The sequence below is a fragment of the Myxine glutinosa genome, chromosome 12, assembly GCF_964187855.1.
Source record: "Myxine glutinosa chromosome 12, kmMyxGlut1.1, whole genome shotgun sequence".
In the NCBI taxonomy this organism is placed as follows: Eukaryota; Metazoa; Chordata; class Myxini; order Myxiniformes; family Myxinidae; genus Myxine; species Myxine glutinosa.
Genome location: NC_136272.1, coordinates 8,580,201 through 8,724,379, shown reverse-complemented (window position 1 = coordinate 8,724,379; position 144,179 = coordinate 8,580,201). Strand labels below are relative to the sequence as shown.

General features: G+C 45.5%; 2 protein-coding genes across 5 annotated transcripts; one reads left to right on the top strand and one right to left on the bottom strand.

Annotated features, from left to right (window-relative positions):
* Nucleotides 1-32,843: 32,843 nt before the first annotated feature.
* LOC137438252 (ADP-ribosylation factor 1) lies at nucleotides 32,844-61,137 on the bottom strand. Of its 3 annotated transcripts, none has more exons than XM_068133346.2 (5): nucleotides 60,913-61,137; nucleotides 41,060-41,222; nucleotides 38,297-38,407; nucleotides 38,039-38,163; nucleotides 32,844-34,034 (listed from the first exon to the last, which is right to left on the bottom strand). In XM_068133346.2, the coding sequence occupies exons 2-5, from the start codon at nucleotides 41,205-41,207 to the stop codon at nucleotides 33,873-33,875; spliced, it is 546 nt and encodes a 181-aa protein (XP_067989447.1). In that variant the 5' UTR covers nucleotides 41,208-41,222; nucleotides 60,913-61,137; the 3' UTR covers nucleotides 32,844-33,872. The 3 variants fall into 3 exon arrangements, with proteins under 3 accessions (XP_067989447.1, XP_067989449.1, XP_067989448.1); XM_068133348.2 differs by having other exon boundaries at nucleotides 60,956-61,101; XM_068133347.2 differs by having other exon boundaries at nucleotides 41,060-41,219; nucleotides 60,913-61,098.
* Nucleotides 61,138-65,695: 4,558 nt separating this feature from the next.
* On the top strand, nucleotides 65,696-87,282 carry LOC137438253 (uncharacterized). 2 transcript variants are annotated; one of them, XM_068133351.2, is made up of 3 exons: nucleotides 65,696-65,907; nucleotides 76,944-77,042; nucleotides 81,185-87,282. In XM_068133351.2, exons 1-3 carry the CDS (start codon nucleotides 65,785-65,787, stop codon nucleotides 82,265-82,267), a joined length of 1,305 nt encoding a protein of 434 aa, XP_067989452.1. In that variant the 5' UTR covers nucleotides 65,696-65,784; the 3' UTR covers nucleotides 82,268-87,282. The 2 variants fall into 2 exon arrangements, with proteins under 2 accessions (XP_067989452.1, XP_067989450.1); XM_068133349.2 differs by having other exon boundaries at nucleotides 65,725-65,907; nucleotides 76,941-77,042.
* The last annotated feature ends 56,897 nt before the right edge of the window (nucleotides 87,283-144,179 follow it).

Below are 144,179 nucleotides of genomic sequence, written 5' to 3'. Positions count from 1 at the left end.
ATGGTTCTCTTTTTGAGGCAATGTTTTTATGGCCGGATGCCCTTCCTGACGCCAACCCTCTTAGTCGTCTTTTACGACATGCAGGGATACGGTGTACCTATTCTTATCCAGGGTACACACCTGGAAACGTTTAAAACATGGAAATTCTGGGGGGTGGGGGGGGGGGGGGCGGCATCAAGGGAAAGATAAAATGAAAATAAACCCCTTCAGCCGGCACTTAGCTTGGCGTCCCAAAGAGTACTTTCAGGAGCTTGGCGGCTGTTGAAACTGGGGTAGCCACTCATGCGGGAAGTGGTCCAAAATGGCGGTGTAGAACACCGCGCGTCGAAGACACAACAAGCGTGAGGCGAGCAGATTAGACGGCCTCCTTTCGATTCTCTACCGTCAAGTCCAATGCGGCCTTCAGCTTCCAAGAGCCCAGCAGTTGTCCAAAACCTCGTGTGGGGAAATGTGGTATCTGTCCGTCGTCTTGTCCACCATCCACACGCGGCTCCAAGCTGCGGCGCGAGGAAGCCCTCCGTCCACCCGCACGCTTCGCCAGGCCACGATGCTTTATACGACTTGCTTTATACGCATTGTTAAAAGTAAATAATGACAGATGTTTTCTTTCACAATCTTGCGAGATTTCCAGAACTCCTCGGCGTCAAGGGAAAGATAAAATGAAAATAAACCCCTTCAGCCGGCACTTAGCTTGGCGTCCCAAAGAGTACTTTCAGGAGCTTTCAGGAGTTTCAGGAGTGTCATAATTTGGAAAGAATACAACGTCAAATATTGAACTTGCTAAGTATTGTAAAAAACTAAAAATTGATAATGTGGTTATTTGTATGAGAGATTAATTAACAAAGTTGTCCAAGAATACAAAGAATATTATTATGAATTTAAACACCCAGAATGGTTCTCATTGGGTTTGTATTCATAATAGTCAGGATAAATATTATTTTGATAGTTATGGTATGCCACCGCCTGTTGAAGTAATACAATTCTTACAGAATGGTGTTTATCAAACATTTCAAGTTCAAGAAATTAATTCTAAATGTTGTGGTCAATTATGTTTATATGTATTATTTCAACTCAACAATAATGAACATTTTTATGATGTCATTTTTAATCTAATATAAATGACTTTTGTTGGAAAAGATGGTTCTATCTTTGGAGAATCCTCTCAGGATATTGATTTATCAAATTATTATACAAAGGCACAGGCTGAACGACAAAAATATAATATAACAAAAAATATTAATATGAAAAATACTTATAAATTAATCAATTATCCAAACCCTACAGATGTGAATGACTTGATTAGATTCAGTGATTTATCACAATATATATCTTTAAATAAAACAGCACGTTTTGTTAAACAAGTAAAATTTACAACCACAACACCTGGTTATACTGACCATACACCTTTCCTCATTGAATTTAACTACCTGCTTACAATTGAATTTTATAAAGAAGGACATATAGTTAACATACGAATTAATAAATGGGGGTATGATATGCCTGATTTAGGGTACAATTGGTTTTTTTCAATAAACTTAGAAGACCTACATGATTTTAATCAGTCTCGTAAAGAAGAATATTATCCGCTTGGTGAGGATAAGGAGTTATGTGGAAGTACAATTACTAAACAACAAATACATGATTTTAAGAAAAGAAAAATATATGATAGTATAGCGATGGTTAGCATGACAAAGAAGGAAGGTAATGAGATAAAGATAGAGGGCCGAGGAATACAAACCGATTTGGTCGTGGGAAGATGGGGTGCCTGGGGTGGTATTATCTGTCATAATATTAATCTCACATATATTTCTGATACATAAATGGCAGGAAGACGACTACAAGAGAATTATAATTTTTGTATTCAGGGATACCTACAAGAAAAGGGTGCTCGGTATTACATACCATATGAATTGGAACATATACATGGAAATTTTGTCATAAAAAACTGGCCTTATACTGATATTGTTAAACCCACAAATAGAGACTTGTTTAAAATATTAAATAAAAATGAACTTCTCAAAGTTATGAAATATAAAACTCTTTTAGAAATCGTCAACAAATCTTATTGGTATCCTATTATGAGAAAAATAATTATAGATACAAGAATATCTCAAAATCCAGATAAATATATGTATGATATTATTTGGGGCTCAAACTCAAGGGTAGCAAGGGATGAGGAAGGAGTTGAAGAAGAGAAGGAGGAAAGAGAGAAAAAGGAGAAAGAGGAAAGGGAGAAAAAGGAGAAGGAGGAAAGGGAGAAAAAAGGAGAAGGAGGAAAATAAAGAATTAATGGCTCTAAGGAAAATAATGGTTTCAAAAATAAGGACAACAATGTCTTCACTTCCAGGGAGGAGGGGGATAAAAGAAGAAGAAGGAAAAGATTATGTGGTTGATAATGTTGGTGTTATTGACTTTAGTTAGTTTTATTTGTAAAGAAATGGAGGAGAGAGTGAAAACATTCCTAAGGATTCTTTATGTTTTAAAAATCAAGATTGAAATGTATATGTTGAAAACCAAAAAGGTTTTGGTACTATGTCGGACTTTTTCTCATCAATAAATATGAGTTATTGTCTCAAATGTAAAAAGAAAACTAAATGTTAAAGCTAAAAATAATAGAGTTTATGAAAAGGGGATATGTTTCGTGTGTGGCTCAAAAAAGTGTCAATTCATCTCTCCTAAAAGTGGAGGAGACATACAAAAGTTTCTGTCAGGAAGTAAATTTACAACAACTGGAATTCCTGGGGAACTACATCTACCTGGATATTCTTTTTGTGGTCCTGGAACAAACCTGGATAAAAGATTAGATGAGGCTGACAATCCTAAACCTTGGTCTAAGCCTATAAATAGGGTTGATGAAGTGTGTATGAAGCATGATATTGCTTATGGGAATACCACTACATTGGATGAAAAACATGAAGCAGACAGAGAAATGTTGTATAATTTGTCTTTGATACAAAATCCTATGTTGAGAGAGAAAGTTGACAGGTTTATTGTGAAAAAAATGATAAGTGCTAAATTGAAACTTGGTCTTGGTTATTCCTCAAAAAACTATTAGGCTCTAATGATGTCATCAAGACTGAGGAGCTTTTGGCTGAAGAATTACATAAACCTATAATCACAAAGTTTAAAAGAAGGAAGGTTTATTCCAAAGACACTGACCACATATGGTCCGCTGATTTAATAGAACTAAATAATGATAAGGGATACAGGTATGCTTTAACCGTTATTGATTTGAGGAGTAGATTTGCCTGGGTTGTTCCTTTAAAAAATAAAAGGGGTGATACTCTGATGTTCGCCTTCCAACAGATATTTAATAAAAGTAAAAGGAAACCAAAGAAGCTGTGGCACAGCTGTGGCGCAGGAAACCAAAGAAGCCAAAGAAACCGACGAGGGGACGGAATTCTACAACAGCATATTTATGAAATTTCTTAATGGGGAGGGTATTAAATTATACATCACCTTTAATGAAGGAAAGGCAGTTGTTATTAAGCGTTTTAATCGTACTTTGAAAGAGAGACTATATAAAAAATTCACACAACTCGGTTCTCAACAATGGGTATATTTAATTGAGGATATTGTAGATAATTACAATAATACAGTTCATTCATCAACAAAATCAAAACCATCGGAAACATTTACAAAATTAGAATATGAAAAGGAGATTAATTTGAGAAAACCCAAGTTCAAAGTTGGTGATATTGTAAGAATATACAGATGGAAAAGTCATTTTGAGAAAGGTTATACAAAGAGATGGACTAATGAATTATTTAAAATTATTGATGTAATGGATACAGTCCCTTGGACTTACAAATTATATGATATGAATGGAGAAGAAATATTAGGGTAATTTTATTCACAGGAATTACAAAAAACAAAGCTGATAAGCCATTGAACAACAACGATCCATACTATTTAATTAGTAGTAATAAAAAAAAGGTGATTGGTAAATTTAAGGATGAGTTGGGGAGAAAGTTAATGACAGAATTTGTTGCATTGAGAGCAAAAGCTTCTGCATATAAATATCTTGTTAATGGAGAAGAAATAGAGGGTAAAAAGTTAAAGGGAGTTAAAAAGAGTGTTATTAAAGCGACAATAAATTTTAATGATTACTATTATTGTTTAATTACTAGAAAGAGTTCCTTTAGGAAGATATGAGGACTCCGTAGTTATAAGCATGATATTTATTCAGAAGAGATTAATAAAGTAGCTTTAGGGGCGTATGATGATAAGCGATTAATTTTAGATGATGGGATCCGTTGTGTTCCATATGGGTTTTGTATACTGAATCGAGGCTCGTGAAAGAACTAACATTTACTTCACAAACAAATCAACCAGACAAACAAAATATATAAAAAGAGGGAGCGGAAGACAAGATGGGGAGAATGATAAATAGATAAATAGATAAATAGATAAATAGATAAAATAATAGATAAATAATAATAAAATATTATTATTAACAGATAAATGAGTGAATATCAAACAAAAGAATGGCGTAAGAGTAAGAGTTGGTATCGGGGCGGGAAATACCAACTGGGGTTAATGGAGAAAGTTGTTGGTCCTATTGAGAAAACTAATATGAGATGAAACTTGGAAACTGGGGAAATGGGAACAGGGAAAACATTCGAGTGGTCAGAGAACTTTAATGGCTATTGTAATAATATGTACTTTAATCTGAAAATGATTTGTGGTCGAGGAGGTGCACAGACTCGATCACTAAGCGAGGCATATCATTTCATTAGAGCACAGAGACTCAATAAAGATCCGGTGATGTTTGTATTTATATGAGATGGGGATGGGAGTAGTAGGGTGATGGGGGAATTGAAAAGGAAAGAAAGTGAAAGGGTATGGGGTGGGAGCTTAGAGGGATGGTTAGAGGGCATAAGGGTGCATTGAAAATGGGTTATTTTGGGGTCAAAAAGCCTGTTTTTAGGGGTGTTTTGGGGGCGATTTGAAATTAACATGGGATTTCCCTATCTAAATGAGGTGGTCGAGAACAACCATTTCCCCTCTACTCTCACTTGTGTTATTGTTGCAAAAACCACTTTCCACACTTGTGCCTGCATTGAATACCACTTTCTGCACTTGAACTTGTGTTGCAGAACCACTTTCGCACTTGTGTTGGTGCAGCAAAACCACTTTTTGCACTTGTGCAAGTGTTGAAAACCACAACTCGCACTTGGCTTAGTGTTGCAAAACCAATTTACACACATGTGCTGGCATTGAAAACCACTTTCCGCACTCGTGCTTGTGTTGAAACCACTTTTCGCAATTGGGTTAGTGTTGCAAACCACTTTCTGCACTCGTGCTTCTGTTGTAAACCATTATTCACATTTGTGTTCATGATGCAAAAACCAATTTCCACACTTATGTTGGTGTTGAAAACCACTTTCAGCACTAGAGCTTGTGTGTAAAAGCACTTTCCACAATTGAGCTAGTTTTGCAGAACGACTTTCTGCACTTGTGCTGGCATTGAAAACCACTTTCCGCACTTGAGCTAGTGTTGCAAAACCACTTTCTCCACTTGTGCTGGCATTGAAAACCACTTTTCACACATGTGCTAGTATTGCAAAACCACATTTTGTGCTTGTGCTGGCGTTGAAAACCACTTTTCAAACTTCTGCTAGTGTTGAAAACCACTTTTCGCGCTCCTGGTGGTATTTAAAACCACTCTTTGCACTTGTGTTAGTGTTGCAAAACCACTTGCCTCACTTGTGTTATTGTTGCAAAAACCACTTTCCACACTTGTGCTGGCGTTGAATACCACTTTCTGCACTTGAACTTGTGTTGCAAAACCACTTTCCGCACTTGTGCTGGCATTGAAAACCACTTTTCGCACTTCTGCTAGTGTTGAAAACCACTTTTCGCGCTCCTGTTAGTGTTCAAAACCACTTTTTGCACTTGTGTTAGTGTTGCAAAACCACTTGTCTCACTTGTGTTAGTGTTGCAAAACCACTTTCCGCACTTGTGCTGGCATTGAAAACCACTTTTCGCACTTCTGCTAGTGTTGAAAACCACTTTTCGCGCTCCTGTTATTGTTCAAAACCACTTTTTGCACTTGTGTTAGTGTTGCAAAACCACTTGTCTCCCTTGTGTTAGTGTTGCAAAACCACTTTTCGCACTTGTGCTGGCGTTGAAAACCACTCTCTGCACTTGAGCTGGTGTTGCAGAACCACTTTCCACACTTGCACTCGTGTTGAAAACCACGTTCTACACTTGTGTCTGTGTTGCAAAACCACTTTCTGCACATGTGCTAGTGTTGAAAACAACTTTTCGCACTTTGGTTTGTGTTGAAAACCACGTTTTGCAATTGTGTTAGTGTTGAAAACCACTTTTGGCACTTGTGTTAATGTAGCAAAACCACTTTTCGCACTTGCGCCAGTGTTGAAAACCACAATTCGCATTTGTCTTAGTGTTGCAAAACCTATTTCCACACTTGTGCTGGCATTGAAAACTACTTGCCGAACTCGTGCTAATGTTGAAAACCACAATTCGCATTTGTCTTGGTGTTGCAAAACCACTTATTGCACTTATGCTCATTTTGAAAACCACTTGCCACACTTGTGTTAGTGTTGCAAACCACTTTCTGCACACATGCTATTGTTGCAAACCATTATTCGCATTTGTGTAAGTGTTGCAAAAACCAATTTCCACACGAATGCTGGCATTGAAAACCACTTTCAGCACTCATGCTCATGTTGAAAACCACTTTTCGCATTTGGTTTGGTATTGCAAAACCACTTTTTGCACTCGTGCCAGCATTGAAAACCACTTTACGCACAAGTGTTGGTGTTGATAACCACTATCCGCACTCGTGGTAGTGTTGCAAATCCACTTTTCACACTTGTGTTATTGTTGCAAAAAACACTTTCCATACTTGTGCTGGTGTTGATTACCACTTTCCGCACTTGAACCAGTGTTGCAGAACCACTTTCGCACTTGTGTTGGTGCAGAAAACCCACTTTTTGCATCTGCGCTGGTGTTGAAAACCAAAACTTGCATTTGTCTTAGTGTTGCAAAACCAATTTCCACACGTGTACTGGCATTGAAAACCACTATCAGCACTCGAGCTTGTGTTGAAAGCCACTTTCCGCAGTTGAGCTAGTGTTGCAGAACGACTTTCCGCACTTGTGCTGGTGTTGAAAACCACTTTCCGCACTTGGTTAGTGTTGCAAAACCACTTTCCCCACTTGTGCTGGCATTGAAAACCACTATCAGCACTCGAGCTTGTGTTGAAAGCCACTTTCCGCAGTTGAGCTAGTGTTGCAGAACCACTTTTCGCACTTGCGCTGGCATTGAAAACCACTTTTTGCACTTGGTTAGTGTTGCAAAACCACTTTCCCTACTTGTGCTGGCATTGAAAACCACTTTTCACACATGTGCTAGTATTGCAGAACACCTTTTCGCACTTGCGCTGGCATTGAAAACCACTTTTTGCACTTGGTTAGTGTTGCAAAACCACTTTCCCCACTTGTGCTGGCATTGAAAACCACTTTTCACACATGTGCTAGTATTGCAAAACCACATCCTCACTTGTGCTGGCGTTGAAAACCACTCTCCGCACTTGAGCTGGTGTTGAAAAACCACTTTCCACACTTGCACTCGTGTTGAAAACCACGTTCTACACTTGTGTCTGTGTTGCAAAACCACTTTCTGCACATGTGCTGATGTTGAAAACAACTTTTGGCACTTTGGTTTGTGTTGAAAACCACGTTTTGCAATTGTGTTAGTGTTGAAAACCACTTTTGGCACTTGTGTTAATGTAGCAAAACCACTTTTTGCACTTGTGCAAGTGTTGAAAACCACAACTCGCATTTGGCTTAGTGTTGCAAAACCAATTTACACACGTGTGCTGGCATTGAAAACCACTTTCCGCACTCGTGCTTGTGTTGAAAACCACTTTTCGCAATTGGGTTAGTGTTGCAAACCACTTTCCGCACTCGTGCTTCTGTTGTAAACCATTATTCGCATGTGTTCATGTTGCAAAAACCAATTTCCACACTTATGCTGGTGTTGAAAACCACTTTCAGCACTCGAGCTTGTGTTGAAAACCAATTTCAGCACTGGAGCTAGTTTTGCAGAATGACTTTCCGCACTTGTGCTGGCGTTGAAAACCACTTTTCAAACTTCTGCTAGTGTTGAAAACCACTTTTCACGCTCCTGGTGGTGTTCAAAACCACTTTTTGCACTTGTGTTAGTGTTGCAAAACCACTTGTCTTACTTGTGTTAGTGTTGCAAAACCACTTTCCGCACTTGTGCTGGCATTGAAAATCACTTTTCGCACTTCTGCTCGTGTTGAAAACCACTTTTCGCGCTCCTGTTAGTGTTCAAAACCACTTTTTGCACTTGTGTTAGTGTTGCAAAACCACTTGTCTCACTTGTGTTAGTGTTGCAGAACCACTTTTCGCACTTGTGCTGGCGTTGAAAACCACTCTCCGCACTTGAGCTGGTGTTGCAAAATCACTTTCCACACTTGCGCTCGTGTTGAAAACCACGTTCTACACTTGTGTCTGTGTTGCAAAACTACTTTCTGCACATGTGCTGGTGTTGAAAACAACTTTTCACACTTTGGTTTGTGTTGAAAACCACGTTTTGCAATTGTGTTAGTGTTGAAAACCACTTTTGGCACTTGTGTTAATGTAGCAAAACCACTTTTCGCACTTGCACCAGTGTTGAAAACCACAATTCGCATTTGTCTAAGTGTTGCAAAACCTATTTCCACACTTGTGCTGGCATTGAAAACCACTTTCCGCACTCGTGCTAATGTTGAAAACCACAAACCGCATTTGTCTTAGTGTTGCAAAACCACTTATCGCACTTATGCTCATGTTGAAAACCACTTTCCACACTTGTGTTGGTGTTGCAAACCACTTTCTGCACACGTGCTATCATTGCAAACCATTATTCGCATTTGTGTTAGTGTTGCAAAAATCAATTTCCACACTTATGCTGGCGTTGAAAACCACTTTCAGCATTCATGCTCGTGTTGAAAACCACTTTTCGCATTTGGTTTAGTATTGCAAAACCACTTTTCACACTCGTGCCAGCATTGAAAACCACTTTACACACAAGTGTTGGTGTTGATAACCACTTTCCGCACTCGTGGTAGTGTTGCAAAACCACTTTTCGCACTTGTGTTATTGTTGCAAAAAACACTTTCCACACTTGTGCTGGCGTTGAATACCACTTTCCGCACTTGAACTGGTGTTGCAGAACCACTTTCGCACTTGTGTTGGTGCAGCAAAACCACTTTTTGCACTTGCGCTGGCGTTGAAAACTACAACTTGCATTTGTCTTAGTGTTGCAAAACCAATTTCCACACGTGTACTGGCATTGATAACCACTTTCCGCACTCGTGCTAGTGTTGAAAACCACTTTTCGCAATTGGGTTAGTGTTGCAAAACCACTTATTGCACTTGTGCTCATGTTGAAAACCACTTTCCACACTTGTGTTGGTGTTACAATCCACTTTCCCCACTCGTGCTCCTGTTGTAAACCATTATACGCATTTGTGTTGGTGTTGCAAAAACCAATTTCCACACTTATGCTGGTGTTGAAAACCACTGTCAGCACTCGAGCTTGTGTTGAAAACCACTTTCCGCATTTGAGCTCGTGTTGCAAACGACTTTTCGCACTTGTGCTGGTGTTGAAAACCACTTTCCGCACTTGAGCTAGTGTTGCAGAACGACTTTTTGCACTTGCGCTGGCATTGAAAACCACTTTTTGCACTTGGTTGGTGTTGCAAAACCACTTTCCCCACTTGTGCTGGCATTGAAAACCACTTTCACACATGTGCTGGTATTGCAGAACAACTTTTCGCACTGGCGCTGGCATTGAAAACCACTTTTTGCACTTGGTTAGTGTTGCAGAACCACTTTCCCCACTTGTGCTGGCATTGAAAACCACTTTTCACAGATGTGCTAGTCTTGCAAAACCACATCCCGCACTTGTGCTGGCGTTGAAAACCACTTTTCAAACTTCTGCTAGTGTTGAAAACCACTTTTCGCACTCCTGGTGGTATTTAAAACCACTTTTTGCACTTTTGTTAGTGTTGCAAAACCACTTTTCGCACTTGTGTTATTGTTGCAAAAAACACTTTCCACACTTGTGCTGGCGTTGAATACCACTTTCCGCACTTGAACTGGTGTTGCAGAACCACTTTCGCACTTGTGTTGGTGCAGCAAAACCATTTTTTGCACTTGTGCTAGTGTTGAAAACCAAAACTCGCATTTGGCTTAGTGTTGCAAAACCAATTTACACACGTGTGCTGGCATTGAAAACCACTTTCCGCACTTGTGCTTGTGTTGAAAACCACTTTTCGCAATTGGGTTAGTGTTGCAAACCACTTGCGGTCTCCTCACGCATTTTGATTTCATGACTTTTACGATTGCCGTGCGGACCCCGTAATATTTGTGAACACTGCTGCCGCAGCCCGCAAAGCCGTACGATTTGTAAAAATCCCATCTTCAAACCGCAGACCGCAGAACCGTGCGGCGGCAGCATCATATGTGACTAAGGCATTACGAGGGGCGGGGCAGCCGGGGCATGTTATTTAGCTCAGGGATTAGGTTAAGTAATTCCCTGTTCATCATTCCCTTTGTGATTCATCCTTTATCTCTTTTGGCACCGCACCATAGACACTAGCACAGGAAGTGCCCATTAAATTGCACTAATAACAATAAAAACCAACCGGCAGCCAGTTCTGAGCACTGCCGATAGGACACCACCATCTACATCACCACGAAGGCCAGGGTAAGAAGCAACTGGCTGATTGGTAGAGGGAAGGGCGAGTAGGACTGCATCATGAGAGCGGACGTCACAAGGTTGTGCGTGTTGATTGGTGGAGAGCTGAACATGCAGCGGTGGCCTGCGGGCATTGGAAGAGAGGCACAGATGACGTCACGAGACGATCAATAAAAGAAGACTTGGACCGACATTTTCTCTCTTGCCTCTTCCCCTTGCCTTTTGCCCTTCAGCCTTCATCTTGCCCTCGACGACCTCTTGCCCTTCCTATCGCCTCTCGCATCTTCCTCTGTCCCTCGACGTTCCTGCCTCTCGCCCACCCCTGGTCCTCGGCACTCTTGCTGACACCATCCTTTGGCATGCAAGGAGAACGGAGGCCGACGCAGCCGGGGAGGCAAGCTGCGCGCCTGTTGTCCAAGACGGACCGGGCAGCGAGATTGGATTTTGCACGCGCGCGCCAAACTATGTCGTTGTTCCCGCCAACGACCTGGGACGACACCATTCTTGACAAGACCCCATCATCCGATTGAGCTAAGTGCCCATTAAATCACACATCTTTATTTTCAAGTTATTTTCATATATCCCTTTGTCCTTGTACTGAGTCGGTGTGGAGGGTCCCTCAACTTAGGCATTTTAGTATCGTGCCTTTTATTTTGTATAAACGGCATTTCGGAATGAAGCCGGCATTATAAACCCGTTTGAGTTTGAGTTTATTTTTCGCAGGTTCGGGAACTGCCGGCGATCGCGCCAGGTAAGACCCTTCGGTTTTCCCTTCCCTTTCTTCCCCCTGTATAAAAACCCGCATTTGAACTGAACGCCTCAGAGTAACGCTCAATTGCCTTCCGTGACTCTCCCGGTGTTAACGACACGACATTATTATTCCATCGGAATGTTTACACTTTCTCACATTACATCACAAGCCTTTACAGCCTCTCTGAGCTCAGACACCCAACAAAACACATTTAACTGTGACTTCTTATTAAGAGGTATCGCCTCGAGGAACCTTGTCCATTGTAACATGACATTGATTTCCTGCCTTAGTCTTTCGTAATCAATGATAACCTACACAATCAATGATAACGCAACTGAAAGATTCATCAAAAAGCAGGAATGTTTTTTTTTTAAATTGCCCAAAGGAATCTTTGGTTTCCCTACCGTCTACTTTCTTTACAGGATTTACAAAACTTCACAACATCCATTTACAGGATTTACAAAACTTCACAACATCCCTTTACAAACCTGGCCAAAAGAAATGTGTCAATTTTCTCCCAAGTTTTAATCACTCCTAGGTTACCTGTCAACGGTATCTCATTCACTACACTCCAGATATCATTCCGATGCAGTTTTGAAACTCTCGATTTGATAATGTATCTTCACTCATCTGCTGATACATTACGTAGTCTCCATTTCCTCCTTAATACTCCGTGTTTCTTAAAGTAGTCTTAAAGTTTGGCTGCCTCCATTTCCTGGAGATCGTTATTAGCTCTAGCTCTCCTGGCTCAACATCCTACACGACCCTTTATTGTGAGACCCAACTTTTTCCAATTGGCCATCAGATTTCCCTTTGGTCCATGAATATGAGCACCACTAGTTCCACGAGCATCCACATCATTGTTGATCTGGTTCATAAACATTTTTTCCCAAAGTATACGCACGTTCTAAGCCCACATCATTATGTTATTCACTCTTTTCTGTTGGAGCTTCTTCTTCACTTAGAACGTCTCACTCAAAACACCAGAAACATAAGGAGTCTCTACCTGTCTCCAAATGCTCCGTTTTCCCCTCCACCAGTGGTTTTCTCTCATCTCGTGGATAAGAGATTCCATCAACATGTTGATCAGTTCCGATGATAAAGGAAACTCCTTTCACTGTAAAAGTACATTGATTCCAATTTGAGGTAGTGCTTTGTGCACGCGCATCATTTTTAAAAAACCGTTTTTTAAACCTTCCACCAGTCGGATCATCAGTCTGTTTCGCCGCCTAGCGGATGAGCAAGAAATCGCATCGGTAAATGTTTAAACTCCCCTAAACAATGCCCCCCACACCATGTCTCTTCTCTACAAGAGCGAGGTTCATCAAAGAGGAAGGTTAATTACCTCCGCCACCAAAGGTGGATGGAGGTTATGTTTTCACCCCTGTCTGTCTGTTCACTTGTGAACAAAATATCTCAAAAAGTTGTGGACGGATTTTGGCAGAGATGTAGCGTATGTCACATGGACAAGTTGTGTGTGTGACAAGGACGATTGGATTCGATTTTGGTGAAGATCTGAATATGGATTCGGATATGAGAATTATTTAATTTTTGAAGTGATTCTTCCCAATTGGGAGATAGGGCCAACCAGGTGGAGGTATGCTCTCTACAGAGTGCCGTTCTAGTTTTAGAATGGGGTAGCGGGACAACAATTGGGAAGAACTAGCATGGGAATAAACTTACAGGAAAGGAGAGAAGGGAAGGAAACACTCAAATCAGGAAGTAAGAGGGTTGGGTTAGGAAGAGTTAATGGGGGTAAAGAAGATAATGGGTCACGATGGGGGATAACCTCACGTGACGGTGTATTGCCTGCTTGAAGTGCTGTGGAAAAGAATGACCTCTGGAAGGTAGTTCCATGCACACCAGAAGCTAGGAACAAGCCCTTAAATGCCCTATAGGATGTTCTATACAAATAAAGTCTGAAAGATGGGCAATGGCTCAAAATGTTTAACATTATTTTTATACGCTATAAATTTCACCAAGATGTTGTGATTAGGAGCACGAGGTTAACAAACAGGACACTTAAGGAATCACACAAATAGAATGTAAAAAGATCAACGATTTGTGTTGGAAGAGATATCCCGAACTCACCTTGCAAGTAATTCCCAGGAATAGGTGTACCCAGCGATTTTGGCCTAAACAACGAAGAAATCATGAACATGACCAAATACCAGGACCTCAAGAATGAGGGCAAGAGATGTTGGAAAGTGAAGAGCATCGAAATTGTACCAGTGATAATTGGAGCAACAGGCATGATGAAGAAGAACCTCACAGATTTTAAAAACCATCCTCGGGAATATTACCACAAATTAACTACAACTGGAGACAATCCGGGATTCGGTGATGATCCTGAAAATATTCCTTGGTCCATGAACAGTTTGAACCATGAACAGTTTGGTCCATGAACTGTGATCCCATACCGAAGAGGAGATGGATACTTTGGGTCCTGGGAGGACTCCCTTCCACCTGCTGAAACCCACAAATGGAGATAACTGACGACATGGGCACACCTCATCCATTTATGGTCTATTCTGGACACGTACACATTCTATATATAGTTTAATTTTTTTGGAGTTTTTTATGTTGAAGGCTCCAGGCACGGACAACATAGCCCAAATTGAGGCGAGGCCTTAAATAACAAGTACAAAAAGTTTTAATTAAAACAAAAGCCGCGTCGATGTTACACAATGCCTAGATGCAGCTGTGCCTATAACGTCGATGTTATAGGCACAGGACATTCCTATTGATTCGATTACTTGATGTTATTTTTGTGCAAAGTGAAAATATATCTCGGCAATTTCCCGTGTGTGGCGACGAATTTTTAATATATCTCGGCATTTTCCCGTCTGTTATTTCAGGCGGTGTATGACTGACCATGCCTCGATTTAAAAAATATATATCTCGGCAATTTCCCGTGTGTGGCGACACGTGAACGAAGCTATGCTCCTCTCTCCACATTATTGTGACGACGTATAAATTAAATATTTCATCGTGACGATTGTCATCAAATGGACGAATTTTTTATATATCTCGGCATTTTCCCGTCTGTTATTTCGGGCGGTGTATGACTGACCATGCCGCGATTTAAACAAAATATATATATCTCGGCATTTTCCCGTCTCTTATTTCGGGCGGTGTATGACTGACCATGCCGCGATTTAAAAAATATATATCTCAATGGACTTGAAGTTACAGGCCTTTGAGAATTCATTTCGTTCTATAAAGGGCAACTTTCATCGGATTTTCTTCCCGTTTGTTTTCAACCGAGTCTAAAACTATGTTAGCGACTGTGAAAAATGAAATGATATATCGAATTTGATTTGAAATAAAACTGTGTGAGAGAGGAAGACACCACGGGCCTACAAAACAGGCCTCAAAGCTATGCGAGTTAATAAAATGGTGGATATTTGTTTATATGAAGCATCTCCCACAATGGGTGGAGCTATGGTTCCCAGAATGGGTGGAGCTTTGAGGTTTTGTCTTCTCTGCAAGAACAAGAACAAGAAGAAGAACAACAACAACAGCAGAGGGCACTCTATTAGCAGCGTCTGCGACGCGGCTAAAAAGGAAGAAACGAGTATGATGTTAGTTTGCGAGAAAGAGAGATTGAAGCTAACCCGGTAGCTGTAGTTTGAGTGAGACAGAAAGTAAGAATCAGCGATCCTGACACGGAGAGTGCAAGCTGGTTCCAAGCACCCCTTCATAAGTCCGAACAGTAGTACTACCCTGAGCGGTTTCTGTCCACAACCAACTACCAAAACATATGTCTTTCCCACTTGACAAAGACAAGCAATTCGATTTTTAATATCCCCACCAGCATGGAGCTTGTCTTTCTTTGGAAATATTTCCAAATTGAAACACAAAACATGACCTACACTAACTGTACAAGTCATAAATTAGAGCAATTTAGGCACAACATATGCATTAAATAGTCAAAAATACAAAACACCCTAAAATGCATTGCACATCTTGTTAGAATTTAATTCCAACAGTTTAAAAAAAAAAAAATTGCTTTTTTTGTGACGCAGAACAACCGAAAAGTCGTCTTCCTTTTTATGGGTACAATTTTATCTATTTTGTCTTACCTGAGATATTGGCCTTTAAAGATGAAAGGCAAAAACACGGAAATGTCATAATTTTAGTTTGTTTTTGAGAACAAAACTTCTTGAAACGACTTTTTTTCATAAAAGTTGCTGTAAACCGCACATAGGACTTTTAGCTACTGTAACATGAGTAATCCATTTAAACTGGAATATGTAATGCGCATCTATGGCTCCAAATTTGGAAAATAAATAAATAAACAGCTTGGCTCTTTTTTTTTTTTTGCCCCGAAATGTATATTTGTGGGTGTATGTGTACGGGATCAAAGTATGGGACTATATATATGCACATATACATACTGTGTATATATATACATATATAAGTTCAAAACACACCTGGTCACAAGTGGGCCACACTGACCGGGTCCTCAGTCGAGGTCCTCAGCATCATCCCGTTTCGGCCCTTCAACCTCGATATGGTCAGCTAAGGTGGGCCAGCAGGGGCACATACACATCCACATGCAGCAACTACACCTGGATGCGTACATACCCTCACCCCCAGCCAGTGCGAACGCAGACAACAGCAACACCTCCACATCCAGAATCCACAGCACCAAACAAGCATGGTGGAACACTCAAACAAACACCCACCTTTATACCCTTCACCACTCACCAACAAAACACCCCAGATCATTCATACACACACAACACCAACCAACCACATACCCTTACAGCATACACCACTCAACATACAAAAACACACACACTCATGCAAAAACACACACCCTCACCCACTCACTCACACAAAATAAAAAATAATAATAGTAACAAAAAACAAACAAAAAACAAACAAACAACCAACCACCTACCCTTACCAACATGCACCACTCATGCAAACATGCAAAACCATTCATGCAAAACCACACCCACTCATGACCCACTCCTGCAACACACACACACACACACACACACACACACACACACACACACACACACACACACACACACACACACACACACACACACACCTCCATTTCTATTCCGTAACTTCAACCTACACCGTTCGACGTGCTTCCATAAACTTCCTCCATATCCAAAATGAGCCTTTCGTCACACATCTTCTTTCTGTCCCACACACTCCAAGCCGAGCAAGAAATGCAGGAAAGGAATTGCCAATATACCCTCCACACCCAACCTCAAATGGCTGACACGAAACTCGCCAACCCTTCTCCCGGCACTCTGCCTCCAGCTCACTGTACTTTCCTCTCTTCCTCTCGTGCACCTCCTCCATGTTCTCTTCCCAAGGTACAGACAATTCCCCGAAGATGACCTGTTTTGTTGCACCTGACCAAATGACAATGTCAGGCCGCAACCTTGTCACACAGATCACCTCTGGGAATACCAATTGTGGCTTTTGGTCTGCCACCACCTGCCAATTACAAGCATCTGACAGCCCTCTTGCTTTCCACCACCTCCTCCTCCTACCACTTGGCCCTCCTTGACAAACCACACCTCTCCCCCATCAGTCTCCTTCTCCTCTCTTCGCTCTCTCGACCTCAGCACCTCTTGTTGCACGATCTGCATCACCACCGCCAGCACCTGATCATGTCTCGCCACCTGTATTGTCCTGCTGCCAATGCTACTGAACATGCACTCATTGCATGCTGCACCGTCCCCACACCTCCACACAAACAACATCGATAGATAGTTATATATATATATATATATATATATATATATATATATATATATATATATATATATATATATATATATATATATATATATATATATATATATATATATATTGTTGTGGATATGAGAATGGTTTTTTTTTTTTGTTGTTATTGTGTAAATTGTTGTTAAAATATCGCCCTCCTTACTCCAGTGTTGTATAAAGGTCAAAGGGCGTTCCCGTAGTTAGTTCCATAAAGCATACATGAAGGACACCATAATATCCCTGTTCAGTAGTTTATTTCCTTATTATGTGTATTAGGGTAAGGCCTTGTCTTCCATTAAGATGACACTCCATTGCACCAGGTGAAATAAGAGTAGATTCGGTTCACATTCCCTTATAGTCAATTGCCAACTACATCCCCTCCAAGCCTCAATTGCCAACTGCACTGGGCAGTTTGTCAGGTTTGCTACAGCTGTGGGTTGTTGATTTCACCCCAAGACTCCATTAGCCACGAGGTGATCTCGGAGCCGAAGGTGGGAGGAGTCGGCCCAGCGCCGGGAACAAGGCGTGGCCTTGCCAACGCCTCCTCTAAGGGCGGAGCCAGAGGGTCACGCGACCAACCAGGGCCGAGGTGAGCTCACCGATGGGCGTGTCCTGGACACCAGCGGCTTGATCGCCTGAGGCGCTATAAAGAGCGCGCGCGGAAGCCTTTGAAGAGAGATGTGCAAAGAGAGGTGCGTCAGAGAGTTGGCAGTACACAAGCAGCGCAGAGCAGAGAGGAGGGAGAAGGAGTTCTGAGAGCAAGCATTGAGAGAAGGAGTTCTGAGAGCAAGCATTGAGAGAGAGAGTCCTGAGAGCAAGCAAGAGGAGTACCACGAGCAGTACCAGCAGCTTTAAACTCCACCAAGCAGCGTTGGCTCCACCAGGCAGCTTTAACTCGACCGGCGGAGCTCGTCCCGCGGCAGCTCGCACGACTGCAGCTTGGGCGTTGACGGCGGTGCCGACCGTGGCCGCGGAGGAACGGAGCTGCCGCTCCCGGCCCGACCGTGACCCAGTTCCAGTGGACCTTCCTCTCCCTCCAGCCATCCACCTCCTGCCATTCCTGTCATCATTCCCCGCGTGAGTCTGTCTTTGTTTGTTCTGTCCCTGGGTATTAATTAAGCCTGTATAGTTAAGCTAAGTTTCGCTGTGTTGCCTTGCCTCTTCTGTAAATTATTTTATTATCCTTCCTTCTTGGTTATTTTGGTCTTGTAAATAGTAAATAAATTATATTTGTATTCCTTACCCGTTGTCTTTCTTCTTCTTCACATCCTTCGCTTTAGTCTTTTCCCCATTGAATATCTGTGGCACGATTCGGCCAACGTTCAGGAATCGGGTTAGTCGGGGTAACTGTTAGGGCCGCGGTGCCATCCGCTCGGCAAACCAACATCTTATCCGCGGTCCGTAACAGTATATATATATATATATATATATATATATATATATATACAGACAATAAATATAACCTTTTTATATTTAATGACATGGATTGTGCTTGCATTATAAACAGCTAAACAACTCAAGTAAATCAAGTATTAGTGTTTAGAATGAGCTCTTTATTTAAAAGTTTACAGCTACAATAGTTTAAATGTAAATATGGCAAAGTTATAAAATAAGAGGCGGAAGAGGCGCTTGGTGTTGCCCAGCAATGAGTTCGTGCAAGCTCCATGGTCATGGGTCACATGATCCACCATGAGCAGTGCGAGGCTACACCGACCATCTTTTATTCACTGATATTTTGATGGTTTTGTGATTTTTTTCCTGGAATATTGGCTTTGCGTTGCATTAGTATGCAAATTTTCTACTTTCCAACTGATCCAGAAAGTATTAAACATATACGAATGAGTGCTTAGAAAGAATATATATATATATTATGTATCTATCTATCTATAATTCCATTAATCTCTGTGTGTATGTGTGTATGTGTGTTTGTATGTGTGTATGTGTGTATGTGTGTATGTTTGTCTGTGACCGCTGTTTCTCGACAACTACCGGTCCGATATACTTTAAACTTGCCAGGTATATTGCTGGGGACCCGAGGATGTGCCTTTTCAAGGTTTCATATTAATCGGAGAAGTAGTTACCGAGCTATGGCGATTTCTTTACCAAACACTGCAAGCCGTTCGCTTTGGACCAAACCATTGCATGTAAATAGAGGGGGGGGTTCTGTGGTCGTTGCGAATGGACCAAACCATTCATGTAAATAGAGGGGGGGGGGGGGGGGTTCTGTGGTCGTTACTGCCACGTGGTTTCAAAGTTTTTTTTTGTTGTTGTTGTTTGCACGCATGTTTTTTTGCACCCACGTACGGGCACGCCCTAGGATGTTTACACACACACATCCCTACACAAATTTTTTTTTTTTTTTTTTTTTGGCAAGGAACGGGCACCCACGTACGGGCACGTCCTAGCTTATATATAGTACGGGCATGCCCTAGTATATATAAAACACAGTTTGTGTGTGTGTGTGTGTGTGTGTGTGTAATGTTACCGGTAGACTCCTAAACGGAGAGGCTCACGTACTTGATATTTGGCACAGACATGGCCATTGAGCCTGGGACGAACATGGCCGAGACCATATTTGACGAGATCCATATTTTTTATTCATATTTACCTCAGCGCATTTCAGCGAAGTACCCGCTAATCTCAGCCAGTGCCAGAGCAGCTCGCTGATTCGCTCAGAGCGATCACGTGATGTTCCATCCCGTCACACGTCACACGTTTGCACGTAATTCAGGGCGAAAAGCGATTGCCTTGCCCCTCCCCCTCCCATTCCTCACCCTCCCCCTCTTCTCCCCTTCCCCCTCCCCCTCTTCTCCCCTCCGCCCCGTTCCCCTCCCTTCCCCCCTCCCCTCCCCCGCCCAGCAATGCCAGGTACTTCTGCTAGTATATATATATATATACATATATTGTAACGGATTTGGGAAACCGTGCACTGTGTGTGTAATTCATTGTAAATATACCCCCATTGTAAATAATGTAATGATTCCTGTAAATACCTCCATTTGTGTAAAGGTCAAAGGTCGTCCCTTCAGCTCGTCCATCGCATACACGAAGAAAATCATAGGCCCTTCTAAATAGTTATCTCATTATTATGTGCATCAGTTAAGGCTCTGTTTCCACTAGTTCATTTGCGTTGCATCGAATCAAATAAGACAGGCCCCCTTCAACCCCTTCATTTTTGCAACAGCGATCGCCATGCAAATGGGAGCGGATCGGCATGGGGGCCGCCATTGAACACGAGGTTGGCTAAAGATGGAGAACCAAGGTATGGCTCTGTCAGCAGCTCGTCAGGAGGTGGAGCCAGTGAGTCCTCGCCGGCCAACCCGAGCCGAGGTGAGGGACCGATAGGCGTGTCCTGGAGGCCGGCGGCTTGATCGTGACTCACCTCATAAAACGAGGAGAGGGGGACTGCTTCATCAGATGAGTGAGGGAGCACACACTGAGAAGTTCTGTGAAGGGAGGTGCATGAGCAAGGAACACCAGTGGGGAGGATTGTTCATTTGCTTGGCGCGAACGTCCTGCGGCGACTGAGAATCGGCACGCCCTGCTCGCAATACCAACCAGCACTGACGGCAACTGCCGGAAACCTACCTCCAAAAGAACAAGTGCGTGCACGCAAACCCCGGCGTCGTGCCGCGACCCTCGGACCTCCCTGTCGCCCGTTCTGTGGACCACCTGAACCTTCTCATCCCTCCAGCCAATGCTACCTGCAATTCCCCATTCGTGTGAGTCTGTTTGTGTTGTCCTGTCCCTGGGGAATAAGTAAGCCTGTGTAGATAAGCTAGGAATTGCTCTGTGTCCTTCTGCTCCTTCCATTTCCCTGTAAATTACATTTCTTCGTTCTTCTTTTCTTCCTTTAGTCTTGTGTAAATAATAATAAATATTTGTTCTTCCTACCTTCGTCTTCTTCTTCATGCTCATCCGATCGTTTTAGAGATTTCCCCATTGAGTTCCTGTGGTGCGATTTCGGCCAAAGCTCCGCAATCGGGTTAGTGATTGTTAAACGGCTCGCGCCGCAGTTCGCTTCGCTTGGTGCAACCAATCAAATTACACTGCGGCACGGGCGGGGGTGTTTCCTTGCGTCCCGGAAGGCGCCGTACTTAGGTCATAGGACGGATAGGCCTAATACCCTACCCAGCGCTGACCGGGCGTGACGTCATACCCTCAGGGTCGGCGACGGCCAGTATAAAGGACAAGGGGTTAACCCCCCTTTGCAAAGGGAGCGCCGTCATCCAAGATCCGTAACAATTGGTGTCGAGGAGTTGGGATTTGGACCCGAACCAAATTTTTAACATCTAGAAATTTGGTCGAAATTACGAGCGGCCGAAATTCTGTTTTAAATCCAAATTAAATCACGTCATGGATAATCAAGGCGATTGGGTGTCGGTAGGGGAGTTAGAAGAAGGGGTAGAGTCGACCCAGGACCCCATGGAGGAGGTGCGAGTAATGCGGGAGGAAGGCAATGCGCATTGGGTGGCGGAGGTTTCAGACGCACAAAATGGCGGCCTCGCGCACGAGGTTGGGGGTGCACAAGGTGGCGGCGCCGCGGAGGTCGAGCCCGCGGTGGCGGCTGGGGGCCGCTGTGCCAATCGGGTTTGATTTTAGGTTATTCCTAATCCAGATGAATGCAAAAATGGACGCCATGATAGACGAAACAAGGTGTGAAACGGGAAAATTGGAGGGCATAAATAACCGAGGCCAAAAAATTAATGAGGGGTTGGCGAGGGGGCAAGCCGCATATGAGGTAAGGGAAGCCGAGAGGGAGGTTGACCGCAGGTTGAGCGGGAGGGGCACACGGGTGCACGACGAGGTAACGCGACTCGAGGAGTGCAGGTTCAGCGAGTCGGAGCAAGGCACAGGTAACTGGACCGGGGTAGACATCGCGACCCGGGGTATGGAAAAGCCGGCGACCGCCGAGGTAGAAAAGGAAATTTTATTCGGACCAGCGGTCGTTGAGGGAAAGAAAAAAGAAATCAAGTCTGAATCATTCGAAGCAGTCGTGGAAATTGGAATTGGAGAGACCGGGGACTTAGAAAAGCACTCGCGGCAGGGAAAGATGGAAAATGTGCAAAGTCCCTGCTCGCATCGTGATGCCGTGCTTAATCCTTATAAAGATTTGCAGGTGTCGGAGCGAGGAGGAAGAAGAATCCCCCAGGTGAGAAGGGCTGTGTATGGTGCTAAGAGGTTTTTCGGCAGTGTTTGGTGCGAAAAGAATTGTCGCGCGATTGGGGTCGATATGGCACCCGGGCGTTTGTGGGAGGTCCGTGGTGCGTGGTGTACGAAAGAATGGCACTCGTGTGAGGAAAAAGTGTGCGTCGGCGAGTGAGTGTGTTATAAAGTGTGGGAGTAAAACCGAGTGCGAGCGGGAATGCACGTCGGAGTGTACGGAGTGTGACACAGAGAGAGCGATACGGAGTGTACGTGCGAGGGTGAGAGTGACCCGGAGAGTGAGTTGGTGGAGGAGCGGGTGCGAGGATGCACGCTTGGGATGGACGGCGAGAGTGTGCGAGAAAGCACACCTGAGTTGGTTGTGGCGCGGGTGCGGGAGAGCCCATTGAAGCGCGTGAGTGGGTGGATGCGAGAGTGCACGCCCATGGTGAGTGTTACGGAGGACGTAACGGAGGAGAGGTGTGGAACGAAGTGTGCGAACGACGAGGGTGCGCGAGAGGTATGGTGTGTAACAGGGAGTGCGGTGGTGGAATGGACGGAGTGTGTGGAATGTACGGGCGGTGTTGGAACGCCGGGCTTGGTGAGTGTAAAACGGGTCGCGTATGCGTGTGAGCAGGCGAGTAAGGCATCGACGTTAAACGGGGCAGCGTTTAGGGTGACGGATAGCCGACGCGAGCACTCGGGGCGCGGTGCGCTTTGTTGGATGCGAGACTCGGCACGGATCGGTGCTGCGTCGCTTCTCTTCGAAGCGTCGTGCACGAGTCGGGCCTGGCCCCGCCCCGCACGGTCGAGTCCGGGCTTTGCCGGGCAAAGCGACCGGTCCGGTTCAAGGGCAGGTAGGAGGGACCGGAGCGGCGCCCCCTTGTGGTTGCGGCGTTCCGGCCGGGCGGGATCGAGCCATCGGGCCGGAGACCGAAAGGTTCCGCGCCAAGATGGTGCGTGGAATCTCGGGCCGAGCATGCCGCCACCCTTGAACCGAATGCCGGACGGACTCAACCTGCAGGCGACCAAACCACCCGAATTCATTGCTCGGCTTTGCGAAGCCGAGTTTTAATGACGTCATGACGTACCGAGAGGCTCAGATATAGCGGACCGTGATGGTAATAGTGTTGTGGATTCAAAATTTTGGAATAGTGAATAGGATTGGCAGTAATGATTGGCAAATTGATTGGTAAAATGATTGGCAAATTTTGATTTGCAGGAAATTGGATGGGCAAAATTTATAGTGGGAGATGCCCGATGTGCAAGGATGGTAAATCCACCATCCCTCGCATCTCCCGGGGCACATGAGCACTAGTTATGGGGTTTTTGGCAGTGTAAGCTCGCCGAGGGAGGGTTTGGATAAATGTATAGGGATCTAGAGATGACCATAGGTAACTGTAGGGACAAGATTTAAGTAGCGACATGATACCTGTAGTCGGGGACGTAGAGAGTTTAGGTGGATTATAATGACGAGGGAGCGCAATAATGTAAGGGGCGACGGGGAAGCGCGAGTTTTAGCAGGGCACCAGGTAGATCAGGTGATGCAGTGTGTGAGAGAATCTTGAGGTTGGACAAATGAGGAATTGCTATGCAATGCTCGGGAAGGATGTGTGTGTGTGAGCGTGGGAAAATCTGAGTGCCTGAGGCAATGGTTTAGACTAGAGAATTGAAAGTGTACGGAGCAGTGTATGACTGAGTAATGGTGATTGTGTGTTGTGTTGAGCGATTGTGTGTTGTGTTGAGCAAATGGTCCTGGAGGAAGGAGGTGCAGGAAGCACCAGGTGTAGGAGTGATGGCAGAGGTGTGCAAATACAGGTGAGCATGGTTGTATGGAATAAATGGTCTGGAATATATGGAGTATGGAATGGATGGTGTGGAGTGAGTATGGTGGAAACTGTGGAGTGGAGTGGATGGTGCGAAGGAGTGTATGGGGAGGATGGACCCCCATCACGAATACCCGGGGAGGGTAGTTTAAGAGTTAGGTAGAGGGTATAGGTAAATTGTGGTTGGATATTGGCATCTGTGGTGCGTGTGGAAGAATGGTGTTTGGATGGGTGCATTAGTGACGTGGAAAAGACTGGGCGTGTGGCCTGTTAGAGGGATGGTTGGTTGAGCGCTCCACCACTGGTAGTCTGTCGGCCAGGTGAGGCCGCAGGTAGGCTCTGGGAGCCAGTTAGAGTTCAATGGGGCCCGAGGATCCAGAGGAAGGACCCGGGTAGCCCAGTGCCAGAGAGGGCACCGAGGGGAGTAAGCGCCAGGGAGGGCCTTCCCCAGGTAGGTTAGCGAGGAGCAGGTACGCTCGGGAGGCAACTTCAGTGGCGGAGGCGTACAGGTGAGTAGACCTGTTAGGGGAGCCACACGACTCAGTCCCGAAATTGTGCAAAGGCACAGGGAGTTGAACCGGGGGAGTGAGACCCCATATTGATGAGCACCACAGTTTGTTCAATGGGAATTGGTTTTTGGAACCGCATAGAGTAAGATGGCCAATGGATTGGCAGGGAAAGACCCCGGGTAGTGTAAAGTGTGTTAATGTCATTTAGGAAGTAGTTAGGATTGAAATCTCCTCGCACCATCTACATCCACTCACCTGAGGTGACAGAACTCCACACCATGCCATGTGTTGTTGTTTTTATTCTGTGCAAATGTTTTGGATTGTGAGACGCATCATGACATGGGTGAGACATTGTGCTGGTTGTTCCATCTCTTCCTCCTTATGAGGAATTGATGAGGAATTTGGATGATGGCAAATTTGGTTAGAGGGATTGTGACGAATTTGGTATTAGGGGAGATATGGGGAAGACGTGACGGTAGTGACGAATTTGTAATTGTAAATTGTTTGTAAATATGGGGAAAGGGCAAGGGTAGAGTAGGTGACAGGGGGGGTGGCGTACGGTAGGGACGAGCTTTCTCACTTCGCTCTCCGTACGCACCTCGTGCTGCATTACCTGTTTTGATGTGTATCCTTGCGCCTTTGCCCTCGCTAACTCTGCGGCTTTGTCTTCCTTCTCCCAACCGAGGATCGTGCTCTCTGGGCACTGAGGGGAGCATGTGGGAGGCCGCGTCTGTGTGCCCGAATCCCCGCAACTAGCTGCCTGCATCCACGCACCACCATATGGACCACATGTCTGTGGCCGAGCACCACTCATGGACCCCACGGGTTGGGGCATGGCCCCTCTGCTGGGACCGGCCAGGTTGGCCAGAGGAAGATCTTGCTTGCGGACCTCGGTGAGGTGGCACCAAGCCTACAGGTGAACCACCCATAGTCGGCCCCTGTTGGCCATAAATTAAAAAGATGGACGCGTTGTGTGCCTTTTTATTTCCACCAAATAGGCCGCAAGCAAAGAACACGACAACATCAGGAAGAACGACGGACCAGCAGAGCAGAACGAGGAAGACCATCAGTTTTTTTTTTGATATAACTATGATGACTGTGCACTGACTGGTGCTTTATGGTGCTCTTTATTGGTGCTGGTGCGTCGATGCAGTGCATGCTGTCTCCTCCCTCCCACAGGATTTTCTTTTTTTGTGTCTCCCCAAAAAAAAAAATCACATGTCCTGGGTTGCAGTGTAGATACAAATCATGTCTTGTAAATAATGCTCCCCACCATACATGTATAGTTTGAAAACCATTCCGTAATTCGGTTATTCTGTGGGTGTGAATCTGTTAGGTAGGGTGCAACGCAATAGGGGGACATATTTATTTGTGTTTTAAAACTGTCACTCAGGATCAGGTTAATTGTAGAGGGAATTACACCTACGTGCCACATTAAGTTAAAGTTTTATCGGCCCGGGGCGTGCCTGGAGGAAGAAGGGGGGCAGTGTAACGGAATTGGGAAACCGTGCACTGTGTGTGTAATTCATTGTAAATATACCCCCATTGTAAATAATGTAACGATTCCTGTAAATACCTCCATTTGTGTAAAGGTCAAAGGTCGTCCATTTAGCTAGTCCATCGCATACATGTAGAAAATCATAGGCCCTTCTAAATAGTTATCTCATTATTATGTGTATCAGTTAAGGCTCTGTTTTCCACTAGTTCATTTGCGTTGCATCGAATCAAATAAGACAGGCCCCCTTCAACCCCTTCATTTTTGCGACAGCGATCGCCATGCAAATGGGAGGATGCTCTTCTTTTCCGAATGGGGGCCGCCATTGAACACGAGGTTGGCTAAAGATGAAGAACCAAGGTATGGCTCTGTCAGCCGCTCGTCAGGAGGTGGAGCCAGTGAGTCCTCGCCGGCCAACCCAAGCCGAGGTGAGGGACCGATAGGCGTGTCCTGGAGGCCGGCGGCTTGATCGCGACACCTCATAAAACGAGGAGAGGGGGACTGCTTCATCAGATGAGTGAGGGAGCACACACTGAGAAGTTCTGTGAAGGGAGGTGCATGAGCAAGGAACACCAGTGGGGAGGATTGTTCATTTAATTGGCGCGAACGTCCTGCGGCGACTGAGAATCGGCACGCCCTGCTCGCAATACCGACCAGCACTGACGGCAACTGCGGAACCTACCTCCAAAAGAACAAGTGCCTGCACGCAAACTCCGACGTCGTGCCGCGACCCTCGGACCTCCCGGTCGCCCGTTCTGTGGACCACCTGAACCTTCTCATCCCTCCAGCCAATCCTACCTGCAATTCCCCATTCGTGTGAGTCTGTTTGTGTTGTCCTGTCCCTGGGGAATAAGTAAGCCTGTGTAGATAAGCTAGGAATTGCTCTGTGTCCTTCTGCTCCTTCCATTTCCCTGTATATTACATTTCTTCATTCTTCTTTTCTTCCTTTACTCTTGTGTAAATAATAATAAATATTTGTTCTTCCTACCTTCGTCTTCTTCTTCATGCTCATCCGATCGTTTTAGAGATTTCCCCATTGAGTTCCTGTGGTGCGATTTTGGCCAAAGCTCCGCAATCGGGTTAGTGATTGTTAAACGGCTCGCACCACAGTTCGCTTCGCTCGGCGCAACCAATCAGATTACACTGCGGCACGGGCGGGGGTGTTTCCTTGCTTCCCGAAAGGCGCCAGTACTTAGGTCATAGGACGGATAGGCCTAATACCCTACCCAGCGCCGACCGGGCATGACATCATACCCTCAGGGTCGGCGACGGCCAGTATAAAGGACAAGGGGTTAACCCCCCTTGGCAAGGGGAGCGCCGTCGTCCCAGATCCGTAACAATATATATATATATATATATATATATATATATATATATTGTCATGCGGCCGCCTTTGATTAATATCAGGCGGTCACGGATGCCGATCGCAAAGGCCTTAGCCCCCGAGGCGGAAACTCAATAGCGGATTCCAAAAACCAACAGCGACACCAAAGTGCGCGGGATGCAGGGGAGTGGTGAGACCCCTGCAGCCTTACCTGTTAAAATCAACCACAGGAACTGCGTTCAGGTATATGTACAGAAAATAATATAAGGGTTTATTAAAGGAAAAAGGCAAGGACAGGGAAAGCACGCGCCGGTAATGAATATCCCAATCGGGACGTCCCCACACGACAGATCTCAAACACAGACGAGGGAAATGAATACCAAAAGAAATGTCTCGTCATGCAATGGTGAACGCGCAACTCGGTCTTATCTGTCAGTCATCTTCAATCTCCGTTGCCCACACGCGGCTCCTTTCGTCCAGCGGCACGCCTCGCTCCAAGCTCCAAAGCACCGGGCACCATGCACCATGAGGTCGACCCTGGTGCACGGTCGACAAGCCAACTCGGATCGCACCGGGACTGCCAACTCAAACCGTGAACTGCGAACCGAACTGGTCAACTGCTCGCAACTGACAGGGCCGGGATCTGTCTGAACCGCTTGCCAACTGCTCTGGCTGGGAAAACTCTTCTCCACTCCTCAACTCAGGCAACTCTCTCACTCACTGCCAAGTCTCCCAACTCTGTCCTTCCAACTCGCTTCTCCTCGTCGAGTTCGGCGCTCGCTACTATCTGCTGGCTGGTGACATCAGCCTTGGCGCGCTGCCAACCAATCAGTCCCTTCCACCGAACATCCCAGCTTCGCTCAGGCCCACGCCCACCGCGCCTCCCAACCTCGTTCCCTACTCCATGGTCATAGCGCGTGCTATTCGATGTGGATAGGCCCGCCGGAGGTATAGGTGGCGGCGGCCATTATCGGCGGTGTCCCGGCCTGGTTTCCTTTTGCCGGTTCTCCCAGAGTCTCGTCAGGGAAGGGAATTAATCAGTGTTGCGCTAAGGACCTGTCGGAACGTCTATGTTGGTCTGCAGTGCCAAAAGGGACAAAGGTTTGGCTACCAGGTGTGGACACACAGCGGCACTACTCTTTAATCCCTAACTCTACTTAACACACGAACCTCCTGGTAGGTTCACAAGTATACTCTTAACCGACAAAACGCCTAAACACAACTTATTACAGGTAGATTCCCTATCGTGACAGTCAGACACCTACCTACACAGATCTATCTGGCTCTACATATCACTACCGCAAAAGACATAATATATATGTGATGAATATGCAATATGCAAGAATGTGCAATATGCAAGAATGTGCAATGTGTGATGAAGAATATGCAATAGTCATGTGAAAAGGCAAGTACACCCCATGTAAAGTTTTGACTTTTTCAACATATTTCAACAGCTATTTGATCTTCATTTCAACAATATTGATAGATAAAGGTGATATAAAATAACAAATTTCATGAAACATTTACATTTTGTAGTCCATTGTATAATTTAAATAAACATAAATACAAATTTCACATGTGGAAAAACTAAGTACACCCCTACATTTATCACTACTTCAAATACCTAAAATTAGAATCAGGTGCACCAGCTCAGGTGCAAATGATTAGAACATCGTTAGAGAGGATCTTGGAGGAACCTGTCTTATTTAAACCTCAGACATTTAGTTTGGTTTGCTCTTTGTTGTTGAAGTGTGCGGCGTCACTATGCCGAGATCAAAAGAGCTCTCTGAGGCCTTCAGAAAAGGTTATAGATGCCTACGAGTCTGGCAAGGGATTTAAAAAGATCTCCAAACAATTTGAAATCAATCATTCGACTGTCCAGAAGATCATCTACAAGTGGAGAAGCTTCCAAACAACTGCCAACTTGTTCAGGCGAGGCCGCCCCAGCAAGTTCAGCCCGAGAGCAGACCGCAAGATGCTGAAAGAAGTCTCCAAGAACCCCAGAATGTCATCACGGGACCTACAGGTAGCTCTTGCCACTGTTGATGTCAAAGTGCACAAGTCTACCATTAGAAAGAGGCTGCACAAATTTGATCTACATGGGAGGTGTGCCAGGAGGAAACCTTTGCTGACCAGAAAGAACATCAGGGCAAGACTAAAGTTTGCCAATAAACACCTAGGCAAAGACCAGCACTTCTGGAACAATGTGCTCTGGACAGATGAGTCAAAGGTAGAGCTATTTGACCACAGTACCAGAAGACATGTTTGGTGAAAACCAAAGACAGCATTTGACCACAAGAACCTGATACCAACTGCAAAGCATGGGGGTGGAAATATTATGGTTTGGGGCAGCTTTGCTGCATCAGGGCCTGGGCAGCTCACCATCATAGAATCCACGATGAATTATTCATTGTACCAGAGGGTGCTTGAGGATAATGTGAGGCCATCTGTCGGAAGGTTGAAGCTCAACCGAAGGTGGCCTTGCAACATGACAATGACCCTAAACATACCAGTAAATCCACCAAGGAATGGCTGAAAAGAAAGAAATGGAGGGTTCTGGAATGGCCGTCAAAGCCCGGATATAAATCCCATCGAGATGTTGTGGGGGGATTTGAAACGAGCTGTGCATGCATGAAACCCCTCAAACATCGAACAGCTGAAAGAATTCTGCATGGAGGAGTGGGCAAAAATTTCTCCCAGTCGATGTCAGAGATTGGTAGACAGTTATAAGAAACGCCTACTTGATGTTGTTTCTGCCAAAGGGGGCAATACCACCTATTAGAGCCAAGGGTGTACTTACTTTTTCCACATGCGAAATTTGCATTTATGTTTATTTAAAGTCTACAATGGACTACAAAATGTAAATGTTTCATGATATTTGTTATATTATATCACCTTTATCTATCAATATTGTTGAAATGAAGATCAAATAGCTGTATGTTGAAAAAGTCAAAACTTTACATGGGGTGTACTTACTTTTTCGTGTGTGTGTGTGTGTGTGTGTGTGTGTGTGTGTGTGTGTGTGTGTGTGTGTGTGTGTGTGTGTGTGTGTGTGTAGACTTGGCATTTAAATGGAATTTTTTTTTTTCTTCACTTGGGTTTACTTTCTGAACTCTGTATATCAATCTGGTGAGTTTCTTTTACGCTTCGGTGATTTTCTTTGTCAAAAGAACCATGTCACTGATCGTCTTTCGCAGCAAGAAGTCAATAACAGGATAATATCACAGGTGGCATGCCAAAATGTAAGGACAGGTACATTTGACGATTGGCTTCACAATCGGGTATATAAGGGTTGTTGCGTTCTGTATTAGTGGAAAACAACTGCTGCACGTCTACATAAGTTATTACCGCTTCCTCTGGAGATGGTCCGTCAACTTGACAATGCTGTTTGTCATGGAGTGGTGGCTTTACGAAATTCTGGCATGAAACAGCGTGTTATTGCTCGGCAGTATGGCATCACTCAAGGTCAGGTGTCAAAGATCCTGAAACGAAATGCTCAGAGGGGTGTCCCTACTCCAATACCGAGGCCAGAACGTCCACGCAGAACCACAAGGAGAGATGATCGCCAGCTGCACCGGTTAGTCTGCAATGGCTGTACCAAGTCAGCTAATCGGCTTAGGGCTGAGTGGCGGCAACTGATAAATGTGCCTGTATCCAGAAGGCTAGTCAACCAACGACTGGTTCAAGCAGGCTATCGTGCCAGGCGCCCCCTGAGAAAGCCACGCCTGACCAGACAGCACAGCCAGCGCCGCTTGCAGTGGGCCAGAGAACACCGTCAATGGCAGCCAGGACACTGGAATCACGTGACCTTCAGTGACGAGTCTAGATTTCTGGTCTATCGTCAAGATGGCCGCGTCCGAGTGTGCAGCCAAGTGCATGAAGCCCACAACGAAGATTGTATAGTGCCAAGAGCCCAAGCTGGAGGTGGTGGGGTGACCGTTTGGGCTGCTTTTCATGCAGGGGGCAAAACTGACCTGGTTGTTCTGAATGGAAACCTGAACCAGTTCAAGTACAGGGTCATTCTGGAAGAAACATTGCTTCCATTTGCTCGTGCAGCCTTTCGAGGAAACTTTGTCTTCCAAGATGACAATGCACGGCCTCATCGTGCTCGCCTGATCCAACACTTTCTTGCTGACCGTGGTGTAGAGCATATGGAGTGGCCTGCCATGTCTCCGGATATGAATCCGATAGAGAACTTGTGGGCAGAATTAACGCGTCAAATCGACCACTTGGACCAGCAGCCTGCCTCTGTGCGTGAATTGCAGTAGACTATTGTCACTGCATGGCAAGCGATTCCTGTCCAAACCTTGGCAAATCTCGTGAACAGCATGCCTCGACGTGTACGTGCTCTTCTGAATGCTCGTGGGTGTTACACGAAGTACTGAACTGTAATTTTACTGTCCGTAATCCCAGTCATAATTTAGCTTTTGTTGAAATTTTTTTTGGCTAATGTGCAAAATAAAGAGATACTTCTGGAAAACGTAGAGGTAATAAACACACAGTACTGTCCATGAATTGAGTTCGATATCAGTTTACATCACTTTCAAGGATCAATTTATTTGCTTCGAAATGTCAAATGTGGTTTTTGTTTCTTTTAAAGGTCACATTAACAAAATCTAGAATAATTTCAGCATAATTCCAATTAACTTTTGGTTCTAAGTAATCTTGAAAAGTAAGTTCACCCCCACAAAAAAAATATTCCATATTAAATGCCAAGTCTGTATATACAGGGTGTCAGAAGTAGTGCCAAATTTATGTTTATATAGTGTCAGAAGTAGCACCCAATTTCTGTTTATATATATATATATATAAACAAACATGTCATTCATTTATTTCTACCTTCTTGTACACTAATACAAATGGCAAACAAACAATCAACTGACAGAAATATATATATATATATATATATATATAAACAGAAATCGGACGCTACTTCTGACTCGCCCTGTATATCATGCACAAGCTTGTTCATTCATAGTTTCCAAACACCTGGGCCATTTTCCCTGAAATTTCCTCTACTAATATCACTCGTATTTTCACATGTGGAAGGTCAGCATCACAATAACAAATTTCAATCCGAAATCAAATTGATGAAAAAAACACAATAACAGCACTTTCAGCGAGCAAGAATTGCAAATCACGTGATACATTTCCACCCCTCATCTCACATTGGCTCCGGAAGTGGCGCATCACTCCCTCACAGCTGGTAGAAAAGTGTAGCTTTGACTGCGCCTGCGTAGGTGTATTTTATGTTGCATTTGATGCTGTACAAAAGTCGATAGACCAAGACCGATTTATATATCTGTGGGACCTTTTCCTCTTTTTATTCTAATACTCTCATACAAGGAATGACCATTTCATAATACAACATACTGCAGACATGCATGGCTGACCCAGACCCAAGGCCAAACCAATACGAACACAATCCATGGAAATGTTCGCAAACAAGGGTCAGAGTATTTCTGAAGGATGTGTGCACCAATGATCTGTCCTATCCACCATCCATTCACTTTGAAACAGTTGAACATTCATCGATGGTGGGGAAGCGGCTTGAGAAGGGAGGAGGAGGTGAGAAATGCTCATATCACAGGAACTGCAGGGAGAACCAGAGGGGCAGACAAGCAGGCAAACAGAGCATCCCATGGTGTGCTGCATATCTTTAGCCAATCAATGCGCAATCTTAAAAGATCTGCACACCATTCACTGTAGGGAGTGACCCAGGCAATGGGAGAGCAAATTATCAGTGTGCTACTAAATGGTCAAGGCTGAGATTAGACCCTGAACACATACCACTCTTCAATCCCCATGAACATCACTCGCTCACAACCAATATCAAAGTTCTAGGGGTTTTCAGTGGCAAATTGGAATGTAAAGATGGCGAGGAAGAAAACTAAAGACTAATCCTCTGCAGGAAAGCTCGTCAGGGATTTTGAATCAAATTGACAAGCAAAATGGGTCAACATACAGAACGTGAAGTCAAGCAAGTGGGATCTTTGCCAAGAATAGAGCAAACGACCAGAGAGTGTCTTCACCACTCCCACCCTCCCTTCTCCAGTGGATCACGGTTTGCCTGCTAAGTGGCCTGACAATGGCAGGTGATTAAAAACAGTCAGTTCAGATAATGCTGCAAAAAAATAAAATAGCCACAATGATAATAATAACATGAAATGGTGGTGAACATGATTGAAATGACTGGTGAGGATGAAATATCAGCATTTCATGAAGGGAACGTAAGATAAAGAAAAGTGACAGCTGAAAGGCAAAAGAAGACAGCAATGCAGCGGGACACGGGGAACTTGGGAACAGAGATGCCCAGAAAGACTCATTTATTGGATTTGAGCTGGTTAGATAGCCAGTCTAGGCCTTCATAGAGGCCGTCCCCACTGGTGGCGCACGTCGCTTGGATGTACCAGTAGCGATGGCGCAGTGAGTGCAGGCCCAGTTTGTCGGTGATCTCTGCGGCGTTCATTGCATTTGGAAGGTCCTACAGAAGTGGGATTGATGTCGGAGAGAGGACATTACAATTAAGCCAGGCCAAACATACAACTTATTCGTTCACTTCATTCTAAGGCATGGGCAGGTGAACTCTGAACATTTGCTGATAAATGCTTGGAATGTTACTTTAAACAACAAGAATGCATCTTTTCCATTATCAATGCAAAATCTGTTTTAGGGGTTAAGATGTGTTGCTGAGTGACATTACCATTTGACCATAACGCAACTGTTTAATCACTTAAACTTGCATCGTTTATGCTCGATTGTTTAACATAAACTAGATGGTATTCATAAAATACTTGCCCTGCGCAGTCAACTTGGTGCAAGCCAACTCTTCTGTTTTTGAAGGGGTTTTTTTCCTTATCTTTCTTTGATCCAATATGGCTGCCAGACCACGTGAGTGATGACATAAATTTACATTCCCCAAGATAATTGTTGCGCAGATCACGCTCAATAAATTTCAAGCTGATTGGACGAAGCGTTGTCCCAGTCGAATTATGACATCATAATTAAGGCACCAATGACAACATTGTTAACAACACCTAATCCCCATGCAGAGTTCTTTACAATGAGCCACGCTTCAATTTTTTCTCCACAAGTGTTTTTTGAGATTAGAGGTGCAGCGTTTTTCAGTTTTTACAAGATGGCGCCTGTACCACATGACCTATGACGTCATAATCATTAAAATATTCGACAGGAGGAGGCGCTCCTGTGATGAAAATTTCGTGTCGGCAGACGGACAGTTGCAGAGGGGAAAAAAAAAAAAAGGTTCATTTTGGTTCATTTTTCATGGTTCAAAATGGTTTCATGGTTCATGGTTCAAAAAGATAAGGTTCATTTTTCTATCCAAGATAGCTGCCAAAGAACGTGACCTACGACATCATTTTCAAACTATATGCAACAGTGGTGCAAGATATTTGTAAAATTTCGCATAGATTGGGTAAGCGGTTTCAGAGATAATTATTTAATATTTCCCTTCAATCCAATATGACTGCCACGCCATGTGACCAATGATGTTTTTGTGATAATCTTTTAATCGCCATGCCTAGTCAATGACACACGTAAAGTTGTCAATTGATTTGGTCGTTTGGGAGAAGATGTTCTTTTAAAGTTTTAGGTTAAATCCAATATGGCTGCCAAACCATGTGACCTATGATGTCATAAATTTAATATTTCAAGACAAATGGGTCATAGATCATGTGCATGCAATTTCAGATTTTTAGGATAAGGAATTAGATTAAAACATTTTTGGCTGGTATACCAACTTCACCTATCACCTACCTTCACCTTCACAATCTCATTATCATGCTTTTGTTCCCCATTGGGAGTACTCGACAATGTGCCAAGTTAATTTTTTCCATTCAGCGGTTTCCGAGAAATATTTTTTTATTTTAATCTAAGATGGCTACCATACCACGTGACCTATGACATCACAATCATCATAACATTCTGCATGGGTTTCACTCCTACCCTGAACGTTTCGTCTCAATAGGACATTAGGACATGTGGTTGCTGAGAAAAACGAGGTTTAGCCCGTACGGATGAACGGACAGACCGTCAACCCGAAAACAATGCCTCCGGCCACCTTTGGGGGCAGAGGCATACAAATGTTCTCCTCGAAGGTGTTCCTCAAGTTTGGGGAAGAGATGAACATCTGACGAAGGCAGGTGGGAGCTGATGACCCTTTGTGGTGGGACTGGTGGTACTCCATTGACCGCCTTTTACTCTCAGGATTGTAATGGTGCTGACAGGATGAGATTGTAAACTCTCACCTGCAGTCAGTCATCCCAACTCTCACCTGCAGTCAGTCATCCCAACTCTCACCTGCAGTCAGTCATCCCAACTCTCACCTGCAGTCAGTCATCCCAACTCTTACCTGCAGTCAGTCATCCCAACTCTCACCTGCAGTCAGTCATCCCAACTCTCACCTGCAGTCAGTCATCCCAACTCTCATCTCCAGCGCTTCACGTTTCACAGCATTGACATCATGCGGCCCTCTACCACCTTGGCCAAAGTAACAGACATCTCATGTTAAAATCATGAATGTTCCCACCCAGTAGAGGTAAGAACAAAAGTGCTGACTGCACTTTTTCATTCGAATATCTTTACCTGTTTTGAAGAAAACAAATAGGAGGCATTACTTTTCATCATACCCTCATAAGTGTTTGAGGACTTGGAGTGGAATTATTTTTAAGCATATAGAGTACAGAGTATAGCCGATGCAGATAATGCTCGACAGAATTGCTTGCGATAATGCAGATAGATTAATTGCAGATAATGCTTGCGCAGCACCATCCCAGAATTCACAACTACGTGCAAACAGATATTCCTCAAGCGATAAATCATTTGCCAAGCATTCTGTGCAGCGAAGCAACAACAAATCGGTATAACGCTCGTAATGCGTTATGTGGTGTGGTGCGTTGCGTGGTGCGTTATGTGGTGCTTTTTCTGGTCTTCATCAATGATCTCTCTGACTCTTGAAAATCCTCTCTATCTCTTTGCTGACGACTCTACTCTCTGTCGCTCCATTCCTCATCCCTCAGATCGGCAGTCTGCAGCCTCACTCTCTGCAGACCTGGACAAAATCACAGACTGGGCAAACAAATGGAACATGTCTTTCAATCCTGATAAATCACACTCTTACGATGTCTCTCCGAAAAGACCGACTGGACAACCCTCCCATCCACTTTCTGAATAATCCTCTCCAAGAAGTTCTGTCACTCAAGCTTTTGGGTCTCACTATTTGCCATGATCTTTCCTGGGAAAACCACATTTCAAATCTGGCCTCCAAAGCCAGTCGCCGACTGGGCATCCTCCGTCGTGCGAAGTCTTTCCTTGGCACACCTGAGCTCCTCACCACATACAAGGCTTTCATCCACAGCTCTATGGAATACTGCTCTCCCCTCTGGTCTGGTGCTCCTGCCTCACACCTAGCCCGTCTTCACGCTGTTGAAACCAAAGCGTTCAGAATCATTGGAATCTCCCGCGATGAAGCTAACTCCAAGGGCCTTTCACTCACTCACCGCAGGCAGGTTGGTGGTCTTTCCGTCTTCTACCGACTCCTCTCTGGCCTGGCCCCCCCAGCCCTCTCTGGGCTCTGTCCCCCAAATATTCCTACAGGTCACACAAGATCTGCTTGCAACCCTCTTATGGTTAAACTGCCAAAATCAAGACTTTCTGCTCACCTTCACTCCTTCATTCCTCTTTTCTCCCACCTCTGGAACAAACTCCCTCACTCTCTTCAATCCCACTGCACCCTCCAGGTCTTTAAAACAGCTGTTCACCACCATCTCTTATCCTCCCCCATCCAAAACCTTGATCTTTTCTACCCCCGCTAATTTCGGTCCCCTTTTGTTTTTATACCTCTCCCCCCCCGCCCTCCCCCTCCCACGCCTCATGCCCCCAAGCCCTCTCCCTCCCACACTTCTCCCTGCTCTCAAATGTTGTGGTTGTGTGCTTCCCCTTCTCTCCCCATCTTGTCTTCCGCTCCCTCTTTTTGTGTGTTTTGTTTGTCTGGTTGATTTGTTTGTGAAATAAATGTTAGCTCTTTCACGAGCCTCGATTCAGTATACAAAAAAAATAAAAAAATAAAAAATAAAATAAAATGCATCACAGAACAATGACTTTAAGAGACTGAACTGCAATAAGGGACGAGGACATAAAGAAGTTCAAATGAACGGATCCCAAACTTGGAATCAAGGCTTTCATTTGGACAACTCCTGAGACTATGATGAAGCAAGTGGTGCTTGGAAACAAACGAGAAACAGTTGCGATTTTTCATGTGATCATCTTGACTGGTAAATATTTATTGGGCCTGCATTCAACATAAACAGCACAAGCAAGTGCCGAGGGAAATTGTAACCGTAGAACAATGCAGTTGGATGTGCATTGCAGCTCACCCGTAATAAACCAGGATCAATGCAATTTGATAAACCGACACCACTTCCTCCTGGCCCTCCCGAACGAAGAAACGGTGGACTACATCAATATCACCTGTTTGTTTGCAAATACAAGCAATACAGCCTCTCGCAGCTCATCCTCAGCAAGCATCCTCATGAGCTCTTCCCGTGCCTCAGTGATACGCTCACGATCATTACTGTCCACGACAAAGATAAGACCTGTAAAAGCACAAGGACACCGCTGGAAGTTGGAGCACAAAGAGGCCACATATACAGGAGTTGCATTAAGCATTGATGAGCATAGGATGTGAAAGGGGGAGGGGGGGGGGGCAGGGGGGCGCATGTTACATACCCTGTGTGTTCTGAAAGTAATGACGCCAAAGAGGCCTTATCTTGTCCTGGCCCCCGACATCCCACACCGTGAAGCTGATGTTCTTGTATTCTACAGTCTCAACGTTAAAGCCTGAATAAAAGGAAACGGGCCACATTGCATACACACTCAAGTACTCCACTTGAAACGCCGTGCCAAAATACAACCCGATGACACGTATAAGTACATGTGACAGAGTCGTCTGCTCCCTTATGTGTTTGTGTCACATGCACAAAACTAGAGCTTTACGATCCAATTAAACTCAAGTCACATCTTGTGATGCATGCAGTCAATTCAGCAAATATCCATGTCCAAAACAAAACAAAACTAGAGGTTCCAGGGAACCTGAACTCAACTGGTCTTTTCTCAATATGGTTAGAATATGCATAATAGAACCACAAACTATATAGTTTATATGTGCTAAAAATATGACAAAAATTGATTTTTCAATATGGCCGCCCTGCCTTGCCCATTTTTAGGCGTGCAACGCCCAAATGCAATCCCAAACTAGTTTATGTCTTAAAGATGCTGCATAACAAGTTTTATCAAATTTCATCAATATTTGTGACTTTTAGAGCGTAGACGTCGCATTGTTTACAGACGACCGACAGACGGACGACGGACACTGGGTGTCGACAAAAATTCAGCTGGACATGGTCCAGTTGAGTTTAAAAAAAAAAAAAAAAAAAAAAAAAACCCAGATGGGGCTTAATTGCAGCAAAACAAGCTACAGGTCTTCCTGCTTTGGGAATACATTTTTTTAAAATCCAGTCTACAGTACAAGGAATACATTATTATTTGTCGTTGCCACAACGGACTAAAGGCAATATAATTAAATAAATAAATACATGCTGATGACCACTTGGATTTGGCACCCTTCATTCCAATGCAATGTAGCTGTCGTCATCCAGGGATGTTTTTTGCCACAATTTCAGAATGTACTTAAGATTGGTCATTACTCAAAAATGAATTGGTGGAAAAAGACAGGAGCGTGATTCAAAAACTTCTACACACAATATATAAAGCTCAATTTGTGTTTATTTATTTATACATGCTTCAAAACCTTTATAATAAAAAAACAAAAAAAACAAACACACACACAAACACACAAACACACACAAAATCTTGCATGTTGCCAAAGGATTTGTGTATGCATATCTGGGGGAGAGTTTCAGAGTGGGGGGAAAATCCCAATTCCCTCTAAGTAAATGCGTATCGTATAGCACCTGCTAGTTATATCTGGCATTACAAAACATCATCTTGCACAAAGAAAGTTGAAACAACTTAATATGCATTACGGTGATGGTGAAATGTGAGTAAGAATAATTCTCAATTTTCAAAATGTATCATTTCAGTCAATTTAAACGGAGGTTCAAACCAAAGTATCCAACACTGAGCTTCGCAGTGAAGCAGAAATGGTTTTTACTCATGCCATATATAATCAGCAAGGATGGCTGATGAAGGTGATGTTATCTGACTGCCAAGTAGATAGAAGATGACCTTGGGCAAATGGCAGAGTGAATGGAGCAGAATGTTTGTGAAGTCCAACATGTTGCCTTTTCATTAAATCCATCAGCAAAGCGACGACAGGTACCTTTGCTGGTATGTACAATATAGAGGTGACAGTTTTAAAAGGAATTCAAAGAAAAAATAAATAAATAAATAAATACCGTACACAGTCAGCGTTGCACATGATGGTGAAACTCGTTTTATGGGTGTGCTCACAGGCCCCCCCCCCCCCCCCTCACCTCTCATCCCTCCAATTCCTGACCCTTGACCACTCCCCTTTTCTCAATTTCACCCGTACCTTATAACCAACCATATGTAAATGCCCAACAGTAATTGCAGGATGTGTAACACAAACAAAATGTTTTTGTATCAGTCATTCCAAATGAAACAAGCGTTATGCCTAGGTCCCCTGTCGGTGAAGTGATGCGAGTTGACAAAGTGGAAGACGCAAGGCGGCCATCTTCGATTTTGACGTGGCGACCCAATTTTCAATAGCGTTCTTCCTTATGCCTAGATCCACCAACACATTAGATTAGAAGTTGGTACTTCGCTTATTTTTCAAGATATTGCGCTCACAAGGTTCAGACATACATGGCGGCGGCCATCTTGGATTTTGACGTGGCGACCCAATTTTCAATGGAGTTCTTCCTTATGCCAAGATACACCCACACATTAGATTAGAAGTTGGTACTTCGCTTATTTTTCAAGATATTGCGCTCACAAGGTTCAGACATACATGGGGGCAGCCATCTTGGATTTTGACGTGGGTTGCACTCACACACCAAATTCGAATGCGGTCCTTCGCCTACGCACGCACGCACGTACGCACGTACGCACAAACCATAGTCCCCCTTTCGCTCCGCGGTGCGACGGGGGACAAAAATAATTTAACAGCAAATTCTGAACCAATGTGTTGATAAGAATGAAATAATGCTTCAAGCTAAAGGAGATAAAGCTTTGGATGAAGAAGAGGAATGCCAAGAGAAGAAGATGAGGAATGCCGATGGAAGAAGAATGCCGATGCAAGAAGAAGAAGAGGAATGCCGATGCAAGAAGAAGCGGGACGCCGAGGGAAGAAGAAGCGGAACGCCAATGGAAGAAGAGGACGAAGCGGAATGGTGAGAGAAGAGGAGGACTAGCAAGGCTGAGGGAAGATGAAGAGGAAGAAGAGGAAGGCCGAGGGACTAAGAAGACGAAGAGGGTTTACATGATGACAAGCAAACAAAGCCCACTGACCTATTGTGGGAATAGTTGTGACGATCTCGCCGAGCTTTAGCTTGTACAAGATGGTCGTTTTTCCAGCCGCGTCAAGCCCCACCATAAGGATTCGCATCTCCTTTTTACCAAATACGTCGTGAAAAAGCTTGCTTATCAACATCCCCATTGCAAGGATTACCTGCTGTGAACAGAACACCACAGGAATATTAGGTCATTCCAACAGAACTTCATCAGCAAGACGTCCAACATTGCTCATCATTTACGAGTAAACCACAATAATAAACCGATTCAAGTCATTGCATTTTACCCCAGCATGGAACATCCCATAAAACCAAAGCCAGACGTAGGATCGTGTCCCAGTGCCAAGTATCCACAGAATGAGACACGAGGGTTGTAATCCTGAATGTTGCCACTCGGCCGATGGTGAAAAATAAATAACCAATATACCAGAACAAGGCCCCAAAAAGGATTTCATTGACGATCACCACACCCAGTGCAGTATATTAATGAATTGGGGCGTGGGGCACTGCACACCATGAACGCTGCTGCTCGGTCGGGCCCCAAAAGCAACATACTTCCCCTTAATAAGTCAGGGCAGCTCAAATTGCCCTTAGCATGGAAGGGGTTAAACACAAAAGCAGCTTCCACTTGCTTTGGCAAGGCAAAAGGCTAAAGACCGGCAAAATGCTGATCATTAGCCGTGGCAAGTTAATTGCAGATCTGCAACAGCACGTGGGTAGGGCAGCCGGGGAGGGGGGAGAGGATTTATGAATCACCGCAAACACCTGCACCTTTGGGCTGCTCCTGGGCATGGATTAGTGGGAGATAAAAAAAAAAATGCTGACATCTGCAGAGTGATTGGGGGAAGAAAAATGAATCACAACTACAGTTCAAACAAGGAAGAGTGGGTGATGTGGAATACCGTAAATATATTACATATACACACACACGTTTTGTGCAGGGATGAGGTGACCATGGCATGGAGTCACAACTGATGGCAAGCTTCAGGCTGTTCAGGGGCAACCAGTCATTTAAAGTGATAAAAGCTTCCAGTTTCTTGTGTGCTAGTCACGGGCCCCAAAACCAAAGGAAACATCAACACTGCCGAAAATACAGAACTCCTCTTCAGTTGCGTCTCTGGAGCACGACAAATTCCAAGCATTTTCAACCGACGTGTCAAACTTATCCCGTAATTAAAAGTTTATCTCAAAGATGGTTCATCAAAATTGAATCACCACACCCTTTGTCAAATAAACTCCGACTAGACAACCAACAATACACTTACGATCATAGTGGGTACATTGAAGCCATTACAAGGATCAAGTGATTTTAAAGGGAGAGGAAGATTGGTGGGAGGGGGAGAGGGGTGCAACTGCATTCACACACAAATTCTCCCCATAAATGTTGGGTAATCATCAATGTCCTTGTCTATACAAAGTCTGTGCTGTCAAAGCTGGCCCGGGGCAGGGGTCAGCAATTGAAATGCTGTATTCTACCCAGAATGCCCGGCATGCATAGGCATAAACTCCAATAAACCATTCAGGGTATCATCAAGTATATGGTGTGTCGGAGATAATCGCTACCTGAAATGCACACAAAGCTTCTGAAATCAGCTGAAAATACTTGGGAAAGTACCCAAGAGAAAAAGGGCTCTGCCGCTGCACAACAAAAGGAGAACTTTCTTAGCTTGCCGAATGAGCACCTGCTTGTACTGCAAGCTCCTGACCAGGTGATTCGGTGCAAGGCCCAAATAGATGGGCGTGTGTTACACAATCCTCAGACGGATCACTACCAGTGAATGGTCTGTACATGTGGACCCACAGACATCGAAGCCGATACACAGGGAAAAATCACAACCGTCGGAAAGTGTCTGGAAAAGAAACAAACTGGAAACGTATCCATAATAAACATCTCAATCTATATCTAGCATTTGAAAATAGCTATTTCTACAACTGTAAAATAAAAACATCTGAAAACTTGTGTTAAAAAAAACGTTAAAAAACAAAAACAAACAAAAAAAACACCTTCGCAGGAGATTGGTGATGCTTGCCTTATAATATAGCTTTATAATGGAGCAAACGTATATGGTCATGTATGTATGTGACCAAAACATTTTCAAATATATATATATATATATTGTTACGGATCCGGGGGACGGCACTCCCGTTAGCAAGGGGGGGTTAATCCCCTTGTCCTGTTAAGCTGGCCATCCGCCGGGCCTGGGGGTATGACATCACTTCCGGTCGGTGGTGAGTAGGGTTGTAAGCCCAATCCGTCTTACTACCTAATTACCACCACCAGCCGTAAGCGAGGAGATACTTCCACCCGGGCCGCAGCGTGATTGGATGCGCCGAGCGAAGCGAGCTGCGACTCGGGCCATTAACAAAACACTAAACACGATTCCGAGCGTTGGGCGAATCGTGCCACATGTACTCAATTGGGAAGGGACTAAAGCGATCGAGGGAAGGAGAAACCAAAGTGAAGGAAGAACAGATATTTATTAATTATGCACACAAAATGAAGAGGAAATGAAAGGCAAAGAATACACAGAGGAAGAAGAAGCAGGACACAGGGCAGCCTTAAAACAGTCATATATTACCATACGCCCCGACAGAACAAACAGACTCGCACGAATAGGGAATGGCAGGAAGGAATGGCTGGAAGGGGGAGAAGGTCCAAGCAGATGGCAGGGCAGGAAGGAAGGTCCGGGCAGATGCACAGCGTCGAGGTCCGCTCCGGTCCACGCTCCGGGCTTGAGGCGAAACCCGGCGGCAGCTGCACATATCGGTTTCACAGGGTCGGACAATGTGAATATATGGCGGTATTGTCGTCGTCAACGGACCCACTCTCCTGCCTTACGATTCATCGTGTTCTCATCTGGTACCTTGTACTTCGGACCTTCGCACTCATGTGGTGAAGCAGTCCCTCGCAGCCGCTTTTATTGGGCGTTCTTGTATCCAGCCACCGGCTCCTAGGACACACGTACCGGTCGGCTCACCTCGGCCCTGGTTGGCCGGCGAGGGCTCGCTGGCTCCACCTCTTGAGGAGACTGACAGGCCACGCCTCGTTCCTGGCGCTCGAACCCTCTCCTCCCCTTTTTCCTCCAGATTACCGCGTGCGTAATGGCGGCATGGGGCCAGCAAACGAACCAAGACAAGGGGCAGCGAACGCTGCCCTAACGCAGATTCAACTGTTGGGAACAGATCCTTAACTAAAACACATAATAATGAGATAACTACAGAGAGGTCCTATGGTGCTCTACGTGTTGTACATGGACTAACTAGGGTGCGATCTTTAACCTTTACCAAAAATGGGCATATTTACAGGGGATTATTTATAAGGGAACATTTACCAAAATTTACAAAGTGAAGGTTCTAAAAACCATAACAATATATATATATATATATATAGATATATATATATATATAGATATATAGATATATAGATATATAGATATATAGATATATAGATGTATATATATGTATATATATATAGATGTATATATATGTATATATATGTATATATATATATATATATATATATATATATATATATATATATATATATATATATATATATATATATATATACATATATATATATATATATATATATATATATACAGTATACACACACACATACAGACTTGGCATTTAATATGGAATATTTTTTTGTGGGGGTGAACTTACTTTTCAAGATGTCTTAGAACCAAAAGTTCATTGGAATTATGTTGAAATTATTCTAGATTTTGTTAATGTGACCTTTAAAAGAAACAAAAATCACATTTGACATTTCGAAACAAATAAATTGATCCTTGAAAGTGATGTAAACTGATATCGAACTCAATTCATGGACAGTGCTGTGTTAAACTTCTGTACGTTTTCCAGAAGTATCTCTTTATTTTGCACATGAGCCAATTTTTTTTTTAACAAAAACAAAAGTTAAATTAGGACTGAGATTATGGACAGTAAAATTACAGTTCAGTACTTCGTGTAACCCCCACGAGCATTCAGGTGAGCACGTACACGTACACGTTGAGGCATGCTGTTCACGAGATTTGCAAAGGTTTGGACAGGAATTGCTTGCCATGCAGTAACAATAGCCTGCTGCAATTCACGCACAGAGGTCGGCTGCTGGTCCAAGTGGTCGATTTGATGCGTTAATTCTGCCCACAAGTTCTCTATCGGATTCATATCCGGGGACATGGCAGGCCACTCCATATGCTCCACACCACGGTCAGCAAGAAAGTGTTGGATCATGCAAGCACGATGAGGCCGTGCATAGTCATCTTGGAAGACAAAGTTTCCTCGAAAGGCTGCACGAGCAAATGGAAGCAATGTTTCTTCCAGAATGGCCCTGCACTTGAACTGGTTCAGGTTTCCATTCAGAACAACCAGGTCAGTTTTGCCCCCTGCATGAAAAGCAGCCCAAACTGTCACCCCACCACCTCCAGCTTGGACTCTTGGCACTATACAATCTTTGTTGTAGGCTTCATGCACTTGTCTGCGCACATGGACGTGGCCATCTTGACGATAGACCAGAAATCTACACTCGTCACTGAAGATCACGTGATTCCAGTGTCCTGGCTGCCATTGACGGTGCTCTCTGGCCCACTGCAATCGGCGCTGGTGGTGTTGTCTGGTCAGGCGTGGCTTTCTCAGGGGATGCCTGGCACGATAGCCTGCTTGAACCAGTCATTGGTTGACTAGCCTTCTGGATACAGGCACATTTGTCAGTTGCTGCCACTCAGCCCTAAGCTGATTAGCTGACTTGGTACGGCCATTGCGGAGTAACCGGTGCAGCTGGCGATCATCCCTCCTTGTGGTTCTGCGGGGATGTCCTGGCCTCGGTATTGGAGTAGGGACACCCCTCTGAGCATTTCGTTTCAGGATCTTTTGACACCTGACCTTGAGTGATGCCATACTGCCGAGCAATAGCATGGTCTTTCATGCCGTAATTTCGTAAAACCACCACTCCATGACAAACAGCATTGTCGAGTTGACGGACCATCTCCAGAGGAAGCGGCAATAACTTTTGGAGACGTGCAGCAGTTGTTTTCCACTAATACAGAACGCAACAACCCTTGTATACCCGACTGTGAAGCCAATCGTCAAATGCACCTGTCCGTACATTTTGCCCCACCACCTGTGATATAATCCTGTTGTTGACTTCTTGCTGCGACAGACAATCAGTGACATGATTCTTTTAACAAATAAATCACCAAAGTGTAAAAGAAACTCGCAAGATTGATATACCAAGTTAAGAAAGTAAACCCAAGTCAAGGGAAAAAAAATATTCCATATTAAATGCCAAGTCTGCGCGCGCGCGCGCACGCACGCACGCACGCACACACACACACACACACACACACACACACACACACACACACACACACACGAAAGTCTAACAGAGGCCTAGCCAGGCTTGTTTGATACTTTAGCTGAAGAGGATAGTATGACCTGGGTGGAGATACCAGCTAGCAAATAATATATACTAAATTATTTTGAAGTACTCCAAGTCTCTAAGCTGTCTGTCACCATGGAAACGAAGAGATTGCATTGACACACCATATGGTTTATTATCGATGTTGGTAAGTTAGTCAACACTATCAAAGTGACCGAAGCACCATCCCGACACACACCACTGTTTGTTATGGAGTTTGTTATGATTTACGGCGGCCGGAGTACAAATCCTGCCACCAACCTCTGAGAGAGGACCCAGTGAGTTGGTACTCATTTTGCCGACTTGGGAAGAACGACAGGCTGAATCGACCACCACCTGGTGTTAATTCAACAGCTGACCGTGATTCAAAATCGGGGCCCCAGGATCCCAAGCCCTCCGCCCTAACCGTTAAGCCAACACCAGGCTTAGGGTGGTTGGAGGCAGTCATAAGAAATGCTTCAAAGTTTGAAGAGACCTTAATCAAAGTTTTAATTATAATTATATTATCTGGGGAGAAGGAAGCATTGATATCTGGGCATTGATACCTCAATATCTGGGCATTGAGGAAGTTTAATAGTGGAGGAATGGTTGATCAGAGTAGTGATGGCAATGTACAAAAGAGCGCGCACAGCTGTAAGGACGAAGGACGGGAACAGTGGTGAGTTTGAGGTGAAGGTGGGAGTGCATCAGGGGTCGGTACTAAGTCCACTACTATTTGTAGCTGTGATGGAGGTGCTGGCTCAGAACGTAAAGGAGGGTTTACCATGGGAGTTGTTGTATGCAGATGATCTGGTGTTGATTGCGGAAAGTATGGATGGACTGAAGGAAAAGATGAACAAGTGGAAGGAATGTATGGAGACAAAAGGTCTGAAGGTGAATATCGGAAAGACGAAGGTGATGGCAAGTGGTAAAGCATGTGGTGAGGTGGAAAGAACTGGGAAGTGGCCGTGTGCTGTGTGCAGGAAGGGTGTCGGAGTGAACTCAATTCAATGTACAATGTGCGCTGAGTGGGTTCATCAAAAATGTAGTGGTTTGAGAGGGTCATTAACCAGTGTGGCAGCTACATTCAAGTGTAAGGTGTGCACAGAGGGAGCTGCAGATGGAGGAAATGTTGAGTTGGATCTTGGAGACGGCATGAAGCTGGAAGGTGTGAAAACATTTTGTTACCTGGGAGAGATGCTGAATGGAGAAGGTGGATCAGACTCGGCAACGGTTGCTCGAGTGAGATGTGCATGGAAGAAGTTTCGGGAACTGAGTGGCGTACTGACGAGGAGGTGAGTGTCGTTGAAGCTGAAGGGAAAGGTGTATGCTGCATATGTGAGAAGTGTTATGATTTATGAGAGCGAGATATGGGTCATGAACGTAGAGCAGCAACGAAGGCTGGAAAGGGTGGAAATGCGAATGGTTCAGTGGATGTGTGGAGTATCGTTGAGAGAGAGGAAGCCAAATGATGAATTGTGAAAGATGATGGGGATAGAGCCTGTGATGGATGCTGTGAAGAGAAACAGTTTGAGATGGTTTGGTCATGTGTTGAGGAAGGATGAAAGTGACTGGTTGAGAAGAGTGATGGAAATGAATGTGGAAGGAAGTCGAGGACGGGGAAGACCGAGAACGACTTGGCTAAAGATGGTTGAAGAAGAAATGCGGGCCAGCGGGTTAACAAGGGGAGATGCAGAAAATAGGGCAAAATGAGAAGATTGTTATGGGAACCGCAAGGCTAACCCCTGCTCTTGCAGGGAAAATGGCCTTTTAAAATGCCTGTTGTTGTTGTTATATTATCTGGGGGGAACGCACCCCCCCACCCCCTCAGATATAAATCACCCTGTTGTTATAATTTCAGTTCCCCCCAATCATAAAGTGTGATAATTGCCCCAACGCCACCAACGAGGTATATAATGTAATAGATGAACATTCCCTAAAGGGTGTTGAAAGAAACATAACTGGAAAAGCCAAATGGCATTACATTACACCTTTCAGAAGCGTAATTGTCAGCTATAAAACTCACCCAATATCTATACCTTCTTCTACTACGAATGGATGAGGTGTGCGTGTGAGTGTGCCATACTTTTTGACGTCTATTAAATAATTACAATAAATAATTACGTACGATTCCAATGTACCTTTTAACCCTTTAGACTGCTGAGACCACTTATACCTTGGAAGACCCTTTAACACTTGACCCAAAGGACCCAACAGATCCAAAAGTCCCCTGGGGACACAAAAGACCCAGATAACCCAAACATCCCCGAAGACCCACGAGTCTTGATGGATGTAATTAATAGATGTACTCGCATTTCAATAGTATGTAATTAATAGACGTACTCATGTTCCATTATTTCCAATTTACCATGTACCATTATCATCATTATTTGTCCTCTACCCGGAGGGGACGATTGGTTTGCTCTTTGTCCGTATGTCCCCCATACCCTTTAACAAATTCAACTGAAACTTGGAAGGGAACATGTATTGCAAAGAAATTCGTCCTCTTATTATCATCATCATTTATATTTAACATTAACATTTTTATTTCAATTGGGGACTATTATCATTATTATAATCATCATAATGTGCTATTATCATTATGTACCCATATAATCATTATGAATGTCATTATTGTCATCATTATGGACAATTATCATTATTATGTGCTATTATCATTATGTACCATGATAAGTATAATTAAGACGTAATTAATACACATACAGTACTCACATGTAGTGCAGACAAACAGACCCAATTGCAATACCCTCTCCTCTAGCAAGGGAAGCTACGGCACTCAGTAGAATGCATACCCGCCAGGCTGAACAGGTTATGTTTTGCATCCCACTTGTAGGCCAGATCTGGATTCGGACCTGAACCAAAATCAAATCGGCTTGTTCTTGTCACCTATCGAACTCATCCACAACTTTTTTAAATATCATGCTATATATCATTTTTGGCCTGATCACTCAAGGTGAAGAATCAGTAATAATTAAAAAAAATATTCTGGGAAATGTATCTTCACCAAAATCGAACCAATTCTTCCTTGTTACACACCCAACTTATCCACCAAATTTTGTCCAAATCCATCCACAATTTTGAGAAACAGACAGATATACAAACAGACAAAGAGACAGGGGTCAAAGCAACCTCTGCCCACCTTTGGTGGCAGAGGTAACTGCACCCAAAAATATAAGGTCACTTTTGATATCCAAACAAATTTCTCTCATCAGAAAATCAATGCATCGGCGAGCCTTTCGGAGAGTTGACACAAATATCCAGCTTAATCACTCGGATATTTTAGGAATCACTCGGATATTTTTAGAACGATCATGGATTTCTTTTGTAACCTTTGCGAAAATGCCATTTCAAAGACATTCTAATCGTATGAACGGTTCTTTCCAAAAGCTTAAGACTAGAGACTCTCTTGTACTATTTTTAAATACACACCTATATTGTAATTGGGAGCACAAGCTCCAGTTAACACATCGCAGCATGGTTCTCAAAACATTATCGTAACAAGAAATAGCAGAGATCGCAGACCCTCGCTAGAGTGGCTTTTAAGGCTTTGTGTTAAAACAAATATGGCGGCCGAACCACATGACCGATAACGTCATCATTTTTTTTGCCCTCCACCAATTTATCCCTAGATGACGCTCAAGAAATTTCATCTTGATCGGATGAAGTTTTGTACTTGTCCAATAATGACGTCATCATTAACATATGTTATTCCCCATGGAGAGTTCTTTACAATGAGCCATGTCATTTTTTTTCTATTCAGCACTTTCAGAGATAGAGGTGCAAAGTTTTTCGGGTTTTCAAAGATGGTGCCCGTAGCACGTGACATGTCATCATAATTATCATTAAAAATTATACAGGTGGAGGTGCACCTATGGTGAAAATTTCCTGTCGATCAGACCAACAGTTGCAGAGAAAATCATATTTATTCTGGGCGGACAAACGGACTCGAATGCAATACAGTCTCCTCCGGCGAGGGTAACTAGAGTTCATGGAGCATGATACCCAACGCAGTTACTTAAATTCTAATAAAATAATGATATTGTTATGAATTTGGTAATGCAACATCTAGAGCTAGGTAGATCTGAATAGGTAGGTATTCGGCTGTCGTGACAGGGACTCTACATGTAATAAGTTCTTGATGTTTAGGCGTTTGTCGGGGTAAGATGTATGATTGTGGATCTACCTGGAGGTCCGAGTGTTAAATAGTGAGGGATTAAAGGTAACGCCCCTGTGAGTATCACCTAGTAATCAAACCTTTGTCCTTTATGGCACTGCAAACCACATAAACATTAGTTAGGTCCTTAGCGCAACATTAAATAATCCCCTTTCCCTGACAAGGACTTCGTATTAAATTGACAGGAAACCAGGTCAAAAACACCACCACAATTGGCCGCCACCGTGTACACCTCCAAAGGCCTAAAAACCTGGCCGGCACGTGTTATGCCAGGACCGCAGGGTCGCGTAACGGGGGAGATGTCAGGAGTCGCGAGAGGCTTTGATTGGCTGAGGAGTGCGCAATGTGACGTCATCGGCCACCAATATAGGCGACGGTCGGACGCCATTTCAAGAGTTGAGTTGAGTTCGTGGCAGGCACTGCAGACGCAGGCAGGCACCAGAGAGTTGAGCGGTGGTGGAGAGTTGGAGAGGACACGCCATTCCAGTCGCAGTTCGAGTGCAGTTCGGGTTGTAGGGAGTCGCAGGAGACACACGAGAGCACACCCAGTTGGCACTGAGCAGTTCGTTGGCACTTGGCTGCCAGCACTCCCGCGTCGAGTCGAGTGGAGTTGAAAGGAGTCCTTCCTGTCCCTGGTCAAGTGGAGCCGCTGGCCTGCGTCGGACGCGTGGTGCTTGGAGCGAGGGGCCTCGTGGTGTGCGATCGGGCCGGAAGGAGCGGTGCTGGACACCAACAATACAAGACGACAAAGACAGATAAGCCCGATCTCCGCGTATATTTTGAACGACGGGACGTGTTATTTTCGTGATTAATCTCCCTCGTTTGTGTTTGCTGTCAGTCGTGTGGGGACGTCCCGATTTAGGTTTATTAGAGTTATTAGATTTACCGGCGGGCTTTTTCACTGGCTTTACTTTTCCTAATAAACCCTTATATTACTTTTTGTACATAATATCTGAACGCAGTTTTCCTGGGTGTTTGATTTTAATAGATAAGGTTGCGGAGCCTTCGCTGCGCCCCGCCATTCCGCGCGTTGGTGTTGAACTTGAGTCCGCCATTGAGTGTTCGCCTCGGGAGTTAAAGTCTCGCAAATCGGTCATCCGTAACTGTGGTGTTAATCACGGTTACGCGACAAGTGGTGTCAGGAGTGTAGGATTTGAACCCGTCGGACAAATTTTTTTGTCCGCGGCGAGACATCGACACGGTCGGGCGTACATTGCGTCCGACGTTCGAACGCAAAATTTGTATAGGCGAGGCGGAGAAATTTAATAATCAATTGGGCATACGGAGCGCGATATCGCGTCTTCGTCAAATTTAAATTGTGTTACTGGAATTATTAAAATAAATACGCGCGCGGGAAACAATCTTCCGGAAAGCGGATGTCGGAAATTGACGAGATGGAAGTACGCAGCGAGGCCTCCGTCAGCGTCGGGAGTGAGCCGGAAATGGGGGATAAGGAGGATAGCGTTGGAACTTTCCCCGCCGCTGGGACGGCCCCGATAGATCTCCAGACCATAGTAAATTTAATAAATGCTCAGAGGGCCGAGGGTGAGCGAAACCTTGCAGAAATTCGGGGAGACATGAGGGCTCAGAGTGAGCGATTGGAGAACCAAATGGGGGTAATGAGGGACGAAGCGAGGGCTCGGAGTGAAAAATTGGGGGCAAGGAGGGACGAAGCGAGGGCTCGGAGTGAAAAAATGGGGGCTCAGGAGCCGGGAATGGCAAAATTGGGAATTGCACAGGGAATGGCAATTGAAGTAAATGGGGAGACCGCAGGTCCACAGGTGGATGGGGAATGTCCACAGGTGGATGGGGAATGTCCACAGGTGGATGGGGAATGTGTACAGGTAGAGGGGGAATGCCTGCAGGTAAACGTGGAGAGTCCACAGGTGAGCGGGGAAGGAAATTTGGAATGTGAGAGTTGTAATGGGGAATGTTTCCCACATTCTGGCCTGGTTGTTTATCGGGACCGTGTGGATGTCACAACACCCCAACCGGGGGATGAATTTGGAATTGTGCAGCACCAGGGCGGTGGTGCGGAGCAAGAGGGGGTAGAGTTTTGGGGGGTCCATGCGATAGAGCCGGACCGGGTATTTATTGGGGATATTGATCAAAGCCTGGCGGGGCCAGGAATGATTTGTGATGAGGATGATTTGATCCAGCGGCTGGAGACCTGTGACAGTCCCATGGAGGTAGAGCTTGTTCAGGCCCAAAGGAGTCTGGGGGAAGAGGTGAGTTGGTCCGAGGAGGTGGTTGGAATGACCGAGGGGACGCTCACTGTACACTGCTATTTGGAAACAGAGGCTCCAAAATTGGACAACCAGTTGGGGGAGTGTGTTGGCTCCGGGATGGATTTGGATCTTGGAGGATCGGGAGATAGAGCTTCTGGAGATTTGGTCCCTGTAGGGAATTTGGATCAACTGCAGGGAGGGGCAGAACAACCGGTGGTAGAGGTTGTTCCCTGCAGCTGCGGTTTGGCAGTGGGAATGAAAATTTGTAAAATAAAATTTAAAATAAAATTACAATGGGAACTTGATTTGGAGCAGCCATGGTGGGGATTGGTCCCCGGGCTGCGGGATTTGGACATGGAGAGGTCATGGGTGATGGCCTCGGGCAAAAGTTGCCCCTTTCAAAATTTGGGTATGCCGGCCAGCTGGGGGGCTGTGATGGCGAGATTTGGACGTGGGGTCCAGCCTTGGGTGTCGAGGTACGACCTGGGTCCCACGGGGGGTCTGGTGGAGTGTGGCGTCCCTTGTCCGTCGGGGCGCCGTCCGAGCTGGTGGCTCGGGCCGGCAGGGTCACCGGACCCTGGTGGGGGTTAAGACCTCCAGGGAGGTCCGAGGTGGTTTCTCAAGCCTGGGATGGCAAATATTGAGGACCACTAGGGGGAGGTGTTGTGGGTCGCGCTTTGGTGGTGGCACTGCGGACGGCCAACTTGGGACTGATGTGGTGACCACCCGGGCATGCGGCCTGGCACTCTCCTCCAGGGACTCTGGGACAACCAGCATGTGGTGACCTGGCATGGTGGTTGGTCTATGGACGCGGGTCAAACCGAATGGACAGGGATGGAGATAGCCTGCCGGACAACCATTGGGGCATCTGTGGAACGTGATGGTGTGAGTGACCTTCCACAGATGCTCCGTTGTGATTTATGGACTCTCGGGTTGGGAAGAGAGCCATGGGGATGTGAATCGGGAGATGTGTAACGAGCCGAGCATATGGGCCATGCTCGGCTGGCATGTGTATGGCAAAGCATCCTTCTTTGGTGAGGTTAGTAAAATGTGACAAATGGTTGGCATGGGTAATTTGTGGGTTAGATGGAAATTTAAGGGTGGATTTTGAAATGCCATGGTGGACACTGTATAGTGACGCCATTATTGATCCAGGTGTGTAGACCAAAGTGTTGGAGGCTGTGATGAAATTAATAGGGTAGCAAGACACAGCTTTCAACTGGTTGCGGGGGCAACTGTGCTGATATTTGGGACGCGGGATGATGGGGATGTAGTTGTGTAGCCTGAGGGTCAACGTGGTGCTGTGCGTGTCCGAGGTGTGTGGACCATGTCTTCTGGGTGGGTCTCCTGGTGGAGCATGGCTGTTGACTGGACCTTGGTGTGGTCAAGTGTGGGTGAGCACTGGGGGGCTGCAGTTCTGTAGTCGGACTGGGGGATGATGGGGAGGTGCAGGGGACGTGGCTGTAGGGATGCCACGCACTGCGACCGTGCCCCCCAGGGCCGAGGTTGTGTGTGCGGTAGTGTGTGTTGTGGCAGCAAGTGCTCACCACATTGGCCAGCTGGGGCTGCTGCAGCTGTGTTCCTCGCAGGGGGGTCGAAGGATGGATGGTGGGTCGCACCCTTATGGACACTCGGGCCATGTTGGCGTTTTGACTGCTCACCTTGTCCCGGTGACCCTTGCACGGTAGAGGTGCAGAGCTGTCGTGGCCACAGGTAGTTGTGTAGTGATGATCACCGTTGGATGCGGATCCACATACCTGCCAGTGTAGTGGGGACAAAAGAGAAATTTGGAAGGATTTGGTAGGCCCAATGTGAAATTTGGGGAATTGTAGTGGTGGATGACACCCTTGAACCTGACCAACCTGCAACTACCTGCACTTAAGGTGAGTGCTTTGAGGAGTACTGTCCCAGGCTTCAGGATTTGCTTTGGGAAATTGGGGACATGTAATTTGGAGTTGGGAGGCGGGTGAGAGTGATGACATGGCCGGTGAGGGGATGGAATGGGAGCCACAGTGTCTTGTGGGTGGCGTATGTTTTTGTATTGTGGTTACGTGTTTTGATGTGGTCGTGAGAGTGGAACCTGGAGAGTGTGTGATGATTATTGGAGATAATGAGGGGTGATAATTGTGCTTTTGGAAATGTGCTTTTGGGAAGATGTGATGGTTTAAATGTGAACTGGGGGAATTTCACATGTAGCAGGCCATGGCAAGCCTTGTAACACCTTTTACACCATCTATGGAATTGTGCTGAGTTGTGTGGAGAATTGAATGGCAGTGGGGGAGGAAGTGTGTTTTGGGGTCTTGTGGGTGGGGAAGGTGTGTGTGTCCGCAGGTACAGAGCAAGCTCTGAGGAGCGATGCCTGCGGGCCCCCCTCTGCGGCAATTACCCCTGGCAGCCGGTGGTAACTGGAAATTGGAGCTCGTCGGTGGAGGGTCTGGTTGGGCGCCGCGGGGTGAGGAAGTCCCCCGGTGACCCGTGTTGCTGCGCGAAAGCAGGAGGCAAAGGAGCCTGGTGTGTGTGGAGACCCTCACCGGCGAGGTAACGGCGGAAAGGGGCTGTTGGGCTGTCACGGGGCCAAGAGGTAAAGGGGGGGGGGGGGCAATAAATTTGTAAGTCGGTTGACTTGTTTTTGGGACTGCGGGCACCACAGCCTGATGCGCCCCCACCATCTTTTGTGCGGTACCTCCCCGCTGCCTAGTTGAGGAATGCACACACACGTGAATGACATCAATGCCATGGTCCTGCAGGGGGTGTATTGAAATAAGTGCTTTGTTGATTTTTGAAATGCCTTGATGACCTATGGAATGAGAATGAGTGGTTAAGGGGTCGGTGTTGCATGAATGTGGGCGAAATCCACCGAGCCGTGTCACTCACCTGTAACATCTGGACAGGGCCCGTGGAAATTTAGTGGGATGCATTGGGGATGGCCCCGCAGGTAAGGTTGTGTCTTGTGGCATCCACCGGGGGACGCGGTCTGTAGACCGGGGTATGTACAAAGGTTAGAGTTTTGAGTTTTGGAAAGATGGTTAAGTTTTGTGGTTAAGTTAGTGTTGTGTGTTGTTGTTTCCTCCCTCCACAGGAACAACGAAGAAGATGTACATACTTGCATGATGGTTAAGGGGTTCAGCATGTTAAGGAAGTGTAGGTAGGTAGTCCGACTCACTTCCCACAGCCCTTCCTGATTTATTTCATAGGTTAATTAAGTGTGTGACAGTAAGTGTTAAGGCTGGAATGGTAGCCCTGCGGTGAACCTTGCAGGAGCTACGGTTCCAGGGGGGGGGCTGTGTTATGAATTTGGTAATGCAACATCTAGAGCTAGGTAGATCTGAATAGGTAGGTATTCGGCTGTCGTGACAGGGACTCTACATGTAATAAGTTCTTGATGTTTAGGCGTTTGTCGGGGTAAGATGTATGATTGTGGATCTACCTGGAGGTCCGAGTGTTAAATAGTGAGGGATTAAAGGTAACGCCCCTGTGAGTATCACCTAGTAATCAAACCTTTGTCCTTTATGGCACTGCAAACCACATAAACATTAGTTAGGTCCTTAGCGCAACATTAAATAATCCCCTTTCCCTGACAAGGACTTCGTATTAAATTGACAGGAAACCAGGTCAAAAACACCACCACAATTGGCCGCCACCGTGTACACCTCCAAAGGCCTAAAAACCTGGCCGGCACGTGTTATGCCAGGACCGCAGGGTCGCGTAACGGGGGAGATGTCAGGAGTCGCGAGAGGCTTTGATTGGCTGAGGAGTGCGCAATGTGACGTCATCGGCCACCAATATAGGCGACGGTCGGACGCCATTTCAAGAGTTGAGTTGAGTTCGTGGCAGGCACTGCAGACGCAGGCAGGCACCAGAGAGTTGAGCGGTGGTGGAGAGTTGGAGAGGACACGCCATTCCAGTCGCAGTTCGAGTGCAGTTCGGGTTGTAGGGAGTCGCAGGAGACACACGAGAGCACACCCAGTTGGCACTGAGCAGTTCGTTGGCACTTGGCTGCCAGCACTCCCGCGTCGAGTCGAGTGGAGTTGAAAGGAGTCCTTCCTGTCCCTGGTCAAGTGGAGCCGCTGGCCTGCGTCGGACGCGTGGTGCTTGGAGCGAGGGGCCTCGTGGTGTGCGATCAGGCCGGAAGGAGCGGTGCTGGACACCAACAATACAAGACGACAAAGACAGATAAGCCCGATCTCCGCGTATATTTTGAACGACGGGACGTGTTATTTTCGTGATTAATCTCCCTCGTTTGTGTTTGCTGTCAGTCGTGTGGGGACGTCCCGATTTAGGTTTATTAGAGTTATTAGATTTACCGGCGGGCTTTTTCACTGGCTTTACTTTTCCTAATAAACCCTTATATTACTTTTTGTACATAATATCTGAACGCAGTTTTCCTGGGTGTTTGATTTTAATAGATAAGGTTGCGGAGCCTTCGCTGCGCCCCGCCATTCCGCGCGTTGGTGTTGAACTTGAGTCCGCCATTGAGTGTTCGCCTCGGGAGTTAAAGTCTCGCAAATCGGTCATCCGTAACTGTGGTGTTAATCACGGTTACGCGACAATATTAACGATCGTTAAAAAACAAAATTTGAGGTCTTAGTGTTATTGAGGTAGACCAGAAGCAGTCCCGAACAGCACCCTTATACAAGACCCCATTGAACCTTCATTTAAATTGAAGTAATTTGTCAATACTGGACGTTTTTGGATGTATTATGAAAGCGATTTGTCAACTACATTGTTCAAGCATATAATTCAATTTTAATACAATAAAGATTGTAAAAAGGCGTATAAACAAATCAATGCTGGAATTTACTGCCATTTTTTGCAGCATCTATAATACCTCACCTTATCCAACACATTACATTAGTTATTTACATGTGTGGTTTGTGTCCTTTATGACGTCCATAAAACAGTAGCTTTCCTGTTTAATTTTTTTTTTTCTTTTCCTTTTCACTGCTAGGAACGCAGACAGAGCAAAAAATATCTCGCTCCTCTCTGCCCATGTGCGATTAGGAAGAATTCAGAGCTAAATTATTCCTAAATGGCAAACGCGTCTTCCTATTCACGTTCCGATTTGTGTTTAAAATAAAACATTCAATTTAAATAAGTTGTTTCTCGATCATAAACCGATAAGACGGACGGACACGACAATTGCTAACCACGTTTTTACCTTTGCGTGCGTTGGGTAATTAGAGGAGTTTGATCTTTTGCGCCATGAGAGGGCTCCGTCGCACCTTCTGACAGACCCACGAAAAGAGCTTTAAACCAACATACAAAGAAAGGAAACTTATTAAACCCAAATGTTGAAATCTCTGATTCCGATTCACCATACTCAGTAGAGTGTTGTTCACCTTAGTTCAGTAGTTCACCATACTCAAGAGTTTCAGTGCTGCTGAAGCCGATTCTTGGCAAGAGTTAGTTATGCTCGCTGCGTGGTTTGCCATTGCCTTCCCAGAAAAAAATCAGGGAAGGAATTTGGAATTTGGTAATGGTTCCTGCAATAGCTCACCGACTCTTTGTGAAGGACACCATGGGATCTTTAATGTCCACCAACCCATGCTGGCAGACGGGACTCCCAGTTTAATGTCCATCCGAGGGACGGCACACACATTGATGAATTATGATTCCTGTCACCAGGATAATAGTTTATAACTGGGTAGGGATTCAAACCCAGGCTATACAGCCTAGAGAAGTGTGTGCGCATACCTTTAGTATAGGTAGGCCATACTGCCAGCCCATTTTTGCATCCAGAGAGCAGGTAACTACTACTTTGTCTTGCAGAATATACACATGTCCGTCTGGCTCAGTTCCGCCATCTATTTAAATCCATTGGTGTTGTCTCCTTGATCTTGGGCATATATTATGATTCGTTCTCAGTCCCAGTTGAGCTGCCCTCTTCTAAGCCATTCCAAAGAGCCTTCTTTGTCTATCCATTCCAAAGAGCCTGGTGTTGGCTTCGCGGTTAGGGTGCTGGGTTGGGATCCTCGGATCCTGGGTTCTAAACCCTGTCGATCGCTGAATTAACACCAGGGGGGGTTGACTCAGCCTGTCATCCTTCCGAGGTCAGCAAATTGAGTACCAGTTCACTGGTAATTCCCTGTGTGTCGCAAGAGGCGACCAACAGGGTTGGCGGCAGGAAGGGCATCCGGCCATAAAACATTGCTTCAAAAAGGGGACCATGGTGCCCAAAAAAGGCCAATCCCCGCTCTGCGGGGAAAAATTGCTTCTAAAGGTGGTACTTCTATCTTTGTCTTCTACCTTCTGTATTTTGTCTTCTATCTTTGTCTATCCCCACTGTGTCAAATTCTTTTTTGCATTTTCCTGCTCTTTTGTCATTCTTTTGTAAGTTGTTGGTGTATATTTCTTGGTATTTCTTTTTATATATTTATTTGGTCTTTTTTTGCAATTGTCGGGGCTGTATTTGTTGCCATTTCATTTTCTGGCGCGGTATCTTCTATTCACACCTGTTTTTGGAAATTATTTGCAAGGTGAGTCAGGGATACTTTTTCAGGTTTGTTGTGTTCATGTTTGTTTAAAAATTGCATCCGGTAGTCTGTTGAACATTTCACATATTGTTAGTCCTAGACTCGTCGCTTTGTGCGACTAGTTGTGTGCATCATGTATATGTGTGCGTATGAGTATCAAGTACCATGTGCGTATGTATTCCGTACCATGTGTGGGTGTGTATCGTGTACGAATGTGTGTGGTATGGTGTGGTGCGGTATGGTTTGTATATAGCATGTACGATATGTACATGTACATTTTATTTGATTTAAATGCACTCCGAAACCGCTTGAAGGGACGGGTTAACTGTCGGTTGTACTCGGTGTGGGTAGGAAAGTTTTAGGTGGTAAAAAGCAAAACAAACAAATATCATACTCCTCTGGTTCAGGGAGGGGACGGAGGGTGAGAAGGAGGGGGGGGGGGGGGGCGGAGAGGAGAGTGAAGGGGGGTAGGCCCAATTCTGTCTATGAAAATGTGTATGGAATAGCATCACTACCGGTGGGAGGAAGATCATGTAACGAAAACGTGCCAATCCTGGAAGAATCAACTCGGCAGGAATTCTGGACTTCGCTTGTATATTCAAATCCCTATATTCCCTGAAACGCCTCCTTTCCCATCCCAAATCCGAGCTGTGGGTTTGATCGGTGGGACAGCTCTGAAGTGATATGCTCACTTCCAGTTGCTTGCCTGAAGATTTCCTGTCAAAATAAACAAATTCTGGGGCAAAGAGCACAAAATGCAGCATCAAGGAGCACGTCATCCTTGGGAGGTAACGAGCTGGCAGTTTTACCTGCAGGCACACTACGTCTACGCTCCTTACCTTACTCATGAAGGTATGGAAAAAATATATACATCATTAAATCATTGGGATGGAACGAGTATCACACGTTCAATCAGAAATGGCAGGTGAGGTGGACAACTCAACTCTCTAACAAAAATAAATAAAGTGACATCACAGGAGTGATTTATTTTAAAATTGCACAACTACCACCTACAAAGAAAATGGATAGCTTTACCTTTATATACTTACAAGTAAACTCAAATTAATTTCATTATAACATCGAATGATGAAAGTCCAAGAAAAATAAATAAATAAAAAGATCAAGAACTTGAGACAGTGCTGTCATGCAGAAAGGTACAAGTACAAATTAATTATGAATAATATACCAAAGCAAAAGGTGTCTGATACCGGGGGGTGGGGAACAGGTTCGGGAGTGGGCCCCATCAATGTAACCATGGCAATCGGGTTATACGAGGCTAAACTAAGGGAAGGTACGGGAAGGTACTAGGTAGCCTCTGATTTATTCACAAACCAATCAACATTCCCGGAACGCAACTCGAACCGTAAAGTGTATACCGAAACCACGGACCTCGACTAGTACGGCCTAATGCAGAAGAAGATGCCGAGCTGAAGGAACCTTGCAGGAGACATCGTATTCTTTACAAATAACAAAGGCTTAAAGTTAAACACCGGATTGAGACGATCATTGATCAATGCGAAAAACACCGAACGGAACCACGGTTATTACACTCACTCGAGCTTGAAGGGAGGAAACGTCAAGTTAAACACCAGGATACCTTGAAGAGATATACGAACGACGAAGGCGTTGACCGGTGAGACAAGCAACTGACCCTCAAGCCGTGCGAAAACGTTCGGCTAAAGTATACTTCAAAATGGCGGCCCCAATGCCGTATCACCACCCACGCCGGAAACCCCTCGCAATTAAATCCCTTCGTCACTTCCGGTTACGCATTTCCGGAACCTGAGATCCTTTTTCACAAATCGGCAATTTTATGATCTACCAATGTCGAGATATACCGCATATGTAACTATAATCCGTCGTTATTAAATTTAACGCAAATAGCTACACGAAGGGTGCGACATCCGCATGCAGGAGACAAGCCGAGTTGACGTGAGCAGAACATCGCTCTGAAACTCCAAAATTGACCAAGCCAAGGAAAACAATCGCTTGGACTTTCAGTAGAGCGAAATAACATTTGAAAAGGGATTGGTCAGTCGATTTTCCGTTTAAATAACGGGTTTTTCCACGACATATTTCGAGCAGATTAGATTTTATTTCAACTTTTACTTCAGCAAAATACCTCAAGAAATTATACGTTCTATGACGTCATTGCGCAGTTTGCGTTACGCGTCGGAAGGGTACGCGTGTGCTCCGCGCTCACATATATATGATTCTGTTCGTCGATAAATGAAGAAACTGTTCATGTTCGACGTTATAGAGTTTAAGCCTTTACGCTGCAACGTGTGGATTAGTATTGTCGTCACATGAGGTCGTTTAATGAAAAAGAGCATCAAATATCGTAAACTACTAGAGTGGCCTATCTAGATTTCGGTTCATGAGAGAACGCCATTGAGGACGAGATTGCTTTGTGGACACGGAGCACAAAGCTACATTTTATAGCCAAACAAGTTTTGCTGATCGATCTCGTCGGATCGATCAGTGAGTCCAAAAATGGTTATTTACGATTTCCGGTCCCAAGTCCAAATTCATCCTTTTCACCCCCAAAAGTCAGGTCAAGGACATATCATAAACAGGCAACGGCACTTCCCTCAAAATTTCCTCGGATTTCTCCTTTTCAGGAATTACCTTTAATAAATGGCCATTTCTTCCATATTATTAAGGAGTTCCTGCCAAATGTGTAAAAGGTCTTAATCTCATTGGTTCGGAACAACTTGGGGACGTCTCCCACTCTTGTATAAAGTCCTTATTCCGCTCTCAATTTCACTCTGACGGGAAAAACGTTTAGAATACGTCGAAAATTACCCTCGAAAAATTGGAAACCGGTCGGTTCCAAAATCCATCTTCGTGCCAGTTTGGCGCTTTTAAAATCATTCGGGTTTCTGTTCCGGTTGTGTAAGCTGGGTGCTGGGGGGTGTTTCAATAGGAATCCATCAATGTTCCAATGTTTTGTTCCATCAGCAAACCGCTTGTTATTGCTTGCCAAGCCAGCCGTTCCTTATTAACCGTTGGTGATACAAGGTGATTGGTGACGTGATGGAACACGCCCCTCACACACCTGGGTGAAGTGAAATCCACGAAGGCTTTAGCCGGAAGAGCCTTTTATTGCAGTCATAGACCAACCGTGACAAGAAAAACCAACAACTCCTAACACCACAAATCGTAACATAACAACAAACCCAGCTTGTAACACCACCAACAACTTGTAACACCAACAACAACTCTTAACACAACAACAAATCGTAACACAACAAAAAAATCGTTACACAACAACTCATAACACAACAAATCGTAACACAACAACTCGTTACACAACAACTGGTAACACAATAACAACTCGTAACACAACATCTCATAACATAATAACAACTTGTAACAAAACAACTCATAACACAATAACAACTCGTAACACAACAAATCGTAACACAACAACTCGTTACACAACTCATAACACAACAAATCGTAACACAACAACTCGTTACACAACAACTCATAACACAACAAATCGTAACACAACAACTCGTTACACAACAACTCATAACACAACAAATCGTAACACAACAACTCGTTACACAACAACTCATAACACAACAAATCGTAACACAACAACTCGTTACACAACAACTCATAACACAACAACTCGTTACACAACAACTCGTAACACAACAACTCGTAACACAACAACTCATAACACAATAACAACTCATAACACAATAACAACTCGTAACACAACAACAACTCATAACACAATAACAACTCGTAACACAACAACTCGTAACACAACAACTCGTAACACAACAACTCGTAACACAACAACTCGTAACACAACAACTCAAAACACAATAACAACTCATAACACAATAACAACTCGTAACACAACAACAACTCATAACACAATAACAACTCGTAACACAACAACAACTCATAACACAATAACAACTCGTAACACAACAACTCGTAACACAACAACTCGTAACACAACAACTCGTAACACAACAACTCAAAACACAATAACAACTCGTAACACAACAACTCATAACACAATAACAACTCGTAACACAACAACTTGTAACACAACAACTCGTAACACAACAACTCGTAACACAACAACTCGTAACACAACAACTCATAACACAATAACAACTCGTAACACAACAACTCGTAACACAACAACTCGTAACACAACAACTCATAATACAACAAATCGCAAAACAACAACTCGTAACACAACAACTCATAACACAATAACAACTCGTAACACAACAACTCATAACACAACAACTCGTAACACAACAACAACAACTGGTAACACAACAACAACAACTGGTAACAAAACATCAACAACTCGTGACACCACAACAAATCGTAACACAACAACTCATAACAACACCAACAACAACTTGTAACATAACAACAAACACAACAGCAATTCGTAACACAACAACTCCAACAACAACAACAAGACATAATATCTTCTTTCTCAATGTTGAAAAGCTCACACAAGTCCAGTGACGAAATCCCAATTCCTCCTCCTTCCAAATTTCCACTTTTCTCTCCAGAGAGTTGAATTCCTTTCTGTATCCGCGTGTTGACGACCCAATGCATCCTCTCCTGGCCCCGCCCCGTTCCTCCTCACCCCTCGCCCCACCCATTGTTTGTCCAAGTCTCCTATCTTGTCCTCTCCTGGCCCCGCCCCCTTCCTCCTCATCCACGCCCCACCCATTGTTTGTCAAAATTTCCTATCTTGTCCTCTCCTGGCCGCGCCCCCTTCCTCCTCATCCACGCCCCACCCATTGTTTGTCCAAATCTCCAATCTTGTCCTCTCCTGGCCCCGTCCCCTTCCTCCTCACCCCACGTCCTCCCCATTGTTTGTCCAAATCTCCAATCTTGTCCTCTCCTGGTCCCGTCCCCTTCCTCCTCACCCCACGTCCTCCCCATTGTTTGTCCAAATCTCCAATCTTGTCCTCTCCTGGCCCCGTCCCCTTCCTCCTCACCCCACGTCCTCCCCATTGTTTGTCCAAATCTCCAATCTTGTCCTCTCCTGGCCCCGCCCCCTTCCTCCTCACCCCACGTCCTCCCCATTGTTTGTCCAAATCTCCAATCTTGTCCTCTCCTGGCCCCGTCCCCTTCCTCCTCACCCCACGTCCTCCCCATTGTTTGTCCAAATCTCCAATCTTGTCCTCTCCTGGCCCCGTCCCCTTCCTCCTCACCCCACGTCCTCCCCATTGTTTGTCAAAATTTCCTATCTTGTCCTCTCCTGGCCCCGCCCCCTTCCTCCTCACCCCACGTCCTCCCCATTGTTTGTCCAAATCTCCAATCTTGTCCTCTCCTGGCCCCGTCCCCTTCCTCCTCACCCCACGTCCTCCCCATTGTTTGTCCAAATCTCCAATCTTGTCCTCTCCTGGCCCCGTCCCCTTCCTCCTCACCCCACGTCCTCCCCATTGTTTGTCCAAATCTCCAATCTTGTCCTCTCCTGGCCCCGCCCCCTTCCTCCTCACCCCACGCCCTCCCCATTGTTTGTCCAAATCTTCAATCTTGTCCTCTCCTGGCCCCGCCCCCTTCCTCCTCACCCCACGCCCTCCGCATTGTTTGTCCAAATCTTCAATCTTGTCCTCTCCTGGCCCCGCCCCCTTCCTCCTCACCCCACGCCCCACCCATTGTTTGTCCAAGTCTCCCATCTTGTCCTTCAACTCTGCTGTTGGTGTTTCCCCCTCTCTCTGCTGTTCCTTTTGTCCTGTTGCGTCCTGATCCTCAAAAAAAATTCAAATTAGCATGAAAAACCACGTTCCGTTCTTTGTTCATTTGTACTTAAAAATCAATATAATCACGTAAGAAATTTTGATTCTGTGGAACTTTACGGGTCCATTCACTGGACAAAAACGAATAGAAGGTTTTTCATCAATTCGGACCCGCTCTTCCTACATCGTTTTCACTGCGCGAATAAAATCGTGTTATCAGCCTTTTCGTCCCCCACGGGCCCCTAAATTCCCATCGAATCAAACTGATAGATCAACTTTACCACCTAATACACCTGAACTCTCCATCGGGAGACGAGCGTCTGCCCCCACTTGGGACGATTCATTAAAATTCGTGAATAAACCGGTCAAACTGTTACCAAATCTGCCGGAACTTGTCGGCTGTGACGAAGTGTTCAGTTAGTGGCATATGCAGAGCGTGGCGGCTCCGAAAACGGTATTTCAGTGGAAAAAGAAGAAGAATTTTAAGAAGAAGAAGAGGAGGAGAGAAAAAGGAAGACTGTTGAATTTTGAATACGGAAGAAGAAGAAGCGGAGGAAGAAGAGGAGGAGGAAAGAAAAAGGAAGACTTGAATTTTAAATACGCTAGATGAAGAAGAAGAGGAGGAGGAAGAAGAAGCAATCAAGAAGGGCAGCGTGATAACAGGAACGGTTTGATTGTTGAGGGGATAATGGCGGACCAAGTAGAGATCGTTTTGTTCTGTTTGTTAATTATACTTTATGGGATTTGGAATCGCATGTGGATGAACCGGATAAACAGTCACGTCCACAGGCGGAAGCGAAAGCGTTATCAGGTGGGATTCCGTAACCAGGATGGTCACCGTGTTACCTGTCGTGTTTTCGTCCTTAACACCATATTTGGGGGTAATCCCTCTACATCATTACATGGTGTAATACATACGCTAGGTTTAAGGTAGGATGGAGCTACATCCCACGTGGCCCCACACGTGACTCGTACTCTAATCTCCTCCCAAACTCGTTTACGTTGATTCTGCACATGTTCTACTTCAAGTCCTACAATCCCATATATGATATTCCACTCTCTCATACTAGTGGAAAGAAGGAAGTGTAAGGGGAGGAGGGGGGCGATGAGTTTGGGTTAGATGGAGTCGGGGTGGAAGGGGAGGGGTGATGGAGTCGGTGTTGAGGCAGGTCGGGTGGGTTGAGCAGGTGGGGGGGAGGGGAGGGGTGGTGAACTGAATCGAGTCGGGTGGGTTGAGCAGGTGGGGGGGGGGGGGGGGGAGTTGGTGAGTTGAATCGAGTCGGGTGGTAGTGAGTTGGGGGTGATTGATCTCAGTTGTGGTCTAGTTGTACTATTTTGTATAAGTAACCCCATGACTATAGTTTTTGCAGGTGTCTTTCTGTCTGTCTGTCTGTCTGTCTGTCTGTCCCCAAATTGTCTGCTTTTGGGATTGCTACCTACCGCATGGTGAGTGGTAGACTAATCCAACACCCCTCACTGGCTTTGCTAGTGGGGAGGGTGATTGTGACACCTGCGTGGACCAAAAACAATATCTGGCAAAGGGTGTATGAGCTCCTGTAGGTAGCCAACGGCCATCCAGTAAGGAGATGGTGTCTCCTAAAAAACACCCATCCGGTGTCTCCTCAAAAAAACACCCATCCAGTGTATCCTACAAAAACACCCATCCGGTGTCTCCTCAAAAAAACACCCATCCGGTGTGTCTCCTAAAAAAACACCCATCCGGCGTGTCTCCTAAAAAACACCCATTTGGTGTCTCCTAAAAAAACACCCATCAGGTTATTACATGCTCCTCCCTGACCCCCTGGTCACGGTGTAACTCCGAGCCCCGAGAGGAGTCACGGCAGAAAAATGTGTTATTCTGTATGTCAAAGATCAATGGAGAAGCCACCCCAATTGTTACTCACAAACACATATTGTATTAAGATCACACAAGAATAACAGTACAACAATAATAGTAATCAAAAGTACAATCAATATGTACTATGATGGTACCATCAGTTTCGTAATATATAACTCACTGTGCTCCAAGTGAGTGAACCAAGAACATTCCCCAATGTCTCTTATTCCCGGCTTCAAGCCAACGTTGATTCTCTCCAGTGATCGCCAGAACGATGTCCAATCGAGACCAGAACCCTGTGCGGATGGCAAGTACAGTCACACAGCCGAAGCTGCACAAAGGCGCCCTCAAGGCGACTGGGAAATCCAAAGGCCCTCCAGGCGACTGGGAAATCACACCCTCGGGTATGGACTTTCACGGGTCACAGTCGGCGAACCGCAAATTAATCATCAAGCCACGGTACACACACACACACACACGCCAGATACGTCTGAAAGCGGTGAAAACGGCTGACAAAGCAAAGACCCTGCTCGACGCGCGAAGCGCGTGAGTCAAAATGGCCGACGAGCCGTTCTTGAGACGTAATGGCCCAGCGATAATTCTCCTCGGAATCCACCGCCAAAAACCTGACACGCAGGTTGATCGGTCACAGCGATGACAACTCTGTCGCAGGAATCCCTTTCCCGGGAACCCAAAAGTTCACTCGTGACTCTTGCTCGCCAACGTTCGCTCCAGACCGCAAGTAGCTCGGCTCCTTCTTGTCCGACTCACTCGCTCCGGCCCCTTTTCTCCCTCTTCTTCCTCCTCGTCGTCCGGTTCCCGATCCGGTTTCCTGTTTCTTTTAACATTAACTTTTTTACCTTTTGAAAACAGTTCATGGACAATAAACCTTTTGAAAACAATAAGAGTACATGGAATCAGAAATATTTACAGTGGATGCAAACCACCACAACGGAAGTGACGAATCCGTAACACGTCTCCTAAAAAACACCCATCCGGTGTGTCTCCTAAAAAAACACCCATCCGGTGTGTCTCCTAAAGAACACCCATCCGGTGTGTCTCCTAAAAAACACCCATCCGGTGTCTCCTAAAAAATACCCATCTGGTGTCTCCTAAAAAAAACACCCATCCGGTGTGTCTCTTAAAAAAAACACCCATTCGGTGTGTCTCCTAAAAAAAACACCCATCTGGTGTGTTTCTTAAAAAAAACACCCATTTGGTGTGTCTCCTAAAAAAAACACCCATTCGGTGTGTCTCCTAAAAAAACACCCATCCGCTGTGTCTCCTAAAAAAAACACCCATCCGGTGTGCCTCCTAAAAAAAACACCCATCCGGTGTGCCTCCTAAAAAAAACACCCATCCGGTGTGTCTCCTAATAGTGTAGCAGCATAGCAAACCTGTTGTGCATTTTGTGATACAAGCACCAAATTTGGTACACTAGTAGACTATCATATTGTTATGAATTTGGTAGAGCAATATCTAGAGCTAGGTAGATCTGAATAGGTAGGTATTCGGCTGTCGTGACAGGGACTCTACATGTAATAAGTTCTTGATGTTTAGGCGTTTGTCGGGGTAAGATGTATGGTTGTGGACCTACCTGGAGGTTCGAGTGTTAAATAGTGAGGGATTAAAGGTAACGCCCCTGTGAGTCTCACCTGGTAGTCAAACCTCTGTCCATTATGGCACTGCAAACCACATAAACATTAGTTAGGTCCTTAGCGCAACATTAAATAATTCCCTTTCCCTGACATTGACTTCGTAATAAATAGACAGGAAACCAGGCCAAAAACACCGCCACGGTTGGCCGCCGCCGTTCGCACCTCAAAGGCCTACCAACCTCGCTGGCATGTGTTACAAAACGACCGCGGGGGGGTCGCGGACGGGAGATGTCAGGAGTCGCATGCCGCAGAGGGCGTGACCTGGGCGAGTTGGGAGGCTGTGATTGGCTGAGGAGTGCGCCAATGTGACGTCATCGGCCACCAATATATGCGACGGTCGGACGCCATTTCAGGCAGTTGAGTTCGGGGCAGACGCAAGCAGACGCCATTTCAAGAGTGGAGTTCGTGGCAGTCCGGAGTTGAGTTCGTGGCAGTCCAGAGAGTAAGAGTTGAGTTCGTTGGGGCAGACGCAAGCAGACGCGGGCAGACGCGGGCAGACGCAGGCAGACACCAGAGAGTTCGTAGGAGTTGGTTGGAGCACACAGTCGACGCAGAGACACAGTTGGTGGAAAAGCTCCCCGAAGGCAGTTGGTGGAAAAGCTCCCCGAAGGCAGTTGGTGGAGAGTTCGTTCACACACCGAGCACACCAAGCCCACAGAGCACGCGGCAGTTCGCAGCAGTTCGTTACAAGTCGAGCCCTCCGTTGAACCATTGGTGCACGGGCCTTGTGGAGATCGTCCTCGTGTGAAGCTGCTGGCCACGCGTCGGACGCGTGGTGCTTGGAGCGGGGCCTCGTAGAGCTTGGAGCGAAGGACCTGGTGGTGTGCGATCGGGCCAAAAGGAGCGGTGTTGGACGGCCGCCACCAAGGCGACGAAAGACAGATAAGCCGCATCCGCGTACATTTGAACGACGTGACGTGTTATTTTTGTATTCATAATCTCCCTCGTATCGTGTTTGCTGTCAGTCGTGTGGGGACGTCCCGATTTAGAGTTATTAGATTTACCGGCGCGGCTTTTTCACTGTATTACTATTCGATAATAAATCCTTATATTATTTTCTGTATATATATCTGAACGCAGTTTTCCTGGGTGTTTGATTTTAATAGGTAAGGTTGCGGAGCCTTCGCTGTGTCCCGCCATTCCGCGCGTTTGTGTTGAACTTGAGTCCGCCATTGAGTGTTCGCCTCGGGAGTTAAAGTCTCGCAAATCGGCCATCCGTAACTGTGGTGTTAATCACAGTTGCGTAACAATATTATGAAAAGATCTGGATATTGGGCCATCTCAGATTCAGAGATTTGATTTTTGCAAGATTTCGATTCGATTGGGATCGAAGAGAACACCTTCTTCGTCTTCTGTACAGTGAAGTTGCCAGCCCTGAATTATCTGGCTACATCTGGGTGCTTCATTGGGAGTGCAACCGTGTCCCTCAGGTGAACAGGGACCCACCTGGCATAGTGTGTGTGGTCTAAGGCATGGAACCATGGGACCAGTTCCGTCAGGGCATCAAGGTACGTCGTGAATGAAGCCTGCCGCAGAGAACGCACGTAGACCAGTACCAACATCTCTAGTTCCAGCACAGTTGCCCAGTACTGAAAGTTGGGAATGTCTTCTCCTCTCTGGTGACACCAGTCTTCGAACTCAGGCAGGTCTTCTGCATCATCAGCATATGTCATACAGTGGCGTTCATACGCACGGTGTTGCAGGATGTGCAGTGCCGCTGCAGTGATTTGATGAGCTCTTCTTGTGCGGGTGACGTGGGCAGCTCGTAGGAAGGAGTCGGCCGTCCCTGGCGTTGCAATCTCAGCTTGCAAAATCTGCAAATCTTGCAAAAATCAAATCTCTGAATCTGAGATGGCCCAATATCCAGATCTTTTCATAATATGATAGTCTACTAGTGTGCCAAATTTGGTGCTTGTATCACAAAATGCACAATTCTTTTGAATATTTGGGCTAAGCCGCCCCACTATAAAAAACACACCCATCTGGTGTGTCTCCTAAAAAACACACCCATTCGGTGTGTCTCCTAAAAAAAACACCCATCCGGTGTGTCTCCTTAAAAAAAACACCCAACCGGTGTGTCTCCTAAAAAAAACACCCATTCGGTGTGTCTCCTAAAAAAAACACCCATTCGGTGTGTCTCCTAAAAATAAACACCCATCCGGTGTGTCTCCTAACAAAAACACCCATTCGGTGTGTCTCCTAAAAAAAACACCCATCCGGTGTGTCTCCTAAAAAACACCCATCCGGTTTGGACCGGTTCAAGTCATACCAAAGACTTTTAAAATGGTATGTGCTGCTTCCTTGCTTGAAAAGGATAGAGCATGGACAATCCCCTTCGGGTGGCATCCATGGGGAGGAGGAAATCCCTCTTGAGGAAATGCCCCGCTGAGTACGGTGAGAAAAGCGGCGCAATTGTTATGACGTCGCTGGTACCCACAGTATCCCGGATAGTGACGTTAGTGGCGGCATTTCCCCCAAGCTCAGTGGCTGTGTGAAGTGTTTGTCTCATCAGTGTGTGTGTGTGTGTGCATGTGTGCGTGTGCGTGTGTGCGTGCGCTCTATTACAAGCCGTTGCCCAAGTATTTTTTTTTTAAACCTCTGGAACCTTATGGGGGTCCCATCAGGTGTCCTAATAGTGGGGGGGCCAATGTTTTCCCGTTGAATTCAAATGTTAATTTGTGGACACTGGTTGGGTTGTCTTTAGGGATGATAGAAGTTGTAGAAAAAATATGTCTCCATTTTTTTCAAGTTCTTTATAGCGGCCATTTTGGATTATCAAAATGGCGTTTGTTGAAAACCGAAATTGTCATTATCTTGGCTTCTAAATGACCTAGAGTGTTAATTTTGGTGTCCAAATGTACATATTTGCGGATACTTAATCCAATAAACACACATTTATACACCTACATATGATCAAAAGGGTTCTTATGGCAGCCATCTTGGATTTTCACGCACTTATGCCAACACATATATATATTTTTTTCCATCATTTTCACTTCTAAATCACATAAAGGCTGGACTTTAGTGTTCAAATGTACACTTATAATGTCTTTGTGCAATATTTTTAGTTGGCAGTGTTCATTGTTACATTGAAGGATCTCCATCCTCCTCATCATCAGTGTTATCGATTCCCATGGGGCGCTCCTGACCCGTGTTACCACACACCTCTTCATCTGCCCCACACATACACATCTCAGAACAGTTGAGATGCTGAGACCTGCATGAGCAGTGAGACATGCATTGGGTCTTCTTGCAGTTACATTTGATTAGATGTGTGATGGCAGCTGGGGCTGGAGGGTCCTTGGTTGTGATGGGCACCAGCTGATCTCCTTCTGCTCTCCATCCATGTTCTGTTGGTTGTGGAAGCTGGGGGTCCGGTACATCAGCCTGATGCCACACCATGGCCTGGAAATGTGCACGAGCAATGGCTTCATGTAAAGCTCCCCGTGTTGGTGGCAGCTTCTGTGCCTCTAGCTGTTTCTTGGTAAACAGTCTCCACCTCAGCTTGCCCACATCCACAACTGTAGTACGAGGCTCATACAGCTGGCATACAAATGCCTCAATGTCACTTTCTGTGTCAGCTCTCAGCTCCTCAGAGGCCCCAAGGTCATGAAACGCAGATACCACCTCAACAGAGCACCTATTGAGGGCTTGCCAACATGTGAGCTTTCCCTTGCCGGCAAACCGACCAGTCTGGTCTGCTCCCGTGAATGCATGGAATCCTGGTAGGGCTGCAGCCTTCCTGACACCAAGTTCATGTACTATTGGTTCCAGTGAGATTTGCCTCTTCTTGTTCCCCACACCCGTGATGAAGTATGTGTCTTTGCATAGTTCATGGTACCGGTGGAGTGCTAGGATGAATACATCAGTATCAGGTGACTGAATGTACAGCTGTGTTGCACCTCTTCGGACGGCATCTAGACTGTGAAGAAAGATCCTCGTATCAGCCTCCTCCTGGGAGCTACGGAGATGCTGTACATCCATGCAGTTGGAGAAGACATCCTGCCTTGAAGTGACGATGAAGACCTTGGTAGTCCCCTCAAAGTGACACAGAGCTTTCTTTGCCAGATAGACAGTTAGCTCATCTTTGGTGTTGGTGTGCGACAGGAACTGTTTTGCTGTCAGTTTCCCAATCGGGGTGCTGTCTTGAACGTGGTAAGCAGTGGGCGGCTTGCCACCTTGGCGCCTCTCCCGTGTGGCCTCTTTCAGTGAATTTGGCAGATCATATCGGTCAAACACGAGGTGGACTTCATCATACCCGTTGGTCTTGCAGTCCAGTGTTGCATTGAAATGGCCAGCCCACTGGGCACATGTTTTGACCCATTGTGGCTTACCCATTGCTTGCACTAATGCCATGCCGTCTATGACAGTCACCTTCTTGGGAGGGGGTGGAGTATGTTCAGGATTGTCGTCGTCTGGCTGCTGACCAGTGCCAGTTGACTTCTTGGGTAGATCTTCTAGGATGCCCATGAGCTTGCTTTTGTCTGTGCATGGTAGTAGTGTCCCAGCCATTGCTAGCATGTTGTCCCATCGAGGACAGCTAGCATGTTGTTCTGCGCGCTTGTCATCTCCTCTCGGTTGTGTAGATGACAGCTCTGGGCAACCTGTTGTGCTGACTGGGTACATGGGCCCCTCAGATGGGGATGCTCTTGGAAGAATTCGTCCACATAGAGGTCGAAGAGGGCTTGGACAGTGGTGATGTGGGCCTCCAAAGCCCTCTTCATGTGCTTGGCTTCCAGTATTTGTCTGGTCGTTGTTGGGCCATAGATATCAGCCTCAGACCAAGCCTCGTCAAGACCACTGTCCTCTATGGCATTCCCAGCAGCCCTCAGTGCAGCCATCACAGTGTGCATCTCCCCTAGTCGCAGTACCCACTTGCCTTTGCAGTCATCTCTGGTCATCTCCAGCTGTTTGGCTCGCTCATACAGGGCCATGTCTAAGGTGATCACTGTCTTCCTATCGGGACCCATGACCATGCAGTTGATTTGCTGTGTCTGTTTCAAGACTGTTATCAGTGTTTGCCATTCATGGGCTGGTGCTGCTACCAATGGCAGGGCGTTGACCTCTGTCAGAGGCTTCGAAGAGGAGAGCAGTGAGTTGTAGGCTGTCCAAGTTGGGATATCGTGATGCTTGATCCTACTGCCAGGTGGTTGTTTTGGATCGTGGACGAGTGACCCAACAGGGTCAGCATGCTGGGGTTCTGCAGCTTGCAGCTGGTCATCTGGTGGGATGATGTCGTCTTGTACGTCCTCAGCTTCAGCTGTTCGCATGATTGTGCGTGAAAGTAGCCACACTGTGTCTGTCGCAGAGTACGGCTTGGTGACATCTGGGTTTGACCGTGTCTTGAAGCTATACGTGGTACCTGTGGCAGATTGTTTGTTTGGTGCTTGGCAAGGAACAAAGTCTGGAGCAGTCAGAACCTTGAGTGAGCGGTGTCTGGCCTTTCGGTCATGTAGTGTCAGTGTTCTATGTTCATCTGTGGAGGGTGCATGTTCCCGTCGTTGGTAGAGTGCCCAGGCTGTAGCATGGAGTGTCCGCTTCCCATCAGGTGTGTCTTCATTGAAGTCACTGTTGTCCACTGCAAAGAAGACAAACGTCCCTATGCGCATGGTTCTTGGAAAGTATACACCCTGTTCTGTCGTAGACTCTATGACTGAGTTGGCCAGCTGTGTCTCCAACCGCAAGATCCGACTATAATCAACAGACAGACCGAACCCATGCAGGAAATCCAGAAGCTTCTTGTTTCTGGTGGACTGATGGACTACAATGGCAACGGCAAGCTGCTGTGGCCATTCTAAGCGATGGCGGAATGGTGCATCTGGCTCTTTGGGCTTGTACGTGACTTGGCGTTTTGACTTGTAGCCGTACATGATGTTCTGACTGATGGTTATAACATCTCGATGAATAGTGGCTGAGCGCATAGTCTCTGGCTCAATGCTCGTGGCTGGTCCTTCCAGTAGCCAGCGGAGGAAAGCATAGAGTACTTTGGGTACATGCTTTTCAGCATCATCAGTGTTCATTTCTCCTTCAAATTGCCATGGGTGCTTGTTCTGACAAGCAATGGCACTGCGGAGAACAGAGGCACTCTCAAACAGTTGTTCGATGTTTTTTTCATTTGTCTTCGTCATTGCATCTTCGACAGCTGCATCACGCACGGCAGTGGAGAATACACAGTCTGACTCGTTTCGACGTTTTGGTTTCATGAAGTGAACGTCATCAATGTGAGAGTTGATTTTCTCCTTCATGCCTTGGGTAGTAGGTGATGGGACATTGTGCACACCATTATTGTCAAGAATCCTGGAGTAAACCGACTTCAGGTCAGACATGTTGAGAATTTCACCAGCTTGGAGTAGAGAGCGAACAAGGCTGACAAACTCAATGTCTGCGGCTATTTTGATAACATTAGTTTCTTGCAGTATGTGTTCTTTGTCATCACTTGATGTCCCACTCTTGGGAGCACATTGGACATTCTGCACCCAGCATGGGAGATGATACTTGACGTCGATCGCATGAGCATCATGTGCACTGATGGCAGCACTCAGCTGAACTTTCCACTTGTGGTTGCTGCCTTCTTCAACAGCTTTCTTCAGCTGTTTACCTGCGTTGAACGTGCATACAACATGTACACTTTCCTTAGTGACCTCTTGACAGAAGAAACAAAGGTCTCTGTTGAATGGAGTTGATGATGAACGTGTGAAGCGAAGAGTCTCGTCTTGCGTAGAACCTGAGGTACTTGCAGCGGCAGGTGCAGAAGAAGGACGTCCACACCTCTTATGAAGATGCTGGGTGTCGCCATGTTCGCAGGCTTTCTGGTGGCGAACTCTAGCACGCTCCAGGTGAGCAGTGTTGCATGTAGATCCATAACATGCCCGGTGCCACTTTGCTTTATTGTTCCTCAAGTCAGTGGCAGTGAAACAGCTTAATCGTTCGCTGATCTGTTTGAAGTCGGCATCACCATATCGTGCCCTCTCCTGGATGAACTGGAGAAACTTTGCATATGAGCCCAGTGCTGGCTCAGTCACTAGTGCACCTTGGGGATCCTGGCACTGAATGCAAAGTGTGAAATCAGTTTCTTTCTTGGTTTTCTTGCTTTTTGGCTCCATCATAGCTCAGGGTCACGAATCTGGAACATACAAATAACAAATAACAATTAAGATAGATGTGCATTAAGTTAGATTTTGGACACTGGTTCGGCTGTGCCATAAAAACCTATTTTTATCCCTTGTAGGTTATTAAAGAAGGTTTCATTCAATTCTCTATCCCCAAAAATGTACAACTGGACACCAGAATCGAAACTCTAGGTCATTTAGAAGCCAAGATAATGGAATTTTACGTTTTCGACATCCGCCATTTTGAAAATCCAAAATGGCCGCCATAAAGAACTTGAAACAATTGGAGACATATTTTTTCTAGAACTTATATCATCCCTAAAGACAGCCCAACCAGTGTCCAAAAATTAACAAGCAATTTCACCGGGCATTTCAATCTGCTACATTGGCCCCCCCACTATAAGGTGGGTGGGAGGTTTCATCAATTTCTCAATACAATTACGATTTTGAGTTTACACCTGTATAAAGCTGCTCTCTCTCCGCATGTAAACACATTCACGGGTTCGGTATTCCCAGTTTCGCCATTCCCCACATGTAGAAACATTAGTTCGTTCAGTAAAATCGCAATACAATTGAGGTTTCAAGTTTCCAACCGTACGACACCGATCCATAAAATTTCTCAAAATATTTATCTTTTGAGTTTTTGGACTCCCACCTGTGCGCTAGTCATATATTGATGCCCCCTAGAAGCCAGGTGTATTCATAAGGGGTATACTGTACAGCATTGAAGATGATTATTTTTTGTTTTTGATGTTTTTTTCCCCGTCGGTGATTGTAATTTTATGTGTTGATTTATTAATGTGGTTGGCAGAATAGCCTCAGCCCTAGAGGTATACACATTCACCTTTGAATTATCTACCCAGGGTTCGAGTCGCAACCCAGTTATAAACTCTCTCTCTCTCTGGTATTTTGCAGTTAGGGTGGTGAGGCATCATTGGAGTGCTGTCCCTCAGAAGGACAATAAAAATACTTTGCATTCATTCTGCGATTACCCTGAACAAACTACAAATTCTATCACTTCAAATTGAACACCAGGCCTGGCCAGCCGTTCCATGAAAGACTTTGCCCAAAAACGTTCCTTGGCAGACGCCACAAGAAGGTGCAAATAATTGGAGCCATTTAGTGGTAATAGTAGTAGTAGTATAGTCATACATTTACAAGGTGCTTGGTTGCCATAGTAATTTCTCACCTGAACAGTGAACATCACTCAGTGTAAAGTTACTGTCTGTCCACTGCCCAGCAGAGCAAACTTTGGGACGATTTTCAAGATCTCGAAGAAGAACTCGGTGATGAACTGCAGTATGAGTCGATGGAGAAACGTAGAAGACTTCACATGAACAAGGTAATCAAATATGCCTGGTTTTTACCTCCATCACCAAAGGTGGACGCAGCTTATGTTTTCACCCCTGTCTATTTGTCTGCTTGTTTGTCTGTGAGCTGGATATCTCTAGAAGTTATGGACAAATTTGGACGAAACTTGGTGGACAGGTTGGGTGTGTGACAAGGACTAATTGATTCAATTTTGGTGAAGATCCAGAAATTTTAGGTGATTCTTCACCACTGAGAGATAGGGCCAAAAACGATACACAGTAAACCATTAAATATTGGTGTTGTGTTCCAGGAAAATGATATTTATAACCGCGATAGTTAAAACCAATTTTGTATGGTAATAAGGGGTTCGGTTCCTGTGCTTTGAGAAATTTAGAGGATGGAGGGCGGCAGGCAAAAATAAACATGACAATTTAAACAAGAAAAAGAGCAATCAGAGATTGCAAACCCTTGTCAGGATGTATTTTCAGTGGTTTTTAAGGCTTTTGTGTTAAAACAAATATGGCGGCCGAACCACGTGACCGGTGACGTCATCATTATTTTTTTTCTAAACTAATTTATTCCTAGATTATGCTCAAGGAATTTCATCTTGATCGGATGAAGTTTTGTACTTGTCGAATTATGACGTCATAATGGAAGCACCTATGACATCATCATGAACATATTTTATTCCCCATGGAGAGTTCTTTACAATGAGCCATGTCTCAATTTTTTCTATTCAGCACTTTCGGAGATATAGAGGTGCAAATTTTTTTGGTTTTCCCAAGATGGCAGCCGAACGACGTGACCGATGACGTCATCATTATTATTTTTTCTCCACCAGTTTATGCCGACATGGCGCTCAATAAATTTCATCTTGATTGCATGAAGTTTTTGTACTTGTCGAATTATGACATCAGAATGGAGGCACCTGTTGAGTACCAGTTCACTGGTAATTCCCTGTTTGTCGTTAAAGGCGGCAAAAAGGGTTGGCGTCAGGAAGGGCATCCGGCCGTAAAACATTGCTTGAAATAGGGGACCGAAAAACAACAACAACCACGGTTTCCGAAAAAGGCCAACCCCCGCTTTGCGGGGAAAAATGGCCTCTAAAGGTGGTTTTTTATAATGGAGGCACCTATGACAATATGACATCCTCATTAACATATTTTATTCCTCATGGAGATTTCTTTACAATGAGCCATGTCTCAATTTTTTCTATTCAGCGCTTTCGGGAGATATTGAGGTGCAAAGTTTTTCGGTTTTTCCAACATGGTGGCCAAACCACGTGATATATGATGTCATAACTATCATTAAAAAATTCTACAGGTGGAGTTGCACCTGTGGTGAACATTTCCTGTCAATCGGACCAATGGTTGCAGAGAAAATCATATTTATTCTGTGCGGACAAACAAACAAACAAACAAACAAACAGACAGACAGACAAACAGACAAACAGACAAACAAACAAGAAGACGTCATGCGTAGCACGATACTTGTAAAATCCCCCCCCCCCCCCCCCACCCCAAAAGTTTTCCATTGATACAGCAAATTGTCCATTTCATGAAGATTAAAATTTACAATCTTGATCAAAACTCGGGTCAACAGGATGAAAAGTGACGATTTTTCAGATGAAAAATGATGATTTTAGAAGTTTGACCTTGACTTGATCTTTGACCTTTTGACCTCATAAATAGTTGGTTTCCCAATTCAGTGAGGCAATGCACAAATGCTGTTCAATTTCCAAGTCAATCAGATGAAAATTGATGGGTTTTCAGATGAAAATTGATGATTTTGGAAGTTTGACCTAGAGTTGGCCTTGGACCTTTTGACCTCAAAAATAGTTGGTTTCCCAATTCAGTGAGGCAATGCACAAATGCTGTTCAATTTCCAAGTCAATCAGATGAAAATTGATGGGTTTTCAGATGAAAATTGATGATTTTGGAAGTTTGACCTAGAGTTGGCCTTGGACCTTTTGACCTCAAAAATAGTTGGTTTTCCTATTTATTGACACAATGTGCAAATGCTGTTCAATTTCCAAGTCAATCGCTTGAAAATTGACAGTTTTCAGATGAAAATTGATGATTTTGGAAGTTTGACCTTCAGTTGACCTTTGATCTTTTGACCTCAAAAATAGCTGGTTTCCTAATTCAGTGAGCCAATATGCAAATGCTGTTCAATTTTCAAGTCAATCGGATGAAAATTTGACCGTTTTTCAGATGAAAAGTGATGACTTTTAAAATATGACCTTCAGTTGACCTTTGTCCTTTTGACCTCAAAAATAGTTCATTCCCCAATTTATTGACTCAATATACAAATGTTATTCAATTTTCAAGTCAATCGGATTTAAAATGGCGATTTTAGAAATTTGACCTCCAGATGACCTTTGACCTCAAAATCAATAGGGTTCTCAATTGGGACGACCTAGACAACTTCGTGAAGTTTTGTGACGATCAGTTTAGAATTGTGACCTGTAGGCCGGTAACAGACACACAGAACCACAAACGCAACCGACCAATATACTTGAAAAATCTTCGATTTTGCAAGTAATAAATATAAATCCACTTTACGATGAAGTCACCTGCTGTGTTGTCATTCAGAAGCGAAGGAAACTTGGCCCCTCCCTTCTGTAATGGGTTTAAAGCCCCCACCACTCCTCCCCTATTAATCTCTCAAATGGGTTTCCTTTGTAATATGTGGATGTTTTTTTAAATATTTTTTTTCTGCAGATCCATAAAGCAGCGAAGAAATAAAACTTAAAGAATCACTTTTGCCAATCATTTTACACTTCGGCACCATTCCCTTATCAACGGTGTGCGAAAGGCTCTTGGTGCGAGACAACCATCACAGCTCAGCTAAAGAACCACGATTGGTCGAAATTTAAACTAAATTGTAAATTTAGTAACTAAATCGGTACATAAAGAAGTTTCTGCGATTGGCCAAAACCCGTGATATTCAAACCCACCATATTCAAGGGTTTACTGTATAACGGATATCTCAAAGTTATGAAGGATTCTGACTAAAATTGGTGGACAGGTTGGGTGTGTGACAAGGACTAATCGATTCGATTTTGGTGAAGATCCAGATACGAGAATTTTGAAGTGTGATTCTTGAGCATTGAGAGTTGGGGCCAAAAATGATACATAGCAGGATATTTCAAAAACAGGATATGGCAAAACTTGGTGAATGAGTTGGGCAGGTGACAAGAACATGCCGATTAGATTTTGGTTTCGGAACGGAGGCTGATCTAGCCTATAAGTGGGATAGAAAATGTAAACTGTTGAACCTGGCAGAGGTTAGCGCTCTACCAAGTGCAGTTCTAGCTTATATTAGCTAAGCTACGTGGCATGGTAAATCATTGAAAAACTTTGTAACAAATAACTAACTAGATTTGTAATTTCTAAATTCAATGGACTAGCAACGGTACCCGCCCTAAGGGCGGGGCTTCAATTGGGAAGCCCAAATGAAAAGGCAAAATATCAGAAATTGAAGGCTTTTTTTTATTTTAAACGATTTATATAAACATCTGTTGAATCATATCACACGCAAATCATCAAAATCTAAATAGTACATGGCGCCCCTTTTTGAAAAAAGATTGAATTCTGCAAAACGGAAGCGGCCGCTGCACGTCTTTCTCAGCCGCACGTTTATTTGCGAAGAGTGCGGCCGAATCTGTAACACGGAATCGGCCGCTTCACCTGTTTCACAGTCGCTTTGCACACGCTGCCGTGTTCCTTCGGAGCCACACATTTATATAGGAAGAGTTCGTCAGGAGTCGATCTTTTCTCTCCTGGTACATAGAATTTCAACAAAAGCCACATCACTGTTCATATCGGTAAGTATTATTCCATCGTGTTTGGAAAAACTGGAAAACTTGGAAAAATTGGAAAAACAATATAGCCTATTTTACTCCAGGTGGTCCTAGGATTACCCACCCAAAATATCGTTGCTATCGGTTCAGCCGTTTTTGCGGTACCTTTGAACGGACGACAGACAGACAGATGGACGGACATTTGGTGAATTATAGTAAGATGACCTTACGTGAATAAAGTGCTTCCCCCCTCCACCTCACTCTCACACAAAATACAATGAAATATTTACATGAAAGTTGATAAAATGACTTAGCTTTTATTTTTTTATTTGAATGAAATTTGTGCTGTTTGATTTTTCTTGTTGCAGGCAGTGCACGCTTTCGTACATGCACAGAGAACTCATTCCCTGTGGACACACTTGACGTCATCCGATTGGTGGGACAGAGTTGCCTGCAATTTTACGGATGCTCAGTGGGTAGAGAACTTCCGGATGTCCAGGGAGACCTTCGACTATATCTGCCACAACCTCACGCCGGTGCTGCAACGGAGTGATACTCGTTTCCGTCTGTGCATACCCGTACGAAAGAGGGTCGCCGTGGCCTTGTGGAAGCTCGCGACGAACGCCAAGTACAGGAGCGTAGGACACCTCTTTGGGGTTGGCCGATCCACTGTGTGCAAATGTGTGCAGGAAGTTTGTAAAGCTATAACCGAGATCCTGATGCCGATCCACATTCCCATTCCAAGCGCAGAACATTTTGCTGAAATTGCGGAGCATTTCGAACAAGTTTGGGAGATGCCCCAATGTGTCGGCGCCATAGACTGCACACACATTCCCATCATAGCTCCTCAAGAATACCACTACGATTACGTGAACAAGAAAGATTGGCACTCTGTGGTGCTGCAAGTGGTTGTCGATGGGCAATCCCTATTTTGGGACCTTTGCGCTGGTTTTGCTGGAAGTGCAAATGACTCGCATGTAATCAGACATTCCAAGCTTTGGACTTTGGCTTCTGCTGGCAATTTGCTTCCCCCTGACACCAAGCGCATTGCTGGGCAGGATGTGGGTTATTACATTATTGGAGGTTCGGCCTATCCTTTGCAAACATGGCTGATGCGGCCTATTCCCGATAGAGGAAGGCTTACTAACTGCCAGCACCAATACAATTTAAAATTGAGACTTACGAGGTCAGTCATAGAAGATGCTTTCAAGAGGTTGAAGGGAAGGTGGCGATGTCTTCTCAAGAGGAATGACTGCGATTTGCACTTAGTTGTTAACATGATTACGTCGTGTTGCGTTCTGCACAACCTGTGCGAGGAACATCAGGACGATTTTCACGAAGAGTGGTTGATTGACAAGGAGCTTGCTCAGCCTGTGCATGTACTTCCAGAAACGTGTCCAACAGAAGGCAATTCCATCCGTGATGCTCTCGTTGAGTATTTGAGTCTGTGAATTTTAATTGCACATATTGTAACAAACACTGGCCGGGTCATAATGGACTATAACCTGGTGAGGCCGGAGTTGACACTCCGCAGGATCGTCTGAGCATGGAGGCTTGGATTTAAACTGGAGCGTGCTGAATCGCAGATCGGGTGACATTATAATTCTCCATTTGGTTGTGCGCACCGAGAATGTGATGCACCGAGAATGTGACTCGTGTTCTCACTGGTAATAATTTATTTGCACATGGACACAAATGGCCTTTTGGCACTTTCAAAAACCTTATGTTTAACAGTACTTGGAAAAAATATTCATGTCCTGGGGCAGAGTCAGATTCAGCATTCATGCCAGCTAATGCCCTGAGGGCAGAATAAGTGAGATTCAGCATTTAGGCCATCTAATGCCCTGAGGGCAGAGTAACTGAGATTCAGCATTAATGCCAGCTAATGCCCTGAGGGCAGAATAAGTGAGATTCAGCATTTAGGCCATCTATTGCCCTGAGGGCAGAATAACTGTGAATTTCTGCATTCGGACAAATGTGGCGGCGTCTAGCTCTGTTGGTTTAGTGCATCTTTTTTTTCAAACATTGTTCCAAAATCGTCATTTTCTTTGAGATGAAGTGGCAGAAGGTTTGTAATTGTGCAAATGCATGGATAAACCTCGATGGCGACGAGAAATGCAACTTAGCAGAGGATAATGTGCATGATTCACGAAAAACACCCCCATAAATCGTGCTCAGGAACGGAAAGCAAGATTTTAAAACATTTATCATGTTCTTTTTCTCAAGAATGCATAGGGTAAGATGTTCTATTAATTCTCTAGTTATGTCTGCACACGTAGGAAGCACACATCTCGTTTTTTCATTTCTGCAACTCACAATTCTGTCTCTCTCTCTTATTCTCTCACACACTCAACAACAACAACAACAACAACAACATGCATTTTAAGGCAATTTTCCCTGCTAGAGCGGGGGTTAGCCTTGCGGTCCCCATGACAATCTTCTCCATTTTGCCCTATTTTCTGCATCTCTCCTTGTTAACCCCCTTGCCCGCATTTCTTCTTCCACCATCTTTAGCCAAGTCTTTCTCGGTCTTCCCCGTCCTCTACTTCCTTCTACATTAACTTCCATCACTCTTCTCAACCAGTCACTTTCATCCTTCCTCAATACATGACCAAACCATCTCAACCTGTTCCTCTTCACAGCATCAATCACAGGCAATATTCCCATCACAGGCATATTCCCGAGTCTCACACACTCACATATAAACATATACACATATACACACACACATATTTATGCACATATACACATACATACAAACACACAGACACACACATATAAATATATACACATATACACACACATATTTATGCACATATACAGTCATGTGAAAAAGTAAGTACACCCCATGTAAAGTTTTGACTTTTTCAACATATTTCCACATACAGCTATTTGATCTTCATTTCAACAATATTGATAGATAAAGGTGATATAATATAACAAATATCATGAAACATTTACATTTTGTAGTCCATTGTATAATTTAAATAAATATAAATGAAAATTTCGCATGTGGAAAAAGTAAGTACACCCTTGGCTCTAATAGGTGGTATTGCCCCCTTTGGCAGAAACAACCTCAAGTAGGCGTTTCTTATAACTGTCTACCAGTCTCTGACGTCGACTGGGAGAAATTTTTGCCCACTCCTCCATGCAGAATTCTTTCAGCTGTGCGATGTTTGAGGGGTTTCTTGCATGCACAGCTCGTTTCAAATCCCCCCACAACATCTCGATGGGATTTAGATCCGGGCTTTGACTTGGCCATTCCAGAACCCTCCATTTCTTTCTTTTCAGCCATTCCAGCCAGATACATCCATAGAGGCTCCGGTCCCAAGTTTGTTTACACCCAGACAGGTCACTCCATCCCCTCACTCTGGTCAGCTGAGCGCACTCTCACCTGTCGATTACGTCATCACAACAACATACACGAACGTGCCCCCTGTCTGCAAGCCCTGGCAAAATCACCCGAGTCCATCCACACCATACAAAGCAATATGAAGCTTACTCTGTTCAATACCCGGTCCCTCAACAATAAAAGCCACATCCTGAACGACTTCATTCTGGACAATAAACTGGACTTTCTCTGTCTGACTGAAACCTGGCAACAACCTCTGGGCTACCTCTCACTCAACCTCACTACACCCAATGGTTACTCATACATCAATAAACCATGCTCGGAGGGCCGAGGTGGTGGAATTGCTGTAATACACCGACAGGACATCAAGACCAGCCTCATCTCCATCTTATCTGCTCCATTATTTGAACACCTGGCTTTTAAACTTTCTGGTCACACACAGTCAGTCATGGCATTTGTCTACCGCCCTCCCAAACCACACCCATCATTCCTGTCTGACTTCTCTTACTTTCTGACCCAGCTCTGTTCCTTCTCCCCCTCAACCCTCCTCCTCGGTGATTTCAATATCCACATGGACTCCACTGACTCCACAATAACCGGTGACTTCATTGATATTCTTAATTGCTTTAACCTCACTCAACATGTCAACTTTCCCACCCATAGCCGTGGTCACATTCTGGACCTTGTCTGTTCTATTGGACTAAATCTACACCATCTCTCTGGCTCTGACCTCACCCTCTCCGATCACTTAGCCATCACTATGACCATCAACATTCCCACCCCAGCACCAAGGAAAAAACGCATAATCAACTTCCGTAAGCTAAACTCTCTTTCACCTACCTCATTCTCATCTTCCCTCTCTGAAAAAATGTCCACCTCTCCCTTCGTTGATTTGCACACCCCTTCTGACCTCACTGACTACTACAACCACACTCTCTCCTCCTGCCTCGACCAGCTTGCGCCTATAAAAACCAAAACAGTTTCCTTCACCCATTCTGCTCCCTGGTTTACCCCTGAACTCCGCCTGATGAAAACCCGTGCCTGCCAACTTGAAAGACTTCGTAATAAAACAGGTCTCACAATCCACTCCCAAGCCTACAAAGACCACCTGCAGCACTGCAAAGGTGCCCTCTCCCGCGCCCGCTCCACCTACTATTCTCAAATAATCCACTCTGGCTCCGGAAACCCAAAAGCACTCTTCTCCACAATAAACAAACTCCTCAGCCCCCTGGATACCACCACCCAGTCATTCACAGTCGACAACTGCATTTCTTTCCTTTCATTCTTCCAAAGCAATATAGACAACATCTACAGCAGCTTAACCACCACCGCACCTGCTCCCCCTCAAACCATCCGCCCCCCCCCCTTATCCTGCCAACCCCTATCTCAGTTTTCCCCAGTCTCCCCTACTGACCTCTCTGAACTCCTCACAGGAATGAAAACTGCCACCTGCACTCTGGACCCCATCCCCTCCAGCTTTGTTAAGGCTTGCCTTCCTGCTCTCTCTCCACTTATCACTGCAACGATAAACTCCTCCCTGTCTACTGGCATCATCCCACCATCCCTCAAAATCGCTGCTGTCACCCCCATTCTGAAAAACACCTGGACTCAACCCTGACACCCCAAATAACTTCAGACCCATCTCCAACCTACCCTTTCTGTCAAAAGTTTTGGAACGTACTGTAGCCACTCAACTCAAACATTACCTCTCTGCCAATAACCTGTATGAAACATTCCAATCCGGATTCCGCCTCAACCACAGTACGGAAACTGCACTCCTCAAAATCACCAATGACCTTCTCCTTTCCTCCGACGCCGGTAACCTCAACAGTCTCATCCTTCTCGACCTCAGCGCCGCCTTTGACACCATCAATCACATCATCCTCCTTACCCGACTTGAAACCACCTTTAACATCACTGGCACTGCCCTTTCTTGGATCAAATCATACCTCTCCGACAGACACCAGTTCATCATCTCCATCAATAACTGCAAATCCCCCACCGCTCCCCTCCCCCAAGGTGTCCCCCAAGGTTCAGTTCTCGGTCCCCTCCTCTTCATCCTGTACCTGTTCCCCCTTGGTCACTTAATTCGTCGTCATGGTCTCCAATTCCACTGCTTTGCCGATGACATCCAGCTTTTCATTTCCGCCAAGTCAATTTCCACCGTCACCCACTCTATCCTGACAAACTGCATCACTGAAATAAAATCCTGGCTTCAAATCAACTTCCTCAAACTAAACTGTGATAAATCCGAAATAATCATTATTGCACCAAAAACGCTCACCAAATCCACCCACAACTTCACCCTCAACATCGACAGTATCCCAGTATCCACCTCCCCTCACACCCGGAATCTTGGCATCATCTTTGACCAAACCCTCTCCTTCGACAAACACACTAAACAGATCACCAAGACAGCCTTCTTTCATCTGAAAAACATCGCCCGTCTCCGTCCATTCCTCTCCTCCACAGCTGCAGAAACCCTCATCCACGCCTTCATCACTTCCCGTCTGGACTACTGCAACAGCCTCCTCTATGGTTCACCCTCAAATATCGTCAATAAACTTCAATACATTCAGAACTCCGCTGCCCGTCTACTTACCCACTCCCGGGCCCGGGACCACATTACCCCCGTCCTTCACAAGCTCCACTGGCTCCCCATCTCCCAGAAAATTCAGTACAAAATCCTCCTCCTGACCTACAAAGCCCTCCATAACCTGGCCCCATCCTACCTGACTGACCTCCTCCCCAGACACACTCCCACCCGCACCCTCCGCTCTGCTGCTGCCAACCTCCTGTCCCCCCCCCATCCGGACCAAACTCGGATCCTTGGGGGACAGGGCCTTCTCCATCGCTGCTCCCACACTCTGGAACTCACTACCTCAAACCATCAGAGACTCCTCCTCACTCACCACATTCAAATCATCACTCAAGACCCACCTGTTCAACACCGCATTCAACCCCTGACCGTCTCTTCTCCTTCTCCTTCCTTTCTGTTTGGTTATTTAATTATGTATTTTTGTCTTTTTTGCCTTTGTTTTATGTACTATGTCAAAGCGTATTTGGGTTTCTTGAAAAGTGCTATACAAAATAAATGTATTATTATTATTATTATTATTATTATTATTATTCCTTGGTGGATTTACAAGTATGTTTAGGGTCATTGTCATGTTGCAAGGTCCACCTTCAGTTGAGCTTCAACTTTCAGACAGATGGCCTCACATTATCCTCAAGCACCCTCTGGTACAATGAAGAATTCATAGTGGATTCTATGATGGTGAGCTGCCCAGGCCCTGATGCAGCAAAGCTGCCCCAAACCATAATATTTCCACCACCATGCTTTACAGTTGGTATCAGGTTCTTGTGGTCAAATGCTGTCTTTGGTTTTCGCCAAACATGTCTTCTGGTGCTGTGGCCAAATAGGTGCTGTGGCTCTACCTTTGACTCATCTGTCCAGATCACATTGTTCCAGAAGTGCTGGTCTTTGCCGAGGTGTTCATTGGCAAACTTTAGTCTTACCCTGATGTTCTTTCTGGACAGCAAAGGTTTCCTCCTGGCACACCTCCCATGTAGATCAAATTTGTGCAGCCTCTTTCTAATGGTAGACTCGTGCACTTTGACATCAACAGTGGCAAGAGCGACCTGTAGGTCCCGTGATGACATTCTGGGGTTCTTAGAGACTTCTTTCAGCATCTTGCGGTCTGCTCTCGGGCTGAACTTGCTGGGGTGGCCTGGCCTGAACACGTTGGCAGTTGTTTGGAATCTTCTCCACTTGTAGATGATCTTCCGGATAGTCGAATGATTGATTTCAAATTGTTTGTAGATCTTTTTAAATCCCTTCCCAGACTCGTAGGCATCTATAACCTTCTTTCTGAAGGCCTCAGAGAGCTCTTTTGATCTAGGCATGGTGACGCCGCACACTTCAACAACAAAGAGAAAACCAAACTAAATGTCTGAGGTTTAAATAAGACAGGTTCCTCCAAGATCCTCCAATGATTGATCCTAAGACAGGTTCCAAGGTTTTTGGGACTCTGCTCCTATTACAGGCGTTTTGTGCCAAAATTTGCAGAGATAGCCAGGCCCCTTCACCGGCTTACGGAGAAGGGGACGAGGTTTAATTGGACAAGGGAGTGCAATGAGGCCTTCCTAGCATTGAAGGGGTGTTTGACATCCGCACCCATTCTAGCTTACCCCACCAGTGACGGGACATTTACCCTGGACACGGATGCAAGCCAGGAGGGATTGGGTGCGGTTTTGTCCCAGACACGGGGGGGGGGGGGGGGGGGGGGTCCTGGAACGAGTGATCGCGTATTATAGTCGGGCCATGAGTAGGCCCGAGCGAAATTATTGCGTCACTCGTAAAGAGTTATTAGCTATGCTGGCTGCCATGAGCCATTTCCACCCGTAATTGTATGGGTGGAAATTTCTGGTTCGACCTGACCATTCCTCCCTGCAATGGCTCCTCCAGTTCAAGGAACCGGAGGGCCAAATTGCAAGGTGGTTGGAAAGGTTGCAGCAGTACGATTTTCAGTGTGGCCCATAGGGCCGGAAAGGCCCATGGGAATGCCAACGCACTCTCTCGATGTCCCTGTTTGGGGGAAAACTGTAAATTTTGTGCGAGACACGAGGACAGGGAATAATTGGCAGACTCCACCCCTATCCTCGTAGTCCGTGCAACCCGGGTGAGAGGGCCAATCTTGCCACTAACCGCCGATGAGGAATTTGGAACTTTGGCTTCGAGCACGGACCAGCGGGAGGATCCCGTACTGGGACCGGTGCACGAATGGGTTCGATTGGGGAGAAGACTTAGTGGGAAAGAGGTCACCCCCCTCGGGGCACCAACAAAGGCATATTGGGCTCAATGGCAAACCCTGGAATTGGAAAACAACATATTGTACCGCAAGTGGGTAGAGATTCCCTCTGAGAGAACTTCCTGGCTGGTGATAGTCCCAGAACAATTTAAGACTACCATTTTACAGCAGGTGCATGGTACCCGCCCCGGCGGCCATTTGGGCAGAGCAAAGACAACATCTCGGGTCCGCCAGAGGTTCTATTGGGTAAATATGGGGCACGATATACAGGACTGGTGTCGGAGATGCGACGCCTGTACTGCTAAAAAGGGACCAGCACGGAGGATGAGGGCCCCCCTTCAATTACACCAGGTGGGGGCCCCCCTTGAGCGGGTGGCCATGGACATATTAGGACCACTACCCCGCACCCGCCAAGGTAATAAATACATCCTCGTAGTAATGGACTATTTCACCAAGGCGGCCTATGCCCTCCCTAACCAAGAAGCCAGGGTTGTGGCACAGGCCTTCGTGGAAGGATTTGTATGTCGGCATGGGATTCCGGAGGAGCTGCACACCGACCAGGGTCGAAATTTTGAGAGTCAATTGTTGAAAGATGTGTGCAGGCTCCTATCAATTCGGAAAACAAGGACAACGCCCTTAAGACCTCAATCTGACGGGATGGTGGAAAGGTTCAATCGAACCTTGATCCAACAATTGGCCCTATTCACCACCACCCGTCAGGACGACTGGGACGAACATCTCCCGTATTTGTTAATGGCCGACCGCACCAGCCAGCACGGGGCCACTGCATGCAGTCCAGCGCTGCTTATGTACGGGCGGGAGTTGCGGGCTCCCGCCGGTCTGCTATGCGGATCCGTGCCAGAAGTCCCTGATAGACCGCCGAGGGAGGGCTACGCCCGTCACCTGGAAGAAGGCATGGAGAGGGTCCATGCCTTTGCAAATCGCCAGCTTCAGCTGGCGGTTGCCAAGATGAAGCGCAGGTACGACCACCGGAGCCAGGGGAGCCAATATTCTCCGGGGATGAAGATTTGGTTCTTCAATCCCCGGAGACGGAAGGGCAGATGCCCCAAGCTCACGTCGCCATGGCAAAGCCCGGGGGTCGTCCTGGCGCAAATTTGTGACGTGGTCATTAAGATCAAGATGGGACCACAAACTCTCCCTCGGATCGTCCATGCCGACCATTTAAGACCCTACACGGGTGAGCAGGCGCCCTCATGGATCGCCTTGGCCTTAGAGGCCGAGGCAGGACCCAGTACCTCCAATGACGGGGGCTCATAGTTTAGAGGACTGGGGGGGGAGTAGTGTACCCCACGTGGGGGAATGGTAGTGTAAACATTCCTCACACGGGGGGGGGGGGGGGGCATGAGCATTAGTTTAGGGGGATGGCAGTGATAGGCACATGGAGGTGCCAGCAATGGTTGCCTCCATGGGGCACCGAAGCTAGCCGAGGGAGGGCTAGGATAATGATAGGGAATTAGAAGACAGTAGAGACTGAGATTTAAGTAGGACACCTGAACTCTAGAGGGGACGTAGAGAGTTTAGGTGGATGTTAAAAGAAAGGGAGTGCGTAGTTTAAAGGGATGACGGGGAAGCACGAGTTTTAGGGGAAAGTAGTTAGGTAGATGATGCTGTGTGTTTGAGGAATTGTGGTTGAGAACAAAAGGTGTGTGTAAGATAAATGGTGTGGAAGTAGTTGGTGTGGAATAAAAGGTGTGGAATGCATGGTGCGAAGGAGTGAATGTGGGGAGTGGAACCCATTCACGGAAGCCCGGGGTGGGTAGTTTAAAGCCAGTTAGAGGGCGTAGGTAAATTGTGTGGATATTGACCCCTGTGGTGCGGGTAGTAGCAAGAAGTGCTTTGTAGGGTGCATGAGTCAGTGAGATGGCTGGGCGTGTGGCTTAATTGGTGCGTATGGTTATTGGGGCAGTCCGCCACTGGTAGTTTGTCGGCCAGGTGAGGCCGCAGGTTAGTTGTAGTTGTGAGTGGGGCCCAAGGATCCCCGAAGAGGACCCGGGTTGCCCGATGCCAAGGTGGGCATAGAGGGGGTAAGTGCCAGGGAGGGCCTTCCCCAGTTAGGTAGTCGCAGGAGGAGGCAAGCTCGGGAGGCGGCTTCAGTGGCGGAGGTGCGCAAGTAGGTAGACCTGCTGGTGGAGACACACGACCCAGCCCCGAAATTGTGCGAGGGCACAGTGTGAAAATTTGCGGGGTGAGACCCAAATTTGGAGGGCACCACAGTGTTGGCAATGGGAATTCAGGTTCTTAGAACCACATAGTTTAAAGAGGCCGATTGGCAGGGTACGACCCCGGCTAGTTTAGATGAGTAATGTCATTAGTGTAGTTAGGATATGAGAAATCCCTTCGCACCATACACAGCCATTCACTAAGGACGAGCTCCACACCGAGGCTCTGTAAACTGATTTGAGTAGCGAGACGCATCATGACGTGATGAGACATTGTTTTTGTTCCATCCCTTCCTTCCTGGGAGGGAGTTGGGTCGAATTTGGTATAGAGGGGGATATGGGAGACAAGACGTAGAGACGGATTGTAAATACAAGGGGGGCTAGGGTAGTGTAGCCAACGGTAGGGGTACGGACGGCTAGGGACGAGTTTGCTCTGCTCGCTCTACCGCGTCGCTCGCACCGCACCAGGCATGGTGGTGCCTCCGCTTGCTTGTTGTGCCTTGTCTTCCCTCTCCGCCCCACGACCATTTTGGAGGCCGAACTGTGCAGCATCCATTCTGCCGTGTCGCACCTGTGCAGCCGAACTGTGCAGCACCTTGCTGCCATGTCCTTTTCCTGCACCCTTGCTACATCTGTGCAGCTGAACTGTGCAGCACTTTGCTGCCAAAACCACCTTGCTGCACCCTTGTCACACTCATGGACCACAAGCCTTGTGGCCTCACACCTCTGCTGTGCAGCATCTTGCTGCAAAATCATCTTGCACCTTCGGATCACTTGTTTGAGTGGCACTGATGCCACGCAATTGGACCACATGAGAGTGGCCTTGCTGGCCACTAAAAAGCATTGATTACTATCGTGTGCTAGGTATGAAGAAGATGTGTAAGTTTAGATGGCCCTGATGCTTCAAATGGCCTGTATGCCGGTCAGGGCCAGCAGGTTTTGTTAGCCGCACACAGAAGAGCAAGATGCAAGCAGCAAGTGCCATTTATGAGTGTGTTTTTCTCTCCTCCAATATCTTCCCAAAGTAGTACAGGTCCTGGGTCGTAGAATTGTAAATATACGTGCATGTAAATATAAGAATGTGCCCACCGGCTATGTGTTTAGTTTGAAATTCCGGAAATACTCAGGTAGTTGTGGGTGTGAATCTGTTAGATAGCTGCTCAACGCAATAGGGGGGACATATTTAGTGTTAAAAATGTCGCACACATGGGTCAGAGTAAATGCTAGGGGGAATTACACCTATGTGTCACATTTAAAAGTAATGGTTAAATTTGCATGCCAGGCTCTACCGGTCGTTCCATCGTTGGGGTCGACTCGGGCCGAGTCTGGTGAGAGAGGGGTGTAGTGTTGCGGTTTTGGAATAAAGGATAACCCCCCTCGTAGGTCGACGCACCACAACATGTAGCCTCGCTGTAGTTTAGTTATCTCTTAGTAAATGTAAGCGTAGTCTCCTTTCCTGTGTTAGTTTGCGTTGAGCAGGCCAGTAAGGGTAGGCCTCAATTGGACTAGAATGCCATGTGCTCGGCCTGGAACAAGTCTGGCAAGGCCGAAGGGAGGAGCTGCAGGGGGGAGTGGCCAGGAAGCAGCGACTCGCCAATCAGAGCTCGAGGGGAGTGGCTCACAACGGCGGCGAGAGGAGGGGCTTGGAACATTCGGGTAGGACCAGGGAGGGGCTATATAAAACCCTGCATCGAGCCCCCTCCCCCCCCCCCCCAGCAGACAAGTCGGAGCCCCTGTGAGAGTCGGAGCCAGAGAGTCAGTCAGTCGCCCAGCGCCTGAACGAGTCGGAGTGCTTGAATTGAGTTGCTTGTTATAGCCTCGCTGTACACGAACATTCCCCGTGCCCTGTGCTCTGCGGCTGTATTAATCGCACGTGTGGAGACGATCCATCCTGGAGCCACCTACACCGACGAGCCTCCTACCTGGGCTCCCTGCATACTTGCCGTGCCCACCAGAGGGCCACGCCGGGCGAGCTGTCCCAGAGCGACCGACGGCAAGGCGCGTTTGGCGCGTGAACTTCCTTCCTTCTTTTTCCCCGCGTGAGTGAGTGGGCCCTTTGTCTGGGGATAAGTTAAGACTACTTAAGTGCCTGCTCTGTGTCTCTTCGTCCTGTACGTGATAAATAAACCGTGTTCTTCCTCTTATTTGATCGTTCCCATCATTTCACAATTGGCTTAGCATCGCACGAACAGAACCGCTCGAATCGGGTTCAATAAAAGTAACGGCACGAGTCACGTGATACGCACACCGCTCGGGCGTACTCGATTAGCGTGGTTTGTGCGAGGTCCGGTCCCCGTTTCTGTGGCAGCGTGGGTATCAAAGGTACGTGCGGCGTCGACCCGATACCCTTTTCCACGCTCGCTGCGGGAGTGGCGACTCGGCCTCGTGGACACGAAGACCCGAGGGGGAAAAGGGGCTTAACCCCCCCTTTGTAACGTCACCAGGCTTCGGGAGATCCGCAACACTATTATTAAAAGGATAACGAGAAAGCATCTGAAAATCCGTTTGTCCGTTTGTATTAAGACGTCTTCTTCTTCTTCCAAATAACAAAAACAGTTTTAAAAATATATAAAATGAAAATTTATGATTTTATGCAGCCTTGGCCTTTAACCTTTTGATCTAAAAAATCAATTGACTTCTAGATTTTGATTGGTTAACCAATTATGTGACCCAATATCCAAATTCTTAAAGTTTCAGGTCAATTGGACGAAAATTGACGGTTTTATGTGACGCTTGACCTTTGACCAAATTATTAATTTGCTTTCTCCATATTCTCATAATAAAGCTTTGTTGAAAATTGGATGACAAAACTCAAATAGTAAATTTAAATTTCAGGTCAATTGGATGAAAATTGACGATTTTAGGTGATGCTGAACTTTAACCTTTTGACCAAATTATTAATTTGCCTTCTCCGTGTTATCATAAGGTTTTGGTGAAAATTTGATGACAAAACTCAAATTGGTAAAAACGTTACGGCCCAGGCACACAAACACAGACACGGGTGCAGGGGACGGGCTAAACATATCTGCGTGTAGTTCGTCTGTTAACATTTGACTAAAACATCATCTCCTCACAAACTAGATGGTATTCATAGAATACGTACCCTGCGCAGTCAACTTGGTGTGAGCCAACTCTTCTGTTTTTGAACATTTCTTTTTTTTTAAATCCAATATGGCTGCCAGACCACGTGAGCGATGACATTATCTTACTATAATTCACCAAATGTCCGTCAGTCCGTTCGAAGGTACCGCAAAAACGGCTCAACCGATGCGTATTCCTGGGACCCCTGGGAGTAAAATAGGCTATATTGTTTTTCCAATTTCTTCCAAGTTTTCCAATTTTCCAGTTTTTCCAAACGATGGAATAATATTTATGGATATGAACAGTGATGTGGCTTTTGTTGAAATTCTACAAATACTGTTTATTCTACGTACGAGGAGAGAGTAGATAGACTCCTGACAAACTCTTCCTATATAAACATGCGGCTCCGAAGTAACATGGCAGCGTGTGCAAAGCGACTGAGAAACAGGTGTTACAGCCGCTTCTGTGTTACAGATTCGGCGCACACTCTTCACACATAAACGTGCGACTGAGAAAGACGTGCAGCGGCCGATTCTGTTTTGCGGAATTCAATCTTTTTTCAAAATGGGCGCCATGCACTGTTTAGATTTTGACGATTTTCGTGTGATATGATTCAACAGATGTTTATATGAATCGTTTAAAATAAAAAAGCCTTCAATTTCTGATATTTTGTCTTTTCATTTGGGCCTCCCAATTGAAGCCCCACCCATAGGGCGGGTACCATTGCTAGTAAATTTATATTCTCTAAATAATTGTTGCATAGATCATGCTCAATAAATTTCAAACTGATCAGACTAAGCGTTGTCCCTGTCGAATTATGATGTCATAATTATCATTTTTTAAATTCCACAGGAGGAGCCACTCATATTCTGAAAATTTCGTGCCAATCGGACTAACATTTGCAGAGGAATTTTTTTTTCATACTGATCAGATCGAGTGTTGTACTTGTCGAATTATGACGTCATAATTAAGGCACTGATGACATCATCATCAACATATTGTTATGAATTTGGGGTAGGGAGGAATATCTAGATCCAGGTAGATCTGCATAGGTAGGTGTCCGGCTGTCGTGATAGGGAACCTCACCTGTAATAAGTTCTGTGTTTAGGCGGTTTGTCGGGGTAAGTTTATACCTGTGATCATACTAGGATGATCCGGTGATAAATAGTTTGAGGGGATAAGGATAAGACTCCATGTGAAACCTGTGATCTACCCTTTGTTCCTTATGGCAACCCACTCTTATAGACATTAGATAGGCCCTTAGTGCACACACTAATTAAATCACCCCCCCCCCTCCTCCCCCCTTACAATGACTGACCGGAAAAAACCAACAGGCAGCGGCTGCGCAGTACGCCACCAAGGCGACAAACATCGTGCAAGGCAGGCAATAGCCACGCTCAGGAGGGCTCTTGATTGAAGGAAGGTGAAGGAGCGACACACTGATTGGCCACCGACCGATGACACCTCGGCCAATCAGTGTGGAAGGCGCGAACATTCGGCCAGTCGGTGTGGAGGGCGCAAAGGAGGATGTAACAAGTGACACGCTGGTTGGTGGAGAGGCCCGGCTGACGTCTGAGCACGCCGAGCAAGAGATTGGGAGTGGCGGACATTTTGTCACTTTGGTCCGGACTTGGCTGGTGAACGTTAGTGTGCCAACATTGTCCCCCTTCTCGTTCCTGATTCCTTCCTGCCCAGCTCTTTCCTTGGCCTTCTCATTCCTGGATTCATCCTGCCCGAACCTCCCTTCTGCCCATGATTTTCGTATTCGTTTGGACCTCTTCCATTACGATCCGAATTTGCCTGCTGGACGAAAGACGGTGGAGCGACGATCGTGCGAGCGGGGCCTGCCGGTCGGCGTGCGCTGATTAGCAGAGCGCGCGAACGGAGCGGACTGAGGCCTTCTTCCTGCCAATCCGTAACACGGAAGCTCGAAGCTGACGAGACTGACTCACCACAGACAGAGCTAAGTCCCCACGAACGAACACAGCATTTTATTTGATTCATTCTCCCATTGTTTCGTTTCTGAAGTCTGGTGTGGGGATGTCCCGATTTAGGATTTAGTTTTATCATCGCGTTTCCCTGTCCCGATATTTATTAAAATAAATCCTTTCATTGTTTTCCCCGATACATTTCACATTCGTTTCGGTTTGAATTATTTCCCTCAGGTTGAAGACGCGCGCGGACCGTCAGGTAAATCTCACCGCTTCTTCCTCTTCCCCTCCTTCCTCCTGCGCGTGTATAGCAAATCCGCCATTGATCATCACCTCAGAGTTAAAGCTCGTTTTGGCCATCCGTGATTCCCGGTCTTAACCGAGGGGCAATCGCGCGACAAATGGTGTCAGGAGTGGGATTTGAACCCAATAGAATAAAACTGGTGTCAAGGAGTGTGGAGAATTTGGAGTGAAATTTTTTTTATAGTTGGAAGCGATTAAATTTGAATAGTTGATTGGAGTGCACGAAGCGCATCGTGGTTCGGAAATTTAAAAGCTTTTGATTGTTCTGAGATAAGATACGTGAGCGGGAAACGTTTCAGCCAACGGCAATGGTGGACGCTGATTTGGACAAGCGTGAAGGAAATGCCGGGGTTCGAAGTGGGCTGAATACTGGGGAGGAGCGTAGGGATGGAACTTCCCCCACCGTAGAGACGGCCCCAAAAGATACCCATGCCCCCTTTAAAAAAATTACAAAGATGCCCTTTCCCCGCGCCCGCTCCACCAACTACTCTCAAATAATCCACTCTGGCTCCAGAAACCCAAAAGCACTCTTCTCCACAATAAACAAACTCCTCAGCCCCCTGGATACCACCACCCAGTCATTCACAGTCGACAACTGCATTTCTTGCCTTTCATTCTTCCAAAGCAAGATAGACAACATCTACAGCAGCTGAACCACCACCGCACCTGTTCCCCCTCTAACCATCTGCCCCCCCTTATCCTGCCAACCCCTATCTCAGTTTTCCCCAGTCTCCCCTACTGACCTCTCTGAAGTCCTCACAGGAATGAAAACTGCCACCTGCACCCTGGACCCCATCCCCTCCAGCTTTGTTAAGGCTTGCCTTCCTGCTCTCTCTCCACTTATCACTGCAACGATAAACTCCTCCCTGTCTACTGGCATCGTCCCACCATCCCTCAAAATCGCTGCTGTCACCCCCATTCTAAAAAAACCTGGACTCAACCCTGACACCCCAAATAACTTCAGGCACATCTCCAACCTACCCTTTCTGTCAAAAGTTTTGGAACGCGCTGTAGCCACTCAACTCAAACATCACCTCTCTGCCAATAACCTGTATGAAACATTCCAATCCGGATCCGCCTCAACCACAGTACAGAAACTGCACTCCTCAAAATCACCAACGATCTTCTTCTCTCCTCCGACGCCGGTAACCTCAACATTCTCATCCTTCTCGACCTCAGCGCTGCCTTTGACACCATCAATCACATCATCATCCTTACCCGACTTGAAACCACCTTTAACATCACTGGCACTGCCCTTTCTTGGATCAAATCATACCTCTCCGACAGGCACCAGTTCATCTCCATCAATAACTGCAAATCCCCCACCACTCCCCTCCCCCAAGGTGTCCCCCAAGGTTCAGTTCTCGGTCCCCTCCTTTTCATCCTGTACGTGTTCCCCCTTGGTCACTTAATCCGTCGTCATGGTCTCCAATTCCACTGCTTTGCCGATGACATCCAGTTTTTCATTTCCGCCAAGTCAATCTCCACCGCCACCCACTCTATCCTGACAAACTGCATCACTGAAATAAAATCCTGGCTTCAAATCAACTTCCTCAAACTAAACTGTGATAAATCCGAAATCATCATTATTGGACCAAAAACGCTCACCAAATCCACCCATACCTTTGCCCTCAACATCGATGGTTTCCCAGTATCCACCTCCCCTCACATCCGGAATCTTGGCATCATCTTTGACCAAACCCTCTCCTTCGACAAACACACTAAACAGATCACCAAGACAGCCTTCTTTCATCTGAAAAACATCGCCCGTCTCCGTCCATCCCTCTCCTCCACAGCTGCAGAAACCCTCATCCACGCCTTCATCACTTCCCGTCTGGACTACTGTAACAGCCTCCTCTATGGTTCACCCTCAAATATCATCAATAAACTTCAATACATTCAGAACTCCGCTGCCCGTCTACTCACCCACTCCCGGGCCCGGGACCACATCACCCCCGTCCTTCACAAGCTCCACTGGCTCCCCATCTCCCAGAGAATCCAGTACAAAATCCTCCTTCTGACCTACAAAGCCCTTCATAACCTGGCCCCATCCTACCTGACTGACCTCCTGCCCAGACACACTCCCACACGCACCCTCCGCTCTGCTGCTGCTAACCTCCTGTCCCCCCCCCCCACCCCCCCATCCGGACCAAACTCAGATCCTGGGGGGACAGGGCCTTCTCCATCGCTGCTCCCACACTCTGGAACTCACTACCGCAAACCATCAGAGACTCCTCCTCACTCACCACATTCAAATCATCACTCAAGACCCACCTGTTCAACACTGCATTCAACCCCTGATCGTCTCTTCTCCTTCTCCTTCCTTTCTGTTTGGTTTTTTAATTATGTATTTTTGTCTCTTTTGTCTTTGTTTTATGTACCATGTTAAAGCGTCTTTGGGTTTCTTGAAAAGCGCTATACAAAATAAATGTATTATTATTATTATTAGCCATCAATCCATCAATCCATCAATCTGTCTCAACAATGGATGGAGGTCCTCAATGCCAAACAGGAAATCAGAGCTGTCTCCCTTGACATATCAAGAGCCTTTGATACGGTCTGGCACCCAGCTCTGCTCACCAAACTCTCCTCCTATGGTATCCATGGAAATCTCCATGCATGGCTTGCGGACTTCCTCTCTGGTCGTAGTCAACGTGTGGCCCTGAATGGATTTCTCTCATCTCCCCTTCCTGTTCAGGCTGGAGTTCCCCAAGGAAGTGTGCTGGGCCCTGTGCTTTTTCTGGTCTTTATCAATGATCTCTCTGACTCTCTGGAAAATCCTCTCTATCTCTTTGCTGATGACTCCACTCTCTGCCGCTCCATTCCTCTTCCCTCAGATCGGCAGTCTGCAGCCTCCTCACTCTCTGAAGACCTGGACAAAATCACAGACTGGTCAAACAAGTGGAACATGTCTTTCAATCCTGCCAAATCTCACTCTCTTACTATGTCTCTCCGAAAAGATCGACTGGACAACCCTCCCATCTACTTTCTCAACAATCCTCTCCAAGAAGTTCTGTCACTCAAGCTTTTGGGTCTCACTATCTGCCATGATCTTTCTTGGGAAAACCACATTTCCAAGCTGGCCTCCAAAGCCAGTCGCCGACTGGGCATCCTCCGTCGTGCGAAGTCTTTCCTCGGCACACCTGAGCTCCTCACCACATACAAGGCTTTCATCCGCAGCTCTATGGAATACTGTTCTCCCCTATGGGCTGGTGCTCCTGCCTCACACCTGGCTCGGCTTCACGCTGTTGAATCCAAAGCTTTCAAAATCATTGGAATCTCCCGCGATGAAGCTATCTCTGAGGGCCTTTCACTCACTCACCGCAGGCAGGTAGGTGGTCTTTCTGTCTTCTACCGACTCCTCTCCGGCCTTGCTCCCCCAGCTCTCTCTGTGCTCTGTCCCCCAAATATTCCTACAGGTCGCACAAGATCTGCCAGCAACCCTCTGATGGTTAAACTGCCGAAATCTCGGCTCTCTGCTCACCTTCACTCTTTCATTCCTCTTTTCTCCCGCCTGTGGAACAAACTCCCACACTCCCTTCAATCCCTCTCCTCCCTCCAGGTCTTTAAAACAGCTGTTCACCACCATCTCTTATCTTCCCCCATCCATAACCTTGATCTTTTCTACCCCCACTAATTCACCCCAGATCCACCTTGTTTGAAATTCCAACTTATTTCCTGGAAATCCTGGCAGTGTCCATATGTTTATACCTCTCCCACCCCCCCCCCCCCTTCACATGCCTCCCCCCCTTCACATGCCTCCCCCCCAAAGCCCTCTCCCTCCCACAGATCTCTCGATGTCTCCATGTCTCTCGGTCCCTGCTCTCAAATGTTGTGTTTGTGTCCTTCCCCCTCTCTCCCCATCTTGTCTACCGCTCCCGATGTTATTTGTTTTATGTGTCTGTTTGTCTTTCTGTGTGATTAATGTTCGCTCTTTCACGAGCCTCGATCTTGTATACAAAAAAAAAAAAAAAAAAAAAAAAAAAAAAAAAAAAAAAATCATCTGGACTGGTCTCCCATCTCTACCACCTCTGACATCAACTCATCCTGGGAATTCTTTCAAAGTAAATTGCTCTCTCTCATGCACAGATTTATCCCATCTCGTCTTCAGTTGTCATACCCTTCCTCCCGTCCATGGTACACGGAATCTTGTGGTGAGGCTGTTGCCCTGAAACAACTTGCTTTCGTCTCCTGGAAAGCAAATCCAAAGGAAGGAAATCTCATTTCCTTTCACAAAGCCCGAAACAAGTGTGTGTCCACCCTCAGGAGAGCCAGGAAACAATATCTCACCGTTCTCAAGACCGAACTCTCTTATCTGTCTCCCTCTTCCAAATCCTGGTGGCGTCTGGTCAAATCTGTTTCTGGTGTTTGTTCCCCCTCCATCCCCTCCCTCACCTCAAACGGCTTAACGGCTGACTCCGCACGTGAAAAAGCTGAATGCCTCAACTCTGTGTTTGCCTCTAAATCTTGTGTCCCAAACCCATCCCTCTCTGTACCCACCATACCCAGTCGTACCCAGCTGCTCCTGGACTCTGTGTCCTTTCCTCCTGACAAGGTGGAAAAGTTTCTGTCAACCCTCGACTCTGATTCTGCAACTGGTCCTGACGGCATCAGCCCACGGGTCCTAAAATCATGTTCTTCCGCTCTGTCACTCCCTCTTTCTGTTCTCTTCACCCTCTCTTTTGCTCAAGGTCATCTGCCATCTGCTTGGAAATCAGCCAACATCACCGCTTTGCACAAAAAGGTGCAAAAACAGATCCTAGCAACTCCAGACCAATCAGCCTTCTCCCAATTATCAGCAAAGTCATGGAATCCATCATTGCTTCAGATATGAAATCTTTCCTCTTCTCCAATGGCTTGATCTCTGATCATCAATTTGGTTTCAGACCTGGTCACTCTACTCTGGACATGCTGCTTCTGCTTTCTCAACAATGGATGGAGGTCCTCAACGCCAAACAGGAAATTAGAGCTGTCTCCCTTGACATTTCACGTGCCTTCGATACGGTCTGGCACCCTGCTCTGCTCACCAAACTCTCCTCCTTTGGTATCCATGGAAATCTCCACGCATGGCTGGCGGACTTCCTCTCTGGTCGTAGTCACCGTGTGGCCCTGAATGGGTTTCTCTCATCTCCTCTTCCTGTTCAGGCTGGAGTGCCCCAAGGTAGTGTTCTGGGCCCTGTGCTTTTTCTGGTCTTCATCAATGATCTCTCTGACTCTCTTGAAAATCCTCTCTATCTCTTTGCTGACGACTCTACTCTCTGTCGCTCCATTCCTCATCCCTCAGATCGGCAGTCTGCAGCCGCCTCACTCTCTGCAGACCTGGACAAAATCACAGACTGGGCAAACAAATGGAACATGTCTTTCAATCCTGATAAATCTCACACTCTTACGATGTCTCTCCGAAAAGACCGACTGGACAACCCTCCCATCCACTTTCTGAATAATCCTCTCCAAGAAGTTCTGTCACTCAAGCTTTTGGGTCTCACTATTTGCCATGATCTTTCCTGGGAAAACCACATTTCAAATCTGGCCTCCAAAGCCAGTCGCCGACTGGGCATCCTCCGTCGTGCGAAGTCCTTCCTTGGCACACCTGAGCTCCTCACCACATACAAGGCTTTCATCCGCAGCTCAATGGAATACTGCTCTCCCCTCTGGGCTGGTGCTCCTGCCTCACACCTAGCTTGTCTTCACGTTGTTGAAACCAAAGCGTTCAGAATCATCACGTGTTTCGTGTTCAGAATCATCACGTGTTCAGAATCATTGGAATCTCCTGCGATGAAGCTAACTCCAAGGGCCTTTCACTCACTCACCGCAGGCAGGTTGGTGGTCTTTCCGTCTTCTACCGACTCCTCTCTGGCCTTGCCCCCCCAGCTCTCTCTGCGCTCTGTCCCCCAAATATTCCTACAGGTCGCACAAGATCTGCCTGCAACCCTCTTATGGTTAAACTGCCAAAATCAAGACTTTCTGCTCACCTTAACTCCTTCATTCCTCTTTTCTCGCACCTCTGGAACAAACTCCCTCACTCTCTTCAATCCCAATCCACCCTCCAGGTCTTTAAAACAGCTGTTCACCACCATCTCTTATCCTCCCCCATCCAAAACCGAGATCTTTTCTACCCCCGCTAATTTCGGTCCCCTTGTGTTTTATACCTACCCCCCCCCCCTTCCCACGCCTCCTCCCCCCAAGCCCTCTCCCTCCCACACTTCTCCCTGCTCTCAAATGTTGTGGTTGTGTGCTTCCCCTTCTCTCCCCATCTTGTCTTCCGCTCCCTCTTTTTGTATATTTTGTTTGTCCGGTTGATTTGTTTGTGAAATAAATGTTAGCTCTTTCACGAGCCTCGATTCAGTATACAAAAAAATATATATATTATTATTATTATTATTAATGCAATTCATGAGGGAAATGAAAAATGAATTGAAGGGAGAGATGGGGGGACTAAATGAAAAAATGGATGCTCAGATTGAGCGACTGAACGATAAAATGGATGCTCAGAGTGAGCGATTGGAAAATAAAATTGAAGGGTTGAAGGGGGACATGATGCGAATGAACAAAATGGATGCCCGAACGAATGAAGAATTGAAGAAGGGACGAAAGAATGGTGCCGATGGGGCTCAGGAGCCGGGAATGGCAATTGAAGTAAATGGGGGAAGTTAGGGAAGGAAATGGGGAAGGTAAAATTTTAATTGGGGAATGTTTGCTACAAGAGGGCCTGGAAGTTTATCGGGGCCGGGTGGATGTCACAACACCCCAACCTGGGGATGGATTTGAATCCTTGCTGTACCAGGGCGGTGGTTCAAAGCAAGAGGGGGTAACAATAGGGGGGGTCCGAGTAATGGAGCCGGACCGGGTATTTATTGGGGAAGGCCTGTGGGGGCCGCAAATTATTGATGTGAATAATGAGCATGATGTGACAGTGGTTGGGGACCTGGAACAATACCAGCGAGGTAAAGGATGACCAGTCCCAAAGGAGTTTGGGGGATGAGGTGAGTCGGTTCGAGGAGGGGGTTGAGGTGACCGAGGAGACACTCACCATGCATAATGATGGTACAAGAGGCTCTGAAACTACATACCCAGCAGGGGGAGTGTGTTGGCTCCGAGCTGGATTCGGACGGAGATGGATCGGGAGATAGAGCCTCGGGAAATTTGGTCCCCGTAGGGAATGTGGAACAGCTGCAGGGAGGGGCAGAACAACCTGAGGGTGTTGTTACCTGCAGCTGCGGTTTGGCACAGGAGATAAAAATTGTTAAAAGGAAATATAGAATTAAATGGGAATGTGATTTGGAGCAGCCTTGGTGGGAGTTGGTCCCCGGGCTGCGGAATTTGGATCAGGAGAGGTCATTGGTGATGGCGTCGGGGAAAAGTTGCCCCTTTCAAAATTTGATAATGCCAGCCAGCTGGGGGGCTGGGTTGGCGAGGTTTGGACGTGGGGTCCAGCCATGGGCGTCATGGTACGACCTGGGCCCCACGGGGGGTCTGGTGGAGTGTGGCGTCCCTCGTCCATCGGGGCGCCGCCCGAGAGGGTGTCTCGGGCCGGCAGGGTCACAGGACCCTGGTGGGGTTTAAGACCTCCAGGGGGTCTGAGGTGGTTTCTCAGGCCTAGGATGGTGTATATTGAGGACCACTAGGGGGAGGTGTTGTGGGTCGCGCTTTGGTGGTGGTGGCAACATTTGACATATTTCAACATACAGCTATTTGATCTTCATTTAAACAGTATCTATAGATAAAGGTGATCTAATTGAACAAAAAACAATGAAAAGTTGACTGCAATAATTTATTCAACAAAAATTTTAATGGAGATGCCATTTCCTTCTGTGGAAAAAGTAAGTACACCCTTGGCTCTAATAGGTGGTATTGCCCCCTTTGGCAGAAACAACCTCAAGTAGGCATTTCTTATAACTGTCTACCAGTCTCTGACATCGACTGGGAGAAATTTTTGCCTACTCCTCCATGCAGAATTCTTTCAGCTGTGCGATGTTTGAGGGGTTTCTTGCATGCACAGCTCGTTTCAAATCCCCCCACAACATCTCGATGGGATTTAGATCCGGGCTTTGACTTGGCCATTCCAGAACCCTCCATTTCTTTCTTTTCAGCCATTCCTTGGTGGATTTACTGGTATGTTTAGGGTCATTGTCATGTTGCAAGGTCCACCTTCGGTTGAGCCTCAACTTTCCGACAGATGGCCTCACATTATCCTCAAGCACCCTCTGGTACAATGAAGAATTCATAGTGGATTCTATGATGGTGAGCTGCCCAGGCCCTGATGCAGCAAAGCTGCCCCAAAACATAATATTTCCACCACCATGCTTTGCAGTTGGTATCAGGTTCTTGTGGTCAAATGATGTCATTGGTTTTCACCAAACATGTCTTCTGGTACTGTGGCCAAATAGCTCTACCTTTGACATCTGTCCAGAGCACATTGTTCCAGAAGTGCTTGTCTTTGCCTCGGTGTTCATTTGCAAACTTTAGTCTTGCCCTGATGTTCTTTCTGGACAGCAAATGTTTCCTCCTGGCACACCTCCCATGTAGATCAAATTTGTGCAGCCTCTTTCCAATGGTGGACTCGTGCACTTTGACATCAACAGTGGCAAGAGCTACCTGTAGGTCCCGTGATGACATTCTGAGGTTCTTAGAGACTTCTGTCAGCATCTTGCGGTCTGCTCTCGGGCTGAACTTGCTGAGGTGGCTTGGCCTGAACAAGTTGGCAGTTGTTTGGAATCTTCTCCACTTGTAGATGATCTTCCGGACAGTCGAATGATTGATTTCAAATTGTTTGGAGATCTTTTTAAATCCCTTCCCAGACTCGTAGGCATCTATAACCTTCTTTCTGAAGGCCTCAGAGAGCTCTTTTGATCTAGGCATGGTGACGCCGCACACTTCAACAACAAAGACCAAACCAAACTAAATGTTTGAGGTTTAAATAAGACAGGTTCCTCCAAGATCCTCTTTAACGATGTTCTAATCATTTGCACCTGAGCTGGTGCACATTCTAATTTTAGGTATTTGAAGTAGTGATAAATGTAGGGGTGTACTTACTTTTTCCACATGTGAAATTTGCATTTATGTTTATTTAAATTATACAATGGACTCCAAAATGTAAATGTTTCATGATGGTTGTTATATTATATCACCTTTATCTATCAATATTGTTGAAATGAAGATCAAATAGCTGTATGTTGAAATATGTTGAAAAAGTCAAAACTTTACATGGGGTGTACTTACTTTTTCATGTGACTGTATGTTGTGCATAGCACGAAACTTGCGAAATCCCTAAAATAAGTTGTTGGCCTATGATGACCTCAAAAATATTTGATGGTTGAATTCAGTGACGTGCTATGAAAATCCTCTTCAGATTTCAAGTTAATTGGATGAAAATTGAATATTTTAGAAATTTGGCCATTGTTGATATTTTGCTCAAGGTTGACCTCAAAAATACTTGGTGGTTGAATTTCGTGACCAGATATGCAAATCATCTTCAGATTTCAAGTTAATCGGATGAAAATTGAGGATTTTTGAAATTTGGTCTATGTTGACCTCAAAAATAGTTGGGGGTTGAATTCAGTGTCCAGATATGCAAATCCTCTTAAAATTTCAAGTCAATCAGATGAAAATTGAGGATTTAAAAAATTTTGTACTATGTTGACCTCAAAAATACTTGGTGGTTGAATGCAGTGACTATACTGTAGATGCAAAGCCTCTTCAAATTAATGTCAATCGGCTGAAAATTGAGGATTTTAGAAATGTGACAAAGTTGGTGACCTTTGGTCTATGTTGACCTCAAAAATAGTTGGTGGTTGAATGCAGTGACCATATATGCAAATACTCTTCAGATTTCAAGTTAATCGGATGAAAATTGATCATTTTAGAAATTTGGCCGATGTTGACCTTTTGGCCTATGCTGACCTCAAAAATAGTTGGGGGTTGAATTCAGTGTCCAGATATGCAAATCCTCTTAAAATTTCAAGTCAATCAGATGAAAATTTAGGATTTTAGAAATTCGGCCTATGTTGACCTTTTGGCCTATGTTGACCTCAAAAGTACTTGGTGTTTGAATTCAGTGTCCAGATATGCAAGTCCTCTTAAAATTTCAAGTCAATCGGATGAACATTGAGGATTTTAGAAATCTGGCCTATGTTGACCTTTTGGCCTATGTTGACCTCAAAAATAGTTGGTGGTTGAATGCGGTGACCATATATGCAAATCCTCTTTAAATTTCAAGTCAATTGGATGAAAATTGAGGATTATAGAAATGTCACAAAGTTGGTGACCTTTGGCCGATGTTGACCTATTGACCCATTGACCCCAAAAACAATAGACTTCTTGCTTATGACGACATACAGACAAACAGACAGAATAACGCACAAGACCAACCAATATACTTGAAAAATCTTCGATTTTCGCAAGTAAGAAGAGACAAACAAACAGAGACAAACAATCAGACAGGGGTGAAAAACAACCTCCATCGACCTTCGGGTGAAAAGAACCTCCATCGACCTTCGGGTGAAAAGAACCTCCATCGACCTTCGGTGGCGGATGTAATGGACTTGTGACCCTCCAATAACCGCACGTTGTACAAGATGCAAATCGTGACAAGCAGCGAAAAAGAATAACGATGACGCTCATGGAGGGAAAGGTGTAAAGTGTGGGGTGGTCTATACTCCCATGATCAATGTGCAATGTGGTATTTGTAACGCACCACCAGGTGGAGCTACCTGTGTTACCTGAGTTTACAGCAGGAGGGTTGTGGTTGGGTTTGGGGTTAAGCTCGTACAATGACTGAATCCGCTTACCGAGCATCATCAAACGATTTGACATCCTTTTGTCTCCTTCCTCGGATTTAGCATACTTAAAACAGACGGGGCCAGGTAACCACCCATACCTTTAACCTGGACCATTAAATTTCCATTCTGGCTTTGGTGAAAGTTTTCTGGCTTTTGTATTTGATTTTTTTTCAAATGAACATCCAAAGCTGACGTGCGCAGAGTGATTGCCGATGCGGTGCCCCCTGTTACATCCAAATCCACCTGGAAGCAAACACAGAACCAGGCAGGTGAAAAAAAACAGCGTGGTAATAAAAAGAATCTTACGTCTTTAACAAAACGAGAAAACCTCAAATAACAGGGATATAAAGAAACGATGACAACAGGTGGGTCAACAACGAAGCACAGCAGATCATTTGGTCCATCATACCTGTGCTGGATCCACCACACCTCGTTAATGCAATTTATTCATTTTGCTTTTATATTTTATATACTTGAGTGTATTCATGTTACGCTTACCTGATATTTACGTCTTGGTTTTCGGCCTCGTGTTTACGAGGGGGGAGCTCCGAGATGCAGCACCCCTCCCCCTCGCCAGCACCCCCGTGTCCCACCCAAGAGACCATCCTCACTCGGACACCTCGCCGCATCGGATCCATTTGAGCTCCTAATGATGGAAACCAAGTCGATTTTACCTGCTCGTCAAAGAGCCGCTGTTCGGTGCAAAGGCGTAAAGGTAACAAACGTTACACCTGTATCGCAAACGAGTTGTGCATCGAAGGAATTAGGGATTTGGTGGACACTTTGGGTGGGGGTTCATAGTTGAAAATTCAATTAAAAGTTCTTTGGAAATTCTTTCTCCAAGGTTATTGGCATATGGAGGATTCCAGGTGAACACAGGACATCATGGAGACCGCTCGGGCCTCCAAGCGACGCCGCAGCATCAAAAGAAGTCGATGATTTGTCCGAAATCCCAAGATGGGCTTGTTCCGGCCGGGACAAACACCACGCCGGTGATGAAGGGCCGTCCGCCACGTCCGGCTGTCAACGCGTGGCCGCGGGCGCCATTGGTCCAGGTGTAAGACCTCCTGAAAGGCGCTCGGCCCCCGCCACGACCCTCGGCTGATCTGGGCCCCGGGGCTCGGTGCCGCGACACCGGGGTAGCGCACCTTGACCTTGTCTGCACCCCGGCGCTCTGCAATCCTCGCCCGAGGGGACAACCCGAGTCACCACCTGATGGCGCCTCAAATCCTCCACTTGATGTTTATGTTGCCCACCTTAGTGTCTGCTCCTCTCATGTCGGACCGCTGTTCACAAGGTCTTTCCTTCAATACGTTTACATTAAAAAAGTGGACAAATCCACGACATGTTTGGGATTCGAACCTGGAGTCGCAGCATTACCAGGTGGGAACACCAAACGGACCAATCAGGGCTCGAGGTGTCCTCCATTACAGGTACGCGGTAATAAACTCACTTCATTGTTCTCCTTCCAAACCGCTGGTAATCCCGTTTAAGGATCGACCACCAATAGGTGTCTTGATTTGATAATTTGTCTGCATTTCATTTCATGCCACAGCTGTGCCCACCATGGACGCTGGCAGGAGAAAAGTCGGTGTCATTACCTGTACTTTACGATGCGTGACCTACAAACATATTCCGCATCACATTCTTTCCTTTTATTCTATACTCAGTCGAGGCTCGTGTAGGAGGTAACACACACATAACATGTAATAAAGAGAGTGGAGACAAGAGGGGGGAGAGAGAGGGAAGCACAACAACAGTAGAGAACAAGGACGTCGGGAGATCTGTGGGAGGGAGAGGGCTGGGTGGTGGGGGGCAGGGGATAAACACTTGGACACTGCAAGGACTTCCAGGAAAGAAGTTGGTATTTCAAAAAAGTGGATCTGGGGTGATTTAGCGGGGGTAGAAAAGATCAAGGTTTTGGATGGGGAAAGATACAAGATGGTGGTGAACAGCTGTTTTAAAGACCTGGAGGGTGGAGTGGGATTGAAGGGAGTGGGGGAGTTTGTTCAAGAGGCGGGAGAAAAGGCGAATGAAAGAGTGAAGGTGAGCAGAGAGTCTTGATTTTGGCAGTTTCACCATAAGAGGGTTGCTGGCAGATCTTGTGTGACCTGGAGGAATATTTGGCGGACAGAGCACAGAGAGAGCTGGGGGAGCAAGGCCGGAGAGGAGTCGGTAGAAGACAGAAAGACCACCAACCTGCCTGCGGTGAGAGAGTGAAAGGCCCTCGGAGTTAGCTTCATCGCAGGAGATTCCAATGATTCTGAGAGCTTTGGTTTCTACAGTGTGAAGCAGGTGCACCAGCCCAGAGGGGAGATCAGTACTCCATCAAGCTGCGGATGAAAGCCATATTGAGAGTGTGAGATTTGTCAGGATTGAAAGACATGTTCCATTTGTTTGCCCAGTCTGTGATTTTGTCCAGGTCTGCAGAGAGTGAGGAGGCTGCAGACTGCCGATCTGAGGGAAGAGGAATGGAGCGGCAGAGAGTGGAGTCATCAGCAAAGAGATAGAGAAGATTTTCCAGAGAGTCAGAGAGATCATTGATGAAGACCAGAAAAAGCACAGGGCCCAGAACACTACCTTGGGGAACTCCAGCCTGAACAGGAAGAGATCAGCCTGGGTGAGGTATAAAAGACCGCGAAGACCCTAGTAAAGCCGTGAAGCTGTGATTATGAGTCTATTCATTACCTCCGCCACCAAAGGTGGATGTAGGTCATGTTTTTATCCCTGTCTGTCTGTTTCTTACTTCGCAAAAAAAAATTTGACAAGTATGTTGATCACTCCGGTTTGTGTGTTTGTGTGTTTGTCCGCTCACTTATACTTGCCCACAGGTCAAAATTTTAAACCGATCTTCACAAAACTTCACCAAATGGTAGAGTTCGTGGCCCGACAAAACCCTTTATATTTTTGAGGTCAAAAGGTCAACATAGGCCAAAGGTCAAATACTTCTCAAATTTCTAAAATCCTCAATTTTCATCCGAGTGATTTGAAATCTGAATAGGATTTGCATATCGGCTTACTGAAACCAACCACCAACTATTTTTGAGGTCAACGTAGGCCAAAAGGTCAACATAGGCAGGGTTTCTAAAATCCTCAATTTTCATCTGATTGACTTAAAATTTGAATTGGATTTTCATATCAGCTTACTGAATTCAACCACCAACTATTTTTGAGATCAGCATATAGTCAGGTTCACTGTGTTTTTTCGTTCAAAATCACGGTAGATTAGCAAACCTATACATTTTTGGAAACGTTATTACATGGAAAATCTGAAAATCAATGTTTACATTTGCCAATTCCGACCAATTCGATTCGACCAATTCGACCAATTCCATTCGACCAATTCGACCAATCGCTTCGATCGACCAATTCGACCAATTCGATTTGCCAATCAATTTGACCGACCGTTGCTTGTGTGGAACGGACTGTGAAAACGATGCGGACTATATTGTCGGATACGACACACAGGACAGTGATGAGGAACTCTAAATGGCATATTCTGTAATCGTGTATGTTTGATGCCATTGACTGCCTGTGTATATTTTGTCATTGACTGCCTGTGTAGATGTGAAGTTATACTGACTGCATGTGTATATATGATTTTGCTGACTGCCTGTGTATGTTTGGTGATATGAATTATTGTGACACATTTTGATGTTATTAACTGCCTGTACAAAATGATAACATGTATTTGATTATGCAACTTATCGCGAATATAAAGACGGTATTTTGCAATTCAAAACCTTTGATTCGTGTCTTACCATTCCCCATAGCACTAATTTGATACTTTCATTGGATTCCTTGTCCCTGAAAATATAGGTTTAGTGTATTTTAAAAAGTTTTTAGGGTAATTAGAGGCAGAAATAGAACAAAATATGTATTTTACAGTGGCCATTTTGAAAATCCAAAATGGCCGCCATACAGGTATCTCTCCAAATGTAAACATTGATTTTTAGTTTCCTTATGCTATAACCTTTCCAAAAATGTATAGGTTTGCTAATCTACCATGATTTTGAACGAAATATAATTTATTGACATAGTGAACCTGACTAATAGCTAAAAGGTCAACATACGCCAAAGGTCAACAACAATTTCAAAATTTCTAAAATCCTCAATTTTCATCTGATTCACTTGAAATTTGAATATGATTTGCATATCAGCTTGCTGAAACCAAATACCAACTATTTTTGAGGTCAACGTAGGCCAAATTTCTAAAATTGTCAATTTTCATCCGATTCACTTAATTTGAAGACAATTTGCATATCAGGTCATATAATTCAACCACCAATTATTTGTGAGGTCAAAAGGATGCTCTACCGAGTGCCATTCCACTTTGTTCTCTTTTGCCAAGTGTCGCCCTATGAGTGATTTTTCATTTGTCTGTCCATTTGTGAAAAAATTTCTCAAAAAGTTGTGGACGGATTCAGACGAAATTTGGCAGAGATGTAGCGTGTGTGACAAGGATGAAATGATTAGACTTTGGTGAAGATCCGGATCTGGATCCAGCTAGTATAATTTTTAAAGTGCTTCTTCATTCTTGAGTGATATGGCCAACCAGGTGGAGGTATGCTCTCTACTGAGTGCCGTTCTAGTTACGTACTGTTTGAACGCCGGTTGCATCCTGTCTATTAATTATGTACGTCTATTAATTATGTATTGTTGGAATATACCTTTCGACCCTTTAGACTGCTGAGATCCCTTAGACCTTTGAAGACCCTTTAAGTCCACCAAGACGCAAAAGACCCCAAAGACACAAAATACCCAAAATACCCAAAAGATCCTGAAGACCAAACAGACGCAAAATACACCGAAGACCCTTAAAGACCCAAAAGTCCCAAAATACCCTCAAGACCAGTAAGACCACTTTTACCTTTAAAACCCTTTCAATACTTTAGACACCTTGAGATCCCATATCCCTTCCAACCTTTTATACCCTTTAAACCTATACGGCCCTTAAGTACCTTCGACCTTTTAAACCTATACGTCCCCTTAGACCTTAACACCATTTTGACCACTTACACCCTTCAGACCGATTAGACAGCTCGGACCTTTGACCATTTAGAGCTTTGCACTACTTGGACCTTTTTTGATTACAAATAAATGATATCACCAATATTAAAAATAAATTTGTACAAAATAAATATTTGTATTATGATTGGTGTAAGTAATGACAAAACAACAACTCAAATTCAGTCAGGTCATTATGCTCAATTAAAACAAGCTCATGCCTCTGCGGCGATGACGTGTGGTGGGGCGAGCGTAGCGAGCTGATCCATGGTAGTACATATATATATATATATATATATATATATATATATATATATATATATATATATATATATATATATTGTCCTGTCCGTAGCTAGTTAAGACCAGCCTCGGACGAATAGCTGAAAAGTTTTATTCCCGAGGCGATCGCCCAAATTTTTGGCGGTTATTGCATGCACAATATGGAGGCTGTGAGACGTTTATCTCACAAAATGAAACACGGGTTTATTCCTGAACACACAAAACATGCAAACATCACAGTAAATTCAACGAATAATTTAATGAAATAAAGCAAGGGGTGAAAATGACAAAATATATGTTGAGGTAAATTAAATTCCTAACTGAGGTACCTCCACACACAGACTCAAATACGATCACACAGAGGAAAATGAAATAAAATAAAACCCCTTAAGCCGGCACCCATCTTTGGCCTTAATGAGTTATTTTGATGAGGTTGGCAGTGGCCGTTGAAGCTTGAGGCTCGAAGCTCAAAGCCTCCCTCCGACGTGAAGCTCAAAATGGCGGCAGCACCATGCGTTGAAGGTCGCCATGATGGCAAGCTCGTGAGGACGGCCTCCTTGTTTTCTCCACCACTAATTTATTGTTACTGTGGGGGAAGGACAGCGTGGCCCCCAGCGCCCCCCCAGAGCAGCACCGATAAACCCTCCTCACACTGGTCCCCAAAGAAAAAACGCTCTCTTTTTCACATACAACACATGCCCAGCGTCTTGTTCGATCAGAGAGAAAAAGCGCACTCCTCTTCTATACCCCTGAGAGCCAATCTTCTCATTTGGCTCTTAGTTCGCCCCGCCCACATCCCACGGTCAAATGATGTCCCTCGGGGCATGGTCTCATGGCTTTTCCTGACTGCCCATTTCTCCGCCTCTCGTGGGTGGGCTTTTGCCTATTGGGTCCTTTGGGCGGGGCTTAGTCCGGGAACCTGCTTGCTTGCAGTTGGTCGTAAATGTTGTTTAAAGGTGGTTTTGCAAGGCTGGTCTTGTCAGCAAAAACGTGAGGGGAAAATTACAAAGGGAAAGCACAGGCGGCGGTGCGCCAATCAGAGTCCCGGATTCCGTTCAATAACTTTCTAGAACCGATGACTGGCTCCACACTCGCCAGGGGATTATAAAAGCGCCATGGGGGAAGGCTCTCACTCTCTTTCTCTCTCCATCCGCCGCTCTCTGCCTGCCTGTCTGCATGCTCTCTCCGCCTGCCTGTCTGCATGCGCTATCTACCTGCCTGTCTGCATGCGCTATCTGCCTGCCTGTCTGCATGCTCTCTCTGCCTGCCTGTCTGCATGCTCTCTCCGCATGTGCGTTGGTGGGTGATCTGAGGGGTGGTGATTCGAAGACGGAAGCCTTGGGGTGGACGGAGCGAGTGAACCGAGTCGGACCAAACCAAGTTATGCTCACATTCCTTTTAGACTCTCACACAGTAGGCTATCCTCCCAAGCGTTCTTTTCTCAGCTTTCTTTTATTTTTTTACCATTATTGCATAAATGTAGACGCACTTTCACATTTCCTCCTGTATCGTTCGCATTAGATGCACTCACCTGCACCTCTGCACTCAATCCACCCAAGTCACCTCAGTATTTTCTCTCTTTATTTCCTCCTTTAGCATTTGGTCGCGAAAGCACGACTGCTTCCGCCGAGTAAGCGAGAGGCCGTGATCCTCGCACTGTCTCTATCTTCTGTTCTTTTCTCCCTCCGTGAATGTCTGCTGGGTGCCTTGTACTGTATAATAGCGAGATATGAGGCACAGGTTAAGGTTTTGCTGTTCTCCATTTTCCTTCCTGCTTGTAAATATCGCTGCACCCTTTATTGTAGCGACCACTTGTACATTTTGATTTACATTCCCCCATTGTTCCCTTTGCGTGCACCTTCCTCTCCTACGGACATTAAAGCCCTTGAGTCCCCCCCCCCCCAACCCCCATTTTGCATGATCCCATTTGTGCCTTGTAAAATAACTAATAAATCCCTTGTTGATGTTCCTTTCCAATCTGTTCATGCTTTTATTTTCCTACATTGATCCAGCGCTGTTCACACTTAGTGTAGAGAGAGAGAATATCATTCCTTGACTAATTGGCTCGTTAAGACCGGCTTTTCACCAAATGGTTGCTCGGCCACCCTCATGAAAAGATCTAATGAAGATAATATTGTTGAAAAGCTGAGGGCATGTATCCCGGCCAGAAGGTCATGTGACCTTCAGGTAAACGGTATTAGATGGCGGACATTGAAGCGGGTGATTAACTGGTTGGCATCCACTGTTGATTAGAAAACCTGCCCGGCATGAAGTTATTCTTGCGTGGTAGCCTCAGTCCCGGTAAGTTCCGGGTCACCGAGGCTAACCCCTCCGAGTAGGCCCGAAACCCAGGGCTGTAACAATATATATATATATATATATATATATATATATATATATATATATATATATATATATATATATATATATATATATATATATATATATACACACACATACATATGTACTAGCAGGGTACCCGTAGGGGGTACCTTGCTAGAGGGGGCCATAGTCACAGAAGAAAAGGTTGCACCAATAAATTTTGGACCAATTTCAGTATGCACCAATAAACAACTCTGATAGAAGTGATTCCGCTCTTCTGCATCACCTTTGCATAGGAGTGGCTCTGACGTCATCTGCAAATGTGGATTCGCCACGTCTTTGCAGCATTCCAGCTGTGGTAAACACAGACGCACCATTTCCCACAGCGCCGCAGAGACACCATAAGAGGTTCCACCATTTCATTGCCATGACCTGAGAGATAGTACACGTGGTCCCGCTATCTTGACTTTGCAACCACACGGGAGGTGAGAAGGTACAACAGGGATGATTGGGAAGCACCATATACAGTGGGATAAAGGGGAAAAAGACAGACACGTGGTCTAGGGTGACAGGTAGCTCTCTATATGCATGATCCTGGCAGTTACTAAACGGTACAACAAAACACCTTCTGGTAATATTAATTATGAAAAAGCTACATAATTAACCCCTTAACTGCTACGTCATTTTCATAACACTGCCCCTTATAACACTGCCCCATATAGCACTGCCCATTATAACACTGCCCCATATAACACTGCCCATTATAACACTGCCCATTATAACACTGCCCCATATAGCACTGCCCCATATAGAACTGGCCCATATAGCACTGGCCCATATAACACTGCCCCATATAACACTGCCCATTATAACACTGCCCATTATAACACTGCCCCATATAGCACTGCCCCATATAGCACTGCCCCATATAGCACTGGCCCATATAACACTGCCCCATATAACATTGCCCCATATAACACTGCCCCATATAACACTGCCCCTTATAACACTGCCCCATATAACACTGCCCCATATAGCACTGGCCCATATAACACTGGCCCATATAACACTGCCCCATATAGCACTGCCCCATATAGCACTGCCCCATATAGCACTGGCCCATATAACACTGCCCCATATAACACTGCCCATTATAACACTGCCCATTATAACACTGCCCCATATAGCACTGCCCCATATAGCACTGGCCCATATAACACTGCCCCATATAACACTGCCCCATATAACACTGCCCCTTATAACACTGCCCCATATAACACTGCCCCATATAGCACTGGCCCATATAACACTGCCCCATATAACACTGCCCCATATAGCACTGGCCCATATAACACTGTCCCATATAGCACTGCCCCATATAGCACTGACCCATATAACACTGCCCCATATAACACTGCCCCATATAGCACTGGCCCATATAACACTGCCCCATATAACACTGCCTCATATAGCACTGCCCCATATAACACTGCCCCATATAACACTGCCCCATATAACACTGCCCCATATAACACTGCCCCATATAGCACTGCCCCATATAACACTGCCCCTTATAACACTGCCCCATATAACACTGCCCCATATAACACTGCCCCATATAACACTGCCCCATATAGCACTGCCCCATATAACACTGCCCCATATAACACTGCCCCATATAGCACTGCCCCATATAACACTGCCCCTTATAACACTGCCTCATATAACACTGCCCCATATAACACTGCCCCATATAGCACTGGCCCATATAACACTGCCCCATATAGCACTGCCCCATATAACACTGCCCCATATAGCACTGCCCCATATAACACTTCACCAATACCTACTTCTGCTGCTCGAGCCACACTCCCAGCCCACAAACTACACAATTGCACCCACGTCTACCAATTCCACCTACAAATTTGCCATCTCCAACTGATGAGCAGTTTCACAGCCTCAATGTCTAACCCTTGTGTGGGGCCCACCATTAACTTGAGGCTTCCTCCAGTAGAGGGCGCTGCTCTCCATAACAAATTCTCACACCACTCACTCCGCGCACAATTAAATTCAGCCACACAATCGGATTCCACATTCCTCCCACATCAAGAAATTTGTTACACTCTCTCCATTTATTGCAAATCCCACTGGAGCAAGAAAATGGAGGTGAAAAGCACCCCCTGTCATGGTACTAAGCTACTAGGCTACTAACTAGCTAGCTACTAAGTCATGAAGCTGCAATCCCATTCTACCCATATACAAGTTTTCTCAAAACTTCTAAGGTTTTGTAAATTTTTTCCAAACTTCCCTAAAATGTAAGATTTTTTTTAAAAGTACAAATCATCCCGCATAATTTTAACGTCGAATTTAGTTGGTTTTTATGCCCACTCTGCTACCGTCACCCATCAGTCCGTCACTGCCCTATGCCACCTACCAAGGCCCCGTTTCCCTGAGCCCACTTGGCCCTGTTGCTGCTCTCAGCTCCTCTAGCTCTCTTATGGGCCATGTGCCCGATAACATGGCCCATAGTGGTCGCCGTCCTGGCTGGCGGCGTTTCTCATCCCACATTCAGCTCAGCCACTCACCGCAGTGCTCACACTACTGCACTCACTCTCAGACCTCTCGCACTTCGTCCACTCACCCATGCACACCTGTATACTCACCCCACTGGAGAGGAGTAGCCTCAAACCAGGAACCATTTACTTGTTAATGGCATCTGAGACCATGGGATTTGCCGGAAGCGTTCATCCTGTGCTTCCTAACTGATAATGAGGCCCTCCCCGAGTCACATGGTGGGACCCTTCCTGGTACCCTCTCTGTGCCATCGAAGCAAAACACCTAATACCAATTCCTCCAGCTGCTTCAGAACTCCTCTGCACCATGAGTGTTTGTGGCGACGTACCTGGCAAAGTCTGCCTGCTTCTCCAGACAGTCACGCCACACCTCACCGACAGGTTGCCACACGCGATGTTGTCCTCCAGGCCCTCAGGACAATCCACACATTAGCTCCCGCATCTCTCACGCACATGACCATTTCTCCTCTGGATCCAACTCTGGACTCTGGAGTGGGGGCTAAACATGCTACAGTTTGCTACACTCTCCTCTGTGTTTTGTGCAGCACTCTCCTCCATGGTCTCTACTGCCACCACCTTCGTGGTCTCCATTACACTGCACCCCATAGACTAGTCCAGTATATCCTCCATGGTCTGTCACACCCCTGCACCCCATGGTAAATTTACACTAACCCCTGTACTACACCCCGATGAGCCCTACTATGCCGTGCTCGGGCTCCACACTGACACTTATTGGCCCTGTTATTCCCCCTATAGTCTCCACATCACCCTCCATGGGTTCAACTACCGCATTGTCCTCCATGGAGTCTACTACACACTCCTTGGGCTCCATACTGCCCTCTAAGAGCTCTAAGCTGCCCTTTTAGGGCTCTTCTACACCCATGGGCCTCATATGACCCTCGATGGGCTCCATACTATCGCCCACGGGTTCCTCCACATTCTCCACCAAGGGGTTCCACCATTATTATTTATCCTCGACACGGTCTGCACTGTTTGCCACAGGGGTTTCGACACTACTTTTGTATTGGTAGTATCAGTAGCTCTACACTGCTCACCATGGAACCTAACCTCTCTCCCACCATGGGTTCTACCCTATTTACCCTCATGGGTACTGCACCGATCACCACCATGCTGGTCATGGAGTACATCAGAGCTTCTGCTGCTGCCATTTTATAGGCACGGGCATGACGTCATCCGCCATGACGTCATCCGCCCCGCCCACCCTTCGCTGGATATTGCACACGTGGTTGCACCATTTCCAGCAGCTACCCAGAGATAGCACACGTGGATCGCACAATCTTGACTTTGCAATACGGGAGGTGAGAAAGTATCATGGGGAAGGATCGAGAAACATCATATACAGACACAAACATCATATACATCATATACATCTAACCCCCAACATTATGGTGAATCGTTCACATTGTGATACAAGCATTACATTTGGCAGTGTTGTTTTTATCTGGGGACTTTAAATCCAGTCGATTAGCCAACTCGAAATTCAACGTGGCGGCCATTTTGGAAAAAATGGGGAGTTTTGGAAATTTTGGGGAAAATCTTTTTGGAAAATCTGCCTTTTTTTTGGAAAATTTTGGAAACTTTTTGGAATTTTTTTTGAAATTTAAAAAAGACTTTGGAAAAAAACTCCTATTTTGGAAAAAAATGGCCGCCAAAATCGCTAAAATGTGCCATAAACGTTTAAATATTGAATTTAGGATGTACGAGTATCAACTCAAAATCACAGAACTACATATTATCTATAAGAGGTAATTAAAATTTACATAATTAAGAGAAATTCAAGGTTTTAACAACCACAATGAAAGGGAAAGTTTTTGGCCAAAGGCTTTCACGAACCGACTGGCCAGGCCTGATGGAGCTGGTTTGGACAGGAATTTGTAATTTGTCATGGTGCCGGCAATAACTCACCTACTACGTACAAACTTTCTTTAGAACCTCGGTGCATTCTTTGACGTCCGCCAACTAATGCTAGCAGACCGGACACCCAGCTTAAGGTCCATCCTAGTGATGGCGCACGTTGTGGATGCAACACTCCACCTGTGAAGCACCAAATCTGACACTATAGTTGGGTTGGGAATCTGACCCAGGCTGTTGCGCTCAAAGGTAAGTGCACTCACTACCTTTGCACTGTCAGGTGTCAGTATATGACTCTGCACTATCTTGTCGGACTACACAGGTATCGGTGTATGACTATCTGCACTATCCTGTCGGACCACACAGGTATCAGTATATGACTCTGCACTATCTTGTCGGACTACACAGGTATCGGTGTATGACTATCTGCACTATCCTGTCGGACCACACAGGTATCAGTATATGACCCTGCACTATCTTGTCGGACTACACAGGTATCGGTGTATAATTATCTGCACTACCCTGTCGCACTGCACAGGTATAGGTGTATGACTACCTGCACATATTGCACATGTCGTTCATTGTCCTTTTATCTCGGTATACAGTGAAACCATTACCTCTTTCAACCACAAACCCTTCCCACCTTTACCTGCAACCTCCTCACTGCATTCCCTCTCCCCGCAGGACCACGCCCGTCCCGACTTGCCCGCATTGCCTACATACCTGGCCGCTCTCGCTCCGGGCCACAGCCACGCTAATTAAGTCGGGCCACAGCCACGCTAATTAACCTGCGATGCCGTAAATCACTGGTCGGGCGCCGCCTGCACGCTGTCCCGACCCGTCTGAAGCCCAAACCCCCTCGTAGCCACAACAACACCTGTCCTGAGCGTCCAGGTACACACGCACCAAACACCAATCGTGCGTCCGGTCCACGAAACGAGCTCGGCACACTCGAAGAAGCCGTTAAGCTGGCTGTTCCGTTTACTTGCATAACCTTTTGTATCGGCAGGTCATTGTGTTCAGGTGTATGTTCACAATCATTCAGAGCAAGTGAAATATCACAAATTGCTGATCAAACAATTCATGATCATTGCTAAAAACTGATGTATGTCATAATTGGGGTCATAATTGGGGTCATAATTTGGGTACAGTGGGTGCCTTGTTCCGGTTAAAGGCAGGAGGTACTATTAGACGTTTAGATTCCAAGACTTCAGGAATAACTGGCACTGTAGGATTGTCTGTAAGAAAAAAAAGAAGAAAACCCAGCTTGCTCATGAACGATCTTAGGGTGGAGTCAGGTGGGGACGATTTGCTTGGCCACCTGAAATCTGGTCTACCTCACACCTGGCCATCCTACGAGGGTGCTTGGCATGCACTGGTGGTCTCGAATCCGAGTACCATCTCCAAGATACCTGTCTGGCTGTCTCTTGCCCCCTTTATCCCACTGCAGACCAGGTGAAGCAGGTAGACTGCCCGTAGCAGACCCCGCCCACCCTGAAGGTTGTTCCTTGAGGTTGACTCTCACAGGAGGTCATTCTGAATGACTTTGGGCCTTATAATCTTCTCCTATAATTACAATATAAAAATTGATATAATGTGCTCAACTTGATACATTCGATCTATTGGTGAAATCTGGAACTTGTTCTTTGTTTTCACACCTGTCTGTTTGTTTTGTCCGTCTGTGAGCAGGATGTCTCAAAAAGTTGTGGACAAGTTAGGACTAAACTTGGCGGATGAGTTGGGTAGGTGAAAAGAACAAGCAGATTAGATTTTGCTTCAGGTGCGAATCCAGATCCGGTGTATCAGTGGATACAAAACGTAAACTGTACAACCTGGCGGAGGTGTGTGCTCTACCGAGTGCCATTGTCGTTGGTGTTGTTTTGGTTGTAAGGTACATTAATTGTATGCTCACCTAGTGGCCCTGCCCGCACGTGCTGTGGACGCATGGAGCACGTGAGGCCATTGGGTGTGTCTTACCGGGGGTGCTCGCTGATGCATCACAGGTAAACTAGTTCATGCCACGATCACCTGATGATATCTCAGGAAATCCACACTCCCCGGACGCCCCATTCATCCATCGAGGTAATTTCATTTCATTCCAGGAGGAAACGCGCCGCATTTTCCACTCGCATCTCCGTGTCTGTGTACGCCTGTCTGACACTGTGTCACTGTGTACATCACAAACCATGAAGGAATCTGCACAAATATCTCTGAGCCCTGCTCATGTCAAATGCGCTAGAAACCTCGGTCGGCTTTACGAACACGACCTTTTACTGCGTACATCATATGTATCCCATACATCTTCTATCTATAATTCCAGTAATCTCTGTGTGTCTGTCTGTCTGTATGCGACCGCTGTTTCTCGACAACTACCGGTCCGATATACTTGAAACTTGCCAGGTATATTGCTGGGGACCCGAGGATGTGCCTTTTCAAGGTTTGAAATTAATCGGACAAGTGGTTCCCAAGGTATGGTCACCGTACTCGCAAGCCGTTCGCTTTGGCTTTGCGAATGGACCAAACCATTTCATGTAAATAGAGGGGGGGGGGGGGGGTTCTGTGGTCGTTACTGCCACGTGGTTTCAAAGTTTTTTTTTGTTGTTGTTGTTTGCACGCATGTTTTTTTGCACGCACGTACGGGCAAGCACGTACGGGCAAGCACGTACGTGCGGGCACGCCCTAGTGATATTAATCACAATAACAAACGAGAAAAAGAACAATCAGAGATTGCAAACCCTCGCCAGGATGTATTTTCAGTGTTTTTTTAAGGCTTTTGTGTTAAAACAAATATGGCGGCCGAACCACGTGACCGATGACGTCATCATTATTTTTTTTCTTAGCTAATTTATTCCTATATTATGCTCAAGAAATTGCATCTTGATCAGATGAAGTTTTGTACTTGTCGAATTATGACGTCATAATGGAGGCACCAATGACATCATTAACATATTTTATTCCACATGGAGAGTTCTTTACAATGAGCCACGTCTCAATTTTTTCTATTCATCGCTTTCGGAGATATGGAGGTGCAAAGTTTTACGGTTTTTCCAAGATGGCGGCCGAACCACGTGAGCTGTGACGTCATCATTAACATATTTTATTCCCCATGGAGAGTTCTTTACAATGAGCCATGTCTCAATTTTTTCTATTCAGCGCTTACCTAGATATGGAGGTGCAAAGTTGTTCGGTTTTTCCAAGATGGCGACCGAACCGCGTGACCTACGACGTCAGAATTATCATTCAAAAATTCTGCAGGTGGAGGTGCACCTATGGTGAAAATTTCCTGTCAATCGGACCAACGGTTGTAGAGAAAATCATATTTATTCTGTGCGGACAAACAGACAGACAGACAGACAAACGGACTCAAATGCAATTCCCTCTCCTCTGGCGAAGGTAATAAGAAATGTGTCGAGCATAGCACGATACTGGCGAAATCCCGAAAACAAGTTGTTGGCCTTTGGCCTATGTTGACCTTTTGGGCAATGTTAACATCAAAAATAATTGGTGGTTGAATTCAGTGACCGGATATGAAAATCCTCTTCAAATTTCAGGTCAATCGGATGAAATGGACGATTTTAGAAATCAGGCCTATGTTGACCTTTAGACCTCAAAAATAATTGGTGGTTGAATTCAGTGACCGGATACTGAAATCCTATTCAAATTTAAAGTCAATCACATGAAAATTGAGGATTTTAGAAATTGCACCTAAGTTGTTGACCTTTGGTCCATGTTGACATTTTGACCTATGTTGACCTCAAAAACAATTGGTGGTTGAATTCAGTGGTCTGATTTGCCTCTTCAAGTTTCAAGCCAATTAGATGAAAATTGATGATTTTAGAAATTCGACAAAGTTGTTGACCTTTTGACCTCAAACACAATAGTCTTCTTACTTATGACCAACTATACCGTTTTGTGAAGTTTTGTGAAGATATGAGTAAAATTGTGACCTGTAGGCGACTGACAGACAGAATAACGCACACGTCCAACCAATATACTTGGAAAATCTTGGGTTTTCGCAAATAACAACTAGAACAGCACTCGGTAGAGAGCATACCTCCGCCAGGTGAACAGTTTACGTTTTGTATCCCAGAGTAGACCAGAAAATCACAATAGATAATCACATTGAATCAAAAGTGCAGATAGAGTCATTTGAGATATCCTGCTATGTATCGTTTTTGGCCCGATCTCCCAATGGTGAAGAACCACTTAAAAAATTAAATAATTCTTATATCCGAATCCATAATCAGATCTTCACCAACATCGAAACTATTTATCCTTGTCAGAGACACAACCTGTCCAACAAGTTTCGTCCAAATCTGTCGACAACTTTTTGAGATATCCTGCTATGTATCGTTTTTGGCCCGATCTCCCAATGGTGAAGAATCACTTTAAAAATTAAATAATTCTTATATCCGAATCCATAATCAGATCTTCACCAACATCGAAACTATTTATCCTTGTCAGAGACACAACCTGTCCAACAAGTTTCGTCCAAATCTGTCGACAACTTTTTGAGATATCCTGCTATGTATCGTTTTTGGCCCGATCTCCCAATGGTGAAGAATCACTTAAAAAATTAAATAATTCTCATATCCGAATCCATATTCAGATCTTCACCAAAATCGAATCTCTTTGTCCATGTCAGACACACAACCTGTCCAACAAGTTTCGTCCAAATCTGTCGACAACTGTTTGAGATATCTTGTTCACAAACAGACAGACAGACAGGTGAAAAGATAACCTCCATCCACCTTTGGTGGCGCAGGTAATAAGCACCGCACGTAAAGCGCGTACACTGCAAATTCTGAGCACGAGCACGCACGGTGCCAAGCAGGTGACACGACGTGGCACTGTCATCGTCTGTTATCCCCAGGTGCATTTTTTAAAACAATTGTTTTTATCAATTTTATAAACAACCTTGGAATGTCTTTACTCGAGACTTCTTAACGAGTGACAAGGGAAAAGGTCATTGGAGCCATCGCGCCCGTGTTGCACCCCCATGCCATGAGCATCACCTCCGGATCAAGAAGAAGAACACCTGGTGTGAGATTTCAAATAGTTTTGTCTTGCTCCATAAAACCGACAAATGCGGAGAGTGAAGGTTGCGATTTAACACAAAGCAGAATGTGTGTGGAATCAAACAAGGTGACGCAGCGATTCTAGCATACCTACCTGGGAGCAATCCATACATCTTATCCGGTCTTGTCCTCCACCTCCTTTGTGATACCTGCTCCATGTGCTTCCATTTTTGCCCCGGGGATTCTGAAGTCAGTCGCTACCTTGATGGCTTCCTCTCTGACCGATGTTGGCCGTGTGTCCTCACCTGTCACCCACTAGTCCAACCTCTACATTTGCACAGCACATCTACCCCGAAGGATTGGCATCGGTACCTCCTCTAAAGTACAGGATTTAAAGAAACGTTTAAAAGTGTTGGGACCATCGGACAATCCTGGTGCAAATTCCATTCCTGACTTCAAATCCTTGGGATACTTTAATTTCCATGAACTGTGACTTCCTCCTTCATTCCATCATTCAGGTATTGAATACGTTTCACCATTACAGGAGGTAAACACACCTACTACGTCACCTGTGTTGCATCAAACAGAGGGTGGGGTCGAATACTTTTCTACAGTCCACAAAAACCACGTGGACACCTTTCATGGTGTTGTGCTTTCTCTAGAATTTGCCGTACACTGGAGGTCATCATATCTACCTGCACATCCTCTTATCCTCTTCCACAAGGAAAGCCACACCTGGAGTCAGGCAAAAACTCCGACATCATGAACTGCAACATTCTTTGAATAATCTTTGCATGTAACACCTTCCACACTACATCGGTACCACCTGTGAGACCCCTCTTTTTAGTTATTGGTACTAGCGACACACACACCACACACCACACACCACACACACCTTTTTTCCATCCTTCCCATGTCTTCTTTCCTTTCCCTCCCTTTTCTCATTCCACTCCCATTCCCCCCTCCTCCCACAAACATACTTTCTCTGATTATATTTCATGTGTTCATTAGATATTGCACTAACATATATATATATATTTAACATGAGCTCAGGTATTCGTGTTACCATGAGCTAGGAGTTCCTAACTTCACCATCCAGCACAGGATCAGGTACGCCCGCCCAGCCCCTGGTGCCGCTCGCTCGTGAAATCGTCCTGATGGGTCGACAGCGGCCTTGGCAAGAAACACGAATTGAGGTCGGAGCATCCCGGGCAAATCAGCACCAGCTGTCCGGCATGCCTGCGGTGCAGGGAGGGACGGTACTCGAGTAGGAGGAGGAGGAGGGGGGTGAGGATGGAGGTGTAGGGATGAGAAATCCACGAAAGCGTCTCTGGCCTGTTGTCAGGTCCGGCTCGGTTGATCGGCCCCTCGGGCCGTTATGTTCCGAGACCCTAACCCTAACCCCACGGTATCCATCTTATTAGAAATTGGATACGGGACAGGGGGTGAAAGGAACTGGAAGTTGGGAGGAAGGAGGGATGCCAAATATTTTCGAGGGGGGAACAAATATTTTCAAATTTGTGAATTCCCAGAGGGGTGAAGATGCCTGGGAATCTGGGAAGGCTGGACGAGCGAGCAGTTTCTAGGAGAGATTCTTGGACCTGTCATGGACCAAGTAAAAGCTGTCGGAATGAACGTACCGAGTACAGGAAGAGATATCAGGTGCAGGATGGATGGCTAGGTTGAGAAAAAGTGTAAATTCTTCCTCCTACTTCTCCTACCCCTCCTCGTGTCCTCCTGACACCTGCAGCTAAGCGAGTGAGAAAATATGGGATTTCAAAGAGGGATGTCGGATGAACAAGGTCCAAAAATATTTCAGCATGTTTGTCTAACTTGTTGCGCAAAACATGGAAACGTGAACATCAATTCCACTGCAGGAGACGGAACCTCTAACTGACCATTTCTTACCTGTACATAATATATATATATATATATATATATATATATATATATATATATATATATATATATATATATATATATATATATATGAATCTCAAAGAACAAAAATGTTAGCCTCAATCCCCCAGTCTGATGCAGTCACAACCTCCAGGATTAGTAAACTGTGGACATTATCATCTTCTCCAAAAAATAACGCAATGCCAATCAGGACACCAGGCCCTGATCAGCTTCACCTCTACCTGCATTAGGACACCAGGCCCTGATTTGTTCTGCTCCTTATCAGCTTTACCTCCACCTGTATGAGGACACCAGGCCCTGATTTGTTCTGCTCCTGATCGGCTTTACCTCCACCTGTATGAGGACACCAGGCCCTGATTTGTTCTGCTCCTGATCGGCTTTACCTCTACCTGTATGAGGACACCAGGCCCTGATTTGTTCTGCTCCTGATCGGCTTTACCTCCACCTGTATCAGAACACCAAGCCCTGATTTGGTCTGCTCCTGATTGGCTTCACTTCTACCTGTATGAGGACACCAGGCCCTGATTTGGTCTGCTCCTGATTGGCTTCACTTCTACCTGTATGAGGACACCAGGCCCTGATTTAGTCTGCTCCTGATTGGCTTCACTTCTACCTTTATGAGGACACTAGGCCCTGATTTGTTCTGCTCCTGATCGGCTTCACCTCTACCTGTATGAGGACACCAGGCCCTGATTTGTTCTGCTCCTGATTGGCTTCACCTCTACCTGTATGAGGACACCAGGCCCTGATTTGTTCTGCTCCTGATCGCCTTCACCTCCACCTGTATCAGAACACCAAGCCCTGATTTGGTCTGCTCCTGATCGGCTTCACTTCTACCTGTATGAGGACACCAGGCCCTGATTTGTTCTGCTCCTGATCGCCTTCACCTCTACCTGTGATAACACGCCATGCGAAGTCTGGAAAACGGTGCCACATAAACTCAAGAGTCCGATTTTGATTTGTCTTGTGAACCGAGCAAGTCCAAGTCCATTCCGCACACGATGATCTTGAACTATATTTTGTGATTCACCGAATTGCGTCATGTTTGGGGAATTTGTATCTAAGCTGAAAATATCATCAAAGCATCAGAAACAATCTCGGGCACTTGCAATTTAATGAGGTCGACGCACTTTACCAAACACATTAACTCTGATCTGCCCGAACCAAATTACTAGATGTGGATAACAAAGTGAACCTAAAAATCCTTGAGATTAGATTAACTTGGGCAAGTTCATTGCCCTGGCAGGTGAAGCCAAAAGCAGGGTTAAGAAGCAGTCAAACAAAATTGAAAATCATTCCAAACAGGAAACTTACTGTTTTTAAGGGATTTCATAAAGGACACAAAGCAAAGGTTTGAAGAACTACTGTAACGTGTTAAATGAGGCGGTGTAAAAGAAGGTGCATCAACGACAGTAAAATTCCAAAAAAATTCCCTTGCGACATTTAAAATGATTATTTTATTTCAACTGAATTATATACTTGAACACTGGAGAACACAAATAGCCTCTTAGCACTTTCACAAAGTGACGAGTGAGAAAATAAGGGATTTGAAAGGGGGTCTTCGGATGCAAAAATGTCTTCTGCATGACGCAAAGATTAACTGAATATATTTTAGCATCTAGAGGTAAAAAGTCATGAAGAAAAGAAGAACCACCTTTAGAGGCCATTTTTCCCCGCAGAGCGGGAGTTGGCCTTTAGTGTCCTTTTTTTTGAAGCAATGTTTTATGGCCGGATGCCCTTCCTGCCGCCAACCCTGATAGTCGCCTCTTGCGACACACAGGGAATTACCAGTGAACTGGTACTCAATTTGCCGACCTCGGAAGGTATGACAGGCTGAGTCAACCCCCCTGGTTCGTTAATTCAGTGATTGACCAGGATTTGAACCCAGGATCCGAGGATCCCAAGCTGGCACCTTAACCGCTAAGCCAACACCAGTCTATTTAGAGGTCAAAGGTCATGCCAGGTAAAAAAAAAAAATTTAGTGATACCGTACTTGAGAACAGCTGAAGGGATTTAAATCAAACTTGGTACAAGTATGTATAATGATGTAATGATGAACTGATTAGATTTTTGGGTCAAGAGTTCAAAGATCAGAGCTCGTGCTAGGAAAAATTCTGTTACCGTGATAACCTGCGAACCAGTGATGGGATTTTGACCAAACCTGATCCAAGTACGTATTATGATGCGAAGATGAAATGATTAGATTTTATCATCAACAGGTCAGAGGTCATGTCACGTAAAAATATTATCGAGGTAAGGATTTGAACTAAACGAAGTCCATGTACCATGATGCATACGTACAGATTAGATATTGAGGTCAAATGGTTTTGAGGTTTTAGGTTAAAGTTAGAGGGGAACCCAAATGCAATTTTATTTTCCTGAAAACCATTGAAAATCATTAATCATGGTCTAATTTGAAGGTAAAATTGATTTTTTTTTGCCAATCACAGTGTCAAAAATAGCCGAGAGTGTCGATTTTCAATTTTGACAGACGTCACATCGTGATCTCTCCATGTGCATGGCACAAACTTGTGTCTGAAGGGGTTATATGGTAGGAGACCCAGGAGGACCCCACTGCTGAGAGAGCCCGACTGGAGTTTGCCAAAAAAAACCCTGAACAAGCCAAAATCCTTCTGGGAGAATGTCCTGTGGACAGATGAGACCAAATTAGAGCTTTTTAGTAAAGCACATCATCTCTATGTTTAGAGCAAATAAAATTAAGCCTTCAAAGAAAAGAACACCTTCCCTACAGTCAAACATGGAGGAGGTTCAGTGATGTTTTGGGGTTGCTGTGCTACCTCTGGCACTGGGTGCCTTGAATGTGTGCATGACATCATGAAATCAGGAGATTACCCTGGCATTTTGGAGCGAAATGTTCAACCCAGTGTCAGAAAGCTGGGTCTCCGTCGAAGGTAATGAGTCTTGCAGCAGGACAATGACCCCAAACACACTTCAAAAAGCACCCAGGAATGGTTCAAGACAAAACGCTGGATGTTCTGAAGTGGCCAGTAATGAGTCCAGATCTAAATCCCATTGAACATCTGTGGGGAGATCTGAAAACAGCAGTTGGGAGAAGGAACCCTTCAAATCTGGGAGAACTGGAGCAGTTTGCGCAAAAAGAGTGGGCCAAACTGCCAGTAGAGAGGTGTAGGAAACTCATTCATGGCTATAGGAAGCGCTTGACTGCAGTTATTTTGTCCAAAGTCTGTGCTACAAAATATTAAGTCTCGGGTTTGTCAATGCCATTTCTATTTATTTTCTGATTTAAAAGGATATATGAAGTTCTGAATCAAAAACAAAAGTTCTGTAATATTAACAGTGAAATAAATAATTGTGGAGACCAAATACTTTCGTCAATTTTAATTTATTTTTAGAGAAAATTGTGAGTTATTTGAAAAAAGTACAAGGGTGCCAATATTTTTGGCCACGACTGTATAATGGTGGATTTCCATGTAATGGCGGATGGTGTGGAGCATGTGCTCGGAGGCGAATCGGAGGTGGGACTTTGTGGGGAGGATAATAATCTAGCAACCCTCCCTCACTCCTCTCAAAGCCCTTCTCCGATGGTTGTGAATGGGGGTCAGGAGTCTAGAGTGACGTTCACTCCAGTCTGGCTGTGATTATTAGTGGAGTGAAATAAAATGAACATTACAAGAAATTTTGTGCAATAATTGTATAATATGTGGACACGTCTTTCTCAAAAGAAAGTAGGCTATTGCCCTGGTAAGACATCGTGTAAATGTGGATGTCGCTCTGCCCCAGAAAAAGACCATCCACAAGATGAAGAAGATAAAGAGTTTAGAGAGGAAGAAATGAGGGTTTAGAGAGGAAGAAATTAGGGTTGTGGTGTGTGAAACGACCTTAGTGGTTCACGGTACCGCACTCACGTGCACATGGTTAGACCCAGCTTGGGTTTTTTGGCACACGCTCGGGACCAGCGGGGTGTGATCCGATGCCAGATTTGACGGATGTGCAGGTGGCCGAGCCAGTGAGTTAGGTCTCTAAGGCTGTGATGTGTGGGGCAGCTGGAGAGCCTGCTCGGTGTGGGAGTGAGGTCGGACCACCTGTGAGAGGGTCCGACCCCACGATAGTGAGCGAGGCTACACCCGTCGAGGTGTGCTAGCTGGTGTTGAGGATCGTACTGCGACCCAGGGTGTTCGATGTGGACCTTGTCGGTGGGAGTGGAGTTGTCGACTTGAAATGGACGGGGTGTGTGCTAGCGGCCACGAGGCAGGGGGAAAGGATGAGGTCTAGCAGTAGGGAACCTAGACAGAGACAGTCCAATGTGGCCCTGTGTCAGTTGGAGCCCAGTTTGGCTCTTAAATGTTTTGTGCATTGAACGCAGAGATTAGAAAAGTGAGTTACAAGCAGCTGTTGGCTTATGAGAATAAGGAAAGGTTGGAAGAGCAGGAGGCTCAATGCCTGCAGTGGCTTCAGGAAAGGGCAGGACCCGAAAGACTCTATCGAGCAGCCTTGGAGGGAGTTGGTCCCTGGGCTGCATGATTCAGATTGATGAGGAGGAGGGGGTTACGTGGGTCCAGCCTCGTGGGAAATTGCCCCTCTGGGAGATTAGGTTGTGCCAGGCAGCTGGGGAGCTGCACTGGAAGAATTTGGATGTGGGGTCCGACCACTGGTGTACCACGACCCGGGTCACACAGGGAGCCTCATGGGGTGTGGCGTTCCCTGTCCATCCATCGGGGTGCTGTCTAAGCGAGTGTGTCAGGCTGGTGGAGGGGGCTGACACCTCCGGGGAACTGAGGTGGTTCCTACTGGGCACATGTCATCGTACACTGTGAGGACCATTAAAAGGAGGCGTCGCAGGCCACACCTTGGTGGCGGCACCACTGAGGGCCAGTAAAGGCCTGATGAGGTGACTGCCTGGGCATGCAGCCGAGCAGCCTCTCCCTGAGGCTCTGGGACAGCAAGCATGTGAAGACCTACCATGCGGGGCTGGTCTATGGATGAGGGTCAATCTGCATGGATTGGGTATGAATACCACGCACCGGTACAACCACTGGAGCATTGGCGGAATGTTATGGGGTTAAATTGGAATGACGGGGAAGACTTAGAGAGGCACGCCTAACCTTATACAGATAGTCCGCTGTGAATAATGGGCTCCCAGGATGGGAAGAGATCCCTGGGTTTAATTGGCATGGGTTACCATGAGAATATTGACTGCAGTAAGCGCTGCTGGTATTGAACGGGCTCCCCAGTGGTAATTTGATTTGTTGTTAAATTTAGCTATCCCCATTGTCATGACCTGCCCTTATTTGCTTTTGGAGGTATGCAGGCGAGTTAGGGAATTGGTATGGGCGATTGACAAGAGTGGCCATGAGAGTCAAGCATGTGAACTGGGTGGAAAGGGTTAAAAATGTGGTTTTGTTTTTTGAATAAAATAATTTCCACTTGTAGTTGGGTGGTGTGTGTAAGAGCAATTATTTAGTGTGTATGCAGGCCAAGACAGGTAGGAACACTGCTTTTAGCATGTACTGTAGGTGTAGATAGAGATGAATGGCAGCTGGGGAGGGATCATTGCATGTAAAGTTTGTGGGTGGCGAGGTTTTGTGCGTGCCTGTAGGTGCTCTAAAGGAGAGCGAGGAATGTGGTACTCTGCCATGCCCGCCCCCAGTATCCTAGAAAGTGATTGGGAAACCTGCTGGGACAAGGGTCGGATAGGTCGGCCACGGGGTGGTGGACCCCTGACGACCATGGAAGGCTAAGGAGTATCATTTGGATGACCCCTCTGATAGGTTCTGCAGTAAAGGGAGCTCTTGTGGTGCTGGGTTGTGAGGTGGATGGGTAGTCCAGGATGTCCCTAGAGATGGGACTTTGGTGTTGTGCTGCGGGCACTACATACTGCTACACACCCACCACCACATTAGCATACCTCCTCATTACCGAGTTAAGGCCACACCTGCAAGTAACTGTTATGCCATGGCCGTGCAAGGAATGCAATATCATTGCTGTGTGTATAGGAATGTTCTACTCGGTCCCTTCAAAGAATGCTCCACTCGGGCCTGTGCGACTCAATATATGCTGTGGAGGGCAGGTGAAATCGGCGAGGTAGTTTCTAAATTGGGAATATGGGCTCAGCCGACAGCTGGAGCATGGTCAATTAGATGGGATTTTAAAATTTGATAAGTTAAATTGTCTGACAATGGAGGCTACTTGTTTTTTTTTGCCATCTTCTGTTATTTTGCCACCTTCTGTCCCCAACCTAAGGACGCCATCTTGAGCATAGAGGGGCAGACAAAATGGAGGAACCGCTTGCATGCAGTATTTTTGTACATTTAATATCTGATTTTATTGCAACAAAAGGGGATAGAGCGGTAAGTAGTCTAGGTAAGTTAGCTGTGGTTCGCCTCCCAAAGCCCTCTCTTATTTATTTGGTAAGTTAATTAGGTGTGTGATGGTAAATGCTGAGGTCAGAATCTTGGGTTCCAGGCGAAGAATCTTGGCAGGAGCCTAAGGTTCCAGGGAGGGGGCTACATTAGGTGCAAGGGGTGGGAGATCCGTAGCTACATTGTTGTAAGAATGTTATGGCTCGTGTGTTTTGAGTATGTTGGATTACCATGTTCAGGGAACTGTCAGAGTAAGTCATCTGGGAACACATGATGCTGAGGAGGGAGCGTATGTAATTCATAGACAGTATAACTAGAAGATTGGATGGGTAAAAGCCTCTTATTAATGGGCGAGGCTGGGAGATGACTTTTGGGTACAAGGAACAATGGAAATGCCTCACACTTCAAAAAGGACCGATCACAATCTGTCACAATTCCGGTGCACCACAGCCATGTTGGCATAGTATGCTGTAGGGCACAGAAGTGGGGATAAAGACTATTTTTATTGGGGCCACCCCATGGAGCAGGACGGCCTGGAGGGTGGCACCTCCCACAAGCAGCGGGCCAATGATGGGACCCGCTGCTGGTGAAAGCAGTCCTAGAGTATGGAAGGTGGGCCATAGGACCTGCCAAGCAGTTCAGTGGAAAATACTGAGAGTCCAGGAGGGCGAGAGATACACATGCGCACATAACAGGGTTGAAGTGGGACCTTTTGGACAACGACCGTTGTCTTCTTCTTTCTCTGTCTCTCTCATTGGCTCCCTTCGTCTTCTGCTGTGCTTCATCATCGGGATAGGGAGAACTGCTCTCTGAAAACGTGGACGTTGCCTCACCTCCATTACATCACTCCTGCACCCTTCCTGCACCATCGCCCTGCACACCACTCATGACGTCATTGGGAATCCTCACTTGCCTACCCCATTGTTTTGTAAGAGCGTAGTCTGTGGTGCCTAGTGGGGTTAGGATTGTTATTTGTTCATTATTGTGTGTAGGTTTGCGTGTTCCCACATCCATATTTGTGTCTGTTGGTGTGCTTGGTTTGTTCCGTTCTTCACATCCTGTCCACCTTTCTCCCCGTACTCCTTATAAATAAACCCAAACTCTTTTAGAAAGGAAAGAAACATTTAGGTCCTGCGCATGGCGCTGCCAAAATTCAGCTTTCATTTGGGTAACCTTGAAGAGCAGCAAGTTGTAACAACTGAACACAGTAGTTAGAGACCTTTCAGCTGTTCATAGGATAAAATATCCCGACACAGACGGCCTGTGTTAACGGAGGCTGTGTGACGTGACAATATATACACAAATACATATATAATGTATATACATATTGTTACAGCCATGGGGTTCGGGTCTGCTATAAGGGGGTTAGCCTCCGTTCCCTCCCGAACTTACTGGACCTGGAATAACTTACCGGAATAACTTCATACTTTGGCAGGTTGCGAACCAGCAACTACGAATGCCAATTGGTCGGTCGCGCAATAGCAGGTCCGACCATCTGACACCGTTTACGGGTACCACGTGACGGTTCCAATCAAGGAACCGTACCCTCCGGCGGTTTACCACTCTTGTTCCTTGATGGAAATTTGGATGGCCGAGCAACTGTTGGAACCCGCCGGGCTGACGCTAATTTTTTTATGGCCGATCGCTACTCTGGGTGTGAACTGCACAAAATGGCAGACCAATGAAAGAAAGGACATTCACGGACAGCTGGAAAAGAAACGTTTAACAATATTATTTATTTACATGTATGTACAGTGGAACTTAGCGATAGGAAAGAAAAAGGGACCAGAGGCAGAAACTTAGTTTATGCCTTATTGTGATTACTACAAATAAACATGACAAACAAAGACGCCCAGCACACATTCACCGGGGAGGGGAAAAGCACCTCAGGATCCTGTTGCTAAATGGTTAAAATGTTACCCGATGCTCCTCCTCGCGATGACCTTTGTCTTGATGTTGCCACCAAGCACCATGAGCAGGTAAAGGCGATCCCCAGCACGAACTTGAGTAGGCAAAAGCATCGAAAACTCGGCAGAGTGAGTGCATCTCGGGAACCATGCAGGGAAGAGCCATGGACACATGGAGAGAGAGCCAGGGACACGTGGAGTGAGCACGTTGTGATCTCGTGCAGAGTATAAAGTACGTCGTGGCCTCGTGCAGAAAAGGAGTACGCCGTGGCCTCATGCAGAAAAGGAGTACGTCGTGGCCTCGTGCAGAAAAGAGTCCAGCCCAGCCAGCAGAGAGAGTCGCGTGTCCCAGGCCTTTTTGTCAGGCCCCTGCCGAGGGTGGGGCTGTTCAAGAGGGTTTCTCGGGCTCTCATTCGCTCCACCCCGCCCCCACAATCCCCCTCAAAGGGGCTTTTACAGTGATGCTTTTTGGCAAAGGGACTTATATTATGACGCTTGGATGGTGTGTCTTTGAGCCAGTGTGCATTGCTTGGCAAATTATCACCTTATGAGTAGAGGGCATCGCTTACCATCTCCAACGCATGACATACTAACCCATACAAGGGGAAGGGACTAAGGATAATGTTCTGATATGAAATAACTATTCTAACGGACCTGTATGGTGGTTGCCATTCCTTCATAGCGGTTTCCCAAAACAATATATATATTGTGATGGTCGTCGCTTCGGATAACTCCAGACGGGTTCAGTGAGTCATTAATCAACCATGACAGCCAGTCGACCCGGGAACTTCTTACTCACTCCCACATCCAGAGCCGTTTGACCTTACAGGCGAAGTTTCCGGTACAAGCGGAAGCGAGCAGTCACGTAACAGATATTATTTGGCCGAGTGTATGTGAGTTCCAAGCACATACACATAGATGTCAAGTCCTCAACAATTTCCCATTACCCACTATGCATGCACTCACGACCCATGGATATCAGATATACACAGTCAATTTAGCACTCTACGATATGGGGCCTCAGACATCCGACAAAGAAAAGAGAGAAAAAGAAAGAAAGAGTTGGTATAGATAGTGGAGAGCCCTTTGAACCTCAGTGGCAGCTCTGAAACGATGGCGAGGCTCCTTGGTTATCTGCAACAGCCGGTGAATCACGAAGGGTTAAGCTGTCCACCGCTCTCCACTATGGGGCGTAGCGCAGGTGTTGCACAGCAAGGCTTGTCACAAATCGCAGAGAGATGAAGGTAGATGCAAATGCCCGCGAGACAACAAATCCTTCCTCTTCTCCAATGGCTTGATCTCGGATCATCCACTTGGATTCAGACCAGGTCACTCTACTCTGGACATGCTGCTTCTGCTGTGTCAACAATGGATTGAGGTCCTCAATGCCAAACAGGAAATCAGAGCCGTCTCCCTTGACATATCACGTGCCTTCGATACGGTCTGGCACCCCACTCTGCTCACGAAACTCTCCTCCTATGGTATCCATGGAAATCTCCACGCATGGCTTGCGGACTTCCTTTCTGGTCGTACTCAACGTGTGGCCCTGAATGGATTTCTCTAATCTCCCCTTCCTGTTCAGGCTGGAGTTCCCCAAGGCAGTGTTATGGGCCCTCTGCTTTTTCTGGTCTTCATCAATGATCTCTCTGACTCTCTGGAAAATCCTCTCTATCTCTTTGCTGATGACTCAACTCTCTGCTGCTCCATTCCTCATCCTTCAGATCGGCAGTCTGCAGCCTCCTCACTCTCTGCAGACCTGGACAAAATCACAGACTGGGCAAACAAGTGGAACATGTCTTTCAATCCTGACAAATCTCACTCTCTCACTATGTCTCTCCGAAAAGACCGACTGGACAATCCTCCCATCTACTTTCTCAACAATCCTCTGCAAGAAGTTCTGTCACTCAAGCTTTTGGGTCTCACTATCTGCCATGATCTTTCCTGGGAAAACCACATGTCCAAGCTGGCCTCCAAAGCCAGTCGCATCCTCCGTTGTGAGAAGTCCTTCCTTGGCACACCTGAGCTCCGTACCACATAAAAGGCTCTCATCCGCAACTCAATGGAATACTGCTCTCCCCTCTGGCTGGTGCTCTTGCCTCACACCGAGCTCGGCTTCACGCTGTTGAAACCAAAGCTTTCAAAATCATTGGAATCTCCCGCGATGAAGCTAACTTCGAGGGCCTTTCTCTCACTCACCGCAGGCAGGTTGGTGGTCTTTCTGTCTTCTACCGACTCCTCTCCAGCCTTGCTCCCCCCAGCTCTATCTGTGCTCTGTCCCCCAAATATTCCTACAGGTCGCACAAGATCTGCCAGCAACCCTCTTATGGTTAAACTGCCAAAATCAAGACTCTCTGCTCACCTTCACTCCTTCATTCCTCTTTACTCCCACCTCTGGAACAAACTTCCTCACTATTCAATCCCACTCCTCCCTCCAGGCCTTTAAAACAGCTGTTCACCACCATGTCTTATCTTCCCCCATCCAAAATCTTGATCTTTTCTACCCCCGTTAATTCACCCCAGATCCACTTTTTTGAAATACCTACTTCTTTCCTGGAAGTCCTTGCAGTGTCCATGTGTTTTATACCTCTCTCCACCCCCCTTGTCCCCACCGCCTTCCCGTGCTTCCTCCCAAGCCCTCTCCCTCCCACAGCTCTCCCGATGTCCCTGCTCTCAAATGTTGTACTTGTGTGTTTCCCTCTTTCTCCCCATGTTGACTCCCGCTCCCTTTATCAAATGTTTTATGTGTCAGTTTGTTTTTTTGTGATTAAATTTCGTTCTTACATGAGCCTCGATGTTGTCTACAAAATATAAAAAAGTCTAAATAACCCGATGTTGACGGGATGAGCCAACGTGTACTTACATATGTTGAAGATGCAGGAGCAGTCTGGTGCCCTTGGTTTCGCGCTCTTGCACGGCCATGTCGTCTTCCTACAAAATAAGGGAATAAAGTTTGTTTCTTTGCAAAATACGTTTAAAGTACACAGCCAAAAAAACATGACGCACCCGAAAAAATATGCTTCTGATGACACTGGAAGAGCAGATGGCCATCATTCAGGAGACACCATAAGTCTTTATTACTGTGTTAGGTGCTCAATCTCTCTTCTTCGTGACAAAACCGGTCGATACAAGACTTAAACAATCCAAGACCAGTGTCCACCCTTTGATCCGACACAGAAACAAAAAACATCAGCTGGGAGGAGGCGGAAAAAAGGAACAAGTGAATGAGGTTGGGAATGTGAAATCGAGAATAAAATGGGTGAAGCGCAGCAAAAAACATGAACACTCAGACAGGAAAACAAAATGTCGGCAGATGGAAATGAAATAATGAACTCGGAACTATCTATCGGTTACTCCATGGGAATGGTGGAACCCGAACCACCAATCCGGAGACCTTGAACACCCAAATCAGTGGCACCAAATATCACAGCAGGTGAGCGTAAAGGCAAAAGCACGTAGGGCACATCAATCGATCGATGGGTAGTTGGGAAGAGGAAGTTCAAGGGGAATGTTTTGTACGTTAAACACTCATTTTGGATACAGCTCTGAGTTCCAGAGCTTGGATGCTACAGCAGGAACCTATTGTGCGCCCTCACGTTCGCTTGCGGCAAGCTCATTGGAAGCAGCTGACGCGGCTCGAGTGAAAAAAAAAAAATCTGCTTCGTTTTTTTTTATTTCTTTCTTTTTTTAAGCCCTTTTTTACGGCCTTTAAGTTCAAAGCCTTGGGGATTCAGAGCAGATTGCGTGCAGCATCCTTGCTGCACGAGACCCGGAATATGGAGAAGCCCTGCATCCTGCGCTGTTCAAACGGAGGAGCATCGTGTGAGCCGAAGGCCTGCTAAGGGCAAGCCTCGGATAGGTCGCTTGCCCATCCGTTTCGGTCTTGTCGTCGCTTATTGAAGGAAAGAAAAAGTATTTTTTCCGCATCCCAGTCGTGCATGGCATCGACCTCGGAAGCATGAAAAAATTCCCGTTTTTTTTTTTTACAAAAATTGACAGTACAACCTGTTGTGTGCAGCCCAGGTCTGCGCATCCTTGGCTGCCTTGGATTTTTACAAAAGCCCAATGGCATGCGATAGATCTACTGGCAGCTCGTGGCCTAGTTTGCTGCATTTTTTGGCTTGATTCATGACTATTCTTCGCATTACATTCGATCCAGCCATGGTCAGTGGGCCAGACCAAGGCGGAGACGCAAACAGGGAACTGGCCAACTGCAGATAAAAACCTGTATTATTGTCATGATTCCAAAACACAGATACACACAGATCAAGTGCGGTGGTCAAATGTGATTGCTCGAGACGAAACTTTAATGACAACAAATGGCCATGAAGTTTGCCCGAGCCTAATGAAACGATCCCGATTAGTCCCTGGATCAAGCAGGACGGTCGTGCTGCCATCGAGGCGCATGCTTACAGATATGGAGCGCGAAAGGGCGGCCATTTTGACAAAGATCTCCGAAACGGATCGCAAGGCCCGGCCATCGTAACACGGAACAGATGTACGAGCCGCATCTCGCCCATCCATTGCGCGTCCCACGACAGTCTTGCTGAGCAAAGCTTACAGCCGGCCACCTGGTTGAGAAACCGGGAAGCCCACAAGGCCAGACGGATCGGGAGCAAAGACGTTGGACCAAAGTGCCACCCCAACAACCCGAACCGATCCATCATTCCTGTGCCATAAGGTCTACGGCACTTCCCGTAGTCTGGAAGTGAGCCCAGGTCAACACGAGTCCTGGACAGATACAAAAAGGTTCAAAAAAAAGGGAAGAAAACAGGCAATAAGTGATTGTGCCAACACCCTTTATGAGCCAGCTATAAAGGATGGGCAGCATGTCTGCATGGCATTTTGCATTTGGCTTAAGGTGCCGACATTAGTGTGCTGGCATGTCAATTGGCAACACCTGTTGTCTCCTTTACCTGGGCGCTCACTTCAGCCAACACCGCCAACTGGGAGGAAACCGATCCACAGTAAGAGCCGGGAATTCCGATATCAACTGTTAATGTCAGAAGCGATGGTCAACAAATGGTCAACAAATTATGGTCAATGGTAATGTCAAACAATGGTCAACAAATGGTCAACAAATGGTCAACAAATGATGGTCAATGGTAATGTCAAACAATGGTCAACAAATGATGGTCAATGGTAATGTCAAACAATGGTCAACAAATGACCAACAAATGATGGTCAATGGTAATGTCAAACAATGGTCAACAAATGGTCAACAAATGATGGTCAATGGTAATGTCAAACAATGGTCAACAAATGACCAACAAATGATGGTCAATGGTAATGTCAAACAATGGTCAACAAATGGTCAACAAATGGTCAACCAATGATGGTCAATGATAATGTCAAACAATGGTCAACAAATGATGGTCAATGGTAATGTCAAACAATGGTCAACAAATGATGGTCAATGGTAATGTCAAACAATGGTCAACAAATGACCAACAAATGATGGTCAATGGTAATGTCAAACAATGGTCAACAAATGGTCAACAAATGATGGTCAATGGCAATGTCAAACAATGGTCAACAAATGACCAACAAATGATGGTCAATGGTAATGTCAAACAATGGTCAACAAATGACCAACAAATGATGGTCAATGGCAATGTCAAACAATGGTCAACAAATGATGGTCAATGGTAATGTCAAACAATGGTCAACAAATGACCAACAAATGATGGTCAATGGTAATGTCAAACAATGGTCAACAAATGACCAACAAATGATGGTCAATGGCAATGTCAAACAATGGTCAACAAATGGTCAACAAATGATTGGTCAATGGTAATGTTAAACAATGGTCAACAAATGACCAACAAATGATGGTCAATGGTAATGTCAGAAGCAATGGTCAGCAAATGACCAACAAATGATGGTCAATGGTAATGTCAGAAGCAATGGTCAACAAATGACCAACAAATGATGGTCAATGGTAATGTCAGAAACAATGGTCAACAAATGACCAACAAATGATGGTCAATGGTAATGTCAGAAACAATGGTCAACAAATGACCAAAAAATGATGGTCAATGGTAATGTCAGAAGCAATGGTCAACAAATGACCAACAAATGATGGTCAATGGTAATGTCAGAAGCAATGGTCAACAAATGATGGTCAATGGTAATGTCAAACAATGGTCAACAAATGATGGTCAATGGTAATGTCAAACAATGGTCAACAAATGACCAACAAATGATGGTCAATGGTAATGTCAAACAATGGTCAACAAATGACCAACAAATGATGGTCAATGGTAATGTCAGAACAATGGTCAACAAATGACCAACAAATGATGGTCAATGGTAATGTCAGAAGCAATAGTCAACAAATGACCAACAAATGATGGTCAATGGTAATGTCAAACAATGGTCAACAAATGGTCAACCAATGATGGTCAATGGTAATGTCAAACAATGGTCAACAAATGATGGTCAATGGTAATGTCAAACAATGGTCAACAAATGATGGTCAATGGTAATGTCAAACAATGGTCAACAAATGACCAACAAATGATGGTCAATGGTAATGTCAAACAATGGTCAACAAATGATGGTCAATGGTAATGTCAAACAATGGTCAACAAATGACCAACAAATGATGGTCAATGGTAATGTCAAACAATGGTCAACAAATGACCAACAAATGATGGTCAATGGTAATGTCAGAAGCAATGGTCAACAAATGACCAACAAATGATGGTCAACTGTTAATGTCAGAAGCAATGGTCAACAAATGATGGTCAATGGTAATGTCAGAAGCAATCGTCAACAAATGATGGTCAACTGTTAATGTCAGAAGCAATGGTCAACAAATGATGGTCAATGGTAATGTCAGAAGCAATGGTCAACAAATGACCAACAAATGATGGTCAATGGTAATGTCAGAAGCAATGGTCAGCAAATGACCAACAAATGATGGTCAATGGTAATGTCAGAAGCAATGGTCAACAAATGACCAACAAATGATGGTCAATGGTAATGTCAGAAGCAATGGTCAACAAATGACCAACAAATGATGGTCAATGGTAATGTCAGAAACAATGGTCAACAAATGACCAACAAATGATGGTCAATGGTAATGTCAGAAACAATGGTCAACAAATGACCAACAAATGATGGTCAATGGTAATGTCAGAAGCAATGGTCAACAAATGACCAACAAATGATGGTCAATGGTAATGTCAAACAATGGTCAACAAATGATGGTCAATGGTAATGTCAAACAATGGTCAACACATGACCAACAAATGATGGTCAATGGTAATGTCAAACAATGGTCAACAAATGACCAACAAATGATGGTCAATGGTAATGTCAAACAATGGTCAACAAATGACCAACTTATGATGGTCAATGGTAATGTCAAACAATGGTCAACAAATGACTAACAAATGATGGTCAATGGCAATGTCAAACAATGGTCAACAAATGGTCAACAAATGATGGTCAATGGTAATGTCAAACAATGGTGAACAAATGACCAACAAATGATGGTCAATGGTAATGTCAGAAGCAATGGTCAGCAAATGACCAACAAATGATGGTCAATGGTAATGTCAGAAGCAATGGTCAACAAATGACCAACAAATGATGGTCAATGGTAATGTCAGAAGCAATGGTCAACAAATGACCAACAAATGATGGTCAATGGTAATGTCAGAAACAATGGTCAACAAATGACCAACAAATGATGGTCAATGGTAATGTCAGAAACAATGGTCAACAAATGACCAACAAATGATGGTCAATGGTAATGTCAGAAACAATGGTCAACAAATGACCAACAAATGATGGTCAATGGTAATGTCAGAAGCAATGGTCAACAAATGACCAACAAATGATGGTCAATGGTACTGTCAGAAGCAATGGTCAACAAATGACCAACAAATGATGGTCAGTGGTAATGTCAGAAACAATGGTCAACAAATGACCAACAAATGATGGTCAATGGTAATGTCAAACAATGGTCAACAAATGATGGTCAATGGTAATGTCAAACAATGGTCAACAAATGGTCAACCTATGATGGTCAATGGTAATGTCAAACAATGGTCAACAAATGATGGTCAATGGTAATGTCAAACAATGGTCAACAAATGACCAACAAATGATGGTCAATGGTAATGTCAGAAACAATGGTCAACAAATGACCAACAAATGATGGTCAATGGTAATGTCAGAAACAATGGTCAACAAATGACCAACAAATGATGGTCAATGGTAATGTCAGAAGCAATGGTCAACAAATGACCAACAAATGATGGTCAATGGTAATGTCAGAAGCAATGGTCAGCAAATGACCAACAAATGATGGTCAGTGGTAATGTCAGAAACAATGGTCAACAAATGACCAACAAATGATGGTCAATGGTAATGTCAAACAATGGTCAACAAATGATGGATTGATGGTCAATGGTAATGTCAAACAATGGTCAACAAATGGTCAACCAATGATGGTCAATGGTAATGTCAAACAATGGTCAACAAATGATGGTCAATGGTAATGTCAAACAATGGTCAACAAATGACCAACAAATGATGGTCAATGGTAATGTCAAACAATGGTCAACAAATGACCAACAAATGATGGTCAATGGTAATGTCAAACAATGGTCAACAAATGACCAACAAATGATGGTCAATGGTAATGTTAAACAATGGTCAACAAATGACCAACAAATGGTGGTCAATGGTAATGTCAGAAGCAATGGTCAACAAATGACCAACAAATGATGGTCAACTGTTAATGTCAGAAGCAATGGTCAACAAATGATGGTCAATGGTAATGTCAGAAGCAATCGTCAACAAATTATGGTCAACTGTTAATGTCAGAAGCAATGGTCAACAAATGATGGTCAGTGGTAATGTCAGAAGCAATGGTCAACAAATGACCAACAAATGATGGTCATTGGTAATGTCAGAAGCAATGGTCAACAAATGACCAACAAATGATGGTCAATGATCATGTCAGAAGCAATGGTCAACAAATGACCAACAAATGATGATCAATGGTAATGTCAGAAGCAATGGTCAACAAATGACCGACAAATGATGGTTAATGGTCATGTCAGAAGCAATGGTCAACAAATGACCAACAAATGATGGTCAATGGTCATGTCAGAAGCAATGGTCAACAAATGATGGTCAATGGTAATGTCAGAAGCAATGGTCAACAAATGACCAACAAATGATGGTCAATGGTAATGTCAGAAGCAATGGTCAACAAATGACCGACAAATGATGGTTAATGGTCATGTCAGAAGCAATGGTCAACAAATGACCGACAAATGATGGTTAATTGTCATGTCAGAAGCAATGGTCAACAAATGACCAACAGATGATGGTCAATGGTCATGTCAGAAGCAATGGTCAACAAATGATGGTCAATGGTCATGTCAGAAGCAATGGTCAACAAATGACCGACAAATGATGGTCAATGGTAATGTCAGAAGCAATGGTCAACAAATGACCAACAAATGATGGTCAATGGTCATGTCAGAAGCAATGGTCAACAAATGATGGTCAATGGTAATGTCAGAAGCAATGGTCAACAAATGACCAACAAATGATGATCAATGGTAATGTCAGAAGCAATGGTCAACAAATAACCGACAAATGATGGTTAATGGTCATGTCAGAAGCAATGGTCAACAAATGACCAACAAATGATGGTCAATGG

Coding starts and splice junctions, on each gene's coding strand:
- LOC137438252 (XM_068133346.2), bottom strand. CDS start 41,207: ATGGGGATGTTGATAAGCAAGCTTTTTCACGACGTATTTGGTAAAAAG. Junction 38,408..41,059: donor CACAACTATTCCCACAATAG/GTCAGTGGGCTT, acceptor CCTTTTATTCAG/GCTTTAACGTTGAGACTGTA. Junction 34,035..38,038: donor TTGTATTTGCAAACAAACAG/GTGATATTGATG, acceptor CCACTTCTGTAG/GACCTTCCAAATGCAATGAA.
- LOC137438253 (XM_068133349.2), top strand. CDS start 65,785: ATGGCGGACCAAGTAGAGATCGTTTTGTTCTGTTTGTTAATTATACTT. Junction 65,908..76,940: donor GGAAGCGAAAGCGTTATCAG/GTGGGATTCCGT, acceptor TCCACTGCCCAG/CAGAGCAAACTTTGGGACGA. Junction 77,043..81,184: donor GAAGACTTCACATGAACAAG/GTAATCAAATAT, acceptor TTCTTGTTGCAG/GCAGTGCACGCTTTCGTACA.